The sequence below is a fragment of the Zonotrichia leucophrys genome, chromosome 11 (genome assembly GCF_028769735.1).
Source record: "Zonotrichia leucophrys gambelii isolate GWCS_2022_RI chromosome 11, RI_Zleu_2.0, whole genome shotgun sequence".
Lineage (NCBI taxonomy): Eukaryota > Metazoa > Chordata > Aves > Passeriformes > Passerellidae > Zonotrichia > Zonotrichia leucophrys.
The window spans coordinates 10,194,941-10,339,119 of NC_088181.1; the positions used below are offsets into that span (position 1 = coordinate 10,194,941).

Consider the following 144,179-nt stretch of genomic DNA (forward strand, 5'->3'; position numbering starts at 1 on the left):
GGAATATAGAAATCATGGGATACAGAGCAGATGTTACCAGCTCAACATCAGCTTTTTTTATTTTACAGCTGTGATGGAAACACTGACCGTATGTTACAAGTAACAATTAGACTTTTCATGTATTGTAGTTGGCTTGCTCTTTCTTCTCTTTTTTTCCCCTTTTCTACCCCTTCCCCCTTTTTCTTTTCTTGCTCTGTTGAATTATTTTATTAGAGTTCAAGATCTGGACAAGTCAGGCATTCCTGATAAACCTCTGTTACCAGCCCAGCACTTAGTCATAAAACTTCAGAACAAAGGGAATGAAAAACATATTTCACAATATTTATTTCCTTCAAGTCTTAGAATAGACCAATATTCTTCCTAAAGTTCTTTGCAAGCATTCAGGTATAATTTGGGTGAGTTAAGTATAGAGACAAAAGGGTAGGTTTCAGCTACATGAAAGAGGTTTATATTGTCATTTCAAAATGGAAAGTGGAGTACGCATAAAAAATATGTCTTGCAATTTAAAGACTGTGTTTTGGCTAAACCTTTTCTGGACTGCTCAAAATATTGGCTGACAGCACAGAGCAGGAAGGAGGTGACTTCAGCAAATGCAAAGTCTCTCTTACATGATATCTAAAAGGAAATATAATAGGTACCTTTCAGTACATAATAAGTCTCTCAGGTTAAACTGCTGCTTGGTTGCCACTTAACCTTTCAACCCAATCAAGGAAAAGTTAGGGTGAAGTAGTAGATTCATTTCTTTGAGTGAGAACTGGATTGAGTTTAGGGCAAAGCCCAGGAGAGTCAAATCTGAGAGTCAGCACATTTTTGGGGGGTTGGCTCCCAGGATGTTGGCAGAGGGTGTTCTTAGTGTGCCCACTTCCCCAGAGCTGCAAAGGGATGCTCACAGGAGCACAGCACACCCTCCATGGGCATACCTGAAGAGCAGAGCCTCCATGCCAGGGTATTTTCTGTATGCAGAGAGAAATGGGATGACAGACAAAACATGGGTTAGAGGGGAAACTAGACTGAATAAATGAGAGATGAGATGGAACTGGAGCAGTCATAGAAAAGAGTGTCTTTTCCAGACATAGGAATGAATGGTTAAACTTTAAGATAGGATTCCTTGCAATTGGCTTGAGCTCTGTATGGAAAATAGATTTAGTAAATTAAAGAGGACTAGAGACTTGGGAAGAAATATATCCAATTTTTGACATAAGGGCTCTTTAACCATTGATTCCCACTGCACAGAGATGAGCTCCACAGGCATGAGGCCCTGCTTGATCAGTTTAGCTACTCTGCAGAGCAAAGCTACCAGAGAGATCTGAGCATGGCACTGCTTTCAGCTTTTCTGGCTCTGAAAAGTTACTCTAAAAGTAGAGATAGTGAGACAATGGTAGGGTAAAGAGACTTTCTCAGAACAGCAGGGTGCTCTGCATGCACTCTGAGCATGAAATCAGAGGAGTTTGGTCTTCCTGTGACAGGACTTGTGGGGATGCTGTACCAGGTATGTGGTGAGGAGTAGACTCTGACTGATTTCATGGTGTTGCATGATGATAAATTCAGGCACTGTGGACTGACTGGAGTGCTCTGACCTGCAATATTCAGTGGTTGTTCTTGCAGCTGCAAGACTGAGTGCCTCCTGAGCCCTTGGGTTTTCCCTCATGAACACAAGAACACAGCTGCACCTGATGGCCAAGGCTTTGCCCCAAAATCCTTGGCTGCTTCTGTTTGCTTTCGTGCAGACCAATTCTAGGATGCAGCTGTGCATGTGTGGGAACAAGAGATTAAATTTTGCTGATAATTTTATCACACAAATTGTGTCTGTTTCCTACCTGATGCACTTTGAGACTAGGATAAACCATCTAATATAATCAGTTATGCAGATTCTCTGCACTTAGTTTGCTTCATGTGGGCTTTGGAAGTTGGGACTATTATTACATTAAGAGCAGTTTCGTTGATACACTGTTAAAATCATCCACTTCTATAGTTTGCTGTTGCCTGTGTGAACTTGAGTTGGCATAATTTCTTGTAAGAGCCAGAAAAGAACTGCCTATGTGTGACAGAATTTTTTTTCCCTCCTAACTCATGAGCTAAGAGAGCCATAACTGTGGAGACTGTAGGAGGCTCCCTACATCATATCATATCCCTCCTGCTCCTCAGGACTTGGTGTGCAGTTGCCAGTAAGCACGAGTCAAAGTAGATTGCAACTGATTCATCAGCTTCATGAGTGCTAGAAAACAAGTTGATAAAATAATGAATCTTCACTTGGCAAAAAGGAAAGGAAAAGATTAATGAAATTTGTTGGCTGGAATTGGAGACTCACCTGCTCCTACTGACCTAAAGGTGACAGCTGTATGGTGGAGGGAATATGAAGATTTTAGGAAACAGACTTCTTGGAGCAGAACTGCTTTCTTCCAGGAGGACAGTGGAGTATTTATATTTCAGAAAGGACTGAAGGTGATTGAGGAACTTTCTCATCCTCCTCTGGGCTGTACTGTAGCATCTTCTCCACAGGGCAGACCTTTACAAAAGCTTCAGGGTGTCAGGGAGATATCTCTGCTCCTTCAGCCTCAGCTCTGGCTGCTTTTCCTTCACCCTCTGAGAAGTGTAAGGCAGCATTTGCTCCCTGTTGAGGTGTCCCCAAGGGCTGTGTCCCTGTCCTGGGCTGGGGATAAGGAGGCCTCTCACACCCCTGCCCTCTCTCCAGGCATGCAGGAGTCTCCCATTCATTCATTCATTCATTCATTCATTCATTCATTCATTCATTCATTCATTCATTCCACCTAATCAAAGCAGGTTGGTGTGGGAGGCTGGGATCACACCAAGCTTGGCAGAATTATCAATTCTGGAGGAGAAGTGAAGTTCACAGAGTGATAGATACCCTGTCACCCCACAGCACCCAGCAGTGCCCATCTCAAGATTCATCATTCTGCAGGAACATCCTAGCAACTGAGGCACATGGAACATAAGACACGAGAACAAAGAGTGCGTGTTAGAATTACCCTGAAGCATGCCTGAATTAATTATGCCTCTTAATTTTTTGGATAAAAATCAGGTGCTTATTTCATTATTTATAGCACAAAATCAAAACATTACTTATTTATTTATGATGATGATGATTCTGCCCAGATTGTGTTGGTTTTCCTGCTATCAACAGCAGCTCTGGAAAGTTTGACATCCTTCCATGCTTTTGGAGAGCCAGGAATTGTCCCTAGACTTAAACTGTAGTTTAGAAATTTTAAAATAAGAATGTAAAAAAACACAACCAAAGAATTTGAGTTTTGTATGACTGGGAGGAAAAGAGTATATTAACCTTTAATCTAATGTGTGAAATAAGTTGTAATTACTATGTGGACTGCACACATCACAGAAGTGCAAACTATTTACACATTAATCTTGAAAACACTTTTGTGAGACAAATATGTTGGCTCCTCTGCTAACCAGTTACAGGAAATTTAGATTTATCAAAATGAATACTTACCTACGACCAAAAGAGGAGGTATGTGCTGTCAGTTAAATTTCCTGAGATGATAAATATACATTTAAAATACATGTTTTGCCATCCAAATATTATCTAGAGAATTAAAATTAGTATGGAAAGGTAGTGTATTCTCCAAGCATTTGCCCAGGAGTCTGTGCACACACTCAACTTCAGAACAGCTCATTAAATTTCACAGTCAGTTCCCTTCAGCAAATAAAATGCAGACTGGCAAACTGTAACATGAAACATTTCTGTAATCTGCATGTAACAAAGAACAAAGAAATTTTTAAAAATGAGAAATCTATCCCCCAATTATATCCCTTTAGCTTTTCTATCAGTAGAACTGTCCTGCAATCAAATTGTGCTGCTTTAAATCTGAAATATTGTAGTGATGGATGAGTCATGCCCCCAATTTAATGTTGTGAGCCAATGAAAACTGAAAGGAGTTACTCCTTTCCAAAGCTGGTTTAATGTTTCACAGTCTCCTCCCATTTAACCAGAATGTTTGCATTTATTATTATTTTAACCCATCTCTCAGTCCTCAATAATAATAAACCTTACATCCACATTAAGATGAGCTGCAGGAACTGTAGCATGGTGCTGCAGAGTAATTGTGTTTATAACTGTAAATACAATTGATTGCCATAGGAGCATGAACTTCACATACAGGGTCTATTACACTGGGAAGAAATATTTTAAGTGAATTTCAGTGTCACCTAAATTGATAGTTAAAGGTATGAAATTCAGCACTGATAAATGGAAATGCTTTTTTTACACAACACATGATTTAACTGTGAGCCCGTCTGCCACAGCAAATTGTTCAGACTGAGATTTAGGATTCAGATTTAGATGTTTATATTGAAATCAGAAATACCTAATGTTGTATATAATACAACACATAGTGAAAAGGATATTGAACCACGTGTTCTAGGATGTAAATCAGTCTCTAACTGCTGGGGAGCAGGATATGAAAGCAAGCTGCTTACATCTGCCCAATAATGAGCTTTTGCATATCTCCTGATATATTAAGTACTGATCAGCATCAGGCAAGAGCTGCTGCTTTGGTTCAGACACAGAACCAGTTGTTTCCAAAAGTGCTTTCTTATACTTTTCCTAGCAGGAAGATTTGCACCCCAATTCTTTAGTCCGTGCTCAGAAATGCAAGGCAGAAAGATCTTCAAACATACAGCATCATACCTTTTTTCCTCCACAGGTCCCATTTAACTTTTCTTACAGACAGGAAGGATTCAAGGTCAGTCTGACTACTTCTTTTGGAAATGTAAGATTTGAAACTGGCCTGCAGAGCAGGTTTACACCACTCTGATTTATGGAGGGTGGAGTTGCAGGCCAGCACCTTTGAGAGAGAAGGCAAGCCGCATGAAAAAGCTTTTGACTCAATACTGTGTCCTGCCTATGGAGCACAGATACTTAACAAAAAAAATCCTGTCATAGGTATGAGAGAAAAAGTGTTTAATTTGAGCACCACTGAAGAAAAATTCTTGATTATTACAAGTTGCGATTCAGTGGTTTATATCATGGAGAGATCTGATGGCACACAGACTGCATGTGCTCCCTTTGCTTAAACCACAGGAGATAATGCTCTTCTGGGCTACACCTAATATGTTAATTCAGTTCACAGGATCAAGTAGAGCTAATCAGAGTAGATGCCCTGGTATTGTGCACTTCAAGTGTCTTAGATTGGCTACTGCTGGCTGCACTGTCCTCTAAAAATGACTTGGCCTTCACAGACTTGCTGTTTTACAGAGTGGTCATCACCACTCCACTGTAAATTGCCTGAGGCAGCTTTCCTCTTTTTCCCACATCTTTTAGCATCTTTCATTTTCAAGTGTTTTGCCTCCCTCTGCAAAGTCATTAAGACATTTTATGAATCTCTGGTACAATAACTAGCCTGAAAATGATATTTTGAGTGGATTTGATAATCACATGGACTATGAAGTCATAGCTTAAAAGTGATGTTAGGGGGTAGAGCCAGGAAGTAAATGGAATTTCTCTTCCTGAAAAGATGCCTCATTTTGAAATAATGAGAAATGTAATTATCTTGTAATTATCTATATTTACCTTTATCCAAGTACTCTATAATATTAGCTGGTGGCCCCAATGTGCTGGGGAGGTGTGACCTCTTTTTCTGTTTTGGGTAAGTCACATAGCAAACACTGAGGGCTGCTTTTCTTCTGCTGCTAAGAAATACCTCAAAGAGTGCCATGGCAGGTGTAAATCAATCCCAGCAGTTCCAGAAGTCTTTACCCATATTCCACCAAGCAGGCAATGATTTCCAAGGGGTGGCTGAGCATCCCCACCCTCCTGGAGTCCATGTGCAAGGGGAAGATGCTGCTTTTACTCAGATGACAATCAGCAGTGGTACAGTTTGAAACAGATACAGCCCCAGCACTCTCAAAGTCACCATCATGCTCAAATCACAGTGTCTTTGAGAGTGCAGATGCTGCAAGTCCTAGGAGACAAGTATTCTGGGCTGCTGGTAAAATTGGAAGAAGTTATGCAAAGCACAGATAGGACATTCCTAAACTGGAAATAAATAGTGCAGTGATTTGCAAAGCATTAGCAGCACTATCCCTGCAGTAGAGGGATAGAGGCTGAACACTCACAAACCCCAGATATATCCTATAATAACAAATACAGAGCTAAAGTAAAAGCAGAGGGAGCAATATGGTTACTATCTGATAATATATCTACCCTCTAGCCACTGCTGAAAGACATTCTAGCCCACACTAGATTTAAGATGGATGAGAGGTTTTCTGTCAAACAGGCAAGGCTTAAAAGAGTAGAGGAACTGAAGGTTTGATCTTTAACACCAGATGGAAAAGAGAAAGATGAAAGAAAAGTTAATCAGAGACTTTTCTTAAGCTCTACTGATTACTGGAAAGCTTTTGACATGGTCTGTAGTATGCAGAAGTCAGTGGTGAGCCTTGATATTAACCAGCTCACCTAACAGTTTTTTTCCCCCTGAGTTTCACAACTCGGTCAGTAGCCTGCTGGTGACTTACTGCAGCTTCCACTGCTAAAACTGACAACTTTCTTTTTTTTCTTCATAACCTTCCCAAGTGGCACTGGCAAATTTTTTCTTTAAAAGTCAGTCTCATCCCTCGTGAAACCAGCAATGGAAGAAGGTCAGGAAAAGAAGTGATGATCATCTCCCAGGATGCAGAAACTGCTTTATGAGCAGGTGCTTTAGGTCAGTTATTTAAAGACTAAGGACCCAAGTGGCTTTTGAGCAGATGATCTCTGTAAAGGTTTAGTGCTTTTCGTCCATTCTGAAGAACTAGTTCCACTCTTGTTCTTTAAGCCACACAGGACAATACCCAATGTAAGGGGAGACAGCTGCAGGGCTCTGCTCACCCTGAAGTACTGAGCAGCCCTCAGGCATGGCCAGTCCTTGGTTAAATGTTCCCCCCTCATCTGGAGAAGCACATCAAGTATCTCAGCAGAAGTGGCCAGCACAGAAACTCAGTGCCCTGTGTGGGGGAGTCTGAGGTACCTTTTGAACCAGAATTACCCAGGCTGCAGGCAGGGAGTGATTACACCACCAGATCTGTAACATCCATCTCAGTCTCTCTGAGACCTGAAGTGATAACCCAACAGATCATCTCTCCAGCCAGCCCTATGACTTACAGCCCCACAGAGCTGCTGTTCATCCTCACAGCTTCCTGCCCAGGAGAAGATGAGAACGATGTTATCAGTTTGCATATGGGCACCGGATGCACAGAAGACTTTGGGATTTGCTTCAAGGTCACGCTGTCTGTGTCTCAGAACTGAACCCCTTAAACACAAGACCTTTCTGCCTCATTCTTATATCTAATGTCTACGAGTGTATTTTTCCCTTAGGGTTTAAGCTGGACCATTGGTTCCCAACTTTGAAGCAGTTTCCTGCCTTTCCATGGCATGAATTTTGAACTCGTCCATTGAAAGCATATGGGCTTTTCCTAGCAAGCAAGTGAATCTACAAACTTGGAAAGGCATGTGAACCAGAGTTTGAATCTCAGCCAAACAATTTGTTCTGGCTTTAATCAAGATGTCTTCTTTTAACTTCAAATATCGTTTTTTAAAATCCCATATCAAAACTTCTAGTGTCACACTATGAAATCAATAAATGCTACCAGTCATTCAACTCAGAAGTACTTCAAAGCAGCCTGAGTGATAACCATTATTTTATTTTTAAAAATATTCATCAAAGAGATGCAGTTAATATGAAGGCAAAACAAAATTAACAGCAACAGAGAAATGTGTCAGTTGCATTTTGAACTTGCAGAATACCACAAATCCTGCTACTAGTTTTGCTTTTAAAGTTTCTCTTTTTCCACTCCTATGTTGACACATTTTAATGTTTTCCTTTTTCTCTTCTCATCTTATCTAGTAATTTAGTTGGGCAAAAACTAGTTTTGATGCAATCATTTAATTAATCATATATTTGATATTATTTCACACCTTAAAAAAACAGATTTTTGAACCTAAATCTTCTACATAAAATGCTGTGTGAGGAACCAGTCCAGGCTGAAGTGTGCAGTTTAATTGTGTGTTGAAGTCTCATCACGTTCAATGGCTCTATGTTTAAAGCTAAGTATGTGACTATGAGCATTCCTGGGTAAGGGTCGTGGGTTTTTATCTTATTCCATAAATATTTCAATGGAAAAGCAAGGGAAGTGTTCATGAGTAAAGAAGAATTAGTTTAGATGAAAAGTAATGGAAACATGTCTATCTGAGTACATTGTGCCAGGAAAATTTCCAAAGTGGAGCATAAACAACTTTCTCAGCACCAAGTTACCCTGCCTGGGGCTTCTCATGTTTTACAGTTGGTTACTACTGCCACTAACAGTTTTCCATCATCTTGTCCTCTTATCCAGTGATAATCACCACCTAGCTCAACCTGGGCCATTCAGAAATAGGACCAAAGGCTAGAGAGTTGCGTGGGAAGTTGTTTAGAATGGATTACTGCCAAGGGCATGATACCATGAATAAGAAAATGGAAATTTGAGTGTAAAATTATCTATTTAGTCTTTATTCATGGCTGTGCCTTATGTTTGGGTTTTTTAATTGCAGCTAAGAGTGACTATAGTATACTGTGTAGTCTTAACAACATTGGTCTGTAAGATTTCTTAAAAATGAAACATCTAAGTCTCTGTGAGGGTCATTAAGACCCTGGAAGGAACTCAAAAGGAATGTTCAAAATCTAGATACAAGATGATTATGGTTTGGAGTCATACACTTCACTCCTGGCATAGGACTGGCATAGAGTTAGAGGTGGGGAAAGGTCAACTTTCAGAGCAGTCCTGTTCATCTCAGAAAGTCTGTCTGTTCCTGTTGTCCAAGCATCATCTATGGTTAGAAGCAAAAGGAATTCCACCAAGGATGTTTCAGCAGTGGCTGGTGAGCTCCAGGAGGGGCTGTCCTCTTAGGTCTGGCAAACAGATTTACCTTCAGTTTTCCAACAAGTCAGCCCTTTGTCTGACTGAACTTTTTTCTAACCAGGAATTCCAACTGCTTTGTAGTTTAATTCATTGTTCAGTACTGCTGTTTTAGGAAATTTATGAACTCTTTGATGCTGTCTTCTCCTTACGGAAAGGATTTAAGAGTGGGACATTGTGTTACTGTGTGTGTGCTTGGCACAACAGCCAGTAAATAGGATGTTTCTTGCTAGCTACATGATTTGTGGTATGTTTTCATCTTCATCATCATTTTTAAGTGTCTCTGTCCTTATAGTCCATTACACTGCCTTTGCCAGCAGTGTGGAAGTGAGCATGTTGTAGCTGTGTTCCAGCTACTTTCCTCACCTAGGCTGGACTGGGAAGGCAGGAGCTGGGATAAGGGGGAGGTTGAGTTCATTGGAGGTTGGGGATGCCCCAGTTCTGGGTAAGGTGGAGAATAACTGGTTTGAAGCCTGATCTGCATGGGCAACTGCAGCCTTGCACAGGCTGCTGGAGCATTCTGGCCGTGGTGAGGGCAGTGTGTTAATGCTGGAGCATTAGTGCAGGAAGAGTGGATTGTATTGGGAAGGCTTGTCTCTGAGATGGAGTGTGGAGACTAGACAGCAGGCTGAACAGGAGTCAGCAGGGTGCCTACATGGCTACATGGCAAAGAAGGCCAATGGCTCCTGGCCTGTATCAGGAATAATGTGGCCAGCAGGATCAGGGCAGTGATTCCTCCCCTGTGCTTGGCACTGGTGAGGCTGTCCCTTGAGTGCTGTGTCCAGTTCTGGGTCCCTCAGTTCAGGAGAAATGTTGAGCTGCTCAAACATATGCAGAGAAAGGCAGCAAGGCTGGTGAGGGGTCTGGAACACAAGTCCTGTGAGGAATGGCTGAGGGAGTTTGGGGTGCTCATCCTGGAGAAGGGGAGGCTCAGGAGAGACCTCATCACTCTCTACAGGAGGGTACAGCCAGGTGGGGGGGCAGCCTCTTCTCCCAGGAACCCAATGACAGGAAAAGAGGACACAGCCTTAAGCTGCTCCAGGGGAGGTTTAGGCTTTAGGACATTAGGAAGAAGTTCTTCATAAAATGAGTGATTGAGCACTGGAATGGGCTGCCCAGGGAATGGTGGAGTCACTGTGCCTGGAGGTGTTTAATAAAAGACTGGATGTTGCACTCAGTGCCTTGGTCTGGTTGACAAGGTGGTTTTTGGTCATAGGTTGGATTCCATGATCTCAAAGGTCTGTTCCAACCCAGTTGAGTCTGTGATTCTGTGAACCCCTGGAACAGGACACATCTCAGGGCATTGGTATCTACTAATTTTGATCTAATTTGCAACTGTGTGCATTTAGGATGGCAATGCTAGCCTGGAAGGAAGGTTCTCAGCTGTAACTGAGTTACTGTTCATTGGCTAATGTGTTTTCATGAACACTGTTGGTTTGCTTTTCGTACCTGCTAATGTGATATAGTGGAGGCTATTTGGTCCTGTGCATGCAAAGCTAAATCAGGCCTGGCAGGCAGCCCAGGGAGCCGTGCCACGTGTCCCAGCTGCTCACAGTGCTCACCGTGTGCTCCGCTCCCCAACTTTGCTGCTGCACATTGTTCTCCAGCTGCTTGCAAACAACAGAGATCTTGTGGTCCAGAACTTCCTCATGATTTGGCATAGAGTAAACAGATAAACTTCATGAAGAGGATTTCTTCCAAACATGGAATGGGTTTGCAATTCAATTTTTCCCTTTTTTTCCCTGTTTTCAAATACGAATGTGTCAGACTCCTCCCTTCACAGGTGAAGTCAGCAAATTGGTGGAGACATTACAGAGACTGACTTTCAGGAAAAGGGGGAAAAATTATTTTATTTTTTTTCTAATTCTGAGCACCATTACCCCTCACCTCTGAACCAAGAAAGACTTTACGTGGTGTCATAATTTAGCAAATTACTTCCTCAAAGGAAGGTCAAACATTTTACCATTCGATCAATAGGAAGCGACTTACAAATCATGTGTATTGATCATTGTAATCATTCAGAGGAATGTAGGGCAGACACTAAAATCACATGCACTTAGTCTTAATTGCCCACATTAAAGCAATTATGTCCCAAAACTGTCATTGTCTAATGCTATGCACACTACCCAGCATGGTAACTTTTAGCCATACATATTTAATCATAAATCAGCCTCTTAGGTCTATTGCACTAAAGACTTACAATATTGCTGTAATTATGCAAATATAACTACGTCTTTTTTCATCAATGTGTAAGATCATGTTGCTTTGGGGAGCCAAGTGGAGGAAAATAAACCCCTATATTAATGCAGCTGGCATTTAATACATATATTTTATGGCTGTGCTGTGTGTTCATGACACAAGTACTTAAAGTGACCTTAAATTGCTAATGAACAGAGAGCCTTTGTAAAAGCAGTCACAAGTCAAGGACTTGTAGATAAAACTTGTTGAGAGGTACATTGATGGTAGGCTTGTGTCAGGAGAGTGCTATTTGTTCAAGGATGTTTATAAACATTATTTTCCAGAGGATCATTTCAGCTAAAAGTGTCTCAGACAAATACCAATTGGTAAAATTAAAATAAATACTTTCTGATATTGTTAACATAGTGTGGGCGCCTTTTTCATTTTGTCAAGGAAGGCAGTGTATTGTCTCAGGAAAGTTTTGTTTTGATGAACTAAAGATTGGTCAGGAGTATATTCCTTTTACCATTCCAGAAACTATTTCTAAACAGATCTGAAAAATGAACAATTCTTGGTTTGCTACGTACCTTGTATTTTGCAAACAAGAATGTTTGAAATCACAGTTCTTATCTAATATGGAACAGCCAAATTTAAGAATTTCTCAGAAAATATGAGCTGAAGTCCCTTAAAAATTAAGGAGAGCAATTTTCCTGCCTTCCTGGGCTGAGATCTAGACTTGACTCAGTCAACTCCCAAGCAGCTTTCCAGAAACATAATCTAATAAAACCCAGAATAGAACAGGCCATGGAAAGAAAAAAAATACAGAAGAGACTGCATTGTAACACAAGAGAGCAAAAGGAAGGATCATCTACAGCCTGCCTTCAGTTCTTGAGTCGCCTCTGAAGGAGTGCAGAGCAGGTTGTGCTCTGGCTCTGCATGCAGAGGCACAAAGGGAAGGTGCAGAGAAGGAAGACAGGCTGCTGGGATTGCCAGGTACCCCCACGTTACCATTTCCTGCTCCTCTGAGCCTTTTTGGAGCCTGAAACATCACATCATCTAGCAAGGGCTGATCACATCAGCAGCTCTGCAAAATGTTCTTGCACCTTCTCAGTCTTCAGCACGGTGGGCTGCTGACACACAGGCCTGAGGGTACTTCTGAGAAACCTCAAAAGGTAATGAGACATGCTGCCTTTTTGGCAACAGGCTCCAGATAAGGCATGTGCATCTTCGCTGGGAGATGTGCAAGCTGCAGATCTCTCGACAAGCTTCAGAGCTGCAGGAACGGGGAACTGTGCATGGAAGCTAAGAGCTAAATTGATTCATTCCTGAGAAGATCTCTGACTCCAAATCTCAGGAAAACTTATTTTAATAAGTTTTTGAAAATGTCAGCAACATTTCTGATCTTCTGGGGGTCTCAATCTGCTCAAAGCAGCAATATGTAGAGCATAAGATACCCTGTAAGTCACATGTGTATCCAGCTGGGCACTGAATCACAATTAATTTAGTATTAGGGCCCTAGTATTTAGGAGTTTTAAAAGGGAGAAAGTAAGCAGTTTCTCTCAGAAGCCCTTAGCCCCAAAACAGTGATTTGAGCATTAAACACCGATCAGAGGAGAAAGCTGTTTCAGTGGAGGAAAAAGGACATTAAACATATCAGCTCAAAATAGTTGCACCAAATCTGATCAGGGTATCAGTAACCAGGTTACATGCCAGTAACCTGGCATACCAGTAACCTGAATATGGCCACTTTGGGGGCATCTTCCCCGTGTCTCCATGCACAGCTGGGTGGTGAGGTGCTGCAGCATGCCTGATTGCTCGGGAATCCCAGCACTTCCCGCACTCGCTCGTTCTTTCAAGTAGCAATGAAGTTGTTTGGCTGGATCCTTTATGAAAGTTAAAATTGGTTTATCATTTTCTTTTCGCTTCTCACACCTTATCTAGTTTCTACATTCTTCCCACTTCAGTAGTCAAAGTGATTGAAAGCCGAAAACTGAGCAGATCTGTCCCTGCAGCAACTTTCCTCGCGTTTCTCATTTAGCGTTTTATCAAACGGGCTCTTTGTCTTTGCAGTCCCCTGATGTTGCCTCTGTTACACGGTGATATTCTTCAGGTCATGGGGGTTAAAAGGGGGCTAAAAAGGAGATCATATTGGACTTGCTTTACACAGACATGTAGCATTAGACCCAACGCCCAATAGAGGAAAGATATACTACTCCTATTTGATGAGCAGCAGGCCAATAAATTCATTAATCATCATTTTATGCCTCATCAAACACTACCCAAGTTCCTCCATGGGAGTTATACAAATTAGCCACTGAAAAGGCAGTAATTTTAGTTTAGCTAGGTAAGTGCTTTTTGATTGCCTTCCTGAACAATGCTTCCCTTGACAAGCTAATAAATCAGCCCTTTCTGAATCAGAAGTGCAGCAAGTGCGAACAATAACTCCACATAGTTTCTCCGCTGATTTCAGCTGGAAGGCCTAAGAGGATGATCTGGGATCAAAGTCTCTTACTTTATTGCAGAGCAAAAGCTTTCTTTATGAAGAAGAGCTACAGAGAAATGAGGGAAGGGGGATTTTTTTAATCAATTAATGAGAGAAAAAGTCTTGAAACAAAAAGGAGGCCTAAGTCTCCGATTGCAGGGATGCTGGGAGGCCGGCAGGGCAGCTCGGGCAGGAGCCAGCCCTGCCGCAGGTGAGGCTGGAGGCATAAATCGAGGGGCTGCTCCTGTGGAGAGTTACAGATTACCAGGGCGAGTCAGAATACAGACTGTACTTAATCTGCGACCAATTGATTCCTTGAGTGTTTCAGGTATTTGTAGTGTAGGTTTAGATTTGTTGGGTGGCTTTACAGTGGGAAGCCTTGAGGCTTTTTTTCAAATTGCTGCCTTTGACAGTATCATTTTTTTTAACTTGGCCGTAAATCATTTCACTAATCAGCTGTCACCAGCCAACATGCATACATTGGCATTCAGCCGGAGAATTTGTTTTGGAAGGCCTTTAGCAACAAAAACTATGTTTGTATCAATAACCGTCTGTTAATGTCTCATGCATACGGATGTAGAACACGGGGAGGAACAAGGGAACGGAGAACAATTTTGGTGGAGGGAAGAGGGGAAGAGCATTAATTGCCACGCAGGGCGCAGCCTCCCCCCGCCCGCCGTGGCTCGGGCGAGGAGCTACGCGCGGTACCTGCGGCCGGGCCGGGCTGCGCGGAGCTGCGCGGAGCCCCCGCCGGTCCGCAGCGGCGCAGTTCGATGCTTCCCTCTCCCCGAGTCTAGACCTGAGGTATTTTAAGTACAGTGTGTCTCTTCTCCTCTTCATTAACTTTCCCTCCACACATCACTGCATGCCTCTGAAAATAACTTGGCAAACTGGGAGCCGTTTATCTCTTTTATCTTGGGACCTGATCCAATTAAATAAGTGCACATTTACATTTGCATCCATCAGCCATGAGCGTGGAGAGGTCTGTGGTTAGCTTTAGGCAAATAAGAGCCAATTTCGGGGGAAAAGAGGTATCAGGACGATGCCGCTCCCTTGCCGTCGCGGACGCAGGGGCGAGCCGAGCCAGGACGAGCTCGGGGCAGGATGCGGCCCCAGCCGGCCCTTGCCGGGCTGCCCGCGCCACGGCACAACGAGGTGGTTATTGCACAAGTGCCTGCATCAACCCGAGCCGGGCTCCCGGCACGCTGCGAGTTCGCACATGCTCTAATTATAACAGATGAGTAACGCCGTGCGGAGGACATCTATTTTCTGGTAGTTGGAGGTGAAGGGATCCTCGGCTGAGGAGGCTGGAAGCGCCCGGCGGGGTACGACCCCGGGGAGTCGCTGAGCAGCTCCGCACCAGCCTCCCGAGTTCGGCCCTGCCGAGGCGAACCCGCAGAGATTTCCCTGGCACAAAAGTGTGGAAGGAGGCGAGAGTGGCTCGGGCAGCCCCTCGCCCGCGAACTGGCCATGGAAATAGCGCGGGTTGCTCCCGTTGAGTACCGGGCATTGAGCGAACGCGGCAGTCCCCCGAAAGAGGGGACGGGGAGCGGGATGCAGGAGACCTCTCGGCACCTCCTGCGCGGCTCTCCGCGCCTTTCCGACCCTGCTGCCTCCTGCCCCTTGCGGCGCCCGGCGCAGCCCTCCCTGGGGGAATCCGCGGCCGCGCAGGGAAAGGCTTCTGCCTTCGGGAGAAAAGCAGAAGGACCCATGTTGGGGGCCCCTCGCTCCAGCGCTAGGTGGTCCCACGGAGGTATCGCCGAGGGTGCTGGGGGCAGCGAGGGAAGCCGAGAAGGCCTTAGGTGCCGGGGCTCCAGCCGCAGCCTCGGAGCAGGGGCAGGGACTGGGAACGGCGCTATGGGACTGCCGGGGGCGGAGGAGGCGCCTGCGGAGCGCTCTCGGGCAAGAAAAGGCAGAGCCTGCGCAGGAGCCTCTGCCGCGGCCGCCCCGTCGGGCAGGGCCCGCACCTCGGCCAGGCGCGGCCCGTTCGTCCCTCCCGGTCCCGGGCGAGCCCTTTCCCTGGCAGAGAAAGGTCCCCAGTTTGAGTCGGGCCGCGCCGCCGGGCGGCCGCTTCCGCGCCCGCGGAGGCGAGGTGGAGGAATGCGGGGACAATGCGCCATCTGTCACCGCCGGGTCGCGCCGCGGCCGGGAGCGCCGCCGAGGGCGCTGATTTATGCTGAATGCGCCTTAGAAGATCTCGATGTAGACTTTGTCTTTCTCTGTCAGAGCCAAGTAAAAAGAAACAGCTGGCCTGAATTTTTAGCACCCATAATTAATTAAGAGCTTCATTCCTGGGATTTGATGATTCAATAAAGCAAGACCCTTATTCCCCTATGTGATTCCAGTGAATATCTACTCCACTCCAATCCTTTTGGATCCCAAGATAGGGCAGATTAACACTCTTTTTCTGTGGGAGAGAAGGGAAAAAATGCCTCAAGATTGCATCTGAGGCGCACACAAAAGGTAAATTCAAAACTGCCACTTGTTCTCTGCAAAGGCTCCTTATTCTCCGCCATTGATGTATTTGTGCCAGGTTTTAAAGAAACCAGAGGGGGGATGAGGAATTAACATATTGCTCATTTGGAAAAACAGCCGGTTCTGGTTTTGGTAACACTTGTTCCCTTGCCAGCCACAGATGTCCTTACTAATAATCGTGGCAGGTCACAGAAAGAGGGGAGCGGGAGGGGGATGGTGAGGGAGGCGGGCGGGCTCCCCGGCACTCCCGTGCGGCTCCAAGCCTGCCCCGAGCCAGGCTGCTGCTGCTGGGGCGGGCGGAACGCTGCGGAGCCGGGCGGAACACCGCGGAGCCGGGCGCACCGCACCCCGGCTGAGGAACACCCGCGGCTGCGCACCCGCGCTGGGCGCCGGCCGGACCGGGCCGTGGGGAGGAATTTTCCTTTGTTTTCTTTCGTTTTTGTTTTTTCCTAAACTCGTCTTAGTTTTGCGTTGAAGTTCCTGTACTTTTCCCTTCTGCAAACCCCTGTGATATTTTTTTATTCGTCTCCTTTAAACTTGCTGACCGTGTGATTTCCCGTGTTTTCTTGGCGGAGGGGCTTTCACGTACTTCCTAGGCAAGGCAAGAGAAGATGCTGCTCAGAACCTCTCGCCGGGGCGGGGGAGGTGTGCGGGGGGAGCTCCAATAAGCCAATTAGACGCGACCGCGCCGTCCCGGCCGCGGCGGAGGCTCCGCGCCGAGCGGGAGCCCCGTAGGTTAATCGTGACAATTGGAAAGGCAACACTCGCGGGGAGAGCAGCGGGGGGGATGTAAACACGGTCCGGGGTGTTGAGGGTCTAAATTAGGATTTGTTTTGTTTTTAAGCGTGAAGGAGGAAGCAGTAGGGCTGCGCCAGGCTCCCCGCCTCTCTCGCCCTCCGTCCCCGCGATTGAGAATCAGGGCTGGAGGTACCCGGGGCTCCCTGCCCGAGCCCGGGGGCTGTGCTGGACCGCACCCCCAGCTCTGTCTCTTTGCTTCCAGGACAGAGAGAATTTTGCCGCGGCTGGGATGGATGGGACCAGTGGCTGCAGCCTTGGGCTCGCAGTCCACCTGGGGTCGGTCCCTCATCCCGGGCGCGCTGAGGTGTCGGTAGGCCCATCGGAACGGGCACGCCTGACCTCGGGACACTTGCCCGGCTTTCTCCGGGGAAGCCTCATCCTTCCCCGGGGTCAGGGCCCTTGGCTGGGACGGGCGAGGAGGGGAACGACCCCCCGCTCCCCGAGGGGAGCTGCGCTCCCTGCCTGGCGAGTGCCGCCTGCCGCCGGGAGCCCCCGCTCGTCTCCTCTGGGGTCCCGGATCCTCGGCCTGCGGTCGGGACCTGGGGACTGAGCTGCTCCTGTGGGCCCAGCCGGGCCAGCCACGCCACCACGCCTGTCGGCCGCGCTGGGGGATTTTGGGGGGATGTTGGTCTGTCACCTGCGGGACAGGGCGGCCCCGCTGCCACCTGCGCCGCTCCACCCGCGCCGTCCAGGCGGGCAGCGGAGGGGTCGCGGCGCCCCCGCCCCAGCAAGGGCCGTGCCGTGGGGCCCGGGACGGCAAGGGGAGGGAGCGGGCACGGAAAGGGGCCAGCGATTTCTTCCAGGAGCGGAGCCTGGACCGTTTCCACCTGCACCCCTGGGCAAGCACCTGCTGCCAGGCGAGCTGATGAAAGCCCAGGCTGGAGGAGCCCACCTCCATCCCCTCTCTTCCCCCTCAGCTGCCCAAAAAGCGCTTCGGAGCGGCAGCGAAGCCCTCGCTCCCCAAAGCTCCGCGGGGCAGCCGCGGCCCGGGAGGGCTCCGCTCCCAGCGGGAGAGTCGCTCCCGGCTGCTCCGAGGGCTGCTCCCGAGTAACCTACGGCAGCTCTAACTGGCAGCAGGCGTTATTTTTATTTTAATATATCCTCACGTCTTTTTATTTTTTCTTTTTTAAGCAACAAATTAACATGCCAGAGGCAAAAAAGGCGAATGCTGCCCCCTCCCCCCTACTCTGTTACGGGAAAGAAACTGGTAAATTCGTGCTTATGTTAAAGAATGGCTATACACTATATCTCCTGTGGCAGGGGAAAAGGGTGATGAATAAAATTGTTGTATGAAATCGTTTGGGCTACAATAATAGTTATGGTTTAAAATAGGCGACAGGCTGCAACCTAAAGGAAACGGTTAATTCCCTTAGGAATTTATACATCAAACGAAAACCGTATTGAGATCGCTAATAGACCTATTCAGAATAGCCCTGAGTATAAGGAATAAGGCTTTTGAACGAGCGAAGCTTCTAAGCTGCTTTGCAAAATAGCTTTTTCAGAGATCGGAAGATCAGCTGTGGAAAGGTAGCACGACAATTAAAAAAAAAAATCCATAGCTAGATGAATAATTGAAACCTATTTATTTTGAGGTTAGTCGTTCCTCTGCGGAACCTGTTGTCTGGGGAGCGAGGTCCTGAGGGGCTCTGTCGCTCCCTCTAGCACACGGGCCAGGGAGTTTCCCCGAGTTCCGCCGGAGGCGATCCCCGCCGGGGGACGGGGCCGGCACAGCTTTGCCTCCAAACCCTCACACCGGAGCTGATCCTCCCCGGGCCAGCGCTACCCTGCCCCTCGCCGCCAGAACTTTGTCCCGTTTAAACAAGGCAGGTGAGTCCAGTAAAGCTCACTGCTGCGCGAAAAGTACTCCTTCCTGCAGGTCTCACTGACTGGAAATGAAATATCCAACGGAGGAATTCGAGCGTTTTTTAAAAAAATCATTTATCATTAAGAGAATGGCAAAGTAACATACTACTATCCCAAGAGTATTTGATTCTTTGCACGTTCAGTTGAAACAATTTTGATTTTAAACCAAATTATCTACAAAAAATCGTATAACCAAGAGAACGTCTTTAAAACTCAAAATACAAACTACTATTTAAATTCCCGTAAATGTAAATATGCATGAATAAACCTGTTACAGCTAATAAATGGCTCTGACAAAGTTGAAGAGATTACAAAATAATTATCTGACTCGTAAAGAAAAAAAAATCCAAGCAAACGGAGGGGTGTCTCGGCACCAGCCCCAGAGGTCCCAGTCATACTCCCATCACATCAGCAGTGTGGATGTCAGCGTACAGCTGACACCCCAAAATGCACACTGCACAACGACGGACCCGTTCCTGCAGTGCTGGAGCAGTTCTCGCCGTTATTCCTTTGCAGGGGACCCGGGCTGCTGGGGCAGCCCCACGAACGGGAGCTGACTTTTGCTTGGGGGTTCCGAGCTGGGGAGCCCCTAATCCGCTCGGGGATCGCTTCCCCCTGCCTGGGGCTGCGGAGCGGCAGAACGGCGCGGGGGGGCTCGGGGCGCTCTCTGTCCCCGCACCCAAGGGATTTGTGGTGGCATTGCCCCGGGATCGCGGCGCCTGTCCCGCACCGGCCGCGGCTCTGCGGCCTCAGCGCGGAGCGGAGCGCGGCCCCGCGGGACTCCCGCACGGCCGAGCGGGTGGCGGGAGCCAAAGCCGGGCCGAGTGTGACACCTACCTGCCAGCGCCGGGAGCACCGCGCCCGCGGCCGGCCCTGCGCGGGACTGCGCGCCCCGGGCCCCGCCGGGAGCGCCCCAGAGCGCGGGCCGGGCACCGCGGGGCCGCCACCGGGGCCGGGCAGCGGGGCAAGGCAAAGGCAAAGGGGCCGCAGCCGCCCCCGCCGCACCGAGCGCCTTCGCCCGGGCAGCCCCGGCTGCCGCCGCAGCACCGCCGCTGCAGCGACGCGGGCTAAATCTGGCAGAAAATCGAACTCATTAGCAAAGTTCACCAGCTGATTGCTTTGCATAAAACACGACACTGATTGGAAGTAATTAGGTTAAAAGATGGGACTGCGCTTCGATTTGGTGTTTCTAACAAGTGCTTTTGTGCGTGGCCTGATTTAAGCCTTCACCTCTGGGAGCAGCGTCCCTGCCGCTCCCGGCCCCGTCCCGCCGCCGCCGCCGCTCGCCTGTCCCGGCCCCGCCGGCGGCTCTCGCCTCCGGAGCCCCCGACCTCTTAAAAATTTCCTGCCACTTCCAAAAAGGCTTCAGGTACTACTGAGAGGTCCTAAATGGAGCCCCGCGTCTCTTTTAAGACATGCTTTTATTTTTCCGCAGCTATGCACGTATCTGCCCGTTGCAAAAAGAGAGTGGTTTTGATTCTGTTAAAAATCTCTTTTAATTAAATATTTGCATTTTACAAAGGCGGCTGCAGGTTTGGGTTTTTTTAAATCTAATACGTATAACCTATTTCCTTTTTTTGTCTCGTTTTTGAATTATAGTTTAACTCACACTCAAGGAAAAAAAACAATAGGCATAAAAAATTAAATTAAACTTGTATATATATATTTTAAAACTATGAAACAATTCGGAAAAAGACACAGAAATGTATATATTTATATTACGAAAACAACATTAATGCCTGTACAGTTGTCTTGATTTCATAATTTACTTCAAAGATACTGTATTGTCAATTTAAATACAAAAAAGCTACATTAAATATACAGAATAAGATTTAATACAAATCTTTCTTCTTTGTGTGTGTGAGAGAGAGCGTGTCACTCGTTTGCTTTTCACTTGCTTAAGACATTTCTGGGCGGTTTCCACCAGCCATTACAAATAGACTCTATAAACTTTTGAAGAGGGGCTGGGAGGGAGGGGGGAGCTGGTCTTTTTCTGTTTGTTTTGTTTTTCTTTTGGTACTGGAAAAATAACTGCCAAAGCAATTTATTATTTCTCTCAAATAAATTAAAAAAGGGGAGAAAAAATAAAAGGAACAAAACCACAGTCCCAGGAGGGGATAGGGAGGAGAAGCCGATATTAAATGTTGGACATACCTTTCTTCAGTTCGTAAGGTGAGTCTTTGCAAAGGTCTACTTGGGACTGGCTCCTGATCATTTTAGTGTCTTTAGCCAGGCTCTCGGCTCTGCTGAGGACAGTCTGATTTAATCCATTGAAGTGGGCGCCGGGGGCGGCGGCGGCGGGGCCGCCGGCGGGGTGCCCGTGCAGGGCCCCGAAGGAGCCGTAGTTCGTGTAGCCGGGGTAGAAGGGCGCCGTGTAGTAGAGCGGCCGAGGCAGGACCGCCCCGTTGGGGAAGGGGCACTGCGCGGCGGGCGAGCGCGGCCGCGGCGGAGAGCGGGACGGGCCGCTGCCGCCCAGCACGGCGGGGCCGGGGGGCGCCGCCTCGCCGCCGGCCTCCTTCGCCTTGTCCGCCGAGGTGGCGATCTCGGCCAGCGACCAGAGCTTGGGCTTGGCGAGGGCCGCCTGCTGCGGCGAGTGGATGACAGAGGCGCCGGTGGCGGCGGGCAGCAGCGGGTGCAGGTCGGCGGAGTGCGGCGGCCCGGCGGCGGCGGAGGGCGGGCGGTACGGCGGGGGCTCCTCGCGGCCCGCCGGACACGGTCCCAGCGGGGAAGCGCCGGGCGCCTTGTGGGGGCCGGGCGGCCCGTCGAGCCGCTCCTCCGCCAGCTCTTTGCAATCCGAGTCGCTGAGACCGCTCTCGGCCTCCCGGGGGCCGGGGGACTCCTGAAGGCGCTCGCAGCCCGGCGCTGCCTTGGGATCCGCCGCTCCTGGTAGGGGGAGAAAGGACAGGGGTGGGGGGGCAGCTCTCGGTCTCGCCCTGCGCCCCCAAACCCGCCCACCCACTTCGCCGCCCACCCTTCGGTCCCCGCCGTGGCCAGGCCCGCGGCGCTGCCCGCCGGCTCCCCCCGCCGCGGCTGCACGCTCGGGGGAACAGGCCGCCCCAGCACCGCTGCACCGCTCCAGGGCAGCCCCGAGGGCGCGGCCGCGCTGACCCGGCCGAGCCCGCTGTCCTACCTGTGTCCGGAGTCCCGGGGTCCCCCTTCTCCTCCAGTTTCTGGGGCTCGTCCTCGTCGTTTTTCTCCAGGTCGATGTTTTCCTCTTCCTCCTCGTCCTCGCTGCGGTTTCGTGGGGTCCAGGTCATTTTGTTCTCCTTCTTGAGCCGCCGCCGCGCGTTGGCGAACCAGGTGGAGACCTGGGTGAGGGTCATTTTGGTGATGATGGCCAGCATGATCTTCTCGCCCTTGGTGGGGTAGGGATTTTTCCGGTGCTCGTTGAGCCAGGCCTTGAGGGTGGCCGTGGCGTCCCGCGTCGCGTTCTTGCGGTACGCGGGGTCCCCGTAGGGGTAGGAGCCGAGCGGCGCCGCGTACGGGTGGTACCCCAGGGAACCGGCCATGCCCGGCGTGTGGTCGTAGGGCGAGCCCTGGGGAGAGAGGGGACAGCGGCCCGGCGGGGCGAGGTCAGCGGCCGCGGGGCGGCAATGACAGGGCAAAGGCAGCACCAGGGCCTGCCCGCAGCCCTTGCCCGCGCCCCGCCGCCTCTCCCCCGCCGCCGGGCCCTGCCCGGCTTGTCCCCCGGTTCTTTCCCGGGAGGAAGGGCCCTGGGGGCTCTCTGGGGCCCGTAGTCTCCGAGCCCAGGAGATCGCCGGCTGCTTGCAGCAATCCAGCGGTTCTCCCCCAAATGCAGGAGCGGAAAAGCAAGTGGGCAGCGCGGCGTGGGGGCGGACAGCGGCAGGGGGACCGGAGCCTTCCCCCCGCCCTGCGATCGCGGCAGACAACCTGCCGGGCCCAGGCGGCCTGGGCCGCTCCTCCCTGCCCAGGGACGGGAGGAGGAAAAAATAAAAGGAAGAAGAAAAGAGAGAAGAAAAGAAGATAAAAGGGAAACAAAAAAGGGGGAGAAGAAGGGCAAAAATAAAAAGGCAAAAGAAAAGATACGGAAAAAGGAAAGAAGGAACTGTAAAACTCTGCCCTAAACACAGACGAGAAGCTGAGCCAAAGTCGCCGGGTTTTGGGGGGAACTGAGGGGCGTTGGCTGTGGCCGCAGCCCTGCGGTGTGGATCTCCCGCACTCGCACTGGCCCCGCGGTGCCCCGCGGGCGCGCACGGCGGCGCAGTGCCCTGCCTTCCCCTTCCCTTCCCCGCGCAGCCCCGCGGAGCAGCTCGCGGCCATGGGGTTAGAGCTCTGCAATATTTAAGCCTAATTATCGCCGGGCAGGGGAAAGTTGCCTGGATTTATCACCCGGATTTCTCCCATCGCCGACCCGTCCTGAATTCATTCCTTTTCAATCACAACAAGCTAATTGTTGCAGAACTATGATTGGTGGTTTTTACACATTTAATTTTTTTTTTAAGGGAATGAAACCTGTTCCCGCCTGCCATGGTCCTGCTCACCCGGGCCGTGCCGGCGGCTCCCCCCGCGCCCGGCCCTGCCCGCCGCTGCCGCCAGCAACAGTGTGAGGCAGGGCACGGCGGCGATGCGGGAAAGTTGGGCGGCGAGGCGATGAGCCGCGCTCCCTTTTGTCCCCGAGATCTCAAAAATAAAATGGGAACAAAAAGCAGGCCCGGGAGGGGGGGACAGGCGCCCACGGGATGCCGTCGTGCCCGGCGCGGTGTCGGCTGCCCGCGGCTGCTCTTACCACGTAGGAAGTGAAGGCGGCGGCGGCGGCGGCGGCCGGGTCGGTGCCGTACTGGAGGTGGGAGTTGTAACCCGGGGAAGGGGCGGTAAAGGCGGTAGATCCGGCATAAGGGGAAAAAGCGGAGCCCGAAGAAGATCTCCCAAGTTCATCGGTCCTGGGTCCGGAGATCACGCTGGTGCTGTACGCCGGGCAGGAATAGAGAGCCAAGGACGCTGACGGCTGGTACAAGTAACCCTGAGGATACGACATGGCCAGGCGCGCACATATACCCGGGAGCCCAAGGCGCCGGGAGGGAGCCGCCGCGCTGCCGGGCTGGGGCGGCTGCGGCCGGGGCTTCGCGGGCGCCTCTCCGCCCTCGCCAGCTGGGCAGAGGCGGCACCTTGCTCTGCGCCGGGGCTGCTGCTCCGCTTTCGCCTGCAGCCGGGCACCGCTTCCTCCTTTTTCTCCCCCCCTCGCTTTCCCCTCTTTCCCTCCCCCCCTCCTCTCTTTCTCTCTCTCTCCCTCTTGCACTGGGGGGCTTTTTTTTTTCCCCCTTCCTCCTCGCTCTCGCTTTCCGAAGGGTCCTGCCAAGATGCTAAGTTGGAAATTGCAGCTCCTGACGCCTTCAGCACGGCCCGGCGAGGCTCCTCCTTCGCGGGGTGTTGTCAGTGGAAGGACTGGCAGGACCCCGCTGGGCTGCCGCGGCCGGGCCCAACCAGCGGGAGGGCTCCGCGCTTTCCTGGCCCTCCCCAGCGCTCAGAGGCTCAAGTGCGCCGGCTCCTGGATTGCAGTCACCTCCGAGCCATTTAAGATCAGCTCCAACTTTCTGCATGTGCTAAATACCGTGCGGAGCCGCGTTGCGCCGGAATGCAAGCCAATCAGTATATGAAAAAAAAAATAGATCTTTAATAAGATTTATTAGCCGCCCGGCTCCCCCTCTTCCACAGCCACCCCTCCTCGTGCTCTCTGCCCCTGCCCCTCCCTCCGCTAAATCATTGGAGGTGGGATATACGGCGGACTGCTGGTGCTGTTAGTTTTGATTTTCTTAACAAAAAAGGAGGTTTTCGTCGGGGAAGAGCCGCAGCCCTGTCCCTGGGCTGCTCGGCCGGTCCCTCCCGCGGGCAGGGGCCACCCCGCCACCGGACCTGTTGCGGCGGCTGTGCGGGCGGAGCGGCGGCGGGGTCCGGCCAGGAGCGGGGATCAGCTTCGCGGAGGGCTCGGATTTAGACTCCCAGCGCCGGCCGCAGGAGAAGGGCGATCCGGAGGGGAGCGGAGGGGGCTGAGATGGGTCCGCAGACACCGCTCAGAGCGAGGGTTTGCCCGCGGATCTAAGGAACACACCGGGTGTCCTCCCCCCGCCCTCGGCTCAATGAAGGGTCGAGGCGAAAGCAGATTAAAACCATATGAACCGGGATAAATCCCTGCCGATCAGAAGATGTAATCTCCTGTGATTCCATCAGATATATTTCTCAATAGAAACATATCCCGATTTATTCCCTCCTCGCATATTTTTTCCCTTGCAGTTGAGGAAAGGAGCTGCTCCAGCGGCCGCGGACCCCTGGCCATCGGGATCCGCCGTGCCTTTCTCGGTCGAGGGAAGGGAGAGATAGCATAAGATTTATATTTTCAGAATTAATTTTATTTTGTAACTTTTGCATTTCCCGACCCCAATGCTCTCGCCGCGCTCCCCCGCGGGACGTATGCGAAGACGCGAGGAGCAGGGCTGTGTTTTAAAACGGGCAGGCCGGGGCAGGAGCTCCCCGCGTCGCCGTGGAGGCGACACCGACACCGCCCCGCTTTCTCCGTCCCTCCCTCCCTCCTTCTCCGGGGCTCCGTCCCGGCGGCAGCATCCACAGCCCCCAGCCGGGCGCAGGCTGGGACTCGCCGAGCGGCCGCGCTGCAGAGCCGGGGCTGGGCGGGAAGGGCGCGCTGTCCGCGCTGCCTTCGGGGGGGACGCGGCAGGACCGAGGCCGGCGGGGCGGGCGCTGCCCGCCGTACAGCAGAGTCACCCCCGTCCCCTGCCCTGCACTACAGTACCCATCAGGCCGCGGCCCCGCCAGGCCCGCCCCCGGCCGTCCCGGCGCATGACTGGCTGTGCCCCCGCCAGCGGCGGGCGCTCCGCTTCTTCTACGGGCCCGCGGAGCTGTCCCTCAGCGTGGGGTGTGGAGGGGCGGCGGCGGCAGCACGGGCGCGGTTGCGGCGGAGTCCGGAGGCGGCGCTGACAGGACGGCGCGCGGAGGCGCTGCGGCCCGCGGCTGCCGCCCCCGGCCCGGAGCGGCACGGCCCGGGGCAGCCCGGCTGCGCTGAGCTCGGTCCGGCCCGGAGCAGCCCGGCCGCGCTGAGCCCGGCCCGACCCGGCTGTGCTGATCCCGGCCCGGGGCAGCCCGGCTGCGCTGAGCCGGGCCCGAGGTGAGGGAGCGGGGCCCGGGGGCCGCTCTGGCGCTCGGTGCCGGCGCTGCCCCGCCGCGGGGCGCCCCCTGACGGGCGGCGCGGTTCGACCCCGGCCCCGCTCTGGTCCCGGCCGCGCCGGGCGGGACTGGCGGGGCCGCACCGTGCTCGGCTCCTCCTCGGCTGCTGCCGAGCCGCGCTCCGTGTGGCCGTTCCCGCCTCTATCCTCTTGCATTTCCCTCGCCCCCCGTTTTGTTTTTGTTTTGATTTTTTTTTAATTTAATTTTTTCATGTGCGGTGTGCGGAATTTCGTCTGTTTAAACTCTATGTGGTTCTGCCCCGGTAAACGGGACAGGTCCGTCCCCGGCTCGCACGCTCCCTTACATGCTCAATCCACACAGGTGTGCACTTTCATCAGTTTTCGACTGCACGGTGTCACCGGTATTTGTCCCCGGCTTCATTATAGCGATCGCTCTGGAGCACTGCATTTCTTTCTCCACTCGAAAGCTCTTCTGTCATAATCCTCTGACAATCCCCCTTGTTCGGGGAGTGAGATATTATCTGGTCAAGTTTTATACATTTAACATTCATTTTACATGTGAGTAGAATAACTAACTGCTTTTCCGTGCTCCTTTCTTTGTAGGAAGAAGCAGAAGTTTTAACCATCTTCCCATGGCATCTGACTTTTTTGAAGAGGAGGTAAGGTTAACGTCATGTAAAATTACCCTCTTTATTTCTGATGTTCCACTAATCTTTCTTCTGTAGGCATACATTTTGGAAACTGTGGTGAGTTCATGCATACTTTCATGCCTTGCAAACATAATACCAGAGCTGATTAATAAACGGTAGTGATAGGACTCTTATGCCGTCAGGATTGTAAGTGCCTATCAAACTGACATTCTCACTACATTATGCCACTATTATATTCTTTGCAGTTTTAAAAGAACTGTAGATAATTATTCAAGATATTGAAACATTTAGTTTATAGTTCTATTGCTGTGGTTGTCACCTTCACTTTATATCAAATTTGAGACTCATTTCTTAAGGATGTCTATATTTTCTGCTTTATTTGCACATTGATAGCTTTACTGAATGACTAGTCACAGCAACTTTTTCCTCTGATAGCAGCATATTAAAAAAGCCTAAGACTAATCTGCTTTGCAGGACTTTTCAACCACTTGCTGGAAGGGAAATAGTTTGTTTCAAGACTCTTATGTTGTTCATCAGTGCTGTTAGCAAACGTGGGGCTTGAGGATACATTTGCTGCTTCTCTGCATTTTTGCTGAAGGTCCATGCATTTGAAGGTATGGATGAGTTCTCGGCATTAGGAGTTTGTGCATTTTGCAGTTGCCTATGAAACTGTAACAGTGCAGGTTGATATTAAAATTCTGGACTGTATATTTTTCTCATAATTTTTTTGAATATAAATTGTTAATGCAATAGAAAAAATGATTGCCCTTAAAGTCTTATTTAGTAGCGGGAAAGATTTACAGTCTGGCTGTGCACTGTTCACGTTATTTAAATTTAGGCATGTGAATTTAGATTCAGCTTCTATAAATAAATAATTAAAATCCCTATTTTTATAGCTTTCAGTCTGTTCTGTTGGTCCTGCAAAGCTGTTAAAACGGTTATTGGTTAGTTTAGTAGTTGGACTCCAGTAGGGTTTTTGGTATGAGAGGAACTTGGATTTGAGATGACTGCACAAAATGTGACCCAAAATATAGCAACACTTGGATTTGCATATTTGTTTTTACTATGCTGGTTTCTTTTGCATGATTTCATTTAGATTGTGCAAACAGGGTACAGCATAAAATGGCTTAATAAATCAGGGCATGAATGTACAGTAGGGATCAGCTGAGAATATTTTCTTTCTGGGAGAAACAAATGGAAAGAGGCAGAATGATCCTAAAAGTAACAGCAAACTATAGTTTAAAAGTACAGCTCTTGGTAGGCTCTAACTGTAAGTGGTTTGGTTCCAGGTGGCTTATAGTGAATGGAGTTAAACTTGGCTATCTTGGATATGATACACCTTAATTTAATTAATTTAATAGCTACTTTCTGTTGAAACTTTAAAATCTAACGATCCTGTTTTTATTGCAGTCCTTAAAGATCTAATCGTTCTTCTGTGTGTCTGAGATGTAAAACTTAGTGCAAGGAGAGGCAACAGATTGGTTCCCTCATATGATTTTGTTGGGTTTTTTTGAGAGTACTTAAAAGATTATGATGGATAATGCTGTCTTGCCAAAGAATGCCGACACAGGTGTTCATCATTATCTTAATTAAGATCCTGAGAAAATGTCATCTTTCGGCATGAATTATGAAGGGAGATGCATTAGGAGATCATTTCAACTTTTTTTTCTTTTTTGTTTTTCTTTTTACAGGGGTAGATGAGAAGGAGGCTGTTTTCTCAAAACCTTTTTGATATTTCTTTATCAGAATACCTGACCTTAGACAGTGAATTTGTTTCTCCAGTTCAATTTGGGACAGTATTACCCAACAATTATGTACATGATGATAAAGGGAATCCTCTTAAAGAAAAAAAATTAAATAGTAATTCCCCTACAAGATACCTTGTTTCATTTAAAGCTGTCCTATTAAAAAAAACCTGTGAGACTCAGATGGTAGGGGAAATTGCTGCTGGAAACATCTGATAAGAGATGTTTCATACAGTATATTTTGAAGTATTAACAAGTCATAAGAGAAAAATAAATACACGTGAATATTCATTCTTTTAATTAGGCATGAAGAGAAAATTTTCTTTCTCATTTTGCACTACCATAGAAGTAAAACTAATTAGTGTGCATAGAGGAGGGAGGGGCCTGTGTATTTCTATGTTAAATCAATACATTATTAACTGGGCAAGAGCTAAAAAAATGCATGTAAAATATTGGCTGTAAAACTTAGAGGCCCTTTCCTGCAGACACTGCTGCTGCTTCCCTCAGGTGCCGTGCTGGGAGTTCCAGGTGCAGTGGAAGTGCTGGTGTTTTGTGGCTCTCAGCCTGGGTAAAGGAGGAGCTCTCTGGGCAAGACACCCTCAGTGCGCTGTTGTTTCTTATTCCTGAACTTCCTCTGCCCGAGATGCTCCTTGTTCACACTCTGTGTTTGTGGTCTGAGAGAGAGGTGTAAACTCGTGAACACCTAGAATTTCTCTTCTGTGCCTAGCATTTGGCTATTAGGTAGCTTAGAGTTTTGTTTTTCTCTCCAAGCCTTTCTATTTTAAATCACTTCTTGTCGGCTAAAAGAAGTGTGATTATCAGTTCCAGTGTTATTTTTTTTTTTAAATTGTTTCAGCAGCCTTTTTAGTGTGTGGAATAAAATACAGAAGTGCAGCTGACAAGTCTTTCAAGCACCTAGTTATTGTACTGAGCATGTAACTCCAAAGATCTTGACAGTATCATGGGAGAACCTGAAACTGCATTTCAGTTTCCTTGAAGTTTCCTGTAATTAACTTAAATGGCATTATTTGCTTGAATTTGTTGGTATAGTATGGACTAAGTTAAGAATGTCTTTAGGGTTTATTTTACTTACAGTTCCATGGACATATGCAGAAAATAGACTCTGAGTGAAAAATGAAAAACTGCTTTCTTTCATGTCTAGAACAAGTTTTTCACTTAAAGCCAGCCACATCTACTGTTAGTTGGCTCTTAGAGCAAATGAGGAGCAGCTCAGTGGGAAGGATGGCTGTGGCTCCCTGTGCTGTTTTATGGGATCTACATGAGCCCATAGCTTCCCTCATGGTAGCAAATTCCCTTTTGCCTGCAGGCTCTGCTGTGTTGGGAGCTCCTGCAGCTGGAATCTGGCCTTCAGTGTGGGTGTCAGAGATGAGTGTCTTAATAGCAGCGTTGTGTTCCAAAGATTTTGTGCTTTATCTGCTTTACTTACATATATTTGCAGTCCTTATGACTGGTGTTTGCAGGAGCTCAGCAGTACCTCTCTGAGGAGAAGCATAAAGCCAGGTAGCATTTCTGGCCTTTCACCCAAGGAATTCTTTTTAACAGTTCATAATTTCTGGGATTTTATTAGAGCTTTTTAGTCTGTATTCCGTAATGTGAGTGGTGCAGATGTAGATGATTGTTGAAGCTGTTTTTTGCAGATTAAAGTGAATGTATTTATATAACCAGCATTTTTTTCTTTTTTTTTTCTTTTTTTATTATTAAATCATTGCTTGAGGAGAAAAACAAACCCTATTCACCTTTCAAGGTGAATATGGATCACCATAACAGAGTTTACTGTACTAATAAACATGTGACTGATTACTCTCCTGCTCTTCTTGAAGGAGTTGCACCTTTCTGAGCAATTTCTTTTTTCCCAACAGAGCAAAAACGAGCTTTTTTTTCTTGTAAGCACATATTTTTCACAGTACTTTTTAGCATTTCTAGCTCAGATGACGAACACAGCATTTACCTCTGAAATATTCTCTGCTGACACCTACAGAAATTTTTATGCCCTTCAGATTTAATTTTGTGTAAAATAATGCATGGTATAATATGTAGGTCCCGTGTTTTCAATTAAGCTGTATTAGGTAACTATGCTCTTCTTTCATATCCCATAGCAAAGTATCAATATCCAGATGGCAGTGTGCTGGGATAAAAGATAGCTACAGGCTTGGCTGCTACTGTAAAGCCAAGAACAAACATTTTAGCCTGTGTGATAAATAAAACCTAGGTTGAGACTCTCGGCGTATTGGAGTTGCACTAAATAATTCTACAGTGCTGTTTATTACTGGTTTCATTGGATAATATGCAGCTGTAAAACCTGCTTGAAGCTTTTATTAAGAATACTCTGTCATTATAAAAAGGTGCCTATGACTTCTTTATGATATTGGCAGTGTGAGAATTGCTTTGTTTGTGCTGACTTTCTGGCTTTTATCTAGGAAGGACCTTGCTGTCTCCCAGCTCCTGTGGGCATTAGGTTTCATGAATGTCTCTTGGGAAGAGGACAGCTCTGTAGAGCCTAAGTTTCAAAAGTAATTTTAAAGATATTTTTTTCCTTTATGCTTTTTCTTAAGTTTATTTCAGTATTAAATTTATTGCTTCAGTTAAAGTTCAGCTGATATTCCCTGTAATATACACTGTGCTGCTGTGTCCCTAAGTAAAACTTAAACTGAGGTCATCCAGGTTATCCATTCTTTGGGAGGAAGCTGCAGTAGGGTGGAGAGGCTTTTAGGCTGGCTGAGAAGGGATTGGAAAACTTAATAGCAGGCAAGGGGCTAGACCTGGGTTTGTTTTCTCCTTGCATTCCTGGCACATCCTATGACCTAGATTTGTTCGTGTAACCTTGGCCTCAGTTTACCTGGAACTCTGCTTGTCTCAGAAGTGTTCAGATGGAAATTGGTGTCCATGCTCATATAATTGTTAGACTGTTGTGCTTTTGAGCAAGTGGTCAATGCTGTCACTATGACATCAGCAAAATGCCATTAAACTACCCCATTTCTCAGATCTTGGACTTCCATAGGCACCTGTTCATGGTGCACCTCTTGGAACGTGCAGGATTGAACACCATCCAGTGGGATGTGGCACTAACATAGTGTCTGTGGGATTTAAAGATACAGGACCAATGGGTGAAGAAACCCTTGCATTGCTCAGTCTGTAATCCTTGTTTGTCAGAGAAACATGCTGTCTGAATGAGTGACAAATACTGTGTTTTTGTTCCAGCCCCCATTCTCCAAATATCCCTTTTTTTTTTGTCTTTCCAGATTGCATCCAAGAGAGAAGCAGTGAGATGCGCAGTGGGGAAAATGAACCCAGCAGTCCATCCTATCCTGTACCTGCCTGAATATGGGAAGTGACCCAGTAGAAAGCCAGAATGCAGCTGGGCTTGCAGTATTTTTAACCATATTAAGTCCTGTTCAGAGTTAATGGTAAGTAATCTGCTATGAGTATGATATGATTCATTAAGCAAAGCATTAGAGCTGGGGCACTTCCCTTTGTGGTGCTGGGTTTAGTCACTTACAAAATGCAGAATTAATGTTTCCAGATACATCAACTTTATTCCATTTCTGTTGAGAAAATTGCACAGTGCATATAATATTCTGCACATATGTTGTTTTTTTCTGTTTTTGTTATCTCCAGATGAGCTCAGTGAGATGGTCTCAGCAATGCTGAAGAAGGGAAGGACAGAATTGGAAGGCAGGAGCTATTTCAAAGCAGCATTCTTCATCTTTCTGTAATGCCCAAACATGAAGACTTTATAAACTTCATTAGGTAGAGTATTGCTAATAGTGCCATGTCAGTAATGTTGCATGATGTAATATGGCATTGCTGTGTTGTTTAGTGATCATGTGGAGCTGCATTAAATAAATGAACATATGCCAGTGACTTAAATGAGCATTATAAATGAGAGCAGTAAGTGGAGAAGGTGGGTACTAGAGGAAATGCTCACAGCTTCTTCAAATCCACTGTCTTTCTTTTTTCAGCTCTTTGCATAACCAGTAGTGCTTTTGTTTCTTGATAGAGATATTAAAAAACACCCAAAAAACAAACAACATCTTTTCATTGAAGAAATTGAATCTAGTTAAACTTCTTAACCAGAAAGACTTCACAGTCCTACTAGCTGTTAGAGCATCTTAATGCTTTGTCCAGCAGGAAATTGCACTCTCAGTGCTGACCTATTAACATCTGTAGTGCAGCAGCATGTGCTGCTCTTGCTCCTCAGGGCTTGTGAAATGTCTGCTGTGGCACAGCCCTCTGTGACCTCTTGCATTGAAGGATGGAATTTGTGAGTCCTTTTCTGTCTGGAGCTTGTGGGAGCTCCCTCCTGAGCCAAATAGTTCTGAAATACTGCAAAAAAAGATCTGACAGTGTTGTCTGGGAGATGTGACTGACTTAATTATTATTAACATTTATTAAGTGCCTTACAATGGAGTAGAAGAGCCATTGCCTTCCTTTTTACAAATAGGAGAGCTGGCATGTAAGGAAGAATGAATCTCTTCTATCTTCTGCAATTCTTGACCCACCTAATTAGGTGATTGTCACAAGAAATGAGAAGCTGGCTCAGGGGAATGGCACAGGGGGAAGCTGCCGGCACGTTCTGCGCGCTCCGCGCTTCCCCTCGCACAATGGCTCAGCCTGGGGAGCAGGGCTTCCCTCTGTCACTGTCCCTGGGCCAGGGAGGACGTGTGAGGGGGCTGAGGAGCCTGGGGCTGTCTATTGGATAGCTTCATTACAGATCTCATTCAGGGAAAAAGTGGGGAGCTGCAACTCATTTCTAGGAGCTACTTTGGTTTTTAGCAATTGCTCACCCACTGCCTCCTCCCGCTTCCCTTCGCTGTGGAGTGGCCTTTCCCCACAATAAGCTGATTTTCTTCATGGCTGATATTTACACTTAGCCTCTAAGGCACTAACTGCTTCTTTAAGACTTCAGTTTCTTTTTTTTTTTTTTTTAATAATTTATTTTGCTGAGAAAGGGAATCTGTCCAGCTGCTACAAACAATAGTGGTTTTGATGTATATCAATAAAGAGTTAGAGATGTATGTTTTCCAAGTAGAAGATAAAGAGACTTAAAGCCTGCTTTAAAGGAAGGCAAACCTTGGAGAGGTTTACTTAGATGTACAATATGCCCTATTCTTTGATTTTTAAAAACAGTATTAAGGGATTTTTTCAAGAAAAGAGAAAATAATTTCATCTTTTTGGTTGCATTTTTTTCTTAGTCTCACAGTTGTAAGATAAATATTCAGAATTAGGAGTTGCTGAGGTTAATGTGATTAAAATGAGTATGTGATAACAGGCTCTGCACATTAAAGATTAAGAGCTCAAATTATAGACTCCAGAGGGAAACACTCCATGAGCATTTGTAAATTTTTTTTTGTGCAAAAAATACAGGCTTGGGCCTGTGGTTGCAGTTGCACAAAAGTTTTATCCTGTTTTATCTGCAGAGAATTCTTTTAAACACTGTACTGTTGGGGTGAAAATGTAGTGAGGTGGGGGGACAAATGAGGAAATAATTTTAATGTAAGCATAGATGTAACTCTGTAAAAATAAATTAGTTTTACACAATTTATTCACATTTACAAAGGTCAGTTTATAGTATTCTGAGTGCAGTAGCTAATTCTTTATGTATAAATTGATCCTTTATACAGATGTAATTCCATATACAACATTTAATCTTTGAATGCAAGTTGAAAATATATTAGCAATTAATTTATGTAGGTTATGACTTTCTTTCGTACATACTTTGCAGTGGTTCCTGCCCTAAAGTTGAGTCAGTGTGTGCTTAATGAAAATTAGATGTGAAATGTAATATGTAGAGGACAAAGAAGCATTGAAATCCTTATTGCTCTTAAAAAGACAAAGGTACCTCAGATAATTTTCCTTTCTTAATCTCTTAAGAATTTGATGCATAATTCTGTTATGAGCAATTTGGAGTGAATAAAATATTTTTAGAGGTAGTATTAGTACCAGATATTATTTCTCACCTTTTATGAGGCATAGTTTGGTTTTAAAATTCAGAGTGCTTTGCATTTTGAGAGGCTCATTTGTAGGCAGTCTTCCACTGAGAAGGAAAAGCACCTTGGACGTTTGTGGAGGGGCAAGCCTTGTTATATCTGTGAAATTTGCTAATGTTGCAACCATTGAAATAAAGTGTTTGTTTACATAACAGCAGTGGCATTTCTCCTCCTCTTCCTTGTGGTTTTGTCCAACTAGATGTTATGAGTGGCAGTTGCAGTGACTGCTAAGTGTTTAAATGATGACACCATTATGTGAGGTGATTTTGAAATGAGAGATTCCAGCCAAGAATTACATCTGCTCTCATCTCCTTCAAATCATACTCTCTGGCTGTGCAGATTATGATTGATTTGTTTGTGACAGATTGCAGGAAACAGTCATTGATTTTTCAATATTTTACCTTAAAATTATTTACAGTTGTAACCAAAGGGAGGTATTTCCATGGGCTGTCAGCCCCTGAAAGACTGGGATAATATTCCCTGCTCCCTGACAAGACAAATTACCCGTAATGAGTGCAGTAGCTGAAGGGTATACTTTTATTTTAAAATATGTCAATAACCCAGTGACTAAACGAATATTGATTCAGCATAATGAAGCCTGAGTAATGTGAAAATGAGCTCTTCAAGGAGCATGGTAAAGACTTTCTTTTTAGCTTGTAGCAAGAAGCTTTTCATTCTTTACTGTTAGGTAGTTGAAATGTGCAGTCTTAAACAAGTCATCCTTGAACATTGGTAATAAGTGGAGTAGTGTAACAAAAGAACTTCAGGGGTTTTTTTCTGTTTATTTTTTCTTTTTTATTTTCTCCAAGTTGTTTTTTCTTCAATATGTTTCAGTAGATTAAACACAGGAAAATGCAAGTTATCCAGGGCACAGATAGAATTACTATAGGTGTAAATATCTTTTGCAGTAATATTCTTCAGCTAGCCTAATGGCATTTTTAATGTGGAATCTCAATATGGGCATGGGAATATATCTAAATAAACTGTAGATTTAATTTCCTATTATTGACTTTTTGACATACTGATGTGTGTTCTGTGTGATCAGTCTAATATTCTTGTCCTTCAACAGTTTAGAATGGCTGGTTTATGAGCACCTAGACATACTGTGGTATAAAACTTAGTTACCATAATGCACATTTTTCTTTCCATAACATATAATATTGCATGTTTCTTACCACATGAGAATTGTGAAGCAGTAATTCATTTAAATTACAGTAATTTATGCAGTGCCATAGGTGTGGTGTGGAAAAGCATCTAATAGATTAATACAAATGTACTCAAATTGTTCAGGGTAAGGATTAAAGACCATGTTGAGGTACAATATTTTTAAACATTAGAAGTATTGAACACTAAAAAAACCCCCACCCTGTCATGTGAAAGGATCAATTGGTCATTTGTATTCAAGAGCATCGTGCAACATGGGGAAGGCTCTGCAGAAGCTCTGGGTATAAATAGCCGTGTAATCCAGACATAGACAAAAAGATATTTTCTTGGGCTGTTTGTGTGTAATGTGTCAATTATGAAATAATGTCATAGCCAGAAGCATTTAGTGAGCATGTTTGGGCATGAAGACGACTTTTCTTATTTTCTGAGGACTAACTTCAATTGCATCCAACTAGCTTGTGAAAATCTTCAGAAGGATGTTTTCCTATCAGCACACAGGTGATTTTTTTCCAAATGTCATTCCTTTAGCACAGCTAGAAACTATTTCAGGAGGCACTTGAGAACCTGTGGCATTGAGAGTTAAATGGCAACCCTGGAATGTGAGATATGTTCCTGTTTTTAATTTGCTAGTTTTCAGCAAAAAAGTGCGATGTACGTTTGAGTGGGTTACAACTAAATAATTGTAGTGCATATTTCTGAAATATTGAAGGATATTAATATTTTTTAATAAACTGAAATATATAGCTGTGACAACAGGAGAATTTGGGGCTCTTGTAAATGTTGCAAGAGATCTACAAATGTTCCAGTGTTGAACCTTAACTTCCTGCTCAGTGACATTTTACACACCTCAGGTTCTCTGCCTGTTCTTTGTTTCTGTACCTTTTTATTTCTTTGGCCAACAGCAGGAGATGGAAGGGGAGGATTCTTGTTCAGTAGCTTTCCCACAGTAGCGAGGAAGAGGGAGACTGTTCAGGGCTGGGTGCCAGCTCTGCTGTAGACTGAAGGGCAAATAAATGTTTGTTTTAACAACATCTCCTTTTCCTGGATAACACTGCATGAGCTCATGGTACCAAACTGAGTAACAGCAGATCTCTGCTTGCAAGCCATTGGCATTTTTCACTTGTGAGACAGGCAACAACTCTGGCTTTGCTGCCTTTCCCAATGATGAGTTTATTTATTGAATATCTGACATTCCAGCTCAGGCCTGAACCATGTGCTTGGCACTAAAGGCAAATGGTGTGTTTCTGGCTTTTTATTTTAATTTGTGGGTGATACTGGAGATGTCTGACGATGGTGCCTTGGAAACTCTGCAGTTTATTAATACATCTTTCTGTGTTAGAACTGTGACAATTGTTAGTCCATTTTTATGGAGGAGAAAATAAAAACCTCAGACAAAAAAATTCCTAAATTATTAATTGGTTAAAAGTTCTTGTGTCATTTGGAATCTCCTAGGAGCATAAGCCCAATTGCTGTTCAGTTAGGTAGAAGTAGAAAACACTGTAATTAAGATCATGGGTAGAGAACAGAGTAATATAATTTGTGGCAGAGATGAGGCTATTGGTCAGTCATGAAGGGCTCCTGTTTAGGGGCTGTATGTCCCTCAGCACTCAGCAACTTGCTAATTTTGACCATTTCAGTCAATATCACAGTGAACACAGTGCATCAGAATGTTCTTGTAGGTGGTTTTGTGTAACAATTCAGATCTTGATTCCATTATGAACAAAGTAGCAACCAAAACCAATGGTGGATTTATAATTTTTTTTCCTGTTTACTCAGCCTCTGTGTTATCTATCTGCTCTACAGACCAGCCAACTAAAACAAGTCTAGTTTGAAGTGAGAGATGAGAGCATGCTGTTGTAGGTGATGGAAATTGTGCTTACTGGCTAAGCCTTCTGCATGCTGCCTCCTTCCCATTGCCAAATTACTTATTTGAAATCTAAGAACTAAGGTGTGATGGAATCCAAATCAGAGCAGTCTGCAAGTGGGCAGACAGCTCTATGTAGAATTTGCTCATGTAAATGTCATGATTATTGAAACCAATTCTTTGTGCCCTAAACTGCACTTTGAAGGTGTTGCTTCTTTTTGTTTCAATTTGTGGACAAATTATTGCTTTCCCAAAAGCAATTCCATATATGCAAATATTTTATTCTTTTGGAATGACCATTTTATGTATTGAAAGCTGTCAGTAGTGCAGATAGTATCACAGTCTTTGATGTGTTGGCATATGGCTTATGGTGAACTGTAAGACTGAGATAACCCTATAAAAACATGTGAGGGATCCAAGATGCTGTGAGAGTCTTGCTTAACTGCAATGGTTAAAATGGCATGGCTGACTTAATGCATGAGTGTTGAAATCTGTGTCTGGAATTATGGAAACAAGTTGAGAAACATGAACAGAATTGATTGTTGATTATTTTCCTTTGTAAGAGCTGGGAAAAGATGTATTGTGCTTTTCTGTGGTCTTTAAAGCCCGCAGTGTCCTTATTTTCTTTTTTTTTTTTGTTTTCTTTTGTTAACTTATCTTTTAATATGAAGTGTCATTCCCAAAATGAAGTAGTGTCCTTGGGCTGGTGGCAACAGCTGGAGTTGCAGAATTCATAAATAATTCAGAGAAGGATAAAGGGTAGGGGAATTTTTTTGTCATTTGAATCTTTATTATGTGCACACATTTCATTTTAGATACGGCATCATTTGAATTCATTCAGTATGATGATTGCACTGACCTGTCATATTTATTTTGATGTCCCTTCGAAGGACCATATGCTCTGTCCTCAGCATGAAAATGATGCAAGTTGCAAACTGAAAGGCAGCTCTGTTCCTGTAGGGATGAAGCCCTCACTTCCATTGTCACATCAGTGGATGTACAGCTGCACTGCAGCAGAGAAGGTGGAGTTGTTATGTCAGTGCAGTGACTAAGTGGCAGTGTAGCCTAGCAAAAGGTGGAAAAAAGGGCAAAACCCATTTGCATCAAGGTACTGTATGGCATTGAAAACTCAGCTGTCACTGAGGGCCAGTTGGTGTGAGGAACCTGGCATGTGGAGGGTGGAAAGGATTAAAGCCAGCTAGAAATCTGCCAAGGTGGAGGTGTGCCATGGTAGCTTTAATGTGGGAATACAATTAATTACTCTGTATGTTGGAAATGGGGTTGCCATGCACACAACCTCCTGGGGTTGCTCGGGCCTTAGTCTGGATATGCAAGGCTCAGAGCTTTTTTCTTTGCCCAATCCGTGCCCTCCTTTCCTCTTGAACCTCCTTGCTTAGTCAGAAAAAATCTTGGGTAATGTTTTTTGGGAGGGAACAGGGGAAGGAAATGTGCAGTTTTAGTTTGCCTGTTCACTAATTCTGCTGTAACCATTGCATCTGGTCCTTCATTTATTTTGTTGGTATGTTCCTGTGGATGAGTGGTGCATTTTCCAGAAGTTACAGGCTCAAGTTCAACCATGTCCCATAAGTAATGAACTGCATGATAATGAGTAATGTCTGGTCCCTGTTGGCTAAAGCACTGGCTGGTATTAGCAATTCACAGTTGCTGGATAACCGGGCTCTGTTACCAGGACTTTGTTACTGTTACCTTTGTGTGTGATATTAACACCGCAGGATTGCAGCCACCTGGATATTTTCATGGGGTAAGGTGTAACAGGGAACAGTGATTTATATGGTCCACTGTGCCCATGCCAGGGGCAGAAGGAAGCCAATTGAGTGCAGGTTGGTGAAATACAATAACTGGAACCTGGGAACAAGAATAACTGTATGCAAAATTGTTTCTTTTCTAGATCCTGCCATCAATGACTGAGCCTCCCTGAAATCTTATCAGCTCACCAAGATGAGAAGGATAACAGGAAGGAGGAGTGCTTAAGTGGCTTTAATGACAATTAATTTCTACTGTTTATCAAATGACAGGTTGTTTTTTCCTCAAAACTTGATTGTCATAAGATGCTTTTGGAAGTAATTTTTGTAAAATAAAATGACAGTTTTTAAGCTACAAAGAGCTATTGTATCTTACTATTGAATGTTGTCATTATGGTAAAAGGCTGGAAAGTCTATTTTTGAAGTAATTTAACTTGCATACTTCATTCATTTATTTTAATATCTGTTGAATGCCATGTGAAAAGTTTCTTGCTGGAATTCTTTTATTCAATGGAATACTTACTGTTACAATGTTCAATTTATTAATGTCTGAATTATTGTTGCCCTAGCCTCCTGCAAAAAGTTTCTTTTTAGTAATTCTTAAACAAATAAGGAATGAATGAGGTTTTGTCCATTTTGTGTTTTGATCAGCATATTTTCCCTTTCAGTGAAAGTGTCTTCACTTTTTGGAATGACACAACAAAAAGAAAAGTGTTTTGGTTTTTGGGTTGTTTTTTTCCCAACAGCACATGTCTTTTGTGCAATGATTTTTTAATATATACACTGCCAAAATACAATTACTGGAAGGAGAGAGAGAAGCTGTTGGGAATGTCATGTTATGCCAAATTAAGAATTATTAGCTCTTACTTTCTGTGCAATCTCTTCGACTAGAACTCGACCTATTGCGTCTGGCGCGTACTTTGACTCTAGTGGAACTAATGTGTCCTTGGAGTAGCATTTCAGAGTAACTTCAGATTCATGCTTTTTCACAAGTCTGCTTTAAACTGGTGGGATTAACTTCAGAGAAGGCGAGAGATACAGGCTCCTTTGTCAGCAGCTGTGCTGGGTAAAGAAGGAGGCTTCGTGCACGCTTGCTTGCTCATTCTCTCCCTGCTAGGGAAGCAGACTGAGCTGTTTCCCTGAGCACATGCAGACTGACTTCAGCCAAAGTGAATCCTGTTATCAAATATTAGTTATCAGTGCCCTGGGTCAGTGTGATGAAAGGACAGGGCATGCACAGACCAGCTGTGCAGACGTCATGTCTGGGAAGGGTGCTGTGTTGACAAGAGTTGCTGAGGGCTGGCCCTGCTGTGTCGCCTTTTCAGCAGGTGCAGTTGCATCTCTTGGATGTGGTAAAAATTGGACGTGTTAGAAAGCTGTGCAGATCTGTCACACATAATATTCACATTCCGGGGACACACTGGATAATGCAGAATAAACCTGTGCTCTTTGACTTATTCCTCGTGTGTACCAGTATGGGGGGAGAGAACTGGTGTGTGTGTGTATGTGCCAGGCACCTATTTCAGGAAAATGTATCTGGTCAAGGTGTGGGAATGGTACAAGTGTTTGCATTTTCTGGAGAACACAGTTTTTACTTTACTCATCAAAGAGGCTGCCTCAGCCAATACATGCCTCAGGAGAACTGCTTTTGATACATCAGATGCCTTGAGTGGAGAAGGGAGAACAGCTCCAGCAGGAGTGGCTGCTGTTGCTTTTCTACAGTGTTGAATCAGTAGATGCTGGAGTCTGGTGAGGCATCCAAGCTCTTGTTATTCCCTGTGCCAAAATTAGAATGGTATGGATAATCTTTAGTACTCAAAGACACAGTGAGTAAAAGCAGTGCACTGAACAGCTCCTTCCACACTGACCCTTCTTGTGGAGTGTAGGTGCCTTCCTGGGCATACAAAGAACAAGAGAAAGCTGAGAGCAGCAGTGCTGCTTGTGTCTCCTCCTGGGGCACTGCCAGGTGAAAAGAACACAGTCACAGAAAGGATTGAGCCTTCAGCTCAGGTTTTGAGTTGTCCATTATCTTTTATTAGTCCTTAAGGTAAAGGATGAGGAATATGCAGTGGCCGTACTGCACATATGGAAGGGAGGAAAACCAAGTGCCAGGTGTGTGAGGAAGGGGCAGGTGTGGCTCCAGGTGTGAGAGCTGTGCCCTGTTGCAGCAGCCCAGGGTTGGGCCATGGCTGAGCTCTCAGTGCTGGGTTCAGGAGTGATGACTGTCACATGTCTCCCCTGGCCATGAACTAAGTGAAAATGACCTCCCCAGCTCTCTGAGACAACCCATAATCCATAGGACTTTTTATCTTAAAATGGATTATTAAAGTACTGAGATTCAAGTGTTTAATGAAATGCTTGTGATCGCCTAGGAATCTATTTACCTGCCTAAGTAGTAATACACAGGTAAACCAGTGCTGCAAAATAACATCTTACATAGAGCACTGTCATGGATGTTAAGCTGATGAGTAAAATTTTACATCCAAGCACTTAAAACCATCAAATATGATAGTTAAACTGCCATACTGTTTATGTAGTGCTAAAAAGACAACAAAGTAAAACTTCAGGGAAGGCAGATTTTCTTATAAATATTCTAAATAAGAGGTTGGTTTCAGGTAGACTCCCTGGCTCTTTGGTGATTGCTGAATTTGGTCTGAATCTATCAGGAATCCCAAACACAATGGTGTGTTTATTATTATAAACACATGACTTCTATGTAAGTTCTCCACAAATATGTTGGAGAAAACATAGTTTACCTTCTTAACTGGTACTATATGGTTACTTTCTAACTCCTTTAATTTCAGTTCTAACTTGATTGAATAAAAGGTGCATTCCTGACAATAATCTTTGCATCTGTAATGGAACACTTGATTTTATATGACTGTTTGCATACTCCAGACATAACACAACATTTTTACAGCAATATGTGTTGACAATACACAGAGATAAAAATCAGCTTATGACAAACTAAGGAGCAAACTTTTAATAAGACCAATGAATCATTAGAAATTATTAGAAAGTGAATATTAGATTTTCTATCTTTTGAATGAAGATGATATTTTTATAGAGGTATAAGCTTGAACAAATGGCTGGGGGTGGTAGAGGAATTCCTCACTGGCTTCTGTAGCTTTTGCAACACCTGGGATCAGACTGGGTCATCTTAGACATCCTTCTGGCTTGGAAGGGAGGGCGAAGTCTCAGTGTGGCAAATATATGTGAATAGAATAGCAGCTTCCACAGAAAAGTTACTCAAAGGTAATTAATTATCTTCAAAAAAAGATTGGGAAAGGCATTGGGAATGTTCCTGTCTCCCAGTGCCATGCCTTTTTCAAAGATCCTCTTTCACCTGACTGCTTGCTCCTGTGGGGTGTTTCATTGGCTGAGGTGGGTTTTTCTGGTTCATCCATCCTCGCTCCATCCACATTAACCAAACAGCACATAAACATCTTTTCCAGGACAAGTATCTTCTACAGAGTGTCTGCTTCTACAAAGTGTAATATTGCCTTTCTGCTAGAAATAATTATTAGGTTGAAAATAATCTGACAACATCCTGCTGTGGATAAATTAGGTTTGCTCTCTACTAAGATTAGTTAGCTGGCATCCATTCACTAACACGTTACAAGAAAATTACAAGAAAATTGCAAGTTGATTGTATCCAGTTATCTGCCTTTTTTCCTGTTTAATAGGCTTTTTGTTGCCATGCTGTCACCAAATGTGTGCAAGTCATACTTTTCCAAGTGCCCTACAGCCCGGGGAGATGGTGTTTGCTGTCCCGTACCATGAAAAGACTTTTGGGCTGAAGTGTTTGGAGAAGGGGAAGGTTGTCTCTGTGTAGATTTCTGAATCTTGTGCACCTTTGGTTTTGGCCAACAGGGGTGTGTTCTGCTCTGTGGCAATCAGTACATTACCACCACAGTCCAAAATGCCAGGTATAATTAGCTCAGGTGTTTAAATAGGTGTTGTTATTTTTCAGCTTGTATATACAAGCCTGTTTTCATGCAGAAGTCCATATTTTACTTGGGAAGAAAGCTGTGCAAATCAGAAAAAGTATTTTAAGTTATGTGCTAGTGTTTAAGATTTTAGAAATAACTGTGAGGTCTTGTAGGCACCCAGTTTGTGATAATTGGGATGGGGCTGGCCCAGCCTCATCCCCAATGGGCACAGCTGTGAGCAGCAGGTGAGCAGCACTGACAGCAATGAGCCATGGAGTGCCCAGGGGCACTGAGCAACAACCAAAGGGAGCAGAGGGCACACAGAGGCAGGGCATGGACAGCGAGGGGCTCACAGGGGCAGGGCATCAACAATGATGGGCACACAGGTGCAGGGCATGGACAGTGAGGGGCACACAGGGGCAGGGCATGAACCATGAGGGGCACACAGGTGCAGGGCATGAACTGTGAGGGGCACACAGGTGAAATGCATTACCAGTGAGGGGCAAACAGGTGCAGGGCATTAACAATGAGGGCACACAGGGGCACGGCATTGACAGTGGGGGGCACACAGGTGCGGTGTGTTAACCATGAGGGGCACACAGGTGTGGTGCATCAACAGGAGGGGATAAAAGGTTGGGCTAAAGAACAAGAAGGACAGAACTGTGCGGCTTTCTGTAGCGGTGTGGTGTTACTCTGTGTGGGCAGATGCCTGAAGCCTTCTGATGAGGTAAGGTGCTTCTCTGTTTGGGACAAATGCTTAAAGCCTTCTGACATGGTATGGTGAGACTCTGTGCATTGTGGCTGTCTCAACTGCAATGTATATTGTGGCAAAATCTTCTTTGTTTATACTTGATTAGGGTTAGAGTTTTAAAAGCTTAGTGCTGACTCAAAGTGCTTTACAGTCAGTCACTGAGAAATATGGGCTTGGCACAACTCATGGTTTTATCCCTCAGTATATCCATTATTGTTAGATGCTGAGTGGTTATTGTACATAGATGACTGGTTTTTTGGGTATTTTACATTTTTACACGTTCAGAGAAATACTTTGTTAAAGTAGCTCCTGGGTGAATGGAGTAATTAAAGAACTGTACTGATTTTATTGAAGCTGACATATGCTGCACATTCCTTAAAACTCAGTATGTGAGCAGAATGCTTCCAGGATTTATTGAAGGCAGACATCTAGAGATACTGGGGAGCTTTTAATAGTAGTAAAGATAACTTCCAAGTTTTATGCTGTTATATAAATCTGTCTTTAAGAAGAGAGCTGTTATTGCAATACATTGCTTGTGTTCTTTGTATTTGTCTCTGTGTGTGTTTTATGTATATACTTGTAGACCTACAAACAAATGCTTGACCTGGGCACTTTCATTTGGCAGTGATTGAATATTCTATTTAGTATTTATTTGTGGGGGGGGGGGGGAAGTGTTTTAATGCTGACTGAAAATCTCAGTTTTCTTGGTATGAAAAGTAATCTGCAGTATATTGTGGGGCTTTTTAATTAATTTATTTTTTTAAAGGAATACGTCCCTTCTTAGTTTGGATTGTAATTCTTACTGTGTGAGTGCTGTGGTAGCAAGGAATCTTATCAGCATAAAGTGAGGGTTTCATTTTGATGAGTATGATGAGTGCAATGTTCCACGTGTGATGCTTTTGTAAGATTTGAAAAAATGGACTTGTTTATCATCTGTATTTCATGTGATTTCAGAGTAAAATGTTGTCATTACTATTATTTGGCTAAAACTAGCAGACTTTTGCCTGTATATTTTGTAATGTTTAGACCTTAAGCATTTTTCAAGCACTATGTTCAACTTACCATTGTTGCACTCTATAAAATAAAATACACTACTAAAATGCATGCTGAAAGAGCATTCTTCATCAGCTATGAATAAACATGTGGAAAAGACTTTTTCAAAATTTCAGGGTTTTTTGCTGTGTTGTTCCTAGTTGAGTCCCCATCTCTAGTGTGGCACTTTGACAAGAATTTCCCCTTACCAGGATACATAAAGTGCTGTTGTGTGTCAGTGTTCTAAACTTCTAGGACTGTGTAAATGGAAATTACACTTTATAATTTTAGCATTGTGTTAGGTATGCAGGAGAAGTTAGTTCTGTGCCTAGTTGTTTGCATGAGCAGGCTAGGTATTTTTAAGTGTCTCTTTGTAGTCCAAAAAACTCATTTGATGGTCAAGTCTTTTCACATTGAGTTCTGCGAGTTGAAGACAAACATTTCTAAGCTACTCGTGTGTTTTAATACTGCAAGTCAATTCCCATGTGTTAAAGTGTAAACTACTAACTAATCCATGGGAGTTATGCAGCAGAAAGTCATTTAATTAACACTTTTAATTTCAGCTATGAAAGAAGGTGAAAATGAGGTCTGGAGAACGGAGAGAGGCTTTGTTTTTCGTTGCTGAAGTCTCCCTGCACTCTAAGTCTACTGATGCCCGTGGTGCATGGACCATCTCCTGCCTGCTAATTAGGCCTCTCCAGTGTGCTATCTAGAAATGTGCTGGAGAAGTTTTTTTCAAAAAATCACCATGCCATCATAAATAAGGGAATGGTACAGTATGTAACTATTATACACCGCTCATTTGGCAGGCTATAATTTAATAGAACAACAATGATCAGACCAGTATATCAGTTAATTTTCAAAACATTTTATTCCACGCAAATTAGCTCAGGTCCTGGAGGGCAAAATGACAAGAGGTTACTCGTACACTATGTATTTAATTAATTGAAAAATGCTCAAACTGCTTTTACAGTTGTTATTAAAAAGTAGAATCAGTGTTGCCAGTGCTCAACCATAATTAGAACCCTGGGGAATTAAATATTTAGCATTAGTAATGTAACAGCACTTAGGACACAAATTTCTATTTTTGTAATGAAAGCAATACAGTGTAAGTGCAAATGGCTGAAACGACAGCTGTGACAAGCAAACCAGCCTGGGATATTTCAATAAGACACCTCGTTGGACAGCAAGTCTTACTGCATTACTCGTTTGTAAGAGGCTAAATCCCAACAGCCAGGCATTACACCCAGTATTTAGATTTCTAATTGCTCACAGGATGAACGCTGGGGCAAATGTCAGCCTGTGGGGTGGGAAGCATGGGGTGTTTTCCCAAATAACCCAGCAGAGGTGGGTGCCTTTGGCATTGGGGCAGGGCTGGGGCATGTCCCAGGGCAGTCGAGGGGGGAACCAGCCCTTGTTTGTTTTAAGTTTAATTACATTTTAAGCATAAGTGCTTTCAGTGATACAACATGAAAAGTCGGATATTGGGCTCTAATGAGCTGTAGTGGTAGATGGCTGGAGACCCTGAGGGATTCATTCACTAAATTAACTGAATAACAGTGCTTGGTTTGGGCACGGTAGGATGGCTGAGCTGTGCTTAAAATCTCCCTTTCAGAGCTGTCTCTCATTCCTGTTTTTGTTCTAAACACTGTAGTGACTTCCACAGCCGCCTGCTACAACTGTTCAGCTTGTCACAAGTATTATGTTACCAACTAATAAGTAATAAAGCGCATTTGACTTCATTTCTCTTCTGTTTTGCTGGGCCTTTTTCCCCTGGAATGGCAGGGGAAGGAGGAAAGCTTGAAGGCACTTGTGTGTCTTCTAAATAAGAAAAAAAGCTGTACTTGGGCACAGCGTGCTTTGGCCTTAAAGCACTGAGTTGTTTCTCAGAAACAGGACAATTGAGCAGAGGAATGGACTACTTGTTTTTGAAGGTGTTTTTGTTCCAGTTGGCACCTGCTGGCAGGATAGAGCTCGTGTTGGAGCTGAGCACTCAGCAAGGACCTGCTGTGTGGATGGCACTGGCCCAGGACAGCCTGTTTGTTGGGGGAAGCAAGCAGCGACTGCTCAGTGCTACTTCCAGCACCAGCAATGCCTCAGCTGCTGCTCTCCTGCTTTGCAAGCACTTTTTTCTACTGCAGGTCACTTTGTAGAGAATTAGGAACTTCAGTTTTGTTTCCTGAGCAAGTGAAAAATTCTGAGAAAAATCAGCTTTTCTCTGACCGGTTTATGAATTTGGGGCTCAGAGTGTAGGAAGGAACATTTTTGAGGACACTGAAACCTTGTGGTGTATCTCTGGGCTTCCCTGGATGCTTCCATCCCACCTACTTTGATCCAGCTCCCTGAGCTTTTTCCCAGAGACTTGCAATTAGAAACCCTTCGTGCTCTGTAATTTGTGCGATGAACAGAATTAAGGTACCCAAGGGTTTGATGTAATTGTGAATTACTGCTGTGTGTAAATAATCCTCATCAGCCCTTACTTTCAGAAATGAAATAGTGGCATTTTCCCACTCTCCTTGCCTTTGATGCAATTAGGAGGCCTGGGAATAGAGCTGGGTCTTGCCAGCAGCCCTGACTGCAGCAGGACGAGCTGCACCTGGACTGAGCTCTCTGTGCTGGCATCTGGGAGCTGTGCTGAGCCTCTCCTGTGGATGAGCCAACAGCTGCACTGACGTGACAGTGGCACCACTGCTGCCTGTCTTGTCAGTGATCTGGGGTCTAAGTCTCTATTCTGGCCTGGGATGAGATATTTATTTATTTATTTTGAGTGTGTGTCTACAGAGCTGCTCTTTCCTAAGGTTTTTGAGGCTTGGGTCGTGTCTGTCATTGGCAGGATCAGTTCTGTAAGTCCTGCAGCAGTTGGTCTGTCTCTCCCTGAGGATGGGGAGGGAAGGGGGGCTGTGGGTTTAGTTGCCTGGAGATTGGCAGCTGGAAAGGCGTTCCTCCCTTCTGCTTTATTTTTGTTCTTTGGAATCTCTTCTTCCAGTCTCTGTACCCCCTCTGCCCACTGCTGTAAAGCACACAAAGGCAGCCTCAGACTTTTGCTGTTTTCTCATTCTTTGAGGATAAAATTCCCTATTTGGCTCCAAAATCCACCAGCATTGCCTCTTCAGAGGCATGTTACAAGCTACTCCATCACCAACTTCTACCTTAAAATAGACTGAAAATACAAACTTCAGAGAAGCTTTGTTCTGCCAAAGACTATTAAAATTACTTCTAAGGCTCTCCATAGCCTTGGCTGCTGCCTGGTGGGTATGACTGTGCTCTGAGCTCTCTGGCAGGCAGGCAGATCATAGGCGGAGACAAAACAAAACTTTTCCTTGGGACATCCTTCCAGTCCAGCCTTGGCTGTTCTGACAGCCCCTGATGCCTGAGGCAGGGTTTAGTTTTAGCACATTTTATTACACTTCACCAATTAAGATAATTTTTTCAGGAAATAGAAGTGTTCAAAGAAAATTTTTTAATATGAACTCGGGCTCGCACCGTCTTTAAAGCAGCTGCAGTGGTGTTGGTAGTGGTAAGTGAGGTGTTGGTTATAGCCACGTTTTTTGAAAACACCTAACTGACCAAACATCCAGCATTATACTGATGGAGGTTTGTTGTTTAAACAAGTGAACCTAATGTAAAAAATGAGATTTACCTGCAAAAATGTCTGGGCACTGCTGGAAGTTTTCCTGCAGCCCTGACTGAATGATGCTCCAGTGACTTGTTGGTTTTACCAAGGTAATGGAGCAGCTATCTGTTGATGCTGTGCTAGGAGAAAGCAAATGAGCTGAAAGTAAAGTACAGCTGTGTACAGGAGTCCTGCTCCTTGTTTCTTCTGATGCTCTTCTTTCAGTTATTGTCTAACATGAAAATGAAGTAGCTGGATAAGAGGGTTTTTCTGTTTCTGTTTATAACTGTATTTTGAGGCAGGGTTAACTTGTTTTCTCTGTCCCTTTTAGATATTGCCTCTTATTTCATGGCTTAAACTTCTAAAGCTACTCTTAGTAAAAAAATTTGCTTTGCTTTTTGTGACTTGTTGCTCATATCCCCTGTTGCATTTATGTTATTGAAATGATATTTTAAAAACACACTCCTGCAGTATTTTAGATCTCTGATTCTCTCCTAAGGTTTTCATTGTGTGTCTTTTGTTGTTGGCTTTAGTTTGTTGTTTTGGGTCTGGGGGAGGGGGTGGGAGGGTTTCTTGTTGCTGTTGTTTGGGTGTTTTTGTTTGATTTTTTTTTTCCTGTTGTTCCTTTTCTTTTTAATAATGCCATTCTTAGGTAGCTGCTAGAGGTATTAGAGCCACCCTAATGTGATGCTTTAGGTCATCCTGGAGCTTTGTGCAGTCTTCAGGACCCAGTCCTGATGCTGCTGCTGGGTCTCCTGCTCAAACCCATGAGTGCTGATGGGGTGGGAGCTGCCACTGTCCTGCTGCAGCAGTGCCAGTGCTGTGGCAGTGGCAGCTCATCTAACAGGGCTTGCACACTGGGATCCGAGGGCTTTGCTACTGTTTTGTTATAAGTACAGCAGCTAGTCCCTGAAATAATCCCAAAACTTCCATCCAACTGCTCCAAAAGCTCTGAAATTGGGTTCCTGCTGTGTTGTGCTGCTGGCCAGCATTCCCAGATGGCTGGAAAAGTTAAACTCCTGTCACTGACCTGGCCATGTTAAATGAGCAAGGGGCAGGTTTTGGGTCTCACTGGTGGGGGTGGAAGCAGAGTTGTGAGCTCTCAGTGTTACACTCCCATTTGTGTGCGTGACGGTGAAATGAATTGGTTAATGAGTGCCTGAGCATCTGTTCAGCCTCTGGTAGATGCTTTGCCAAGGTTCAAGTTCCCTGAGGAGGATTAGCCACCTGGTCTGGTTTTCATGATATAGTGACAAAGGGGACACCCACCTTTCATTTTACTGCTGAGGATGGCCAAATGCACAGGGTCCCCGGGAGGTCTGAGAGTTTGATGTCTTTTTGTAATTTAACAATTACTTTTGTAATTGTTACAATTTGTGTTACAGCAGAGCCTGCAATCACTGTGTGTTTTTGTAGGAAGAGTGACATGTACTCACCCAGTGTGTTTCAGTCTTGCCAAATAGACTTATTTATTTCCCTTTTTCTCAAATGACACACAGCTCTTTACACAATTTTCTCTTGCTGTATAATATATTTAATCAATATACAGCATAGGGCAACAAGGAGTGGTGATAAAAGGTGGTGTAAATAGGAAAATGAGCATTTCATAGCCTGAACTTACAATTAGGCTTTCCAAAGTGTCTAGATTTTGCTGCATGGACAGCATTATGACTTGATGAAAGGCCTGCACTAAAAGGCTCAAATTTATGTGTGCTAGTATTGCTTTATGATGAGCTTGATTTAGTGGGGGTTTGACCCATCAGACATAGCACAGCGAAGGAACTTGGTGTTCTTGATAGACAGAAACATTACACATTTGTTGCTTAACTTTGAAAAAGCTGAAATCATGTACCCAGCCTGTATTCAGGCAGTAAAATGGATGAAATTTGGCAAACTGCAAGGAAGGCTTGGCTGGTGTTTTGCATCTGGGTTACCTGCTGAAGCCATGCAGAATCACTCTCTGATGTTGGTTTATTTTGGGATGGGGCAAATGTATGAACCCTGTAGTGAGCTCCATGGTGAAGAGAAGCTGGAGCAGCTGGGTACAGGTACTGAGCTCTCTGGAGGAGAAAAGCCTGAATTTTGACAAGACACCTCCAGTTGAGCGCATTTGTGACCCTGAGGCTGCAGGACCCTCAGCCTCTGGTCAGGCAGATCTGCCCCACACGGGGATGGTGCAGGTGCCACCATGGGGGAATGGCTGAGACAGGACAGGGCTGCAAGAGGAGCTGCCCCTCCTTGTCCCTGGCCTTTGTGCAGACACACCGTGGATGTAGCCTGTTGTCAGGGAGGTGGGAAAGAATGGGGAAGGAGCTTCAGAGCTCTGTCTGCTGGATTTGGCAGTGGTTTAGGTGCCCATGGGGAGGAGGAGACAATGTGACCATTTGGGCTGATCATCCAGCTAAATGTTCAGCTTTAAGCAGCTCATGAGCAATCCTGGAATGGTTTGGGTTGGAAGAGATCTCAGAGACCATCCTGTTCTGCCATGGACACCTTCCACTAGATCAGGTTGCTCAAAGACCCATCCAGCCTGGCCTGGAACACTTCCAGGGATGGGCAGCCACAGCTTCCCTGGGCCAGGGCGTTACCACCCTCGTGGTAATTCCTAACATCTCATCTAAACATCTCTGTACATTTTTCCTCATACCTAATTTAACCCTGCCCTCTGTCAGTTTGAAGCCATTCCTTCTTGTCCCATCACTCCATGTCCTTGCAGTCCCTCTCCACCTTTCTTGGAGCCCCCTTAGGTACTGGAAGGTGCTATGAGGTTTCCCCACATCTGTCCCTGCTCCAGTCTGAGCAGCCACAGCCCTCTGATCATCCCCATGGCCCTCATCTGGACTCACTCCAGCAAGTCCATGTCCTTCTTATGCTGTAGGTCCCAAAGGTGGGCACAGTGCTTCAGGTGGGCTCTCATGACAACCTGTAGAGGTGGAGAACCACCTCCCTCAAGAATTTGCTGCACTCAGGTGTCCCCAGTGCCACTAAGAGTGCTGCTGCAACCTGCTGGTTTTGGACAGCCTCTGTGTGAAGGGCATATTTACAGCCTGTGTTTCCAAGCCTGATGTTTGTCCTTCCCAGACTGACTGAAGTTATTTGTAGTCACAAGTTCTGGTCACACATTTTATTTGGCTTTATGTAGTCAGTATTGTCTAGCCAGAAGAAAAGGGGATATTTTTCTGGCAGCACAAGGGAGGACCTGCTAGTTGGGCTGGACACCAACAGCACAGGATGCTCTACAATTCTTAGCTTTATCTGAACTTATCTGACATTTAACAGTGATTTTATATGTTTTTTATGTAAAATAATGATTGAACAGGTAATCTGTGTAGTATGACCAAGAACAACATGGTAGAAACTCATTCTAAGTCTCACCGCTGGTCTTTTTGCACTGTTCCTCTCCTTACAGTCCCCAAAAAGCCATATCTCTGCAGGAGCTTGCCCATGGCAGTGCAGGCAATCCATGCTTCTCCAGCAGAGGCTTGCTTTGGTCCTTGCGGGTTGGGGATAAGGGGTGTGACAAAACTTGATGATTAAAAGGTGGAGGAAAATAATGCACAGGGGCTGTTTATAAATACAAACAACCATGTAGCATCATGTCAACTGCTTCGCCTTCTTTTCCTTTCCAGTGACAATTTTTGTTGGAAAAAGCATCTGAGAAATTCTTTCAGGTTTCTAAAGCCCTGTACAAGAGCAAACATCTGAAGCCCCAACCTTTGAGCAGGGTGTAACAGGAGCCACAGTGCCTGGTGGGGTTTAGTGCTGCAGCTGGGTCACTGACATTCTGGAGATCAGCTTTCCAAGGCTGCTTTTGGCAGATCATACCAGGCTCCCAGTGAGTCTTTTACATATTGCAAAACCATTCATTTGATATTCACCAGCATCAGCTCAAACCCACTTTGTGAGTAGTTCTGAGTTTCTGCATGTGTTTTAAATATATTGGGTTTGCCAGCAGTGAGAATAAGCAGCGCTGGGGTTTTATTCCTTCTGATTTTGAAACTTTTCCTGCTGGTTTGCTTGCTCTAGCAGATCACAAGTAGATTTCTGAGCTTTCAAACTGAAACATAAGTCTAAACTGGCCTTTCTGAGGTAATGGATAATTTAATGAAACTGGATGAGTGAAAGCATTTTTAATTAAATATGGCAAGAATAGTAAATAAAAGTTGTGTAAAATAATCACACTTGGCTCTGTGCATGCAGTCACAGAAGCAGTTAACAGATGATCTTTTTCACTTGAGGTTATGTGGATTTCTTGTACTTCTTTAGTCAGTTCTGTTCCTGACCAATTTGTCCCATCTCCTGTGTGTGAGCCCACCTGCTCCTGGTAGGGAAAGCTCACAGGATCCTTCTTGGCTGCTCTGTCTCCCTTCCACTGGCTGTGCCTTTTCATCTTTGTGAGTGTACAAAAGGGAAAAAAAATCCTATCTTGTTAAAGGCTGAGCGTGTCTGTTGGAAAAATGCCCATTTGCAGGTGAGAAATTGTCTGTCTCAGGACAAGGGAACTGATTGTTTGGCCCTGTCTGGCTCTGAGCAATCTGGGCTCTGCCACTTCCTCTGGGAGATTACCTTGCTCAATACATCAGAGTACCAGGAAGTTGGTTTCTTGCCCTGGGTATTCAATTTAAAATTTTCTTTAATTTAATCTCATTACTGAAGCTGGCGAGAAAAACAAAATATTTTTCAGAGCAGGGGTTGGCTGGTTGCTCAGAATGCTCTCAGCAGCCTGAAACCCTGTGTGTCTCCAGGGGAATTGTCTGCAGGTGACAGCTGGGTTGGAAAGGCTCTGATGGACCCTCTTCCAGTCCCCTACAGACTCCTCATCTCTTTGGCCTTCAAGAGTCCTGACTGGTTCCTGCAGGGTGTTCTAACACGTATGACACATTTACATGTAATTACTTTGACCTTTCTAAGCCTGGTAAAACTTTGTCATGGGAGAAAGAAATAAAAATGTGAATATTTCCAAGTACCAGTAATTAGGGGGAGATGGGAGATGTATGTGTGAGAGGTTCTGTCTGCCACACCTGGTGACTCGAGCCCCAGCCCTCGTGCCTGGGTGGAGATGAGGGATGGCCTCAGCCCAGGGCTGGTGGCCTGGAGACAGGATACATGAGTTCTGCTGTGCCTTACACAGATTTATTTGGTGACCCTGTACAAATCACTTAACCTCCTTCTGCCCACAGTCCCTACAAGAAGGATGGTGTTTCCCTATCTCACACAAGTGCTGGACACTTAATTCATTAGTGCTTAGAAAGCGCTCTAAGCCCTTTAGAGGGAAATGCTGTGTACCCATGAAGGCTTAATGTTGATTCATGTGCAGATTCTGGGGTCAGGCCTTGGCTCCCCAGCCCTGGGATAAAGACTGTGGCTGATGAGTTCATTTTTAGCATGAACTTAAATCTTCTCTAGGCTGTTCCAGGACTTGCATAAAAGAAAATCCCAAAGAATATTGAAAATAAATATTGAAAGGTTTCTATTTTAGGATTAATTTTGTATGTTTACTTTAAAAATATCTCTAAAGGCTTCTTAATGCCTTTTGAAAGTGGATTGACCCCATCTGCTGGGCCCTGTGCTAATTTTGAAGAGTCAAGTGAGATAGTGAGAAAAGAAGTATTCTTTTCAATCCATGCTTTATCTTTTTAAGTTTTCTGGCTAAATTTAAAATTGTTCAGAGATTTTAAAAAAGCATCATAGATATTCAGATAAATGTTATCATATTCAGCATGGTGGGACATGTCATTTTCCATTGGCATCATGTCATAGGCCAGTGTAATATGTCAGAGGTATTTTATTGCACTGCCTTCATCAGGTAAATGAGATGAGACGGGTTGCAAATCAAATTTACTGTACCTGCCTTTAGTATATACTAAACAAGCTAACAGCATGGATCTGGCTAGCACACAGTGTGGCTGCAGCACCAGCAGATCTGGCCTCAAATGTTGCTACAGGTTGTGAGGGACAGGCAGTTTGTTTCCTCTTCCTGTGAGCCTTGCAATATCCTTTATTATCTACAATTAGAATTGTGCTTCAGTTCAAAGGTAAATGCTGAAACAGGCAGCCTGATGCAGATTTGGACAAGACAGGACAGAGGTAGAAGTGCATTTGATAACAGTCCCTTGCTGCCTTTTGCTTTGTTAGGGCTGTGACTTCTCATCAGCCACACAAAGTGAGAGCAGACCTGCTCACTTCCAATCCTTGGCTTCAGTCCACGTTTCTGGGAGGAGCTCCTCGTGTCTACCAGTAATGCCTTGGAAGAGAATAGGTTTCAACCATTATCAGATTAATTTGAAACCTTGAAAGTAAAAATGAAGAGCTGTTAGCTTCCAGTGGAAATCAATATCCGTTCACTGGAAGTCAAGGTACACAGGGAAAAGTGCCCTCTGCTTCAGACACTGAACTGCTGCTGTTTGCTGCATGGTGAGCTTGGGTAACTCCATGTAGAGACATCATTCAGTCATACTTGCTGTTGAGGAATAGCAATGAAGCCAAAATAATTACCACAATTAAATATATTAGCATTTATTTCAACAACCCAGTTTAATCTTAATTTACAGTAAAGCTTCGTATCTAATTATGATAATTAAGTAATTTGGTAATTGTAGGTTGAAATAAGTTTGTAATGGAAATGTTACAAACTTCTTTGAGTGTTTGAGGTTGCTATTATATTTCTTTTGGAGTGGAAAAGGAGAGGCACGTTACTTGTGTGAGGGTGAAATACACAGATTATTCTCTCTAGAAATTCAGAGCTTGAGCCAGAGAGAATTGTAAAAATAAATGTTATCTATATGTTGAAAATATTAATTTCTGAACACTGAGGTATGTTTCTTTAAAATAAAAAATCTGTCCTGAAAAATATGATGATTTGGGACTCTTGTGTTTGCAACATTCAGACAAGGAAAAATTACACGGAACATGGATAAAGCTTAGATTGGCTGGAAAGGGAACAGGTGGAGGAGGGAGAGAGGGAAGGGGTCAAAAGGAAGGTGATTACATGGCCACCAGGAAAATATGCTCTCAGGGTAGAGATTTTGCTGTTCTGGCACAACTGCTGGAGCTGGGGAGAGTGTTCTTATAGGAGTGACTGCACAGCCTTGCTTGAACATGGCCTTGGGCTTCCAGTGGAATGCAATCCCATGGGCATGGAAATCTCACAGTGGTGCTACTGTCTTCAACTCAAAATCTAAGACAGCGATGCTATGAACACGTAGATAAGAGGGACACATGGTTTATTTGCTGCTTTCTTCAATAGAAAGCTATTTCAGCCTCCAGTCATCACACAAGGACTGCTGGTGGCTGCCTGGCTGCAGCGAGTTCCCCTCCATCTCCTGCACAGTGAAAGTTTGTGGCTGATGATCTTAGCAGTTTACCACTGCAGGAGAGCTTTGAAACATCCTTCCCCTGCCACACACACCTTAAAACAATAGATATTATCAGACTTTTGTTGTAGTGCTATTCTAACTTTGCTAGATTTTCACAAGCTAACTGTAAGTTGTCCATGCAAACTGTAAGCTGGTAAAGTTCTCTCAGCATTTCAGCAGGTTGTTGTGTCTTTGTTGTCAATTACGTGGGAATTGGTCACCTCCCCTTTGTGATGCTCATTGGTAAAGAAAATCAGTTATATATTTGTAAAGGGTTTCTTTTTGTTTAAAACCCCTTTTAAAAAAATTGATCAGAATACATTCTCTACTTCTCTGAGTTTCTTACACCACAATTTGAATAATTGGCAATATCTTCTGAGTACTTTGTTACTAATTGTGCACTGATGCTCTAATACAAATATAAAGGATAATTTTAAACTGGGATACAATTCACAAGATATTACCTACAAGTGGGGAAAGGACCTTCATAGGAGGAACATTATTCTCATCATTCCCAACCATAACCTGAAGATCCAACCAAATTTGTTTGCTAGGCAGAAAAACACCTATTTGTTTTGTCAGGAAGCATCATAGTGAGCACTGTGTTTCCAGAATGCTCTAGGCACTGTGGGGATGTGGGAGGGTTGATCTGGATCTGATTTGGTCCAGACCAGGGTTCTGGCTATCTGGGGAAAACTAGAAAGCACAGAAAATTGCTTTTGAAGGAGAATGAAGACCATGCAGGGAACCCCACATGTCAGGAAGTTGCTCACTGAGCTGCAAATGGTGTTTTCGGTCATAACTTGAAAGCTGTTTGATGGCTTCAGAAGGATTTTGAGAGTTGCCAGTGCTCTGCCCTCCAGAGCAATTTGGGCCTTGGGCTTTGCCTTTCATTATGCATTATTTGTCATAATCCTGAGCAAATCCAATCCAGTGTAGATGTAGGACCTCCAGCATGGGGATGAGGACAATGGGATAGGCTGTGCGCTCTCCCTGCTTTCACAGGGTTCAGGTGATGGGCATGGTTGGCAAACCCACAACAGAGGAAGGTGCTCAGACCCACTTGTGTGGGGAGGGAGGCTGTGGGTGTGGGATGGGCTCCCAGCTGTGGGACACTGCTGGGCTGGGACACAGGAGCTGTGTGAGACAGGAGGGAAGGAGAGGTGCCTGTGGCAAGGCTCTGAAGTTCAGCAAAGGGCTGTGGTGAAAGGGGAAACAGGGCGTGTTTGATTCCCTTGAGAAAATGCTTTTATTTTTTAATGTTTCTTTTGTTTGACAAGTCAGGTCATGTATGCTGATACTCAGGTGTAAGAAGCTTGCGTGCTTGTGTTGATCTTGGAAGGATCAGACCTGTAAGAGTGGAGGCAAACTGCATCTTGACTGGAGAAATGGAATCCTGATTTCATTTTTACCCTGTTTCTCCACTGTTTTTTCCCCTTCCCCAAATAAGTGTATTATTCTTATTCCTGTCTCATTCCACTGTGCACAGTCAGACACTGAGGTTTAGAATATCTCTTTAAAAGTGGTTATAGTTTATTTCTTTTTGGGAAGCATGGTGCATTGAGTAATAGAAAGCATAAACAGAAATGTCCAGACCTGCACCACTTCTTTATCCTGGTGTTTCTAACAATTGGGAAATAACTATTTTGGGAGGCATAAGAGAATGAAAACCCCTTCAGCTGCTCCCCAGGCCACAGTCTCACCCATGAGCTGTCAGCATCATCCCATTCAGACAGGGCTCCTCAGTCGTTAGGATTGCCAAGGGGGAGCCAGGCTTCACCTCTTGTAATTAGGTTGGGTGTTAGAAAAAGGTTCTTTTCCCAGGGGCCAGCCAGAACTGGAACAGGTCCCCAGGGAAGTGGTCACAGCACCAGCCTGGCAGAGTTCAAGAGAGTTTTGTAGAGAGCTCTCAGGCTCATGGTGTGAGTCTTGGGGATGGCCCTGTGCAGGGCTGGAGCTGGGCTCAATGATCCTTGTGGGACCCTTCCCACTCAGCACATCCTGTGATGCTGTAATCAGTTGCTGGACACTATTAATAGCTTTTCCTTCAACATTAATGCTTTTAATATGGTGTCATTTTTTTCTGTGAAGTAGTCATGTGGCAGCAGAGGAACTTGGACACCACCCCCTGTCCTGGGGCAGGGGTGAGGATCTGCCCCCTGGCTGCCTTGCTGGGGAGGCAGAGCAGCTGCAGGTGAGGATCTATGCAGGACAGGAGCCAAGGGCAAGGCCAGGTGCTTTGTTTTAAAGCGAGGTGCTGTTGTTTCTTGTCAGTCTAATGATGGTTAGTCAGGAATGAGAATGAACTCCCAACACACATCTCCTGGAAACAGTGACATGGAAACACTGGCAGCAATCTGTTATGGGTGAGGCCCTGGGAATGGTGTGAATAGCTGCTCAAGAAGATGCTCAATGCAAAATTTCATCAGCTTAGATGGATTTGTTACTGGAGACAGAAGGAAAGCATAGGTCCTTGCAAGGTTTTATTTATTTTTGGGTGTGAGTGGGTGTTAAACTTCCAAGATCCTTCTTTTTGTTTGACTTAAGCTTGAATGTTTGGCTCCATTTGTTTTTGAGTAACTAGAGTGTTTGGAAGCTTAGGGTGGATAGAGAGAGATAGACTACAGCTGGTAATAATAGTAGAGCCTTTTATGCTGTCAATTTAACAGTTGTAAAACAATTAGGGAGAATTATGTTAATAGCAGGCTTTGTTCACACTTTCCTTGCCCAATTTTCCCTTTTTTTTGTGAGGTGCCTTTGCTACCATGCTCTGAGAGCATGTAAACAGTAGAGCTCTGTGTGTTTGTATTGTGCATGGTCAGTGTTAGCCATTAAACCATGGCTGGATGTAGATCTTCTAAAATTTTCACAAATCAATTTTCCAGTGCTTTGGCTATTGCATTTTAATGTGGCTGCTCCTAAACAAACAAAATCATGTTTTCAGGAAGCTGAGACAGGATAAGAAGTGATTTGTATGGGAAATGGTGGCTGATTTGCTCAGGCTGCTGCAGCTGTTTCCTCCTGTGGTAGGAACAAAACCCCTTCAAATCAATCAGATCCATGTTGGCTGAGCCCTGCTACCCACTCAGAGCCAGGGCAGCCCTTCCCTGCTCTGCTCTGCTGGGAAAGCTGCAGTGCCAAGGCAGCCTGACCCATGCTGAGATGCTGCTTTGTCTCGCTCAGCTCCTCCCAGTTCTAGACTATGGATTAGCACTGAGACTAATCTGGGTGATGTCTCTCTTGCAGATAATGCAGCCCTTGTGAAGGGCATCTCTTTCTGCTCTCCAATCCATGTCACAGCATGGTTTGCCTTCAGTTCTCTCCCTTCCCACACCCAAGGTTCCTCCAGCATTGGCACCTTCTTCCCGCCAGCCTCAGCCATACTCAAGGCTCTTCCTGGTATTGATGACACAGGAAGGGTTTAGCACCATGCAAGATCTGAAATGAAGGAAGTAAATGCTTTTCTGTCTTTCCCAGTCAAAAACCAAAATGATTATGCTGAAATCAAGAGCATCATAAATTAGTTTTTTCACTTGTGTCCCAATGGAGGAAATAAATACAAAAATCTTCACTCTTAATTCTTCCCTCTCCCCAAAATAACATGTACGTGTGGATGATCCTTTAAGAAAGGCTTCCCAAACTCCATTTACATTGACAGCTGTCACTTGGAACTTGTAGCTGTCATGGCAGTGTGTAGTTTTTCATGAATTACCAGCACTGGTGGGTTTTTTTCTCTTTATCTGCCCTCAGCCCATCAGTTGGGCCTTTCATAACAGCTTGTGGCACCTGGCTGGGGACGTGGTGCCACTGAATCGCAGCTCCCCCAGCCCTGTTTACTGATGTGCCTTTTCCTGTAAACATTACAAGCAGGACTCATGGAAGGGATGTGTGGAACTGGAATGGCTTCACCTTGTAACAGTTAGCTGGGGTGGCAGCTCTGCCTCGGCTGATAATCCGCGAGCGCTCGTGTTCCTTTGCTAAATAACATGAAGACATCCCGCTCTGAAGGCTTGTGTATGATAGTTAATTAGACAACATTTAATTTGGCTTAACATTTGTGTCAGTTTTGTGGAAGTGAGCCTCCATAATTAGGGAATACAGATCAGATTTCTGTCAGACTTATAACCTCTCACTCTAATTTAATGCTCACTCCTCCGGTGCCGTGTCACACTGGGTGTGCAGGATTACCCCTCCCCACCCCATCTTTTCTGCTTGACTAGTAAGAAAGTTGCCCATTTAACACAACTGACAGCAAACGGGATTGTTCATGGAGATGTAAGGGCAGGAACTGAGCTGGACCTGTTTCTGAGAAGTTGAGCTGGTCCTGCAATTTGTCTGTTGGTTTTCTGAAGCTATTGGAAGTGTTTGGGCATCTGCAGCATTCTCAGGAAATATTGAATGGAGTATCTGACCTTCTGCTCCATTTGTAGGTCAAGTTATGATGTAATTGCAAGTTGTACCATGAAATATGTAGTAGTAACTCAGTGGTATCTGGTGTTCAGATTTTAATCAACACAGCTGCTCTCTGCCCAGTAACCCTGATACTGGGCAGCCCATATAAAGGGCTGAACATATATACCTTGTGAATTCACTGTTATGGAAAGTTACTTCTTATATTGTGGTGGTGCTCCTTCAGGATGAGTTTTGTGTGCATTTGAGGCCATGCTGTGGTTTCCAAAGACCTGGACTGTCCCCAAATGCAGATATCAATTTTGGTGTCTGAGTGAGCAGGGATCATCATGGCTTCACTGGGGTGTAAATGGCTGGTGTAAATCTGCCACACAGATTTATTAAGTGAAACTCTAGACTTATATGTGGTCATTTTTGTCTTATCTGTAAATCCTTGAGACCATGCTTTGCATGGAAATCAACATTATGTCATTTTAGTCACAGAACATTTCCCTTTTGTAGTAAATTATGTCATGTGTCATTTGGAAAGTGATACTCTGCCAATTTTTTTTGTGGGGGGAAGTAATGTCAAGTTATGTTTGGTCAGAGACCAAAGTAAAAAGAATTAGAATAATAATTGTAAGTGAAATAATTTGTCTTTATAATTCTATGTTGCATAGCATATAGCTTTTAAAAGGAGGGGTTGTATATTCTCACATGTCCAGCAATAAATGCTTGCAGGCTAAGATGTGTGCTGCATGCTCTAGGTGAGTGTCCGGTTTTCAGCTGTTTGAAGGGCCTGGAAAGGCCCGGAGTGGCCTTGGGGCAGCCCGCGTATCAAGGAACGAGAAGAGGCTTCAGTTCTTCTTTCGGTCTTTATGTTTATTAATTGTTTATCTAAAAGATTTTCTTTCGGCCCGACAGAGGTCTGCTCAGCAGTCAGCCATGAGCACACTGTGTCCGCCCTCCGGACAGTCACCTATCTTTATACCCAAAGTTGCGTGTACAATATTTATCATTTTTCCCCAATACCATTTATTCTTATTGCCCGGTGCACTTTTAGTAATGACCAATCCCAAAGTGCCACCATCACCAAAGAAGATGGAGGAGAAGAAGAAGAAGGACAGGACACGCCCCGATTCCTCCATCTTACTTCTCTAAACCCCCCTGTACATAAATCCTAAACCCTGTGTCTCACCCTCTAATTAACTAATCCCTTCACCATTCACCCTGGTGAAATCCTCCTATCCTCATACAGGTGTCGTCTCCTGTGTAGGATCAAAGTCCAGCCACCAGACACTTCTGGCAACATTCCAGGACTCCCGAGCCCCCCAAGGGTGGTCTCGGTGACTCGGCACCTCAGTCCTGAGGTGCTGAGATCCCACAGGTGAGAATCCTCACAATGCTGAAACTTGGAATTTGGGAGCTGGAATATCACATATGTGGGAGAGGAAGGAGTTCAACAACACTGCCCCAAGCTTAAATTACTTGGATGTGTAACGTGTTGTATTTTGTATATAAACACATTGCTAATAAGAGGAGTTTTACTGTGGTGTCAATACCACTCTGGCATCCCTCCTGGAGAGCTGTGCTTGGCTCTCTGATGGGTTCCAGAGCTCAGAGGGCTGCTGGGAGCAGCAGCCTGCACCAGGTGTTTGGTGTTTGCAAGAAAACCTCACAGTGCTCTGGCTAGGGAGTGTAGTCTGACTGTTGTGGTAGCAGTGAGTGCATTCAGCAAAACCTCTTCCTCTTGCTGGGACTTGCTTGTTTATTTGATGCAGAATGTGTGCAGGTGTCTTGTGTGCATGAGGGATTTCTCTGTGAAACAGAAGAATGTTGCTGTGATAGTTTTTGCTTTGCAGAATCCTTCCCTGAGAAAGATCCTACACAGGCTTTACAATGTTGCAGTCTCTCTATATCACACATGCTTAGGATCCCTCATGTATCAAATACAGTTCATGGCAAAGCTAAAGGAGTCAGCGTCCTATTGAAAGGGCCTTCATGTCTTGTCTTTTCTTTGTTCTGCAGGGCACAAAGTTTGTCATGGTGACACCAAGAGCTCTGAGGAGGCTCAGGTAAACTCTCAGGTGTGCAGGGTGCCAACAAAGGGGCCCTGAGAGCCTTTGGAGCAGGCCCTGAGCCTTCAGCCAGCACTGATGCTCCTGAGGATGAGGAAGGTGCTGCTCAAGTGCTGGACTGAGCATCTTTGCATCTCCTGCATCATGGAGCAACAGGAGAAGCTTGGCAAGAAGATGAAAAGGTGACAACAGCAACAGCATGCCAGAGGTTGTGATCACACAGGCAGATGAGGTGGGTGATAGACAATACTTCATATAAAATTCTCTTTTGTCTTACCTGGTTTGTATTCTTGGCCGTGATCAGAAATACAGCTTGTTGTTTCTAATTCATTCTTTAATTTTCTTTTATTCGTGTTTTGAATTTAGCAGAATTCTATTTCATGTTGGAAATGTTCTCCATCTAACCCCAAATGCATTAAAAAGGCTATTTGTTTAATCAGCAGGATTTTTTAATCTTATTATATGCTGCTCAAAAATGAATATTTCTTTGTATTGTACAGTACACATTTACATAAATTAGTGTTATCCTTGGTTATTTTGCAACCCGTAATTGATACGCTTTTTAGTTTTATCATAAAATAAAATCTTGGCTCTGGTATTATGGGAACATTTTTAGCATCACAGAAAATTACCTTGGAAGGAACTATTACACAGTCAGTGAACTATCCTACTTGAGTTAAAAAAAAAAAAAGAGGAACTTAAATGTGTATCAAATGCTCAGCTTTCACCAGTCTTTCATTTTTGCAGGCTTTTGAAAACTGTAAATTCATAAAAAATCTAGTGAAATTCATCTGGAGCATAAAATATTTGCAACATGCTTGGTTGTTTGAAAAGGATCCAAGACTTACGGCTTCATTTAATTATTTTTTAAGTGTTAAGATGTTTCCTCCTCTTAGCAGGTTTCTTTGTTCATATATTTTTTCTACAGAGGGTTCATTTTGAATATTGCATTCAGAAAAGTTGACAAAACATTTGTCAAGAATTTCTTTGAAATAATTTTGCAAGTATCTAAACTTGCAAGGTACTGATAAATGGAGCGCTTGTCTCTGGGACAATCAAGGCCCAGAACCCAAATGAATTGAGTAAACTCTCCATTTCATCACCATAAACTTGAAATATAGAAATGCCATGAAAATATTTGCTATATCTCCCTTGGGGTAACTTTCCCTTCTTTTCTCTGTAGTGTTTGGGCAGCTTGGCTGTTGTTGTCCAGCCCTCTGTACCTTGTGGGGGCAGCTGAAATCCTCATCCAGTACTGCTTTTGCTCTTTGTGTGTGCTGATAGCTGCAGGTGAGGATCAGGGTGTGTGGAGCTGTGTGCATCTGAGACAGAGGATTCTGGCTCCAAAAAACACTGATTAAATAGGACTCAACCACTGATACAGACAGTTGAGAATAATTTTGGTGGGTTTTTTTATGTGGCCTCTAGCAGTATTTAAAGACTGAGAAGATCCTTGATATCTTATCATTTTGACTCCTCTTATTGTTGAACTCTGTGGTTATACATATTTCAGCATCTTCTTTTCATGTCTCCCTACGTCTTTATAACTGTTGGACAAGTCAGTACCTGAGATGGCTCCTTTTATGTGTGCTAGATGTTGTAGATCCTCCAAGGGAGGGAGTAATTAAATTACTGTTTCAAAGGAGTTCTCCACCACACTAATAACTTATCTGTAAGCTTTTTCAAGTAGTTGTTTGTACTCTAAAATGACTAAACTGTTGTATAATCTCAAAATTACAATAAATCATAATTCCTCTTGGATGGAGGCAGCTATGATGTCTGGATATGCAGAACTGCTGATGTCTGAGAGTTTTAAATACCACACTTGCATGTACCTGGGGGAGGGCACAGGAAAATATGGACAATTCCTGCTGCTATGTGTTCTGCATATTCACACCCTGGTTACCTGAGTTCTGGTGTGGGGCCATCAGCCCCAAGGTTTGGTTAGCTTCTGAAATCAATAATAAACGCCCCTTATTCCACTTATCCTGCAAAGATGTAGTGTATTTTCTATTTTCACCCTCACCACCACCATTTAGTTGGGCACAAAAGAAGGAAAAGGACTGAGGTCCAAGTCCAAAAAGACTTGCCTGAGGTCAAGTTCTCCTCACTGTATTCTGCCAGGCATTGTGAGTCCGTCATGAAATTGTCCACACAAGGCTTTGGAGACCTGACTGCTGTGATAAAAGGCAGGCAAAGATGTGTGTGTTTGGACAGAGGACTCAGCCTTTCCAAGACTGCTCTCTGCTTCCAGGGACAAGACCTGTGTAGTGAGGGAGAGGAGGAGAGGGGAATACAAGTTTTCAGTCCTGCAGAATAAATCCATGTGTGCCTGATAAAGTTCTTCCTGCTAATGGAGTTCAGCCTTTCTTTTTCATACTGCTGGATCAATGAAATGCTCCTAAAATAAGCTCCAATGGCTGGTTTTTATTACAGCCTTAAGGAATAGTTTAATTTTGCCTTAGAAATGCATCTGATATGGCCATTTGCTCCTGGGATCTGTAAGAAGATTTTTGCCTTCCCTTCAACAAATGAGTGCTGGTGATCTTTGGTGACCAGCAGCAGTGTGAACACTGTGTGCATGTCCTAGAGGACTCAGAAACAGGGTAACTGGCCCAGGCAGAATCAAGTGTTTCTAGCAAAATGAAAGGCGTAAAAATAGAATTAATTACACCATCTCTTAATAAGTCTACATATTGGGAGGTGACTGGGAAAAAAAATTCTCCAGGTTAAAAGTTTTATGAACAACTGCTTAGAGCGACCTTAGTGTTGGAAAGAACGTGGGATGTCTCAGTTTTGGGATGAAATGAGAAATTTTTTAATGAATATCCTATCCAGACTGAATTGAAGGCATAGGAAATGGACTAAAATGTACCTTGACAGCTCTCCCCTGGCACTGGATGTGCATGCACTGAGGGACACTAGCACCTGAAGGAACAGACTGAAAAAATAAGATGACATTTTGCTCCTTTGACAGAGCATATGGAACACCTATTCCCCTTACTCAGTGAGTTATCACTTCTTTAGGGCTGTGTCTGAACTCCAAGTGTCTTGTGGGCCAGATGTGCCAACCCCTCATCCCCAATGAGCCCACTGAACTCCAGTCTGCCCTCCTTGTGCTGGCCATTCCCCATCCCAGAGCAGTAGGGTCACTGCAGGCACACAGCAGAGCTGGTTTTGGAAGAAGGCTGAGGCAAAATAAGTTGTTACTGAGAATCAGGGGCTCCTTCTTCATTTGCTGTTTTACTTACCTAAAGTAGAGCCACAACATTTCTTTTGGGATTGACTACTTCTAAGGGAATGTAGAAAGTGTGGTGCCCAGTGCTCCTGAATTCATTTTAGGAGACTTTAACTCCCCTGAACTGCCCTGCAGGTGCTGCCACAGCTCAGGGTGGGAAAGACCAAGGGCTGTGAAATCATCCAGCACACTCCATGTGCTGGCAAATAGCATAAAAATTCCATGTTGGGGAAATACCTTTTTGGTATGCAAGGTATCACTCCCAGGCTGCATTCCTAGGAGAATAGCTTTCCATCTGTATAAGATTTCACCATCAGCACTGACACTTTGGTTTATTAAAATTAGCCATTTTGCATTGAATTGAAGTGGTATAATGAATTAAAAATTAATAGTTCTATTTGAAAAATGTTCCCATATTTCAGTGACGTGAAACAGAGCCTCGTGAAACTGATTTCTGATTCTCTGACTTTATTTCAGTTAAGTATATTTATCTTGCTGATGGATGTGGTATGGATTACCATACCATATTTTAACATGCCCCAAAAACATATCAGCAGATATGTAAAAAAGTGAGTTAATAACGTAAATGTCTGCTATCATGCTGCTTTGTAAAACCATTCTTAATTTAATCCATACACTAAATGTGCTTTCCAGTTACAAAAATTCATTATAAGCATCAGGCAGAAGTGAAACCATGATACAGAATTGTGACTGATGTAAAACAGACACACAAAATGAGTAGCATTAGGACACTTACTTTGAAGTTTGTTAAAACTAGTAAAGTGATAGCCACTTTAAGTGAAACCTGCTGTTACAGATACCTACTGGATTTTGGGAACATTTCACTTTTGAACTTACTCCTTGCAGTCTGCTTTAGTGTTTAATATGTTGTAGTTGCCTTTTTTTTTTTTTCCTTAATGTAGCAGGGAAAAGTAAAATAGCTGATCTACTCAAATACCTTACAGTCTTTGCTCACAGACAGCTTGAGTATATTTGGTATCTGGGAAAAGAACATTTTTTCAAATACCAGTGAGACATTACCATGCTATAACAAGTGCAAATTTCAAAAAAATAACAGAGCACTCCTGTTGACTACACATTGCCAAATGGGAATCATGGCAAAAATAGTGAGTCATTTGAGAATGACAAAGTAAAAGAGAAGGGTTAGGGTGGTCACTCCAAATGAATTTTCAGCATCTTGCAGATGTTGGTGATAATTTAAATGTAGGAATTGAATGCAGACTTTGTGAACCTTTCCAGTTAAATGGGCAGGTGGAAGGAGGCAATGTCTCCTCTGATTTGTGCCCATTTATCTACTGAGAATGGACCAAGTACTGGCACAGGACAAAGGTCCTGAGCATAGTGGGGAGTCCACAAAGAAACAGGTCAGCATCTCAGTATCTAATATTTGTCCAGATAATAACCATACATGTCTTTATGTTGCATAAAGATGTATTTCTAGTTGGATTGTAACAGTGATGGATGAAATAGGACTGTGGTTAGACTATATATATATAAAAGCAATAATGTGGCCACCTGAAATGGACTGACAACGCTCATTTTTTGGAGGGATTAGGGATTGAAGCCGTATTCTGTGCAATATGTTTAGCTCTCAGGCAATATGTTCTTACTGACCAGTTTGCGTGTCAAGTGATAGATAAAAAATTTGGATGATGATTTTGCTCATAAGAAAGACCATTTTAATCATGTGTGTTATTTGAGGCACGTGTGTGAATTATACATGCTCTGATTCATGATAAATAATGTTTCTCCCATCATGAACTATGAGAGTTGTTCAGGGTTTTTCCTAGAAAGTATTTCTTAATCTTGACTTAAGAAGCTAAAGTAACTCTCTTTGGATAACCCCATGACTTCTGGGAAGATCATATCCAGTGGATGGAGCATCTTCTGTTTGCTACCAAAGCAATGTCCAAGCTTTGCAGTTCTGTGGGTGTTTGGGTGTTACAGGAACTGAACCTCCTGCTTCAGCTGATGCACAGAAGCAGCTTGGTGGTCTCTGATGTGGGCTCTTACCATGACAATTTACCATAGGCTATCCATGATTTAGACATGTTTCTGTGGCATTGATTAGAGCTGTGGTGTAAAAATGAGAAAACAAAAGCAATATGGGATGCTGGGATGAGTACTACAGAGATAAAAGAGAATCCCCTGCATTTTCTCCTGAGGTTGAGACTGCTTCTGCTTTGGCTGTGCTTGTGAACATGTGAGAGCTCTGCTCCCAGGACTGTGTGCACTTCTCTGCCCTGGACACTCATACTGGGGTTAGCACCTGTAGGGATGCTCTGTGACACACAAGGGTCACAGTCTGCAAGGCTCCTGCCCTGCTCCCTGTAAGGATGCACTTAAACAGGGAAAATGTCAAACCTTGCAACCAGAACTATGTCTGTACACACCCACTGTGCTGTCATAGATGTAACAAGGAATTAAATTCCACTTAATTGTCCAAGGAAACTCTCATGAATTGGCTGTGTCCACTGTTGTCCAAGAGAAGGGTTAAATGCATCCTTGTGTCTTTGTCAGGTCTTGGTTCCCTCTTGCTGAGAGTTTTTAGTAGCTCTCATGACTTTTCCTCTTCTGCCTTCCAGTCAAGAGGGAGGTTTGTAGAAAATCGATGCCATATAATCTGCCAGGCCATTCTATGTGTGTGTTTCTGAAATACACATAATTTGCCATGTTTGGATAACTTGAGAAATGTAATTTGCCAAGTTAATTATTTTAGAAGGAAATTTAGAGACAGTGTCTAACTCATTGTGTCAGTAGAAAAAGAGAACTAATTTCTTGAGTTAAAACCTTGCCATTTATAATTTTGTTGATTGCAGTAGGCTGTGTGGGTGCAATTATCTTGTGTGGTGTTTGTGTGTGCTCTCTTCTGCCATGTTACCCTGCATGCAGTGATCTAGTCCAGTCAATCTGGGAGAGGTGACTTGGGAATAAGCTAAACCTGACTTGGTGATGCAGCTTGAATTGCTTTTTGTGTAGTGATGTTTACTTTTTGAGGACAGTTGGCTGGAAGGAAATGGGCAAATTGTGTCTGACAGAGTGGAAGAGAATTTGCCGTGCTCTGAGTGACGTGGGATTTGATCCCTTTCTGCCAAGAACAGCACCCCGTTTGGTTTGCTGTAGATCACACATTTCTTTTCAGAACCCGTTGTCAGGAAGCTGCTGAAAGCTCCTTTCTCAGGAAGGGTGTCTGACAAGGAGCGTGGTAGCAGGGACAAAGGCAGCTATCCATTTTCCTGCCACTCTCTTGGGATGCCTGACTTAAAATTGTGCATCATTTCCCACATGACAAGGGAGATTTGGGCTGAACCTGCTTTAAGCTGCTTTGCCTTAGAAAAAGGCAAGGTGGGGATGATTTTGGCTTCATCTATTGTCCCAAAAGCCTTGGTTTGAAGAAGTTTAATTGCTGATGATATGGGGACAGGCTGAGACGCAGAACTGCTTCAGCTGTGGCTGTTCTGGACAGGATTTCCTTGCTGTCTTGATCATTTGCAGTTCCTTTGTGTGAACTTGGGGGTTCAAGACATTTCCATTCTGTTGTCTGAAGTAGTTTAATTAGTACTTCCTTTCACTGATCAATTTTTACATATTCCTTCTGCTTGATACTGCTTTTCTTGGCTTCCTGGTAATATTTCTTTCTCTGTATTTTGAAAAATATTAATGCACAGTATTCTTCCTAGATATCTTTCCATCCCGAGCATCATTTACTGAACTGCCGTAACACAATGGATGGTCAAAATGGAAAAGGATGGTTTTTTCTACCAAAGTCTCCCTTTACCTACACACAATTAGTTTTCTCCCCAGAGACCTCATTGGACTCTTTCAGCTCATGTCTGTCTGTCAAAGATTTCCATAAAAGGTTGGAATACTGCTGTCTTTGTCGTTCCACTTCTTTTGGAGTTTTCATTATTGTTTGTAGTTGAATAAAAGTTGAAAAATAAAATAGTTGTAGCTTTAGGGTCCGACAGTTTGTCAACCAGCTTCTTTGTTTTCAGAAGGTTGTTCAATGATGAAGAGAAAATGGACTCTGCATCCTGAAAGGATTATTTTCTTAGGGAAAAGCAATAATTATGTCCTCAGAAGATGGGAATCAGATTTGTACTTTGTGGCCAAAGTAGAGGTGTTGTAGATGGAGCTCTTGGCTCTGAGGCTCCAGTACAGCCACTTGAGGTGAAATGCACATTTCCTATTTCTTTCTTTAAACTTTGGTATTTATTTCTAGGGTAGCATTTTCTTTCTTTCTTTTTTTTTTTTTTTTTTTAATAAAAACAACTCTCTTTTTTGCTGATTCCTTATCCTAAATATGTGGTTTGTGTTTTTCCTTTTCTCTGCTGTCCAAACCACATTCTTGGTTTGGGGAAGCAGATCGATCTGGCAGCATGATCCATTCTGACTAATTTTTCTGGCATCTCTATGATCATGATTCCCTAATGCTCTCCTTGACTTGTCATCAGTGACAGAAATTTGAAGGCAACTTGTTCTTCAAAGTGTTCTACATGCAAAAAATACATTTTTGTCTTTTTTTAAATCTCTAAAGCTCTTATTAGACTCTTGAAATGGATTTGACTCCATGCAAAACTGTATATAAGAGACCTTCCCTCTTGCTTATCTCTTCCTCAGCATTTCTCACACGTGTTGTTTGGGATTTTGATCCTAAAAAGATTAGAATGGATTAATATTTTTTTTTCTTTTCAACTGTGTAAATATTGAGCAGCAAAAATGAAACAAAATCCTCATTTCTATTAAAATACAGCAGGACTTAATAGAATCTTAGAAAATAACCTTAAGATTTCTCTTTTTTTCTGCAAAAGGTTAACTAAACATGGTCCCAGTTCTGCAAAGGATTATTCTTGTTTAATTTTACATACTGTGCATTGACTTTCAATGGCACTCTGCATAAAATACCCTCACTCAGCCTTCTGAGATCATGGTCTGAATGACCATACAACATGATGCTCCTTATTCCACTAAATTCAAAGCAGTTTTGCCAGAGAGTTTTTCCTCTCAGGCCTCTGGTTTTGCAGATCTCTGTCACTTTCAGATCCTTCTCTTTTTCTGTGGTCAGGTGGTGACACTGCCTTTATGTTCCACCTGCAGGAAAGCTGGCACCTCCTTCTCCATCACTCAGTTTGTAACAGATGTTCTCCTTTTAGGATAAAATCAGCAGCCTCTCACAGGACTGTAGAATGTGCCTCAAATATTAGGAATGTGGAGGATGAAAATCCATAGATAGAAGTATTAAAGCTGAAGGTACTTTTCCTCACTCAATTAGAAAGAAAAGTAGAATATTAAGTAAGCATTGAAGAGTCACTTTTTAAGTTGCTTTGCTGCTTTTTCACAGATAAAAGCAACTCCAAGCGAGCTCTAATTCTGGATCATAAAGATAGATTGATCCCCAGATATATCAAAAATAAGTATATGTGGAAAAAAACCCCACAAGCTCTACTAAACTCTGTTGGCAGAGGCAACTTCCTTGTATCTATTTTCTGCAGCCCTAATATCTCCTTTCTTTTTTCATATTTTTTTTTCCCCTGTGATAGATTGCAGCATTTTTCTTTGCCAGCTGGTCAATGGCTGCTACATGTTAAATTGCTTTTTATTGTTATTTTTTAAAGAAATAAACATTCTTCAAGTTTGCTGTCAGTAATGAGCAAGATTTATACTGATGTAGTGATGGGTGAGAAGTGTTGAGGGTGGGACCACACTTAAAACTTGTTTAATGCTGCACTGATTAACATGGACTCTTTTCTTTTTTCTTTTTATTTTCCCAAGTGGAACTTGGGTTCTAGTGGTTTTCTTTGTTTAGCAAAAGATGTAAAAATTACTTGCTTCCTTGTTTTATGTGCTGTGTATGTAATACAAGGTACTTTTCATTAAAGAATATCAGAGAATCATAGAATGGCTTGAGTTGGACAGGACCTCAAAAATCATCTTTTTATGAAAAAGCACCAGAGGGCTTAATGTGAGGAGAACAACTTTATAAAGACATATTGTCCTATAAATTCTCATTTCTGTCTTGATCCAAATTAATTTTCAAGTGTAGACAAGCCCTTGGAGCTGCTTGCTAAACTCTGTTTATAAAGTATCTATGGCATCTGGAAAAAAATAACACACTTGGAGACAGGCAATGTTTTTCAAAGCAGCCTAACTACATATTTTCTCTTCTCTGACTTTTACAAAAAATTCTCCTGTCTTTGTGCCTGGCTGGACAATACTTTAAAAACAGTGAAATGACAGTGACACATCCAAAATGAAAAGCCTTTCCATTAGCACTGCAATACTGAAGACTCTCTACTGCCCCCCAAATATTCTGAGTTTATAGAGGCTCAGAGACTCACAATAAATACATTTAATTCTGATCCAGCAGTGCATGTTTGAACCCTGGTTTATGAAATCAATCAGAGCAAGTAGCGATACCTGATGGTAGTGACAGAGGCACTTTGAACAGCTGACAGAGATCATTATGAAAAAGCTACAAGAAAAACATGGATTCAAAGCCTCAAAATCATTTATAATGTAAGCCTCAGTTTGCTTTCCCCACAGTGCAACTCAGAATAAATTTGATTACAGGCAGAATGGCTGGAGAGGGCTCTTGCACAACTTTGTAATACCAGGCACAATCAAGCTTCTAATAGCCTAAGGGATGGCTGTGTTTGAAAGCTAATTTGGATTAATGCAGGGTCTGAATTTAAATTAGGCCTAGGTATTTCTGAATAACTGTATTCTTATTCCAGAATAAAAGTGTCCACACGTGAAGTTATTCAGAAACAGCTATTTTGGCATAATCTATTTGTATCCAAGCCTGAAATCTCTGCCTGTAGGCTGCTAATGGAGAAACAAAGAATAGTATCAGCTAATAGGATCTCTCACAAAATCTCTTCCTTCCAAACCTGAAAAAAAAACTTCCCAAAATGTAACACTTTAATTTAACTGTGTATATCTTGATTTTATTTTTTTTCCTGGAATGGAAAGTCTTTTTAATTAAGAACAGGATTAGCCCAGACGGCTTAAATGATAACTTCAATGTGCTCATCATTTTGTCAGCCTTGATTAAAAACAAGTCTTTCATTTTTGAGGCTTGTATGCAATATTGACTTCTGAGCATCTTTGGATTTAGAGTGAAAAAAGCTTGGCAGCCTAGTTAAGGCAGAGAAAGGCATAATGGTGTTGTACTGGTAGAACTGGGCAAGGATTTTGCAGTGAAGCCTGGAAGAAGCTTGGCCATCTCCTTGTCTTTGTGTTTTCTGCCAGTGTATGAATCCTCAGACACAGGGAATTTGCTTTGGAATTATAAAAATGTAATGTGTGTGAGGGGCTTCCTGACCTGCCCTTGTGCGTGTGACTTTTGGAAGTTGCTTCCTCTTGGTGTAAGTTGCAAGAGACTGGTGTGTGAGGCTGGTTGTTGTCATCACTGCTGGATGTAATGTCCCTGCAGGCCACAGCATCATTAGGAGGGAACTCAGTGTTTCGTTTTCATGATTTTTGCTCTTTCTCTTTGCGTGCAGCATTTAAAATTTGTAATTGGGCTGATGTACTCAAGCTGAACTAAGGTAGGCCAGCATAACAAAAGATCAACGTCCAAATTTTCAGCCTCTGTGTAGAAATGTTTGATAGCATCTGTAGATAGAAAGGTAGTAAGATATTTGTTGTTTGGGGTTTTTTTTAACATAGAAATCAAGCCACAAGCCACATCCATTTAAAAGTACAGTCATTGTGTATTTGCACTCAGAATAAACAGCAGTAGAATTTAGAAGGCGTGCTGTGACACTGCTGGTGTAACGAGCTGTTACACTGCCCATGGTGCAGCTTAGTTTGATGGAAGTCTGTTCCTGAGCTCCCAAATCTGCTCTGAAATGTGCTTGGCCATGTGTTGCACAGGCATTCAGTGATGCAACCATGTGGAGCCTCCTTGAAATCACAGCACCTCTGGAAGGAGTCAGTGTCCTGCTGCATCCCCTGCCTCGCAGGGTCTGACTCTGGGATGTGTTTGGGTTGGGATTGGGAATCACACCCAGCCCTTGGTTGTGTCTCGCAGCTATGCCACCTGCTTTTCAGCTGTGCCAGCTGCTCTGTGTGCCAGATTTATTACCCATGCATTTTCTTTTTCCTTTTTTGGCAAATATATATAAATGTGCTTTGCAAGTTGCCAAAAAATTAGGTATTTTGCATAGGTCTCTGCTATTATCTCCAATCCTGCAAAACTTGCTTTTATATCCTGAAAAACTTTAAGATGGCAGCATTGTTGCCTTGAAGACCTTATTTTGAAGACTTATTTTGCTAAAATAGTGTCAAAAATGCATTAGAATGGAGAGAATAATTTCAAACACACATGTAGTCAGCAGGGTTGTATTTGTGGTACCTGGAAGTTGGAGTGCTCTGAAATGCAGAGAGCAAGGCAGGGTTGTACAACACACAATTCCCTGAATGTATCTGTGAACTGACTCTGTAAGTGGAAATAAGTTTCTTTGCCAGCCTGAAGTTTTAATTGTTTCCCTTTTTAAGATTCCATCTACGATTAGATTAGGTTGTTTATCATGGGTAGAGTATGATGGTTATTTTTGCTTTACCAAAAGCCAATTACATAGGTTGGTTCCAGTCCCTTGCTAAATAGCTTTTTCTTTGGGCATTAATTTTAATGCTTAAATAGCAAGTGCATTTTCTTATGGCTGCATAAAGATATGTATAAGTAGAAGGCTACTTTAGTTGGGAAGATCCAATGCTCAGTGAAGCCTTTCGCATATATAGAATACTGAATATCTAAACCATTATTTAGCATCAGAATCAGTTATGGTTGTCTGACTGATGGACAATCTTTTCCTGACCCAGTCTCTTTGCAAGTGACCTATACTGTCTAGACAGTTGCATATTATTTATACATTCATTTCAGATTTATAGTTCTTTTAACTAAAGTTGAGGATGTTAGTTTGCCAGTGACTCCATATCCATATCAGTACTTGAAACAGGCTGCAGCAAACCCAGGTGCTTAAAACTAGCAATGCAGGCCCTTTCCACTGCTGCCCATTGTTTGCCAGTTTGCCCTTCCTCACTCCTCCTCTTCATCTCCCCTCACAACCCGAAAAAAAGAGGAACAAAAAACAAGAAAAGGTCTGACATAGAAGGAAGATTGTGTAAAACCTGCTAATTTCAAAGAGCAGAGATCAATTCTGGTTGATCCCGTTGGGTGATTGGGGAATCACTAAAACAGTATTTGCATCCAGTTCTCAAGTCTGCAATGCCAGGGCTGGAATAAAAGAGCTGCTGTGCAGAGCTCTCCTGAAGGGTGGGTGGAAGGGAAGTCACATTAACCCAGCTCTGGGTGTGTCATATGGGAGAGACCATTCCACCTGCAAGAGCCCTCCTTAATGTATTATTTGCTTTTGAAAATCGTGTTCTTGGCTCCTTTAGGGGCGAGGCAAAAAAGGTCATAAAAAAAAGGACATGCAGTGCTGCTGGCATTAAATGCAGTTTTTGTGACTTGCTTTCCATGTCCTTGCCACTACTGATGGTTTGTGTGTCCTTTCTTTTGAAGATAATGAGATATCATGTCAAATTCACATCTACTTTTAGACTATTCACTCATTTATTAAAATTTTATCAACTGTACTCTTCTAGGCAGCATGATCTTTTTTTAAGTGTACAGAAATAGAAGCACACACATATCCACGAGTGGCAACAGATTGTCAGAGAAATAATATACACTGCCTTGTCTTGAACACTGGTTGTGCTGGCAAAATTTAGAGCTGGAGGAGCAATAAATCCTCACAACACACACATCCTCTTTTCTTTTGCAAATGGCTGTTTATTTTAGAAAGGGCATAAGGAATCTGAGAATACTTGTCTTCACCATGTTCCCGACATCTTTCCATGCGTGAATAATCACAGTAACAGTTCTAAAGGCATTGTTACCAAATGGCACTGACAGGCACAAAGAGGCATGTGAGAGAGGTTCCAAAAGTCAGGGGAAAGGGAGGGCATGCCAGAAAGTCCATGTAAATACAGGAGAGTGGGTAGAGAACAGGGATGCTTGGGCTCTGGGAAGAAGGAAGGAAGGAGTGCAAGAGAGAAAAAGGAGACTGAGGGCAGTAGAGGGACTGAATCTAGAGAAAAAAAATGCAGAAATGTATTATTCACCAGCCTCTGGAAACATGTCAACAAGGGTTGAAAATTCATTTTACTGACCATTTTAGAAAGGGTTTTCAAAATTGATCTTTTCCTCCATGCTTGAATTTTGTTGTTTTATATTAAATTATAAAGGAAAGAAAATGTCACAAAGGAATTAACAGTTACTGCACACAATCCCTTTCAAGTTGTGCTACTCTGGTAGCATCTTTCTCAAGTGTATCTGAAGACTTTCTCATACAAATTGCTTGATTTTCATCTCTTGGCAAAAAAATTCTTTCTAACTCCTGATAATTTAACTGAGAAGGTGTTCTTGACTCTGGAGTTTCTATATTTATAGATAGTGCAAGAAGATCATAGACTTTTAAATAAAATGGTAGTCCTGTTGGTCAGAATTTAGGCGATAAATGAGAGGAAGGTAATCAAAATTAGAGATCTGTAAAATTCATTAGGGCTGTTTATGGACTATCTTTGTTGAAAATTTTGAAATGAGTAAGGTAAAAAAATATCAAATTAACTACTCACTGAAAAAAGGCTTGGACTTTTAAAATCATAATCCTAAAAAATACACATTTTCTAGGTAGTGGGAGGAAAACGTTTGGACATTTTCCATGCTTGTTACTTGGAGTCCCAGAATCTTTCTGTTTAGCTAATACAGTATAAGATTAATTCTCTCACAGCACATTGCCTGGAGTTCAGTGCACATGTTTACTGATGTGTACAGCTCTCAAATAAGTTTAGTGCTTCTTTCACCCACTGTTAGGAAGTATATTTAAAAGAAATTGCCTTTTATAGATTTAAATTACAAAAGTACTGATATCATGCAAAAAGCACTTCAACTCATGCAAGCATACAAATGTGTAAATCTTAGGGAAAAAGATACCCAGGGCTAATATGAATGTAAATAGGATTAGCTGCTTGCATTAGTGTCTGAAATACAATTTTAAATGCTTACTGCCCGGTTATTATTACATATATATATATACACATATATATATGTATATGCATACGGGTCTATATGTATGTGTGCATGTATTTTTCCCCCAGAAACATATTTTACTTGAAAATATTTTTTTTCTTCTAAATAGGAAGACTTTTGAAGAGATTATTAATGACAGCTGTGCTAGTGATGGAATCTAATGGTATTATATATAGAAGCTATATATTTGTTGTTATATGAAATATTAACACAAAATGGGGGCAGATTTCCATCCTTCACTTATCTACCCAAATGCAGCAGTAATCTAGACCCAGTGTTCTCATGAACAATGGCAGCCACCAGATTCTCTATAAGCCTATGAAAAGAACAATTTTCAGTTATTGGTACCACCAAATCTGCATAAATTGACATAGGGGGCATTTCATTAGAGATTTCAGTCCCCTATGTTATGGCTTCTGCAGCAAAGCAAGTCCTTTAAGCAGCCTTAGTGCTGGTAGAGGGAATTTAGTTTTGTTATTACTTATGTTAAACTGATACAAGCATGGGGACTATAAGAAGCCTAAAAAAATTCAGTTATCTGACACACTATTGAATTTGAAGTAGGGTAGATGCCCAAGGAATAGGGCAGATTTTGTGTTTCTCAAAATGTTCAATCTTCTTGCCGTTTTTCTGCTTGCTAATAGAAATGGTAATCCTTTTTCCAGCAATAACCATATGCACCTGTGAATTGTTCAGTTTAAGTGACAGCTAAAAAGAGATAATGTCAGTTTCTCTCCTGTGTGTAGTAAATAAGTTAGAATGATGCCATAATAATTGTTCATGAGCTTGTAGAGAAAAAAAGAGTCCTAATTTGCCCTGTCAAAGTGGGCAAACAGTTGTCAAATGACACAACATTGCATACCTGGAGTGTGATGTCAGACTGATAATTGCTCAAGCAGAAAAGTTTGTTTTTTCTAAAATGTCAGCTTTCTCCAAGTGTGCTGTTGTGCAGAGGGGCCTGTGAAGAATGGTGCTCTGGCTCCTGCTAGGCAAGAGTATTGCTATGGGCTGTGTGTAGAACATGGGAAATCAAAATTCATTACAGAGAGTAAACAGTTTGGCAAAAGTTAAAACCCCTGTTTTCAGTTAGATGTGATTCATTGTAATGGGTTTTTTTAAGTAAAGCACTTCAACTTTTTTTGTTTGGTGAGAATATTTTTCATTTACAAAGCTGTTCCATTTATGAACAAACCTCGGGGCCCTGCGCAGTGCTCAGCTCTGCAGAGCAGTGCAGCATGGAAGGCAGTGGGAGACACCAGTGACACCAGAACGGGGTCCCCATGCACAGGCACGAGGGTCCAGCACGTGGCTCCTGCCCTTTGTTGTGGGCTGCCAGCTCTGTCTCATTTTTTTCTGGGTAATGCACCCCATTGTAAATAGATCAATTGCCAGCATTATGTAACTATAAAGGAAGAGAGCTCACTACATCGTTTTTTCATAATTATACAAAAATAAAATGAGTGCATAAACAAGACCAGAAAAGAGCTCTGAGTGTTTACAGAAATAAAAATAAGTGAGTGTGTTTTTTGAATTAATATTTTCAAATGTTCAGGTTGAATTAATTTGAGAAATATGAATATGTATTGGTAGTGTTAATTCTTTGGGGTTTTGAAAATTCTTACAACCACATAATTAAATGAGTGCCTTTAGAAATACTGATAAAACCCATTGCCATTCAAATATCCATACAAGACAACAGGGGCTGTAAGCTGTAGGCTTTAGAGATTAGTTTGGCCATGGGCCAGTATTTATCACAACATTTCCATCTTAGAAGATAAAATTTAATCATTTTTATTTAAATATAAATCAAAATTAATGCAGGTTTAAAAAAAAAAAGTGTATAACCTAATCACAATATCTTTATTTTAGAGATGCTTGCTTCTATTGTTTCTATTCAAAGGAGCAATTCTGTCTTTGTTGCGCTGCTCTTCCTTCAGCCTTTTTTTCTTCTACAAGGGTGCAAAAGGAAGGGGTGGTTGACCCAAATACAGTCCTATCTCCTAATTTTGCCAAGATCAAAGGCATTTCGAGCGTTTTATGTGCTGCCTATTGGTGAAGTCTAAAAAAATAGAGTGTTTAGGCATGTCTCCACTTCCCAGACACAAACACAGGCAGCCCAGGATCAGTGCTGGGCTCTGTCAGAGCCTTCTCCCCTGGCTGTGCTCTGTCCCCACCTGCACACCCTGATGTGAGGCAAGGGGAGCTGCAGCCCTCACCCTGCTTGGTGCAGGGACTTCTGCTGAGCATCCGTGTTCATACTGTCATTCTTTTACTTATGTGGAAAAGATACGTAATAGGCTGATAGTGTTGAGACTAATTTGGAAAAATAAAATAGCTGTCTGCTTTGGTTGTGGGATTATGGGCAGCAAGCTCAGGAGGAATTTCTGGAGGATGTGGCTGTATTCATACAGGTAGCTGGATGAAGGGGAGCGCTCCTCTTCCATAACAGAAAAGTAAATGCTTGGATGTTATCTGCAGCAGCCAGCAATGCATGTGAAGCTTTCTCAACCACACATCTATGTTGTACCCATCTAGGGAAGAGCAGGTGGTCAGTTTGCCAGTTTTCCACAACCACATTGCAATTCTTCTGGTATTACATTGACTTTTACAGTCCTGGTGTTAGAAATGAGCTGTCCTACGTCTGTTTTGTTTCCTTGGAGTGATGGTATGGCTTTGTAGAGCAAATACAACCTTTTTTTTTTTTTTTCAGTTGAGCTAGTGAAATGGTGTTTGTTAAAGTGTAGTTAAATCAATTCTGAGCAAAGCTTGGTTGTCCTCACCCCTTGCTCCAAATCACAAAATGCAGTGGGGAAGAACATTTCACAACACAGGAGGGTTGAGGAAACCTCCAACCAGCTTGCTGGGATTGTTCTGGTAATGCTAATTCTGCTACCAAACAATGTGCAGCTTGTGTAGGGATCAGTAGGAGCACTGCCTTAGGATCCCTGCTTGCTCCATACCTTCAGATTAAACAAGTGATCACACGTGATTTCCTACACATCAAGCTTTAAAAGCAGCTTTTTGTATCAGGCTTTGATATGAATGTGTGTGTGTGTGAAAAATATTTAGTGGATGCCTAATTATGTTATGGGGACCCCTCATGTTGGGTAACAAAAAAACAAAGGTGGTCCTGCAGTGTCTATCTTTCATCACCTAAAGATTACTGCTAGAAACTTTCTCTGGGAGAAAGAAATAGAACTGTTCTTTCTTCATTATATTTCTTGTACAAGGAAGGCAGACTGGTTCTGACTTTTAATGCAAAAGCAAGTTCAGTGCTATCCAGTGCTCAACCTCATATTGTGATAACATACTAACATCTGGAAAATGTGAACTTCATGGGATTTTTGTAGTCAGAGTTTTCTTCTGTAGGGTTTGCTTTTTTGTCTTCTTACTTGTTTTGCTTCTTCAGGTTAATATCCAGGGCATCTAATGGAAAAAGATCAATTATTCAGAAAAGTGTTAGACTCCTAAATACTGGTATTACACACACACACACATATATGTGTGTATATATATACACACGCACATATTTATGCTGGTGTGTATATATATATATGCTACTATTATATATATATACTGGTGTGTGCATATATACTGGTATTTTTTATATGTATATATAATATCCAGAATAATATCCAGGCTATCTAATGGAAAAAGATCAATTATTTAGAAAATTGTTAGACTCCTTAATATATATATATATATATATACACACACACACACACACACACTGGTATTATATATATTTATATAAAATACTGGTATTATCAAAATATAATTATAGATATATATGAAATGTATAATGTTTAAGCATAGGTACACTCACATAGTTAGACTCTTAAGCATTGCTTACATATCTCAGCACCACCTGCTTAAACCACTGGATAGTTCACACCTTCCACTCTCTGCTGTTCCTTCAGTAAATAGAGCCAAATTCAAAGTGGAACTGAAAGTGGATCCGTTTCCTTAGCTTCAATGGATTTCAGTGCTTGTTTAGCAGCAGCTCTTGAATACTCAAAGGTGGTTGCTGAGCTCAGGAATCTTTACCTAAGGCTATGTTGGTATTAGTTGTTCTAACCCGTTAGCAATTCAGAATAAGTGGGGCACTTCATTAGCTCCAGTTAAAGACAAAACAAAAATGTTTGTTTAAACTGGCAGATCTTAAAGCTGTGTTTCTTTCACACCATTTAGGAGATTTCCCACAAGTTTTCCCCTTGGGGTTATCTTCAAAAACCAACATTTTTTCAGGTGCTCTGCAAACTCCAACTAGCTTGTTGTAGCCCCCTCCTCACCCTTAACCCACAGGGTGTGCTCACATTGTGTCCAAAACACCACTAGTACATGACTATTATTTCTCACACTTCCTGGGGGCAGCATCCTACTGTACAAAGTATATTTCACTCACCATCAAGTGGGGTTGATTTCCAGTTAAATACTGGTATCAGTATAAACCAGGAACTCCGAATGGCACTTTGTGGATCTTTTTACTGAATTTTGAACATTGTGTTCCCCCTGTTGTTGAACAGAAAGTGACCCTTGTGAAAACAGCAAGTAAGAAGGGTCATAGCACAAGAAGCTAGGAAAGCTTCTTTTTTGTGATGTTAATCCATGACATCCCTGTTTGAAATGTATTTGTAGGTACCTCACCTTGGCACACAGATGTGGGATTCTTTATGCATATCAAGACTGGCTTTGAGGAAAAAGTTGCCCTTTATTTGGCCATTTTAATGGCCAAATGGTGACTTTGAGGGAGAGCAGAGGGCTGAGAAGTTTATCAAGTAAAGCCAAGCAGAAATATTTGATGGGAAGATTCTCTTTCCTAGGACAGGAGTGTGGGGCTGATAACTGGTTGGTAACAGAGAAGCTGATGAAACCTTTGGGCTGCTCCTGTTTGAAGGTTCCAATGCTGCCAGCAGAAGCTCACTGAGGAGAAGGGGCTGAGCACCTTGGGGCTGCCTGTGGGTATGAGGACACACAGCACTGAGTACAAGACAGAAACAAGGCTTGTGATGGACATGCCTGCTTCAGGGTCTGTGGGATAAAAATGCTGATTTGGTTTGCTGGTTTTGCTTTTCCCTGAGAGACTGACTTCAGCATTCTGAAAACTAAATTCTGGACTGTATATTTTTTGGTGCCCACTAAAGATTAATCAAGATGCTTGTGTTTCAACATATTGCAAAATGAGGTGCTCCATCAAGGCTGGAAATAGCTGTTGTTTAAACAGCTCCTCCAGCATCCTGCTGTTTGATTCTTAGATAAAAATGCAGTGGGATTTTGGGAAAGCCTTTGCCTATCATGTTAACTGGAGAGTGTAGTTTAAAGGAGAAAATTAGTCTCTTAAACTGCTATAGATGTGGGAAAATAGAGTTGTGTTTTAGTACAACCAAGCCCTAAGAGTATGCAAAAAGTCACCAATTCTTCTGTACATGATTTGCATTGAATGTAAGGAGGTAATTTGAAAACTTTGTGGCCTGTTTCATGTCTCATGCTGAACTGAAGCGCCAGTTCAGTGCCTCATCCTCTCAGGTACATTGGAGGAATTGTGGTGTTGTGTCCATCACTGATTTCTTCTGATCTTGAGTTACTCTTCAAGGGTGTTACTTCTTGTGCAGTTATTTGTTATGTGTTTGCTAACATGTGGGCAGTGATTCCACACATAGTCCTGGATCAGCTGCAGGAGTTGGTGCAGAGTCAGTACAAATGTTCACAGAAGCATCTCGGTTTTGCTTTATTCTTGAGAAACACTGCTGGTTCAAAGAAGCTGCTCTATGGGTAGAGGTGTGAGGAAGATTTATATTGTAAACATTCTTTTGATGACAATTGCTAAATTAGTGTTGCTGTATCCCATCAAGGTATGTGTGAAGTCTGTGCATCTGCATGCCTAAGCATGTATGTGCATTTTGTGGATATCTTCCGTGACTAAGGATGGACTCAAAATAGTCAAGTCTGAAATGAAAAATAGGAAAAGACTGACGTCTCTTGATTTCTTTGGGAGTACACTATGGTCACATTTAGGTTTTCCTCAGAAGATTAGGCTTTTTTTCTTTTTTTTCTTTTCTTTCTTTCTTTTTTTTTTTTTTTTTTTTTTTTGTCTTTAGCAAACAAACACCTCCCACCCCCTCAAAAACAAACCAAAACAAAAAATTCTTATCTAATCACATGCTTCCAGGAACTGGGCTTTTAAATTAAACCCCAGCTATCTCCAGATTTGTCCTCAGAACACAGTTGCCAGCAACACCAGGTGGTGTTGTAGCAATCAACATTATTATTAAAAAAATATTGGCCAGAACATACACAGAAATGTACTGAATGCTAATAAAAAAGTGAATAATAGTTTGAATGCTTTTCAGCTGTTCAATAAGGCAAACAGATGTAGTAATGCATACTTGAGAGCATGCCATGTACTTTAATCAGAGAAGTTTAGAGTATCATTTCATCATGGGCAAAAAGAAAGAGGCAGAATAATAGGTTCATTCCAAAAGGCAGAACTTTAAGGAGGAGAGCAAAGACTTCCCTGAGTTTTGTGTCAGACCAAGTCCTGGAAGCTACGTTACACTACTGGAGAAGACCTAGTGCACCAAGCTAAGCGGTTTCATGAAACAAAGAGTCATAAGATGCGCTTAAATAGAAGATTTTTTTAGAAGCTGCCAAGCTGTTAAAGGCACATAGTGCTGGAGTATTTGTGCAAGCACAAATGCAAATGTTGGTGAAAGATGAGATATGCAATGGAGAGGGATTTTGTAGATTTTCATATGGCTTCAAAACCTGTGAGCCAACCTGGTTGAAATGTAGTGAGCACAGCTTGGAACTGCTGCAAAGGCCAAAGTTTTGGTGTGAGAAACCATAACTGATTTAGTTTCAGTCAAATGAGAATGCAAAAATAGAAAAATAAAAAAGCACCTAAATACTTGTGTTAGGACACAGGGGGGCTACCACTGTTTTGGTAGAGAAGTAAAGAAAAATTCAGGGAAAGGATTTGCTGGAATCACAACTATTTGTTCAGATAAATATCAAGTAAATAAATACAAGTAAATATTTTCTTGCATGTGTTAATTTTACGTCGTCATTGTTATCAGTAGCAGCCCTGCCAGCATTGTTTCAGAGGCCTGGGGTCCCACGTGGGAGAGTTTGTGGCACTGCACAGAAAGATTTCTGTCTGAAGAGTGGTTGGGTTGCAGCTCTCTCAGGGCCCTTCTGCATTTGGCTTGTCACTGTGTTTCTCACCCTCCGTGGCTTTTTGTTTCCATCCAGAGCTCTTCCTCAGCCAGTCCCACAATCCCTGAGCCTGCCCTGTGTCCCTCCCTCCCTCCTTCCTCTGTGTGCTCCTCTGAGATGCTCTCTGTCACCTCTCTTTGCTCTTTCTGATTTGGTGACTTTTCCTGGCCAAGTTTCAAGGGCAGAATTCTCCAGGTTCTGTCCCTCCATGGTTACTGTGAGGCTGGAGTCTGGCTGGTGAGGTTACCAGGTGTTATTGCTTCCCCATCCTCTCCCAGCACTGGGAAGGGATAAAGAATAGGCTCCCAAGAGCTTGTAGGACTACAAAGCAAACTAGAATTCATGCTGTACCAAGTCTGGATAAGACTTGGTGCCACCCAGTGAAGCTTCAGAGTTGTTTGTGGCTGCTTGGTTTCTCTTTTCTTCTCAGAACAATGTGGTGCTGTATGTTCTGAGATCAGGAGCAGAGTTGTGATGAAAGAACAAATAGTTTGAAATCAGTGGAATAACTAGGGGTAAGTTGATAGATGGCTTGTAATGAGAATATTGGAGTCTGTCCCTAAATGACAGCAGAAATGCAAATGCTGACAATGGTATCTTCAACTTAAGATTTCATTCCAGGTGTTTGCTCACCCAGATGTGCAGTATTTGTAGCAGTGAAGTCCTGTGCACCCTAACCCCATTCTGAATTTTCAGAAAATATAGAAGGCAGTAGCATAGTTTTAATAACAAATTTTTACATGTGTATTTGCCTAGAAAAGCTATGTACTTCTGCCAGTTAAATACATACCCGGGAAATGCTCCTGTAATTCTACCTGCAAGAGAATAAATTCTTAGAGTTAATGCCAATAAACCACAGGTGCTGCCTTTTAACCATCATTATCCTCATTCTCTGCAAAGGGATGAGTTCAGGCTAAAGCATCAGCACTGATTTTCTGCTCCGACTTTAAATTTCTGCCCATTTTGAATTTGTCATACATTTAGCATTACTTCAATGCATTTCTTGTGTGTGGTTGAATACAAAGAGCAGGAGGTCACGAGAGGCATCACCTTGTTTTATCCAGAGGTCAAAGCTAAGAGAGTGTCAGTTTCCATTTTAGGCTTTTGTGGCATAGTTGACATTATATATACTCTTAGGTATGCAATGCAAATCACATTCCTGCAAGCTAATTATAGGATAAATGTAGCCACTTAACTAGGCAGCAGGCATGTCATCTCAGCATGGAGCTATCATATTATGTACATTTGCTGTCTCCTGTATAATTAACAGGATAAAAATATTACTGCCAGATACCATAAAAAAAATTAACACTATCTTAATTGTCTTTTCAGCTCAGGTATAGCCTATTACCATTTCAAAAAAGACCTTCCCTAATACACTAGAATTTTAAACTTCATTTGCTGCAGATGCCATTAATCCCTTTTCACACTTTGATCTGCCATTGTGATACCTTTGGACTTTGACTTCTCTGTTTTGCTTTTGAACTCTCCTTAAAAACTATTACTGAGATTTAGTGGCTTAAAATTTGAGGTTGCTCAGGACTCTGTGTTTGATTTTTAAAAACTTAGTGGCAGTGCATTTGGGTTTCAGCATAGCAGAGGTGTATGCAGCCTGCAATAGCTCTTGTGTAGGGCACCTTCCTTCCAAGCTTTGGACATTGCTCTTGTTTAATCCAAATTTTCTGCATTTCTAATCTCTCATTTTTAATGTGTATCCTACAGCATTCACTGCTGTCTTGAATGTGGCTATGAATGAATGGAGTCTTACAAAGTTTAATCCTAATTCTTACTAGAATATGCCTTCATCAGTGTTTGTGTAATATTTTGATGAGAAGTGGCTGGTTCCTCTTCCTCCTTGTAAAATTGCTGTGATCTGCCTGTGATGTGAATACCACATCACTGCTGATGTCATCTGCATTTTGTAACTCTCATTTTCTGAAACTGCATTGGGAATCTCAAGACTCTGAATGCTGCTTTTGCCACTTGAAATTATTTATCTGATGGCTCACATTCAGAAAATACTTAGAATACATGTTTATTTTCAGGAGTTTTTGGGAGTAATTAAAGCTGAAAACTTCCATTAATTTAACAGCAATTTAAATTGCTCTGGATCTTGGAATTTCTTTGCCACAGCAGTTTTGAAATTGCTCCTAGAAAGCACACCTGTGCTGCAGACATGTAAAACCCAGTAACTGCAGAAAAGATTGAGATAAACGTGGCACCATTTAATCTGGCAAAGCTCTCTCAGTTATTTCTGTTGCAGGAGGTCTGTAGGAACCTTAGGTAGTTCTTGCATATTTACTTAAATGTTGACATCAGTAATGACACACATGGCTAACAGATTTTCCACATGTTTTCCTCCCTGGATGACATCTTCCTACTCCATCAGGACTCAAAGTCTGATTGTGGAGGCTGTTGATTGATAGCTTAGAGCACATGAGGTTTGGGGAAAACACAAGAATGACAGTTTATATAAATATCCTAATATGACACTTTTTTCTAGGTTTACCCTAACTTTTATTTTTCTCTGACCTAGAAATGGTTTTTAGGTGCACAAAAACCCACGGATACTTTAGAAACACAGTTGACTCACTCAGACATCTTGTTAGCATTTTGTACTTAATTGCTTCTTTCTCTGCTTACCCGGGGGGAATTGTACATGCCAAGATGGAGCTCTACTAGATCTAATAGGAGAAAAAAAACAAAAGGAAATAATGACTAGTCTTCCAAATCATCCTAAGTGGTCCAAGAGATGAGAGGCAGTGCTTTTTCTTGGCAGCAAAACCCCAAAACATGTAACTGGCTCATCCAGAGTCTCTTAGATTTTCAGATTAGGAATGGTATTTTTATTACACTCCATCTTTCTTCATAAAGAGCCCATTTTAAGCACTGTATAAGCTACTTGTGGAAAAAGTAGCTACTATCTGTAGAAGTCACTTTAAAAGGAATATTGTTACCCCTGAAAGCGTTGCTGCTTTGTGTAAGCCTCTGGAAAAAGGAAGATAGCTTTATGACAGCCTCTTTTTTCTGTGAAGACCAAAGGGCAGCCTAATATTATATGTACGGATGCAGCTTTAATAGCAAATTGCCAAAAGGATTCTTTCAAAAATAGGAGACCTTCAAGAAGATGTTTGCATATTTACATATAAATCACAGAGGGATATATGAATATGCCATGCTGATACCTGTCTTGCTAAAGCCATGGAAGGGAGTAATAGTATTTTTTTCACGCTGAGCTACTTGCACATGGAAGTGATTAGTGAATTTCCAGATATATGGAGGCTCGAAATGATCATATTTTAAAGGATATTTTTCCCAGGACTGAAGGGAAGGGGCAGTCTTGGCTTTCCATCTCCTACAAATGTAGCTATTTTTCATAAAGGGTTATGTGCTGGAATTTTTGCCCTGTATTCAAGACAGAAAGCAAGTCTTGAAATCCTTTTATCAATAGAATTGAAATATAACACAAATTTGGAGTTCAATATTTTATACTTGCACATCCTAAAATAAATAATAATTTAAAAAAACATTCAGACAACTACATTGCCTTATGTAGCCCTTTCAACACTCTTGTCTAGAAAATTTTCTGCTGATTTTGGTGATAATGGCAAAACTAATCTCTGGAGACAAAAATTAATAATTCTGTACCTGAACAACCAACTACTCAGCCCAGAGTAATTTTAAAGAGCAGGACAGTGTCAAGAATGCTTCTCCAGACCATTTACAGCCACTCTGCCTCCTGACTTTCGTGCTGCCAAATTGAAAGATTTGGTTCCAGCATTTCCAGGGCTCTCAGACCAGGGCTGTCATGACATTCCCTCACTTCAGGCACATTCTTGCTCTTTCATTTCACTGAATACATTAGAGGGTTTTTAAAGGACAGAGCCACGTTAATCATAATAGCCTTAGGTCTGAGACTCCATGCTGTTGGCTGATAAAACCAGCCTGTCTCCTTCCACACCCAGAACATTTATTCACTTTACTGGCTTTATCTTCCCCAACATCCTCGGTGATTTATCCTTTTAATCTCTCCAAATCAGTTATAGTTACTATTCTTTTAACTATGCCTAAGTGTTGGAAAATTCTTTTTGAATTGATGCAGCTCTAGAAAGGTTTTTCCCATCAGCTGAGTGACGTCTTGTTCTCAGGATTAAAAAGTGACCTTGCCTGGAGCAGGTTAGAAGATTGAGCCACAGCCCTTGGTGCTCCAGGGGGCTCACAGGGGTGTTCAGCTCCTCATCCAGCAGCTCAAGGAGAGCTCCTCAGCTGAACCCAGAGGTGTGGGGAGCATCCTTAGCCTGGCAAGGGAGGAGGGAAGGAGCAGTGCTGCTCTGGGCTCTGTCAGCTCTCAGCAGCAGCTGCCCCTCTCTGGGGTCTGTGCAAATGCTCCCAATGACCTGGCCTCTGTTGGGCTCTGCCTTGCCAAGAACCAACCCAAGTCCCTGGGGAGCTGGGATTTGTTTGCTTGGGGTTCTGCCTTCCAGAGGCTTGTAGTGACATCTGAGTGTATTTTTTTAATTCATAGAAAATGTTCCTGGTTTATGGGTAGGAGTTCCCTTGGTGTAGCTTGTTCCTAAAGCCCTTGGAGGAGCTGTGAGCTGAAGCTCTGCCCACAGGTGCACCTTGGCTTGGTACCTCAGAACTTTTACAGAGAGAGATGCTCATTGTTACGGACATCAGGCATCATGAGGTTTCTGTTTTATTCATCTGTGGTTGAACTTTATACACATCAGGCAGAGCCACATGATGAAACAACAAATTATGCAAAAGCCAAAAAGTGTATTTTCTTTCAGGAAGTGTACTTAGTCCATTTATTCAGCTGTTTTTACTGCTTGGTCCTGTAATTCAGGCTTCTCCCTGTGTTATAAGAGGTATCTCTTGCTTGAATTGCAGCAACACTTGAATAGCAGTATTATTGTGATAATAAATGCATTTTTAGTACCTCTTCAGTTAATTTCACACAATCTGAAGTGGTCATTTACATTTTAAAATCTATCCTACATATTTTTGTAAAGGAAGCTAGATAGGCTTAATCCAGCTCTGGTGACCCCAAAAGAAGTGACAAGCTCTGCTTTATTAGTCATGACTATGAGCGTGGTTCTTTCTTATCATGACTTCTAACTGTCTGGTACAATGAAGATTTACAGAAATACATGATCTGCTAATCCCCTGTGTTTAAAGGAAGAGTACAGGGATTATGTGGTCATTTTCTTACTGTCATGACCAGGTATCATGGTGGGGGTTATGACAGTTGATTTTTGGAACATCTTTGGAAACACTGGAAGCTGTTTTAATAGCACCTTAGCTGTGAATTAAGCTGTCATCACTCAGTGATCACTCCTGTCTTATGGCTATTTTCCAGACAGTCTGGTCTGCCTGTAGATAAGAATGCTCAGCTCTTCATTTTGATGAGGGCTGTGTGTTAGAAACTGTGATCTGAATTAGTAGGGAAATGGTTTGAAAACAGAGAATTGCAAAACTCTCTGGCTATTCCAAAATAAGCTCCCATGTTGATATTTTTCCCAAATGTTTTGTTGCTTTGGCTATACTGCTTCAATAACTTCCTTCTTCCTCAGGTGCTTTCTAAGATACTTATATAATGTGGGGAGCAGACATTTCTAGTATCTGTTGTTTTAAATGCTCACCACTAAATAAACATATAAGGTTCTGTGATAATTTAAGAAGAATGAAGGCAATGGCTGCCAACATGCAGATTTCTGGAATCAGATAAGGCTTTTTTGTTCAGTTTTCTTCTGGGTAACCTCAGGGGTTTGATGTCAGCTCTATGAGACCTGATAGCCTCACTCAAAACTGTATTTCATCACAGCCATTTCCTCCTGCCTGAAGTTCACATTGCAGATACCTTCTCAATTCTTAGTATTTCTTCCAGCAGTAGAACTGTAAACCACTGTGAGTAGCTATTGACTCTAAATTGTTGGGCATTGTATCTCTTGGCAAGCCTTTGAAGCACAATGTGGTTAGAAATGAAGCATCCTGGTACCAAATGTTACCCATGTCTTTTAGGATAATTAATATGGCAAGTCCACAAGGGCACAGAGGACTGAGGGACTTGCAGGTGGAGGCCGAAGGAACAGAAGAGAAGCTCCAAAAGACTGAGAAATAGCTAAGTAGTCATAGGAGTTCCTCATACGTGTGAGGATGCACAGATGGAGGTGGGGCTGAGGCTGTGCCATCCCCATTGGCATTGGTGAACACTTTTTGGGATAGATAGAGAAATGGACACCTCTGGAATGGTTGAGTTTTGGACTCTCATCTTTTTCTCACTTCACAAAGCATAAAATAGAAATGAATGCTCAGCCACAATTTAACTTAAACCTTACATGAAAATCAGAAAAAAGTAGGAAAAAGTTCCATAATTAGTAAAAACTGGACAGGTTTTTGTTTGTTTGTTTGCTGTGCTTGTTTTTGTTTTGTTTTGTTGTTTAATCATGTTAAAATTCAGCAAACTGGTTGTAGCAGTATTTCTGCAAAATACCAAGGCCAGTTGGAGTATGTGGAAGGGGAATTGATTTCCTCTGGCAGAAAGTTATTTTGTTTTTTGTTCAGATACACAAAATAATTGCCATTTATGTTTTGATTCACTGTTGATTCCTAGATATTCACTCTGGAGTAATTCTGATTTGCTCCTTTATAAATGTTACAAGAGTGGGTAATTAAATGTTATTTTGTGACCTTTATGTGCCTTAAGGAAAAAGACTTGATTATCTTATCTCATGTCACTTTTGGGCCTTCCCAGCCATCTTACTAGAATAAAAACCTGAAACTTGGTGCCCTGGATCAGTGCCTGCTCCATTAAATGGAAGGCCTGGCTAAAAATGCAGCATGAAAGCAGATTCTCAGACTAGTGCTGTATCACCTATACATTGTGTTCATTTCTATACACATCCCCTTTCATATTTTATTCATTGTTGTGAATAATAACATGAAAGTGCCTATATATCCAATGAACTCTTTCTATCTCCTTCAGTACCAATTTTGAAGTAGAAGCTGTTTATAAATTTATGTTTAATTACTGTAATTTTTAACAAGCTACTTGCTCCTTCAAAGTTGAATTCTAAAAATGCAAATTCTTTACCTACACATTTTAGCAAGGAGTTGTGATAGATTTTTCTCTTAACAGACAAACTATAAGAAACACCTTTGTTTTTGTTGTATCAAGGATGCTTATTCTCAAATTCTCCTTGTTGCTTTTTTGGGAAATTGCTGTCAAATATTAACTTCTGCTAATTGTAGCAACTCTGAATCACAGAAACTGAATGCATATTTCCAGATTATATATATATATTGCCAAAACATGCCTCATGCATAACAAAGATAAGTCAGTACAAAAAATACATAATGCATGTCTTTCCCATATAGAAGGTGACAGGCTTTCACTGAGACAGTCTTGTCTTGGGTGAATTAGACATCTTTAATTGTACACAATAGGCTTCAAATACTAACATCAATTTATTTGTAGGAAAGGCTTGATTCTTATATCTACAAAAGTCACTTTACACACTTTGTTCTTCTCTTGGATTTGTTTGCAAAAGGTGCCTCAGATTGAGTTGAACTATAACTTGGCATTACTTTTTCTGGGGTTAGGCATGTGTTTGCAGGTAATGTGAATCAGGTTGAGGATTTACAGAGCAAAGCAGTTGGAGCTGTGGACCAAATCCATGCTGTACATTTCTGTGAGATCTTGCTTGTCCTGTGGACTGAGTGCCCATGGGCTGGAGGGCATCAGGGGTGGTGCTGGGAGGAATCTTCTATTTAATTTTAAATCTTCTATTTAATTCTGTTAAATTTCATCCCAAAGGGGTCTGGCTCACACAACTCTGCGATGTGATCCTGCACACGGACTGTGGGTCAGCTCCTAAAGCACACTGGTCTTTTGAGAAGTTTGTATCCATGCATAAAATACCTGAGGGTACTAAAATTTTACATTGTGTGCTGCTGGTGACACTTTTGAAAAAAGAAATGTGGCTTTTATTCCTGTGTGTGAAAGAGGCTGTGACATCATCTGCTGGCAGGACTGAGTGCAACCATCAGGATGTTGGTGGAGGCTGCTGAGGGAACTGCTTTCAGAACAGTTTCCTGCTGTTCATGTAAATGTTGGCTCTTCCAGTGATATCACCTCCACTCCTCACCTTCTTTGACACCTTTGGTTCAGTATTCTCCAGCACGTGGTCAGAAGAGATGATTTTAGGGTTAATACCCTCAAAAGACAAACATCAAAATAGTCATGGAGCTAAGGCTGTTACATGGAAGGAGTCAGACATGACAGATCCTCAGCTAATTTATGCTAATGTCTATGCATTACCCATAGCACAGCTATGAGGATTTATTTCAGCTGCCTTGGCCCACACATGCAAGCTATCCTTGAATAATGTGGCACTAATAACTAGGGTTTATATAATTATTTTCACATGCATGAGATGGCCTTTTAACTCCAATGCTTGTGAAAAGTGGGCTGCCAGTGCACTGCTCTGCACTGTTCTGGTGACCCAGGCAGTGCCCCCCTCTGCCCTGCCTGTGCACCCACTGAGCCTGGGGTGTGAAATGGGCTCAGATCTCCTTACAGGCCCTGTGGCTGGAAGATGGGTGGACATTAGCTGTGGTTCAAGATTTTTTTTTTTTCAGTAATGTGAGGTCAGACACTTGCTCAAAATGACTTTCAGAATATTTTTCTTATATGTGATGACTAAGGCTTGGAGGTGGTTCTGCTTACAGAGTTCTTCAGTCTACAGATATTTCTGTAATTTAAAAAAAAAATAATCTATGGGGATGGGGACATGATCAAGGTAATCTCTTACTTCTGCTACTTGCTAGAAAAATTATATCCTATTAAGGAGTACAGAATCTGTGCAAGCCTCTCCTAAAACAAACCTTGTATGTTTCAAGGGTTGGATAAATGAAAGGTTTTATCTAACCAGCTATGTCGAGCAGTTTTTGGTTTATCAGTGTGCTATATTTGTTAGTGAGGGATGTGGGGTAAAATTTATCTCTAAGGATGATACAGAAAGCTGGCCCAGATTTTGGATTTATCAAAGAAGGTGATATTTCTTAAAGTAAGCATAGAAAAGCCTGGTCTTTAAAGTTCATACCTCCAATTATTCCAAGATGAAGCACTGATACAGGGATTAACATGGCATTTAGACTTCAAGTATTTGCAATATGGGCCATTTCTGTCAAAATGCAGATTTAAACCTTGGTAAATCTCTCATCTCACTTCTGTGATGTAATCAAGACTTTAATTTTCAAATTTTTGACATCTTAGTTAAATATATGTGCTCATTATTTTTCCTAGGCATGAAATCCTGAAGGTTGTGGGTTTGTAGGTTTCTTTTCCAGATTTTTACACTCTTTCTATTTCTTCTCATTAGAGACTAGCTTGATCACATTTTTAGTATATTATCTTAATTGAAATAAAGCCTAAGTAATTAACTGGATAGAGTTTTTGACTTGGCCCAATAGTTTGGCAAACAGTCTCGGTTACTAGGATTTCTTTACACTTATGGCAATTTATAAAAGGTTTTGTAACTTATTGTTAAATGAAACCACATAAAGTGAATCTGCACCTGAAAGTACTGTATCATGGCATATCAAAAGTAAAAAAGAACTGTGATTGAAGTATATGTTCCATTTAAGTGGCCTTTATGCGGGTAATTTGCAGATACTTCACTGTGTTCCTGTTTTTTAACCCTTCAGAATTAGGGATGCTTAATGAAATTAAGAGAAGACACAATTAACTTTTTTTCTCATGTTCAGTCTTGAAATGTGATGTCATCATGACAGGGATGGCTGTCTGACAGGTATTTAGAGTATGCACCCTCTGCTTGGTCTTTAGTCACTTCCTTTTCCTGCAGTGCAAGTATGTTAAAGCATGGAGAAATCCATGATCTCTGGCTCTTGAGCCTTACATTTTTTTCTAAAACAAAATATATCCAAGGTTAAAATTTCTTTGCAACTGCCAGTATTTCTTAAATTGTTTCTCTTTCTGTTTGACATGGTTTCCCAGGGACTTGCTTGGGTCTTGAGGTAGAATAGATTCAGATTAAGGCTGGATCTGTTTTAACAGAATGTGCAGAAACATAATTTGTGACAGTTTCTGTCTTAAAGATTTATCAGCCCCATTAACTGCTTATGCTCATTGACACAACCATCCCAAGCACTTAGAGACAGGGGGTTGCTGCTAAGGTTTGAAGGACTCTGGGTTACTGCATTTGCCTTTTTTTATCACCATCCAACCTTCCTGTGCATAAAGGTTGTTCTGAGCACAGAATGAGTTGAAATGCCTAATTTCAGTCCAGCCTCAGCAATGGCTTTAAACTAATCCACTGCCATGGATTACCACAGAGCAGTGTATAACATTCCTGCCTGGTTTCAACAGCTTGGTATGGAAGGATTTAAATTTTGGTGCTGCTGCTACTACTGAAACATAAGAAATCCTTAAAAATGTTGTGGCCAAATTCTTTTTTTTTCTAGCTATTGCTTTTCTAGAGAGGTGCTTATGCCCTTGATGTATATCCTTTCTCTCCCTTCTCCATTCTCTCTTCTCTTCCTCTTTTCTTCTTCATCTCTCTTTTCTCTTTTTCTTTATTTGTGATATATGTGGAAGATGCTTCAAGGACATCTGTTACTTTGCTTGTGACATACACAAAAGAACTATGTGGTAACTTGCCTCAAACAAGAAGAAAATATGAAAGTAAAGAAAATTTGAGATGGAAGATTGAGAGAGGAGTCTATATTTGTACCAATAATGATAAGTCCATCTAGAGGGGGGAAAAAAAATGTGGTTTGTGGGTTCCTCTGGTCCCAGTCCCAATCTGCTGGCTGCAGAAATTTGCTTTAGACAAGAACTTCCTTTTTAAGATCACCATTGCCACATCTGTAAGGATCTCTCAGATGTTTTGCATTGTAAGTTCTTATTTCATTCTGAAATCTGCTGACATGCATAGGAAAAACTGCCTCAGCATCAATGAGTTTTGAATGAGACCCTTACAGCATCAGTCTCTAAAAATGTGACAACAGCTACCAAGGGACCCTCTAGGATGTTTTATTCTCTTATCCATGACTTTATATCATGAAAATAAATGTCTTTCCACTGGTCTGCAAGATGGGTTTGTTTCTGAGAGGCTAGTTCTGTAATTGCATATGACTATGTTGTCTAGAAATATTTGCAAATGGGAATCATCTAAATCCTGAAGATGCTTCCTGTGCACCCTACAGAAAATCAATGATGAGAAATTAAAGCAGCCTGTGAGATTACCTATCATCTTCTGAATAAAACTGTGTTGATACTGGTGTCTAACACAAGAGGAACAGGCCCACAGAAATAGTGGTTTTAGATCAGCCACCTGCATTACAGAGCCTTGATGTTTAACATAGATATAACTTCAATTTTTTTCACAATTAGATGGCATCAGCACATGTTTAATACAGTTGACAATAGCCAGGCATGTAATTAATTTACACTTAAATTTTTATTGTCACTTGTATTTTATTTGATCCCCCTAATAACCAAGTCATGTCATTTTGCCATGCAAAAGATAAGCTCTGATGAGAACAGAAGACTGCAATTATGGGAATGCATACAGACAGAAATGTTCTGCTGGTGGGACCTCCGTATGGTCTGCTGGAGTCAATCTCAAAAGCCCAATTAGATCAGGCTTATAAGTTTCCTGCAAGACTTCTACTGACTCACAGACAGACCACACCCTCTCAATCTGACTAAAAGTCAACGCAATTGTGAGTTTTCATGGACTGTGTTTCTCAGTTAAATAAATATTTGTTATCTGGGCTCAAATGAACAAAATGACAGCGTTTGCAGTCTCCACCATTTTAATTTTACCCATTTTCCTGACTGAAGTTTTGCACTGTTGATAGCTTCTGTTTGTGCTTAGATATTTAAAGAGTGATGAATGCACCAAGCAGATGTAGAAGTGTGCTCTGGGATGTTACGTAGCATTAAATCTGCTTTGAAAACTTTCACATAATTAGGATATTGTTAACAAGCAATAAAATAATATATTGTATAACAATATATCCTATAATATATCCTATGATATTATAAAAGGGAAAATATTTTATTCTTAATAGCTTTAATTTTAATGTTAGTGAATAAAAATGTCCGTGAGCCGCACAGGCAACGTATTGGAGTATCTCACTACAAAATGTTTAGCAAAAAGAAACTTAGAAACTTGAATTTTGTCTATGTGCATCCACTTTACAAGAAAAAAGTCAGAAATTGCTGTGGAGCTTTTCTGTGCATGGTCTCCACCAAAAGGCGAGTCTTTTATAGGGATGTTTCATGTAGACGAAAAGTTGGTATTAAAGTGAGTCTTTCCTGTATGTTTAAATTTGTTTGCCATGCCAAATATTAGAAATTAAGCAGAATTTAAGGGGAGTTGTCTCTTTGGTCTGAAACTCTCAAACAGACTATGCTTTGCTTTTCAGTGAAGGAAATGTGTTGTTTCTGTGAAATAACCACACTAAATTTCTCAAATAAATTTTCTCTTTCACTACTTCACCACAAGTGCATTGTAAGAGATAAACGAAATTAAAATATATTTGGTATAGGTTTTTATTTTTCCTTGGATCATGGCTCATTCAAATGAACATAAAATCTTCAATTAGGGCCAAGTACACAGCTCCGATACCATTTTCATAGGTATATCACATTAATACTCTTTTACTTGGGGGGAGGGAGAACTTTTCCAGCTCATAACTTAGTTCCTTTTTTTTTTTTTTTTTGCCTGTTCTTGGCAGACCGTGGGAATAGCAAATTTCAAAATTACTCATGTATCACTTTCTGTTCATCTCTGCTGCTGTGTTTGTTCAATCCTCTGGTAGCCTTTGCATACTCTTAAAATACTTCCTTTTCCATCTAATTCCCTACATTCATTTCCATCTTATTCTTTATCTAGCCCAAAGCATCCATCCTACTGCACCCCTTCTCTCTGCTTGACTCTGCCTTGCCATTGTACCAGCAGTGGTCTGTATCTGACATTTTCAGATTGCAGTTTATCCTTCCTTTTAAAGATATCTGCTTGGCAGAGACTACAAAGAGCTCCCCAGGTGTTCTAGGTTCACTGTGGAAAACGGTTTCACACGGTTGTTGTAGATTCCCATGATGTTGAAGCAGTTGAGTGAATGAATAGGAAACTGAATCTTTCATGGCTGATGGAGCTTTCAGAGCTGCCCTGGCTGCTCTGTCCTGCAGCTCCTGCTAACGTGAGATCCTTGCTCGTTGATTGTGGGGTGATTAATTGTTTTAGACACACCATCCTGCTTCCTTCTGCAGGGCTGCTGGGTAGAAACCTGGGTTTAACCCATGTTAGACCCACAATGGGAATGGTTTTAGTGCATGGCCACTGTATTAGGACTGGACAAGCATTCCCAGTGTAACTTGTGGGTACTCCAGCCTTCTGTAAACCATCCTGTCGGGTCTGGTTTATGTGCAAATCACAAGCTTTACTTTTGCAAATGGTTCCAATTTTTGTGAATGATCAAAGGGTTGCAGCACAACAGGATCACTTATGCCAGAGATGTGTCTGGATCAAAGGTTAACATTTTTTTGCATGGAATATTCATTTTTAGCTTTGGTTGAACACTGCACAGTTTGGCTGGGAGCAATGGTCAGGGTTGTGTTGTCATTTAAGAAATGAACAAGCAGAGAATTGTGGTACATGTCTTAGCAAGGCCAAGTGGAAATGGTGGCGGAAGAAAAGTGGACTTAAAGGAAGCTTTTACAAAGAGATGGTGCAGTAAATGTGATGTCAGACACAGAAATTTTGGTAAGTGGGAGAAGGGAAGAGTGTCTGTGTCCCAGACACACAAGCCATAAGGGTCAGGGATCACCTGGGCAGGGACCTGCCCCTCCATCAGCCCCCTCTGTGTGAGCTCTCCAAGGTGAGCCAGTGCAGGCTGGAGCAGGCAGGAGCATCCCTGGGCAGCTGCAGCAGTGGCCCCTGCCTGCCTGGAGTGTGCCAGCCCTTGCTGGGCACTCTCCCTGTGCCCTTTAGGGGCTCTGTGTCTCACCTTGACTGTGCCAGCCCTTGCTGGGCACTCTCCCTGTGCCCTTTAGGGACTCTGTCTCACCTGGTGTGTGCCAGCCCTTGCTGGGCACTCTCCCTGTGCCCTTTAGGGGCTCCCTGTCTCACAGCTGGAGGATCTTTTTTGTCCTTCCTAGGTAGGCATTGAGATCTTTGCCCGAGCACTTGCTTGGTGGCCTTTCTTTGAGAGGTCTATGGTCCCTCCCTCACATCTCAAGTGGTTTGTTTGAATAAATGGTATGAATGTGGAGATTAAAATACAAATTCTGACAGTTTAGCGAAGTGAACCACGATACTTAATTATATTTTTTTTTCTGTCTGCTTGGAATATTTAGCCCTAGAGAGCACATTGCTTCACCATGCACAGTTATTAGCTTACACTGCACTAATTTTTAGTTTGACTTCATAGGGATTTGACATTAGATGGTATCCTTATGTGCTACAGAAAAAACAGTCTCTGCTTCTTTTCTCAAGCATGTCCTGATGTTGTTGCTGGGCAATCATTAGCTTAACTTTCATTTGCAAATAAATAAATAAATGAAACCTACCTCTCATTAATAAGAAATTGGTGTGTGTGCAAGCCTGTTCTTTTAAACCCTCGTAACTCAGCCAAATAAAAACAGATTTTCACTGGACTACCAAAAGGCACATGTCCAACCTAGAAAGTGCATTTAATAACTTCCCCACTTCTGCTGCCTTTTTTTTTAACATTGACATTAATCTCCTGTGCACATTTGGAATTTGGAATGGAGTAATTTTCTAGCTGCAGTGCTTCCAATTTTAAATATTCTCTTTCCTTTCAGTTTTTCCAAGCAATTCAAAGATTAGTAACACTGTAAAACATCTAAAAGCATGCTGGAAGTTTCCTGCTGCTTCAAGTGTTGTGTTATGTTATCTTTGGAATAATTTTAAGGTCCCACTGGTGTAGTATAACAAGTTATTATGTCATGGAGCTTATTAGTATGCCTATGGGAAACATTAATTCACACTGACATCATACTACGTTTTTCAATAAATCAGGGGATTTTTTTTAAAATTTTGGTTTTAAGAAGTAGTGGTTTTGTTTTTTTTTAATGAAAAAAAGTGATCAGATTATTTTTCATCCGCGCTGGGACACGAACTGAATGGCTCGGAGGATGTGCGTCATTATCTCAGCGATGACCTCTGCATTGTTGCAGGGAATGGAAAGAGCAGGCTTTTGGGTGGTTGGAAATCTTTATTTTTCTAGCATGTAGATGTTATTATAAAAGACTTTCTACTCTGCGATTAGCACAGCAGGCTTAAATTGCCTTGGGCTCTGGTCATTATTATTTCTGTAATCCCAAAAGTTTATGATATTATTCAGGATCTAAAAAATGACAAAGTAGGCTTAAATTTGGTAAGGATTTAATGTGTGATGCATTTCTTTTGGAGCTGAAAAGTCTGTTTTTGTTGACACAGAGAGCTGAAAAATGACCACAGACCACAAAGGTCCCAAAGCATTGCCAGGGAAAATGTATAAAAAGGGAAATGCCCTTACTGTGCTGTCTGTATGCAATTGATTTTACTCCCGTTTCCCAGATATACTGTTACTTAGAAAAACAAAAACAAACTATTTAAGCTGTTGATTTGCCCATACATCATGAATTAAACTAAGAATTAAATATAATTTCTATAGGATAGTTAAATTATTATTATTCTGTTAAGACATCTGCATTTTACAGGCATTAATTGAGTATCCAGATACATGACTGCAATTGCAATTGTGTAGTTGGAGAGCAAGAGACAGAGATTTCCTTATGGGTACCACACAGGTTCTGCAGCTCCAGAATGACCAGAGTTCACTCCCCCTTGGGCTCAGGCTGCCTGTGAGAGTACAGGCAGTTTTGCTGTTGTCAGTGCATCACAGGGGGCATGCTGGAAATCTGGGCCTCCACACCAGGGGCATTTCAGATGGAATGAATTCACTGTAGAGCAGTGTTTTGTATGTGGGATATAATTCTTGGTAAATGCTGTTTGCCACAATCAGATTGTGAAAGCTCTCAGTGTTTCTAAGGCCACTGTGACATGTTCCATGAATAATGTCGATCCATGCTTTAGAAAGAACCTTATGAGAAAGGCTCATATGCCACAAACCTTTCCCTGTGGCAGGGCCAAGGGTGTTTCTTCAGATTAAGCAGAGCACTGGTGGGGTTAAAAGACTCCAATTTGGGTATAGGGCTCTTGGACCAGGTGGCTGGATGAGTGGCTGGTGTGAGATGATGTCTGCATAGACACACTTAGAATTTCAGCTAATAGTGTGGAAGTTAAATTAAATTAATGAAGCTAGGCAAGGTATACCCCCAATGTTAACTTTTTCTGGAAGAAGTCACCTCACAGTAGTTAGACTGACCTCACACTCATGTTACAAAGCAAAATCTGAGCAACTGTGCAAAGGCACTCACATGAAAATGCTGGGTGAAAATTCAGTAGGAAGCTGGAAATCTTTAGATTTTTGCAGTAGGTCTTTAAAGCAAAGCACAAAAACCTGAAACTCTCATAAGACCCTTCAGAGAGAGCAATGTTGCATCCACTGAGGTGTTTTTCTCTTGGTGATGAGCTCCAGGCTAGGTGTCATGTACCAATATGTCCCTTGCCTAGGATGACCAACTGTGTTTACTTTCAGTTCTTTTCCATCTAATTAACACTGAATAAAGTTCAGGTATTTAAAGGCATCTAGTGTGATCCTGATTCCTTCCTCTCCTCTGTGAGCTGTTCTGGCTCAAGGGTATTCTATAGTTAATTCTCCTATCTGGAAGAGGGAGTTTGCACTAAAGCAGTTTCTGTAGTCTTTGCTGACTAAACCTAGGGGGAAAAAAATGTAGTGCTGGATGTCCCTACCAAATTACATTAATTAGAATTACTTTTTCTTAAGTAGTTAGTTCCAAATAATTTTCTGTGATTCGTTGTTCTGCCCTCCAAAAAATAAGTGGTTAATATTTTCCTAATACGATGCCTTTTGATCATTTTCACAAGGATGTTGCAATTTCTGATATCAAAGTTAAGAAAGGCTTAACGAATTAAATAAATCATTTAAAAATGCAGACATTAGCTATAAAAGTGACAAGCATATTATCTAAGTGTAGTTTCTGAGTCACTGGGAGCAGAAAGGCAGTGATTTATATTCTGGGCTTAATGGCTGGTCTTGTCCATAAATGCAAGGGGTGCCAAAAGCCCCACTGCTGTTCTCTGGCAGCAGCCCCAGAGCTGTCCCAGCTGAAGGAGCAGGGTGGTGCTCACAGAAATACAGAGAGGAAATCTTCCCCCACAGCCCCACAGGGTCTGGGCAGGAGAGGAGGCACCCAAGGGCTCCTTCCCACCACCAGGAGAAGGGCATTGATTATCGTGAGCAGGACCTCCTGGGAGGAAAGGGGCAGCATAAAATGGATTAGGGCTGCAAAGGAGCCTACGAGAGGCACTTTCTGGTTTTCTGTTTTTGTGGATTCACTTGGTGCCATTTCCTTTTGCGCTTCTTTTCCATCCATGTATTTTTATGGAAGGCTTACAGTCTCCTTCTAGCTCACTTTGTTTTCTTTGGGTGCAGCAGTCTCCAAAACCTCACTCCTATAATCATGAGAGTGCTCAGATGCTGGGGGATACTGAATGGCCAAATACTGCATCAGGAGAAGGAACAATTATGAATGTTGGGTTATGAATGCAGGGTTTGTAGAAGTGTCTACTACAGCAACAGCAGTAGAAGATAAACAACCAGCACTAAAATACTAAAGAAAGATGATGAATATACATGTATCTGACAGGAAGATCCATGAAAGTACAAAGCAGCTCAATTTTATGAAAATATAAAGATGCATTTCTTCTTTTACTAACCTAGATCAGAAGAATTATCATGCATTAAAATAAGCAATTTATACCAAAATTTGCCAGTCAGTTTGGAAGCAAGTTTAAACACAAGTCAGCATCAAGCTATGATGTCTTTTAATGTATGTCAGCCTTACTTTATACTGAAAAATTAACTGGCTATATAATGACTTACATTATTTTAAAAATAATTGCAACACTGCACATGAATAAAATGCATCAAATATAGTTTTACTGAGTTTATCTCTTGTAAACAACAGTGTAAATAAAAAACAATGTGAATGATACAAAAGAAGGTTATTTCTTTCTTTAAAAAAAGTCAAAATGAAATATTGCCCTTCTGATTTGTATCTATAATTTCTGATACTTACTAGAAGCCCAGATAACAATGGTCAGAATAAATGGTCAATGTCAGGCCCTAAGTATGGCACACTAAATCTGCACACACTGGTCATAGTGTTTTTTTTTTTTTTCTAGAGATATGTCTGTATGTGACAAAGAAGTAAAGATCAAACCCCATAAAATACATCATTTATATGCCTCTGTGTTATAGAACAGCATGGACATCCTTAATGAGAACTGCTGCTATAAGAATATTTCCATGAGTTTTTTCCAGGCACACTGTGGCAAAAAGGAGCTGTCCTCTGGGAATTAAATAGTAATAAAAATGTTGGGGGGAGGTGGGCAGCAGAGGTTAAGAACAAAAAAAACCAAACATGCTACTTGAATTTTTTCCCTTCTACCAGTTCATCATCCTTTGCAACAGATTGAGGTACAGAATTTGCAAAACGTAAGTGGAGAGCTTTTTACTGCTTATTTTTTTTAATCTCTGAAGTCCAACGGTGATGATGAAGGTAGCTGTGACATTTGCAATTTTCCATGCACCAGCCCATTCCATTTTCTTCCCTGGTGCCACTTACATGGTACAGTAAGCCTCCAGCACTGACAATAATTATAGCCTGAATAAAATGAAGAAGGTAATATGAACAAAGCTTTGCTGTAATTGCCTTTTCATTATTTGCTAACAGTTAGTTATTCAGTCACAGGGAAAAAATTACACAGTAATTGGTTGACAATAGGAAGCTAAAGCTAAATTCCAGAACTATGATATTTTTGCGTGTTGGTCTTTTAGACCTTTTATTCATATTTTGATTAAACAGCTAGAGCATTAAAGTGAAATATAAATGTAGTCTTGGTTCAGATTCCATAACATTAGTTTCCACCCCACACAATTTTCGTTCAGTTTTGAATTTTAAGCTATCACATATGGCAGCCCTGTAAATATTGTAGCCTATTGACTTTGAAATACGGATTTGCAGCTCTCATTCATTTAGTTTAACAGCAGCAAAGAATCCCTTTCACCTTAATGCTTCAAAAAAGTGTCCAGCGTGACTATGTGCAAACAATTTACCATGCAGTTCTGCCTTATTTGAGATATTCAGGTAGAGGAATGCCAGTCTGAATGGATATTTGGGGGGGAGTTTTAACCAACAAAAAATCTTTACCTGCTCATGTGATTTTGTAGATGTGGGTGCACAAAGTGGTGTGATCAGTCCCTACATGGTGGGCTGAGCAGGGACACCCTCTCAAGGGCATACACAGGTTTAGTGACCCTACAGTGTGAAACTGCTGCTGATTAGTCTCAAGGGTCTATGGGAAAATTTGCCTCTGATATTTGTTTTTCTAGCCTTTATCTCTTTTATTATCATTAGTCTTGAGTTTTATGTGGACCTCAAGTTGCAGCTGAAACTTCTTCACTTATTCTTTAATTAGTTCAAAATAGGGGGTTTTAATCTCTATTTTTGCTCCAGCTTGGACCACTGAGTGCGTTCTACTGAAGCTGGTTCACCTACCTAAAGTTCATCATTTGGTTAAATTTCACAGTTATTTAATGCCACCATGCATTCCTCAGAAATTCAGGTGTTACATATGAAAATGACAGGTCAAACTCTGCATTTTTTGTATTTATTTGATTGCATACAATAGCTTAGTAGTACTACTCTGGTTGCTGCGAGATGTGCAGGGCTCTAATGTAGTGAAAAGTTTTAATTCCTAATATTTTGCTTGTGTACTTGGGTTGTCACTTGCAATGAATTGCTACCTGTAAACGTGTCAATGGGCTTTAAAAGACTTTTCCCATTGTATCTGGTGAAGTCTTTAAAAGGCAGCAGAAACTAAGGAATGGACTGATAACTGAACTCAATATATTTACTTCATCAGATGTTTAATTAGAGAATTGTTTTTCCTATAAAGCATAATTATTAGTGTTTCATCAAGCAAATTTTTGCCAGTCTCAGGTATAAACTCCAGTGGGTTAATTAAGAGTTTCAGCTGGGTCAGAAACTGAGGAATTATTGTACCTTGTATTCTGGGTCATGCACCTTTATGAACGCTCGAACTCCAGCAAACCAATTGCTGGAGGAAGAAAAAATTCTGCAGAAGCCTAAACCTAGCAAAATGTGAGTTAAAGCACATTTACAATGGATTCTTTGAAGAGTTTAATTCTTATCTGGGCCTGGAGGATGGTCTGGGAGCCTGGGCCAGGGCAGTGGCCGTGGGATGGGCTCCAGCTCCTCCGGCTGCCTGGGAACGCGGCTCTCACCCGACCAACATTGAGCAGGGAAAGCTCCTTCCTGGGCTCTTCATGAATGTAATCTGCAAGGCAAAGCCATGCCTTGTTATTCTGGGCCTGATCCAAATGGCAGAGATATCAATGGAAATCTTCCTGCTGGGTTCAGCAAACTCTGGATGGGGCCTTCCAAAGCAAAGAGCCGAAGGAAGTGCCGGCAATAAACAAACGTACCCCATCAGCCCCGTTCTGATGTATATTTCATACTTTGCCCTTACTTTTATTTCGAGTCCTAGATCTTTATTATAATCAGTCAGAGTCCTGGCTTTCAAGTTGTGAATGGGCATCATAATTATCTAATGCAACTACTCCAGAAATCAGATTAGTAATTAGCTGAACCAAACTGATTGGTGTGACTTCCTGAATGCATCTCTTTAATGTTGAACATTTGCTTTGTGCTTGAAGGATTTGTTTGTGTGTTTCTTGTATGTGATGAGAGGTTCTCTGTAATTAGCTCCTGGGGGACAGCATATTCTAACTGTTAAAGAATAATTGCAGCCCTATGAAATGTGAAATGGCTTGGGCTGGCTTTTGTTGCAGCTTAATTGTATGCAACAAGTACAGGAGGCTTTTCATTTCACATCATGATAGTAAAGATGTAGCTTTCATAAATAAAGAAAGGAATTTTGTACAGTGGTAAATAGTCTCTAATGTGTTAATTTTGCAGAAAAAAACAAAACAAACAAAGCACATTTGAGAATTCTTGGTGTTATTGAAGTAGATGTTCATCATTGTTTCATTAGCTTGTAGTTTCCATGTAGGACTTTTATGAAAAAGAAAAAGGAAGAGAAAAACAAGTGTGGCAATAAAAGACAAATGACTTGGTGGTCAGTCTGAAGAATCTCATTTTCCTCTGAAATACAAATTTGAATACTTCTAAAATTTTGTAGGAAGAAAAATTGAGTTTTTTGGACAGCAGTTACAGCAATGTTCTGGTAAAATTACTTGAATGGAAAAAGAAACCTAGTATTTAACATATTTTCATTGGAAAAAGGGGAGAGAAAAAGTGTTCTTTATTTACCTCTGTTCATACATGGGTGTGTTCTTTCCTTGCCTGTAGGATATTGCTGTTGACTGCTCCTAATAATTGCAGCTGTCCCTCCTCCCTTGCTGTCTGCCCACAGTCACCAGTGCCACTTGCCTTACTGCTCTGTGTCTGTCAGAGAGCTGATTTGGGGGTACCACACTGTGTGCAGCAGAGAGCCCTTGTGTGCTTGCCCTTGCACGTAGCCTGAGTTTGCTGACTGTTAATGTGCCTTGTGCCTAATGCCTCCAGATAGGATTGCTGAATGCTGCTCACAGGAGGGCATTTGGAATGCAGAAGGTTTTCCATCCGCTACCCAATTTACTGGCCTGATGCATCCATCCTTGCCATTCTGCACATCAGAATGATGGGTGCTAATTCAATATTTATTGATACCTAATTGGTATTGTTCAATTACCAGCACTTTGCTCTGTTATTGTAAGATGAATTATCCCTAGATTAATCATAGTATTCATGGATCTATTTTTCCCTTTAAAGAAAAAGACAAAATTGTGTAAATTTGAGTTTAGGTTAATTATCAAAGCTCTTGAACCATCCTTGCCATAGACAGCATTGCTGCAGCATATCTACAATGCCTGTCCATTCCTGTGGCTAGTGGCATGTAGCATTTATTTATTTTTTCAGTATAGATGACAGTGATGCTGGAGTCTCATTGTCATCTAGATCTGATAACTGTGAGTCATTTTGATATGGTTCTGGGCTAATCTACAGTGTCAGACTCTCAATGTCATCTTGTCACTACCACTTCTTTCCATAGCATTGCCATAGGCAATAGCTCTGCTGCTGCATTTCCTTCAGGGGTTTCCCTGCAAGGCTACAGATCCTGTGAGGAGTCACCACAGGAGCTGTGCATCGCTGGCAATGGGAGGAGAGCAGGGCTGTGTCCCCCCCAGCTCCCCTGCCATGGCTGAGCTTCACTGTGGTGCTTGGTGGGAGCCAGGTCGTGGGATGCTGCTGTTTTTTCTTTGGCAGCATCTCAGGAATTCGATGTGCAAGTCCTCAGCCACTGCATTCCTCTCAACGGGGAAAGGGAGGGTGCCCTGCTCCTGCTGTGCTTCCCTTGGGTGTTGAAGCAGTTCTGATAAGAAACAAAGCATTTATTTGTCCAACCTTGTGTTTTTACACTGCTCCCTGCAACACAACAAGACCTCAATGTAGCTGTTGAATGGCTGTCACTTTTGCCATGGAAAGTCCTTTGACAGGGGAAGTGAGAGCAGTGGGTGACCTAGTAATGAGATTGAAATTCTGCCTGTGCCAAAGGCTCGTAGGAAATGGCAGTGAAAACTCTGAATATGTGCTTGCTCTGCACTGTGACCTTGTGTACTGCTACCTTGTGTATTTTGTGTTCTTCTGTGCAACAGCTGGCCAAAATGAGTTTGAACAGGGCAGCTTTTGTCTGTATCTGACAAGTAGGAATGGCTGAGAAGACAGGTTAATTCAATGAAATTATTTTTGTTTAGCCACTAGTGTTATAAAAACAGTATTCTGCACACAAGTCTTTTGTGGGAATTCTACATCTATTTGAAAACATTATCAAAATTATCAGTATTTTCTAAGCTGAAGCCTAGTGTTTGGTGAATAGAAATGCTAAACTTCCTGAAAAAATTTTACACAAATTCTGGAGAATGTTGCTATGAAAGTGATTAAAAATGGTCTGGTGTTAACAAGTTTTTAGATTGTGCTTAAGATGTTAAATGTAAATGGGGGAGATGATTGTCTTGAAGTACCTCTAAGCTATGTGCTTCCTACTTGCTTCTCATCCTGAAGGTTAAGAATATCCACTCTTTTCCTCATAGGACTAGGAGGAAAACACAAGAGAAGTTAAATGTCTCGAGTATGTTGGGCACATAGGTGAAATTAATTTTTATTTAATAGATATCGCTAGAATTCCCAGTGAATGATCATCTTGGCCAATAGAACCATACTTGTCTTGATTTCCTTGTGGAAAATTGACCCAAGACTGTGGCGAATTCTTTAGAAAAAAACCCAATTCTGCTTATAATGTGATAGGTGGCTTTTTCTCAAACAGTCTTTAAGAAGAATGAAGTATAAACTAAAAGGGAATTTTTTCCCCCATTAAGTGTCTTCATGACAAAAGGTTATTGACTTGACAGGACTTAATTGCTTGTCAGAGTATTTTTTTTCTTCTGAAACAGTGTGGTTTATTAGTTTCCACAGAGGAGGCAGCACTGGGGGCACAGTTCAGATGTGGTGGAACCTGCCAAGGCCTTTGCCCCTGGTTCAGCTCTAAAACCTTTATCCACTGCTCAGCTGGGTTCAGAAGAGACCACTTGGCAAGTGACTTGTTTAATGTCAGGGAGTATTTTAGTTGACTAAGTACTTATAAAAGCACAAGGATCTCCCAGATCCCTGCTTTTATATTTGCATTTAAATAAATAGATATTTGAGAGGATTCAGAAGAGGCTTTTTGACTAGTACAGGACAAAGGTGCAAGTGTTAATTTTAATTAATAGATCAATCTAGAAAATTTCATGTTTGGTAGGTTTGTCCAAGCTTCTGTCTCACTGACTTGGATTGGAATAGAGAGACAGGATAACATAAGTGCTCAGTAATGCCGCAAGTCAGTGATCATTTCCAGAAAGTATGAAACAAGAAGATGAATGGAATTTTTCCAAACTTGAGTTCTTCAATTAAATAACAACTTCTTGAAGTAGTGTTCACTGGTGGAAAGCTGGTCAGCCCATAAATCATGGGTATTACTTTTCTTTCCATGTAGTTAGGAGCATAAACAATTGTATCACTACTATTTTTAAATATTCCCTGACATGAAAATGAATACAGAATTTGGAGTGCATGTTCAAATTGCATTTGACATCTCATAAAGTCAAGACACGACTATTACAGTTCAAACTTGTCGAATAACGTCCAAAACTAATGTCATCCTTTAAAAGGCACCACACTTTGTCCTGCTAACATAAATGCAGCATAAATGCAAATATGACCAAGAGTCTGATAGCATAACTAGCATAAACTGTTTCTGAATGTTTACCTGTAGGGAAAGCCTTTGTTGCTGTGTGGCTGGGTTGATAAGTGAGTTACTGAAGTCACTCAGGTGGGTACAGTGAGCTGAGAGGAGCAGTTTTACTGCCCTCCCCTAAGAAGAATAGTTTTATTTGTCTTCTACTTAATCTTTCTAAGCAGAGGGTCTTGGCTAACTGAAGTCAATACAAATCTTACCAGGACTTCAATGGGTTTTGAGTCGGTTCTTTAAGCCTTTAATATTTGTTACATTTTGACATGAGTATATTTGCACTCAAAAAGTGGCAAGCAAACCTGGATTTTTTTCTTACGTTATGTAGTGCTTATTTTACTGTGCTCTTAAGACATCCGAACAATTATTCCTTCCTGTGCACGGAGCATCCATATGATTTGTGTTTCTTTTCAGTACTTAAAACTAATCTTTGTTTTCTCAGGCTTTTAGGTGGGACACTTACCTTAATCCTCTTATGTTTGTATGCCTTGAAGTGATGGCGCTTTGTATGATTTAGGATTTCAAGAGCCTGACTTAGAATCTTGAGGTCAGCTTGACCTTCTTTGTTGGGTGGTAATTTTTTTTTGCTACCACAATTGTGAGTAATTCTCAGAAGTTTTCTAACTCTCCAGCCCTAGTTTGCTTTCTTTTCTCCCCCTGCCCCTCCAACACATGCACGCAATTATTTCTTTTTTATTTCCTTTTCTTGGCCTTATTACTTGCCTGTGATTTGAGGGTTTTCAGCAATTAAAAATAGCCATCCTTTCTTAGAATCATCTTACTTTGAATCTTTAGTCTTTTCCTTGCTAAGGACTAAAATTTTGCTATGCTAAGCAAGGACATAATATTCTCATTTTGTAATTTCTTAATATTGGGTGTTTGCTATTTCGTTACTTTATTGAATTGGCCTTTAGTGAATAAATTTTTTCTTTCATTCAAGCCTTTTAAGCAAAAATAGCATTTTTGTTGGAAGTTAAGAAAGCAGAGGGCATTGATCATTTCCTGAATCAACTACAACACATTATCATTTTGTGTGTGTGTGTTTGATGGTCCAACTTATTAGCTATGACTTCACTCAAATTTTTACATTTTTGGCTGATAGCCAGGTCTTAGGTTTTTATAATACCAGAATATAGTCAGCTAAGACAAATTGATTCAGACAGTTGTCACAGAAGTATTTAGCTAAAATTACTTCAAAAGTTTTACACTGCTTGACATTGCAGTACTGTCTTTGAAGTGTATACCCTGAAAAATATTTGTTATTAACAATTCCAGACAGGTGTTTCACCAAAGACATGTGAAGATGTGTAGAAGAGGAGATTAATATTTTGCAGTAGGTTTAGCCTCTGGAGGAAATATTTGTCTTACTTGTTTGGAATTCCACTTGTCACTCCACCAAAAGCTTTGTTCACAGTCAGGGTTTGTTCTGAACAAGTGAAATGAAACTGTATGTGGTCATAAGAATTAGCACAACATATGCTTGGGTGATACTTAAGTAGCTGCTGGGAGATAATTTTAAGGCAATCTTTTGCAGGCTGTGGTTCTGCTTTTACGATACTTAAAGCAGGGGTACCTGATAATCTTGTTGGGATTAAATACATTGCAAGCACTGCAAGAAGCAGCCTGTGGTAATGCTGCTGTGCTGTGGGAGTGATCCATCCCCCCTGCCAGAAGCCTTGGAGTCTGAAAGGGATGGGACAGGTGAGGTGGCATCCCCCTGGCTCTGGTCAGGGGTTCTGCTCCTTGCTCGGTGACCCCAGCAGTGCTGAGGGTGCTGGCTGCAGGGTACTCTGTGCTGGGAACAGCTTGCTGTGCTGTAGAGCAGTCAGAGCCCATATTGGCTCTGGGCTGTGCTGGTCAGGGGCAGGAGGGAGCCAGCCATGGGCTCTGCATGGTCTGCAGCTGCAGAGAGGAATCACCCGTGTGCTGCTGGTCTGCACTGCTGGACCGCAGTGACCCTGACTGAGTTCCTGCCAGGCTTAGAGAAGCACTTAAAGACATGACTGCATCACACCCCTGACACTCTGTGATCAAGACCAAGGCAACTGTTTAGGATACTAGAAGGGAAATTATGAAGTAAACCTATTTTAATTTGGACATCAAATATAAGCTGTTCTGGTGAGGTAGTGTCAAGCAAATTGCTGTGTGTTTTTAGGAGGCCAAATTACAAGTTAATTGAGTGTGAGCTACCAGTCATAAAGGTGAGAGTGGTTTGAATGCCCATTTTTGGGTGAGATATTAAAATTTGAATTTTCAGTGCATAGGTGCTAGCCCTCTGGGAACACTGCCCGCTGATGCCACTGATGTTTGCTGGTGAAGGGAAGCACAGGGCTCACAAGAGAGCTGCTGCGATAACAGAAGCAGGGGCTTAGATTTTCCTCCCACGCAAAATGTGTAACATTTAGGCAAGTTATTTAATTTCTGCCCTGCCCTGCTGTGTGGGGGAGAATGCCCTCTGATTGCCATGGTGAGCAGTCCCCATCCTCCCCTCTGCGACAGGCTTTGTGCCGGGTGAAGAGCTGCTCCTGCCTGCGCGGGGACAAGGTGTGGCTGATGCGTCCAGATAAACCCCCACACAAAAAGGCACTGTGTCACTGAATGGGATCCCAGTGTAGCTCTTTAATTTCATCCCTTGGAAATGTTTCTCCTCTTTCATCCAACTGCCTTTATCTTAACTTCTGATCTGAGGAAAGCAGCAGCCTTTCAAATTGAACAAACCGTGTTTCAAATAGGCTCTTCTGCTTGTGACAAGATGTACCTCATTTTCTCTGCAAGCCCTCAGCAAGGTCACACCTTTTTAATTTATTTTCTGTAAGAAAAATCTAGTTGCATGATAGAACAAGGCCAGATCTAGCTAGAGGTCATTTCTTGAACTATTCATAAAGTAGAATAGAATTAGAACCATTTGATATCCCAGAACTTTGCAAGCATAGTTCTATTATAATATGTTGATTTGTTGACAAATCAACATAAATAGCTGCTTAAAGTTGTAGCCAATTCAATTATAATAATGGAACTATTTTAGATTTTTTTCCTCCTTTTTAGTGTGAGAGTGACCTTTCTTTTCCTTTCTTCCTTTTTTTTTGTTTTGATAGCTCCTAGACACAAAATCCCTAATACAGCCAGACAGCACCATAACTTAATTAAGTTTTTGCATTTCTAAAATTAAATAACCCTGTTTCTTCTAGAAATACACACATAGTGTTGAAATATATATTTCATCAATATGAGTTAATACAGTATTAACACAAGTGTAATAGATTTGTTATTTGCTCAGTAGCAGGAAAATACCAGTCTGGACACCATCTGTATGCTGTCCTAGAAATTGACACAGGTGTACTTCTGAAAGACGTTAGTTTCTGGCCTCATCCTTACACACATTGCTTTTTGAAGAGTATATATTCAGCAACAGTGCAGTAGTTTTTTAACCAAATTTTCCCAGCCAGTTTTTGTTAGATTGCTCATGTTCCCAGAGAGCCACTTCCCACAAACCTACCTCTTTGCTGCCATACTTTCAGGTGCCAGCTGCTGGTTTGCAGCATCAGCTTTCCATAGGCTGGTGTTGTTTCAACAAGTGGAATGTGGAAGTGAGAGGCTTTGCACTGGCAGAGGCGCTGGGGACCTTGCAGCAGTGATAGGCAGAGCTCAGGTCCTGCTCAGGTCTGGGAATGAAAATGTCACAGGGCTGTTGGGGGCTCTCCAGGTGCCCTCTCTGCTCAGGTTTTCCTCTTGTCAAGTCCATTATGTCAAAGGCCTATCTAAACTTCTTGGTTTTACATCACGGGTGCAGCAGAGCAGAACGTCTCCTCCTAAGAGCTCCCAATGCCTTTGACTGACGTCTGTGCTCACTGCATGTCTGTACACTCAAAGTTTTGATGGGAAATATTGAAAAAGGCTGTGTGTACATGTGAGGTAGCTGGTTTTCTTACGTTTTTTTTAATATAATTGATAATGTCGCGATTGCACTGTGCCCTAGTGCAGCTCAGTCATTCATTCTGAATTTGTGCTGAAATATTCGTGCACCACATTTGAATGCTGTGCAAAAGGGTGCCCTGAGTGCTCTGAAACTCAGGTAGGGATCAAAGGCATTCTTGAGCTCTGACAATACTGTGCTGTGTACTATGATTAACTTGCATATCACTGTGCAGTTCTACCTTACTAAACTCCTTCTGTATGGGTAAAATAATAGTGCTGATTGACATCACCATATGAGCTGAGGATTATTTATTAATAGCTTCTAACAGTTTTTGACCACTCAATAGATATCATTATTTTCAGTTGAACATAACTCACATTTTGATTTGTTTGACTAAATTTACACTTACATGGAGACTGCTTGGAGAAATTGCTATAGGCCCACAGTAATTTATCAGCATTCAGTCATACTTCAGGCAAATGGAAGCTTTTTCTAATAAAATTTATGTATTAAAATAACATGGAGAACTTTTGAATTATGGAAAACACCAAGAGTGTATGTTGGAATAACAAGCTCTCAAATATTAAAGGAATACAGAAAAGGAGATGGAACTTTGGCATTTTTCCCATTCAAAATTCAAGTGATATAGGGTATGTCCTCATGTTTTCCTATAAAATAGTTCTATGCTTAACAGAGCATAATCAAGGATAAATTTACTTTTGAGGGTTTAATTCGGAAGAATATGAGAAATCAGGCTTAAAATAAAGTGGTCAGAATGTCAACTAAGCAGAAAGAGTTTCATCTCTTTTGTGAGACTAGGTTTTCTATTTCAACTCCAAATCAATAAGATTACTAATAAAATCCGTGGTCATCTCTCTCCCAGATAGCCCAAGGAGCTCCCACTGCCAGGCTGAGTGTGGTGACTTTGCAGGAATGTCACTGTGACTGGGCTCACATGAGCAACCCAGCTGATCAAAAGGAGATCCACCTCTGAGGCTGAATAAGTAAAATTCCAGCTGCAAAAAAGCCTTTACAGAACCTGAGTCTTGGTCTGGTTTGGCACAGAGGAAATAGCTATGGGATTCCGTCATTCAGTTCCAGAGCTTCAATTCAGAGAGCAATAGCATTAAGTTAGAGATGTTTGAAAAATGATTGTTTGAAAGGCTGTCTCTAAAATATTTTTACACTTCTCTTTCCAACAAGAACATGTTTTCATTCACTGTTTTCACTGCTTGAACTTCACTCCATGCTTGTTCTACAAATCTGATGTCTCTAGATTGCTCTTTTTAGTAATATGAAAGTCAAGTGCCTACACAGGTGTTATTAGAGACAGATGATATATCATCCACTCTTTTATTATTTCTTGTACTGAGGCAAGACCATCTGTTGTCTTAAAACTACCCACATTTTGTTAGAACTTTCTTTATAAATTACTGCATGGAGGAAAGAGAACATTCTTGCTGTGTACAGACTGATCCTTCTTGTTAACGTAGTGTTAAAATATATTCAGTGCATCTTGAAAATATAAACTCAGTTACCTGAAATATGGTTAAAGAATATGAGAAGAAGTATATACACCATTCAACAATGGTGTATATACTTCTTTTTTTATCATTTTAAAAATAATTGTGAAAATAACTTTAATGAAAAGCCCTTTAGAATGGGGGAAAAAGACATTATAAGTATGACTTAATTGGTTCAATGAAATTGTTTCATAGTATCCTCTACAGCTGGTAAAACTACCACACATTTCTCTTGGTTAATAAAACCTGTGACATATTTATGATGGAAATAACCGTTGCACAGAGCAGCAGTGGTATTAGGAATTCCTAATGGCCTCTTTAAAACACAAATATCTTACTTGGGAACAATTTTATTTTTTTTTTTTCAGAAAATCTTCCTTAAAACAGAGCTATTTCAAATTGCAAAAGGTAGAATGATTTGTACAAGCTGTTCTATATTATTTGGATAGACTATGAAAAAAACATGAAAGACTAAGAAAGATCAAAAGTTTGTTTATACCACCAGCTTATTTCTAGTGAAAAATCCTTTGACAGATCTCTGTCAACTGAAAGTTGCTTTAGCCAAACTTATCCCCATTTTTACAATACTTTAGTTATTATAGTTGAAGCAACTGCTGATCTATTTCATAATTTATTCCTCCTTCCTGGTAATGCAATGTTTTGACACTGTATTAATTAGTACTTGAATAATTGTTAGTGAGAGGTTGTATGAGAATATGGGGTACTTCTTCCAACGGAAACTTCAATGTTTTCTAACTTTATTCAGGCCAAGGAAGTTCAAGAGACTGACTACTAACATTTACTGTAGGTGCAGGAATAAACAACTTTTCAGTATAGTTACCAAGCAACAATAAAATAAGAATTAGATGAGAATAGTAGTATTTATCTTGCTTAATATTATATACCTTAAAATTCAGTCTGTAAGGTTTCCTTTACAGTCAAGCAATAAGAAAACTTTATTTTCACAGGTCAAAATACTCCATTTCACATGTCTCAGACAGGGTATAGCTCAGTTTTACAGATTCTTGTCTTTATTGACTTGTCTGTCCGAGGAACTGGTAAAAGTAGATGCTTAAATTTTAGATTACTAACATTGCTGAAATTAATCCTAGTTGCTATTCATGATGTAATAACAACAACATAGTTGGATTAATTAATGATTATTTGTTTGTTATGATGTTCTGTGAAAAGCAGAAATAAAATGCAGGGAGACTGTTCTCCAGAAAATGTCAGAAGAAAGAGCACAGGTTTGAAAACTTTGTAATTATATAGATAAGAATAGGGTTTGAAAGAGAAAAGAAAAAAACATTGAACATAAACAGAGATAAGTTGTGTTCTCAGATTTGTGTCCAACTTTGAATTTGCCAAATTTGTGATGAGAGAGATTAATGCTTTTGAAATGTATAGGAGAATTGCTTCAGGATCTCATTGTACCATGCAAAGACAATGTCTTAGGGTAATAGAAGATGGCAGACTTCATTGGGCTGGACTAATTTTACCCTCAGAACATCTGGGGAATTCTGCTGGAAGTGGGATACTGTGCTCCAAGACATCTGTACTGGGCATAGATCAGGATGAGAAATGTTTGCTGTGGCCTTTCAAGCCCTGTAGAAGGATTTGCATGTTGGTTAACAGCAAGTCTGAAGAAATCTGTGCTGTAATATTGATCAAGATAATTTCGATTTCATGGACTTTTTCTTAATATGAAAGATAAAGGTGGATAGAACCAAAGAAGTGTGAATAGATGAAGCCAAATAGTGTATGACTCCTAAAATATACTTGTAGCAGGCCCTGGAGCCATGCTAAATTTTTAACTTTCAGAACTAGTTAATGCCATTGCCTTGACAGTCTGGGTAGTCTTTATTACTGTCCCTCAGGTGTATGGGTTTGAGAGGGGATCCAAACCAGACCTTGATTTCTAATCAATACCAGACAATAGGAGCAACATCTCAGACTGGTGCTGCACATCTGAAGGGTGTCACTCATTGTGTATTTGTGATGTACATTGTGGGTATTGGTTTCCCCACTGCAGTAACAAATTTTCTAAAAAATCGAGACAATGAATCATTTCATTTCCTTGTTGCAGCCTCTGTCACAACATATCAAAGGTATATTTCTCTATATTTTCCTACACCCCCTAAACAAAGCAACAGAACATACATGGATGTCCCAAATGAACTCTTCCTGGTCATCATGATGCTTTTAGCTGACCAAAAGGAAGAACTATTCTGGCTATTAAGAGAGTGTGGGAAATCCAGTAGGTATCATATTTGTGAGGGTGGGGATTGGAAGATGCAGAACTGCCCTGTGGTATTTCATCAATGTTTTATATAGTAACACATTTCACAAGAAAGTTTTATTTACTTAGGCAATTAAGAAGCAAACCTTCCTGTTCTGTATTTGGCATTCTGTCCTGGAACCAAAAGCCCATGGCAAGTTATGGTCTGTTTTAAAATACAGAATGTAAATTGGAATAGAGTGCAGCACACCTGCTCATCTCCAATCAGATAGGCAAGCAGTATGCAAACTGCAAGCAGATGTAGTGAAGAAAAAACCAAATCAGGACATTCTCTACTTCCATACAGAAAAGGAGCTAAAGCAAATAGAGGAAAGGTGCAAAAGCCCTTGTATTTAATCCTTTTTCACAAAGACACCCTTTTTTCATTATGGTGATGGAAAAAATAAGCATAGTAACCGATTCTCAGAGTCTGTGTGACAGTGGTGGGACATAAAGAGTTCACAGTTTTAGGATCCTGTTCCGTTTGCTGGTGCTTGTTAAAAGGTCTTTTTTTCAAAGTTCAGATACTGAGAAGGATTGGTACTGTTTGATAATTACATGGTACAGAAAAACTTGAGTTTCTTGATGGCTTATTTCTTTGATTTGCAGACATTGTGATTATTGCATTTTGGCTGTGATCCAGTCTTTTCATGCAGCTTTGGAACCAGTGGAATTAAAGCTTCAAATTATCTATTTGTTATTAATGGAGAGACCAAGCTTCTCTATTGCTTTCTTTGGAATGATTATTTCCTTTCATCATGGTAAATGCTGTGCTCTACTTGCACCATTGGTGAATACTAAGCTGCAGTTGCTGTTTACTTAGCAAGTGCAAAGAAATGTTTATGTTCATTGTTAATTCCAGATAATTATTGCTACTAGCTTGTTTCATGTGTTCTGCAGGCAGTTATTACACTAACTGATAGGCACTGCCATTCATACAAACAATTACTTGCCTACCTTTTAAAGTAAAATGGGTTTGCCCTCCAATTCTAGTATTATCTCTAGTCCATTGTTTTATGCATCTTAAAAAACTTTTTATGCAACTGCTTTGCTTACTCATTTATTTAATAGAATACAGGCAGATGCCAAATCTGCTTTGCCTGTTTTGGAGTTCTGCAGTTGATTGTTTTATATAGCAAATGTATAAACTTTTTTGCAAGTTTCTCATTCTCAATAACATTTGCAGAAGAAACAGCAATTTTCTTTCAATCACATTTATACTCCTGAAAATTTGATTTTCAGAAGTTATTCCAAATTAACACTTTGATGCAACTGAACGAACTGTGTGGGAAATCTGATGTTGACTGCTCTCCTATTCTTTTCTCCGAGCAGTTGAAAGGTTTTGCAATGATAATTTTGCTTACAGTCTCCTTTGTTACATCCAGTAAAACACAACAGTCTGGGAGGGATCAGTGTACCAGATTGCACCAGGTGCGAAAATGAAACGCATTGCATTTCTTCAGGCAGTCTGCATTTTACATTGGTAATTAATCTGTACACATGTTAGTAAAGAGAATGAAATTACTTTGGCAGTGTTCAGTCAGAGCCAAAGCTACACCTCCAAACATTTCTTGTAATGCTGTGATGATCTGTTTCCAAAGATGAGCCTGGGAGTGTTGGTGTGTTTGTGGGACGAGCATGTAACTCTTGGCACCCTTGTCTTTGCTTTGCTTGTAGAACAGCTCTTGCTTGGTCCTTGGTATGCACCATCCCAGCTCCTCTGCCTTCCCACAGCGACCCTCTGCTGTGGATTGCAGCCATGCCTCTGCCACTACAGGTCAAATTCAATATTTTTCATCGTGGGCTCCTTCCCAGCAAGCTCCAAACTGGCCTCCTTCTTGCTCCTTCATCCAGAATTTATGAAGTTCTTACCAAAGCTAAATTCATGTATGTAGGTTTGTGTAATGCACTTAGTCTGCTGCAGAAGCGAGGTTAACTTTTAATTCATTTCAAACATGTTACAACTAACACATACTTGTCTGAAGCTGTAGGAGCTGTTAACACTTTATGCCTTGCAAATCTCTCTAGGTTGCTTCTGGAATTACAGCAGAATTACAAGGGTCCCTACTCTATTTTGTCTCTGTCCCATTCCTCCTGAACTAGGACACAAGGTCTTGTCTTGGTATTTATGCTGAAGATGAACAACTGATTCGTAGTTCTGACTGAAAATACTTTTTTTTTTTTATTTCATCTTGTTTTGGGCATTGCTTAGTCAAGTTTTTGAAGTGAGTTAACTAAGACTGTGTTTTCTTATGGGTTTTGAAAGGAGGGGATACAGGAGAAAAAAAAATTTAAAGTAGCATAAATACAAGGACTTGAGAGAAACATAGTTTCATTTATGGTCCCTCTCCTGTCTTAAACTCTGTCACAGATGGATCAAATGAGCAGCATTTTAAATACAATAATTTTTCTTTAGTAGCATGAATCCTGAGGAACTCAAAAGTTCCTCCAAAGAAACAAGTGATTGAAAGAACACAATCAATGTGCAAACAAGGTCATACTAAAAATCCCCACAAAACCCAAACCTGACATGTTTTATGTATGTGGTTATTGACTAAATTAATGTATTATGATTTCATTTCCATTTTAAATAAAATACCTAAATGCAAAGCAATTCCTGGTAAGCTGAGAAAGGCAAATAAAAAGAATTGATTAGCAAGAGGTGGGGTTTTTTAAATAAAGTTTGATAAAGCAGGTCAAGTTGAACTATGCAGTATTCATTCATATTTCAGCAGTAAGCTCTCATTATGTGGTGTAAACTAATCTAGATCTCTCCATCTGGCAGTTGTGAGGAGAAGTAGTCAAGAATATGATCAATCAGCTGCAGCCCAGCTAAGCACTTCACTGTAATTAAACTTGAGCAGCATTAAAAATTACATGCAGTAATTGAAGAGAGGTGATTTCCAGTGTAGTACCTTTAGCTTGTTTGGTGAGTATGTACTTTTATGAATATATAAATATTGCTTTTGGGCTTAATGCCCACATAGGAGTTGATTCACCCAGTGGGTCATTGGATCCCTCAGTGGTGTAAATCTGCCCAGTTGCTGTGATTTCAGTGGTGATACATTAGTGCAGGGTAGCTCGGGACCTTGCCAAGCCCATAAATATGAATGCCATTCTGTATGTTACACCAGCTGTGTAAATCCAAACTGTTAACATCATTACTGTGTATTTATCACTGCCAGACTAAGAAAGCTGTGAAGAAACAGTTATGGTTGAAAGCAGTTAATTAATTAGCTTAAAGGCAAGATTGTGGCTTAGCTTAATGCAGCTATGTAGGCAGGCACAGGCTGCAATGCACCTTTCTCCCTCTGTCCTTGGGTGTCCCCATGTTTACTCCACCATGGCTATACAACATGTGAAAAAAATCTTACAGCTCAGGCTTATTAAAATGAAGATTTTTTTAAAATTAATTATTGCCTAAAATATGTAAGGGGAGTATGTGTGTGGAGATATTTCCTCAGGAATTAATATGTTTTTCCAGACCAGTCTTAGAAAATAATTTTTCTCACGTTTGTGGGCTGGGGGCAAGGAGGAGGAGGTGAGTCCTGGAACACAAGATTTTGTGGGGAGTTGTTGGGCTATATTCCAGTGCTAGAAAGTACCTTAGAGATGGATCAGAAGGAGAAATTGGGTAGTGCCTACCTAGGCAAGGAAAGCTGAAGAGGCCACGTTTCTTTCTTCTCTAAACTGGTGTGGAGCTAAGTGTCTGTGCAGCAGCTGAGGACAGCCGTTCTTGTACTGGACCATCCTTGTAGCTATCTAATTTGAGTTTCCCATATAACCATTCTGTAAAATGTCAAAAACCTAGGTTTGAGTTGCTGTATTTCACTGCAATAGTTTTAGACACCTGGGCTAAAGGGCATCCATAAATGCCTGCAGTGTTTTATGTAGGTATCCCTTGTGTGGAATGGGTCTTTGAGCCTTACATGGAGGTTACGATTTCAGACATCACAAATGGCCACTTTGATATTATCTTCTGTCTGCAAATCCGTGTTTCAGCACTAAGCTATCACATTTTGTATTAAAAAAAAATAACATTTTGCCACCAGAGTTAGGTTCAAAATGGCACCATCAGATGAGTGCTAGGGTTGTATCTTTGCCTGTCATAGCAGATGTAACACTTGTCAAATAACACAGATGACCCTTAAGTATCTTCCATGTATCTCAGGTCTAGAGGGCAGGTTAAAGTACTGAATATCTCTTCAGAAAAAGTATTTGCTACTTACTGTTTTGTACTGAACCAATCAACCTACGATCACAGCAACCTACAGACAGAACAAAAGCAAACCTCAGGAAAAGATGCTACTTCTGTTCTTTTTGTTAAAAATAAATCCAAGACACATGCTTTTGTCTTGGCAGGTTTATTTCAAGAGGAATACCATGCTGTCATTATGCTTGCTATCCATTAAAAAAAATAAAGGCAAATAAAGTGTCAGACAAAAGAGAAATGTTAATTAGGAAGTTCTATTTATATATATCGTGTTTAACTTGTAGGGTTGCTAAATATTTTCAGACTAAAACAAACCATGATCTTGCAGTATTATGGTGTCTGAATCACAAAATGAACAACAATCTGTTTACAAAGCACCCTTAATCATAGGCAAGCAGAGATCATATTGCTTTAGTATTTTTATGAGGAAAGCAATTTAGACTTTTTATTATTATTGTTATTATTTCCTATAGTAAATATAAGCTTTTCAGTAAAACAAGGATATTTCCCCCTTTGGTCATAAGTAAATATTGCTCTTTTACAATTTGTGTATTCACTTGTGGGGTCATAGAGGAGAAGAGAGGATGCTAAGCTACAAAGCAGCAATCTGAGCATTTGGCAGAAAACTATCAATGTAGAGAATAATAATATCTAGCCCTAGGTATTCGTAAATTATACACAAGCAATTTACATATAATTTATGATTCTAAGTCTCATTTTATTACAAAATTTGCAGTTGTGATTGTAGAAACAGTGCAGTTGTGCTGGTGGGAGAGGGGTATTTTGTGTATGTCTCCATTTGAACGAGGTTGCTGTGCAGCTTCTCCCCCTCCTCAGTACCACAGCTCCAGATGAATGTGTTTGCCCCAGCAGTGTTTCTCCCACATGGGCAAAGGAGAGGCCTCTCCCTGGGACCCTTTTATTTACATAACTTCACAGTCTGCTCTCCCTGCTGGGACATTCCTCTTTGGATCAGTCAGCGCTGCTCCTTCATTAGGAGATCACATTTGAATTGCATGTGCTGTGTTATCTATGTGACAATTTCCAACCCCCCTTCATTCCCAAAGACCATGGAAGGGAAAAGGTGGGAGCTGAACTGGAACACAGGGACTTTTCAGAGGAGGTTTGCAGGCACGGTTCCATGTCCAGAGACCAGGAGTGGTGGGTGACAGTGGATGGGAGGAGCTGGAGGGGCTGCCTGCTGCACCTCCTCCCCTTCTGCCAGGTTTGGGAGTCTACAGGCCTTGCTGCTCAGCTTCAGCCACCCCCGCTCTTGGGCTTTTTACACTTTTCCACTTAGAACTGCAATATTTTTACCTTTTACTGTAGTTGAGGAAGGGATGGAAATATCTGTAGAGAGCTGTCACAGGCAGCGTGAAGCCTTGAGGCAGCTCAGATTTGTTTGAAAGACTTATTTTTGTCTTTCTTAATCCCTGATTATTTACATAGACAGGCTTCTGTTTGGGTCACTGTCCTTTTCACATGCGTTTTCTCCCGTAGGCTGTTTGTGTTCTTCTTTCACACCAGCATGAGTGAGCAGAGCAACAAGTCTGATGGGGTGGCACAGGTGTGCCTGGAAGGTGTGTGCTGCTGCCTGCTGTGCTTGGCCCTTGTGTGCTTCAGGGAGTGCCAGCATCATCAGCTGGAGCCAGGAGCTGCTGGTGTCCCCTGAGAAGCAGCCCTGTGGCCTCTGCTGGCTCTCCAGGGAGCTCAGGCATGATGGAAGGAGCTGGGAGAGTGTGGTTTGCTGAGGGCAGTGACTCTGTGCTCCGTGCTGAAACTGGATCTCTCTGGGTTGCCCAGAAATGGTGCTGGAAGGGTCTGTGTTCCATGGAGGGGTCTGTGAGTGGGAGCTGTGCTTCCCCCATCCCTGCCTGTACCCCAGCAGCTCAAATCCTTTCCCTCACAGATAGGAAAGCAGCCATAACAGGGAGGGAGCATTTCCTTGCCTTGCCACAAGGTCCAAGCAGTCTGTGGTGGTGCCAGATGCATTGTCCTGCACACTGGCTGACATTTAGCATCAGTGATTTACACCCCTATGGAGGCTGGCAGAGCAAGACAAGTGAGATAGTCAAACATGCAAACCTAGCCTGATCTAAGTTGAAGGTTACTGTTTGGTAAATAAACTGAGATCAAATCCAAGTGATGGGCCTTGAACTGACACCTCTGTAGATGTTTTTGTAAGCAAAGAAATAAAAATTAAAATGGAGATATGGCTCACAGATTTGATGAAATTATTATCTAGTAAATACTTCACAGATGGCATGTTTGGTATATGTAACAAAGGTACATACTGAAGATTTAAGTCTATAGATAAAGACTAAAACATCTGTTAGTGCTGCCATTACTGTTCTTGAACTCCATCTTAGTATCCATCCTAGCACACCTTCTCACCTCAAAATTGTGTTCTAAGGGAACACTTCAGCTGTGTCCTCTTGTGTTCACTTCCTTCAATTGACACCACAGTCCTTGGTCAAGCCATGTCAGAGAGAACTTTGTGTTAATAGTTGTCTAACTGCTTCTCATGTTGGGATTACTGCTTTGCAAGCCTGAAAACCCAGGGCTGTGTTCAGACACATTCCACTGGAGGCGTGTCATGACTGTTACTAGCCTGGGGTTGATTCCTCTGCAGGAGTTTGCCAGGACTGTCATAGGGATTTCATTGTGTACACTTAAGAACCAGTAATGCCATAAATCCAGGAATAGTCTGTTGGAGGACCATGTCCGGGATCAGAGTTGCCCTAACTGTCTTTTCATTGTAGGTTTGCTCTCAGGTAAAAAAAAAAAAAAAAGTTCTTTATACTCACTGTATAGCAGCCTGCTGGAAAATTTGCTTTATTGAAAAGCCTAAGTATTCATGTTTCTGGCATGATAATCAAAACTTCAGGCATCAGGACAAGTTGTGTCATTGTAGAACTTCCTGCCACAGACTAGGGGAATTATTAAACTGCTCCATTTACCATCAAACCATTTTTTCACATTCCTGAGGACTCCAAAGATTAAGACTTTGACTTAATCACCTTTCAATTTTCTGTATGAAAGGTCTAGCATTCTGTCAGGGATTGTTCATTAAAATCTTAAAATCATGTTACTTACTCAAAATCTTACAAAAATCATATGTCGTGGTTACACTGACTCATGATTTGTGTTCTGGGATGCATTTTGCCAGAATTTGCTCCTGTAAGAATGCAACCAAAGGAACAGTTGCTGATAGAGCCAATTAAGTTATTGGGTTACTTACACTGAGTAAGAGATGCCTTCTGATTTCAGGGGTCTTTAAAACAAACCTTTGACTGTTGTGTTTAGAGAGCCATTGGAGGATGGTGTTTGTTGCCACCTTGCAAGGCAGCTGGAGACAAACCCCAGGAGTGCTGAGCACTCAGGAGCAGCCAGGTGCTTGGGGCAGGGAGATCCTGGCCATCCCAAGGACATTGCCAGTGAGCTGACACAGGAATGATGATTATTGTGCCATGAAATTCTGGACGGATTTTATACTTGAGCTACTTACCAAAAAAGATAGCACCTTGGTATGATCAGCATTTACCTTCACACCTGTGGTTTACCTCACCTAAAGCAGATGAATAAAATAGAGGTAGTTTATCTTGACTATGTTTTCACATTGACCTACAATGTGTTAAGTTTCCCTAAATGAACAAGTACAGTAGTTTTTTAGCAATCTGTGTTAGGAGTATATTGTTAGTATATAATATATAGTAACATATATGTTAATATATTGTTAATAACATACACTCTGGGAAGTTTTGAACACAGAGCTCTACTGCCTTAGGTTGTAGTAATAAGATATTAACCATATCTGTGCTGTTCAAACTATCACACCATAAACTAGAGGGAGACATAGCTGCATTGTTTTAGACTCTTTGCTGTTTCAACAAGAGAAAAATCTGAAATGAAAACAGTTCTGACAGCCTGGAAGCCAGTGCTGTTGTTATTAATGGGCTACATGGTAATAGAAGCAGAATTTAGTGTGCCAGATGCACCACAGCCATAGAGGGAAGATGCAGGTCTGGGCTTGTAAAGGAGACAGAAAAGGTGCCCTGGAGGTTACTAGGCCAATGGAAAACCCACAGCCTAAGAGCTCAGCTGCTAAACTTCATGTAATTTTAGTTTTGGTTTTGCTTTCTATGTAAAAACTGCCTCTACTTCCTTATCTTTTTAGTTTCTCAAAATATATCCACCCAACCAGTTCATGTTATTTATCCTTTTGCCTTCCAACTCTGCTGATCTTGTGTTTACCTCTCCGGCCAAGAGCCTTAGACTGTGGGAATTGGAAATGGCCTCAGAGTAGCCTGAAATCACACAGTTCCTTTCCTCTAGAGCACTTGGAAAGGCAGAGCTGGTAGTTTTGTGATGAGACTCTCTTTATTCAGGAACTCCTAAGAACAAATCTTGCACTCTGCCTTTTGTAGCCTTTAACTCAGTGAGGATCTCCATGGGACTCTGGGTGATGGAGAAGTGTTGGGGCTGTGGTACAAAACATTGTAGATGAGCATTACTCAGTTCTTCATGGGACAATTTTCTTATGTGTTCATTTGCATTTAAAATTGGAGTTGAAAATAAGGCTTTTAGAAACTTTTAATTTGTATTTAATTATGAGAATTTAACTTCAGGGTCTCTATCTGATTTTAAAGAATAATTAAAATTAAGTATGGCTAGAGTGATTTTTCACAGTTTTTCTGCCTGTCCTTTAGGACTTAAAGTAACAGTAAATTATTTGTGGCTGGGGGTGATCTATATGTAAATTCCATTAAGAATGGAATTTTGTTATAGAGAAATTCAGATTATGAAAATGACATTGCTGCCTTGAACGTCAGTAGCTAATAAATGCATTGGTTGTTACCATTACTTCTCCTAATGTCCTCAATTAAAATGATTTAAAATAGTACAATAGATAAGCAAGATCAATTAATTTTATAAGATGATCAAAGGAATGTAGTTCTGCATTGTAAACGCTCTAAATGTGATAATGGCTTTATCAGGCAGGAAAATAATTTGAAGTAGCTTAAACCTTATTCATTTTAGCTCAAGGGGGTTTTATTTGTAGCTAATCAAATGGTCTTTTGTATTTGCTAAGGTAGAATTTTCAGATTCTGTGCATTAATTTTACAGAGTAAATTTCAAACATTTTTGAAAGTAGCCAAAAAATTTCTCAGAGGGCTGTGATTACAAGGTCCTGTATAATCAAAGAGAATTTGATTCTAGTGGTGTTCTGAGCAGGAGTAGGTTGTTTGCACTTGCAGTTTTGGAGAAGGTTATTTTTAGATTGCTTTGCAGCAGTGGCATTTGTTTTACTAAGATGCATGAAGCACCAGATGGGACACTGTGCCCAGGTTTAACTTCCCTGTGACTTTGCATTCTACATAAATGGTTAATTCTATGGACTTTTTTTTTTTTGTATTTAATGTGAAGTCTTTCAATTTGGGAATTAAATATCTGGGTTGTACTATGAGAATAGGTTTGTGGATGACCCATCTAAAAGTGGCTTTGAAACCACAGATGAGGGATGTGCCACGTTGGTCAGTCTAAGGAGGAAAGAGGTTCCCAATCCTGGGAGATTTCCTCCATCCTTTCCTAATGACCATCTGTTTGCTGTTAGCCAAATGACTTTGTCCTCCTGCTACATACTTTTAAATTTTCTGACTAAAAAAAGTGTATGAGAGGTATAAGAAAAAATTAACTAGATGATCTAAGGCACCCTTGAAGGTGACAACAGGCAGTGTTTGTCTTGCTGTGTTTGTGTACTGTGGAGCCTTGCCTTGTAGACATTTTGTGGAGAAGCCTCCAAGGGAAATGTTTTGGCTGCTCTGTCACCTGTACAATTGTAATCATTGATATTGGGTCTCCTCTTCTCTCTGGATTTCAAAGCTGGTCAAGCATTGGAACAGGCAGCCTCAGGAAATGGTTGAGTTACCAATCCCTGGAAGTATTTAAAAGAAATATAAATGAAGCACTTGAGGACATGGTTTAGTGGTGGAACTGGCAGGGCTGGGTTAATGGTTAGACTCAATATTAAAGGTCTTTTCAAACCTGAACAAATGTATGATCTTTCTAGTACCTGATTCCCTCACAATCCTAGAGGGGAGAAAGTCAGGTCTATGTCATGGAGATGTTACTTTCTCTTCATGGGCTAGAGCAAACATCTGAGGAGAAAGCAGAATAGGCTGCCTTCATATCTGTTCTAGAATAATTTTTAGTTTAATAATTTACAGTTCAGAGTCCTGCTGAACACAGGGGCTTGGATATGTGTCATATTTTTTAGTTATCTAAATAGGTTTTGTGCATGTTTACCTGTCCTGTCTGTAGAAAGAGAAATAGGAAATGCTGGTGGGGAAAGAACCAATCAGATGGTGCAATAAAACTATTGCACAGAGGTAAAAGAGGGCAGAAGGAAACGTGGGATTGAGAATGAGGGACAGTGTGTGGGGCAATGAGGATGGATAGGAAGTGCATAATATCTTCAGGAAAGAGACAGTAGGGTAACAGAGCTGGTGTGAATTGAAAAAAAGGAGAGAAGGGGAGCATGGACTCTTAATCTGCACATAAACCCCTGGCAGGAAAGACATAAAGAGAAGGTGTGTTGACACAACTGCAAGGAACAGAAGTAATCATTGGTGTTATACATGCATTCTACTATGAAAACAAGAAATGTACAATCTAAAAAAAAAATACTTTTCAATCTTTCAAACCTCTAAATTGCAATAGATGTACAAGAGCTTTATCCATTAAAGTTGAATAATTATATTAAAAGGAAGTAGAAGCTTCTACAAGAGAGAAAGGAGCTTTTCCTAAAGTCAAGTACAGAGCCAAAAATAAAATCCATGTCTCAGAACTTCAAGATGAAGAGACAGAAAAAGTCTGAAAGCCACAGCATGATGTAATCCCCTCTTCTATTTTTCAAGTTCCACTTGAAGCTCAGATTGGTTTCTTGTGTCCCAACCCCCTTCATTGGCAGCTGTTTCAGGATCTCACCACTTTGCTGGTTAATAACCTTTTTCTAATTTCCAATTTCCTGGCATTTCTAAATGCTGATTGGTACTTGGTTCTCTCAATTAAGTGATTCTTTTTCCTCCCTAGAGCCTCATTTCTTTCACACCTCTCTCCCCACTGGTATTTACAGATGTTATCCACCCTGCTTTGTTTTGGTAGGCTAGAAAAGAAGAATGTTGCTCCTCTCTGGCTTGGGGCTTTTTCCTTGGTCTTCCTCAGCTGTTCTGGTTGGAGCCCATTTCTGCAGCATGTCAGTGACTCGGGGATGATGAGGTTGCCGCGCCCTGTGTATTGAGATCTGTACTGTGCTGTCTCTGTGAGAGGTACCTTTCCTTGTACAGTGTAGAATCATGTTTGTAATCTAAATCTTGTGCTGCTTTGTCTTTCACTTTGATGTGGCTAGAAGGAATGCATCTGCAAGCTATGATGTACACGTACTTCATAAAAGCCTAACAAGACTATGTTCTTAATTTTTTTATAATAACAATTAGGTACAGCAGCTATAATTGTTTTCTAAACAAAAGTAAAGTGTCATTGGTGTGATGTACCCCAACAAGGTGTACAAATGTTCCATCATCATTCTCTGAGGCCTCTCAGCTCAGCCAAGTCTGTAAGCTCTGAAATTTCTCATTCTCCTTCTGCTGCCAAAATGGGAAATGGATCAGCCCATCCCTGCTCCCTGCCCACAGTTTTTACAGGCCTCCATTTGGAGGGGGAGTGAGGATCCAGCGTGGACAGGTGGGAGAAGTGCCCATTGCTGCAGCACAGAAAGTACACAAGCCTTCAGGAATGAGCTAGTTAGGATTTTGCATTCCCAGTTTGTTGAAAGAGAAACTTCTTGTTTTTCCAGTTGCTCCCCAAGACGTTGCTATAACTATCTGCCACTTAAAGAACACACACACACACACACACACACAAGTGCTTACATGGGAAAAAGATGAATCTGCATTTTTAAACAGACACAAGTATTTATGGCAAGTAAAACAGATACGTGTTAATATCACATTGTCATAATCATTGCAAGCTGCCTGACAAATTATCTTCATAACCTGGCCCAGCCTGCATGAAAATTTGGATCAAGAGGAGGAGATATTGCATTGAAATTGTTTTTTGCAACGTGTGCTTGCATCCAGATGAAGCCCTCTAATACAATGGCCAAATGAAATAAGCTTGGGTCAGTCACACAACTCCAGTGAGTGTTTGAGCTGAAATACTGCACTTCATCTGCAGTGTAATTCCATTTGTGCTATTACATAATTAAATTGAGACTTGAATCATGTATTTTAAAAGATTATGTGACCATATGCAGCTTGAACAAGGGCCAACTTTTGAATAGTGCTCTTTTCACCATGTCTTTCTCTTATATTTATTGAGGAGTATTTTTAGGGAGTTGTGGCTTTGGGGTGTTTTGTTGTTTTTTGGGGGTTTTTTTGTGGTTTTTTTTGGTTTGTTTTTAGGGGTGTGTCTTTTGGTTTTGTTTCTTTTTTTTTTTTTTAATCTGAGCTGAATGTTGCCAGCATTTAATGAATTTATGTGATCTAAGCTTGGAGTACTTCATATAATTCAGAATCACCTTTGGGAAAAGAAAGGTGGAAAAAGAAAACCCAGCCAAACAAAAAAATAACAAACAACCCTGTGAAGCCCCAAATGTGTAAAGCATGAAATAATGACACTCCCACTCATATGGGAATGTAAACTAAAATTCCAGAATGTGCTTTTATCAAATCATGCTCTTAATTAGGTTTTAGGAGAAGGCTTTATAGTCAAGGTTTTGTTGAATAATTTAATTATGAAACAGTACACCTGATTTTCAAACTAAGCCAACTGATACTGCCTGAGATAATCAGCGTGAACAACTGAGTTTTACATACTCTTGCAAAGGCAAGTGTTTTTGGGGGAAAAAAAAGAAACAATCCCCCCAAACAAAACCTTTTCTCTTTTTCTTTTTTTTTGTTTACAAAGAACTTCACCTTACAAACTTTGTGTAGTGGCCTGCCATGGTAAATTGTGGCATTAGATGAGGGAGGTACAACTCATAGCTGAGTGGTAAAATTAAACTGTTGCCACAACAAGATATAAAAGAGGACTTTGTAGTGGATAGTGAAATTCCTTGAATTCAGTTAATTTTTATTAATTCACAGTCCTGAGTTCATGAGGTTTCAGAGCTACCTAATTGGAATATGACCTCTAGCCTGGCTATTGCTTGTAACCCAAATCCTGAGCTCTACCTGAAAACTGACCCAGCTCAAACACAACTTGAACAGAGCCTTATCAATAAAAATAAAAGCTCTGGTGTGTGGTGTTTGTGGGGCTTTCGGGATGGACTCAGTGAGCAGATAAAGCACATCAACCCATCATAATATATTGATAGAGATCAGTGTTTCTGAGCAAATAGATTTTATTCTGTTTTATTGTGGCCTGTTTTTGGGAAGGGGTGTGCAGAGAGAGGACAACCAGAGTATACTTTTAACCAGGTGAGTCTCTATTCACAGGCATGTTTAAGTGGTAATGGAGTTTGTGTCCTCACTAGAGAAGGCAAAAAAATGAGGTGGTTTAAGTTTAATTACTAGTGCTTGTTCCTAAAATGACAATATTCCTAAAAAACGAAAATTCAGCACTACAATACTTGCAAAGGGTAGTACAAGGCCATATGTATTTATATATATATATATATATATATATATATATGTAATTGTATGTATATGTATTGTAAAAGGCCACCTGTCCTTTCTCTCCTGAGAAGTATTGGTCAAAGAAAGTCTTCTAACTTAGAAAGATTTGATTATTCCTAGAATTCTATTCTGGTTCAGTTGTTGATTTGTGTTGTTTCTGCCTAATCTGGAAAAACAAAACAAAACAACAAAAAAGTACAATTATAGTTTCATTAATCTTTTCAAGATTTCTCTTGTGTGTATAGAATAGTTGTAAGCATCTTATAACCTGGTGCAGCTGAGCTGTACTCTAGGTTACTCCAAAAACTTCATAGCTGTATTTTCAACACTTTTTTCTCCATATTAAATACACAAACCCATCTCATTTTTCCATGCTTTGCTTGAGCTAGTTAGATTTCAGGGGTTTATCTAGTCATTATTGGTCTTTAAATATAGTCATCATCATAAATGCCCCTGTATTTCCGTTTGCTCTGCAGAGGTCAAAAGATGAGGTTGGTTTATGAGCTCATTCTGCCATGTGTCACTATCGGCAGCACAATAGAACAGCAGGATGGAGAGGCAGCTCTCACCTCTCCATTTATTACTCTTGTCAACTTGGAGAGGATTTTTTACCTTGTGAAAGGCCCATCAGCAATGAATCAGTGAAGTGAAGACGACAGTTGATTTGTGAATTCAGATTATATAAAGTGACTAGGCTTCAGTGGACTGTGTAGATAAAGCAACTGTCATGATAAGGTGGCATGTGCAATTCCACAAAACCAAATTTATTGCACATTTAAGGAAATCATCCTATTTTAAAATGCCATAAATTTGAAATTGAATATAAGTTATACCCTTGAATTTTGATTTATATTTTGAATATTTTTAATGTGATGCTAAGTAGCATAAATTTAATTCTAGGAGTTTATGCATTCCTTATTTAAGGGTCATTTTGACTTTTCTTCTGAATATGTTATCACATTCCTGATATTTTATTCCAAGCAGAAAAATCACTTTATTTGATATTTAAACTTAATAAACATCAGCAAAGATCAAACTAGGATGGCTAGAATACGACAGGCAAAGTTTATGCAGAAAAGAGAGAGGCCTCAATTTTTCTTCTGTAGACACAAACACTTATTAGTAGCAAATGCTGTGCTTGTGTCAATATGGGTTTACAGATCATTAGTGATATAAATGTCTCTCAGGTGTTTAACAGATGAAAGTGGATAATTTCATGGCCTCACAGCACTCATTCATTTGACCTTTTCTGCAGCGCTGATCCTTAGCACTTGTAAGGCTTTGCTTACAATTGCAGATTCCTTTAGCACTCCCAGTTTCTGGACTCTGTTGGGATTTGGGAGTGCATCTCATGCACCTAAGCATGGGACTTTTCAGTGGTGTTGTGAAACTCCAGAGGTTTTGTACAACAGAGTTTTGACTGGGGTAGAATGTCCATATGGGACCAGGGAGTCTGATGCCACATAAAGGGGAAAAGGTCCTGGCACAAGACATGAGAAAATATTGCAAACAACTGCCCTCCTCTTGTGGATTTACAAAGTACTGTTGAGTATCCATTACCCTTTTTAAGAGCTGCCAAATGCTAAAGGATTAGGCAAGGAATAAGCAGACTTTTCAAAATATTTCATGACAGCTTTACATAATAAAGAGTTTTATGTTTTGGATGTAACACCTGCTGGACTGGCTCAGATTTGGATGGTCCCTCTGACATTGGTCTGTACCAGATGTGCAAAAGGGGTGCAAAGAAATGGACAGCTATGGAAAAAAAGTGTCAATTGGGATTTTTTTTCCTAAACCAATACATCTAGCAATTGGCTATGCCCTCAACTCTGAGTTTTAGTGTCACTTATAAATGTCTTTTTCCTTTCTGGTCTAACTGTAGATGTTCTTATTATTCACATAAATATCTAAGCCTTTTTGAATCCTGCTAAGCTCTTGGCTTTAATAATATCTTGTGACAATGAGTTCCACATGTAAATTTGTTAGTATATAAAAATACAGGTCAGTGTAGATTTGCTGCCTTTAATTTCACTGAGCACTTTTTTCAAAGGTTGGAGCTTTTAAAAACCCAAACCTTCAGAAGGCGCACACAGCTACAATAATGACTTTAATATGTTTCATTATTTATTTTTCTTCTTGCTTTAAAGTCACGAAACAAGGAAGTTCACAGGGTCTACAGGCCATCTTAAGGCAGACTCTTATTCTCTTACAGCACATCTGGGACTATAATGTCACTTCAGAGAGACGCCTCCTCTCATATCCCAGTCCTGCAGAGTTTAGCAGAGTTTCTGCCTTAGCTCTGCCTGTTTTGTTGATTATTAAATTTAAGTTTCAGCCTGGACTTTAGAAAGCAGCATACTTCAAAGAATTGTTGGTTTGCATAAGCGTCCACATGTTTGGACCCTTACCAAACATATGGGATTTTCTGAATCGCCTTTCCCCATAAAATGAGATGGACATCTTGAGCAGTTAGATTTTTCCTCTAAAATGCTTAATATCAGCAAGTCACAATCTTTAGGTAAATGTGAACAAAGATTAGTTTAAAAGTGGTGTTATTTACTCAACAGCTTATTTGAAAGTGTTATTTAATTGCTTGACTGCCTTCTTACAGGTTAACTACATCTATAGTGGCAAGGGTATGACTTGTCATATTTTATTTTTGTATAATTTGGATGTTGAACTGATGTACGTGAATCTGAAAATTAGTTCTTTGGCAAGAATTTCTTAAGAGCTGCTGTGGCCAGAAATCGCTCCTGGCGTGCACCAAATCAACATTTCCTAAGTGTGTTCTAGGCAGAGCTGGCTCTGTGATGTGGTGCAGGCTTCTGACCTTCCAAACAAGGCACTTCCACAGGTTCCCAGGCTCCAGATGGCAATAAAACCTGGGGTAAAACTCTGCCTCCACAGTTTAATGGGAACATTTATACCACCTTCTAATTTCTCCATGGCACCTAGGAAAGCCTTTAGAAAATCCCACAGTATCCCAAACCTCTGTATCCTGTGGCCTTTTCCTGTGTGGTAGCAGCAGCTGGGAGGGATGTGGCAGATGTGCTGTGGTTGGCAATTTGGTTGCACTTGTACCTGAGATGGATGCTCCTGTCAGCATGCTCCAACAGTAACTGCACATGCTGGAAGACTGCAGCACAGAAACAGAAGTATGGGTTAGAAGGAAGCTTCAAACACTTGAAAAACAACAAAAACAACCCTAATAATCCACAGGACTATGAGTGCTCTGTTACTTGGAGATGAGGACACAAGTGAACTGGGAAGGAGGTGTGTAGAATGAGTTAGAGTCCCCCATACTAGACCAAGGATGTTCAGGTTATCTGAAAAAACAAATCTGTACATCAGATGAGACTGAATTGTTGTGTGGGTTGTTTACTGCACTTGCTAGGCAGTAGTGAGTACTGGAGGGACTGCTAATCATTTGCATGGTTTTGAAAAGCAAAAAGGATGAGATTAATAAACATCTTTGAAGAAACCTTTGTGATAATTAGAAAATTTACCAAGCAAGCCAGCCCTTTTCACTAGATTTTCCTGTTTTTGCACTAAATGGAGGTTGTTAAAAGAGAGAAAGGAAAAACATGACTGGTCTGCTTTGTGAAGGACAGTCTGTAAACTTGCCCTTAAAGCTCAAAGCATGCAAGGGTGCAAGTGTTCAGAAGAGCAGAGCATCCTTCCGTGTTTGCTCCTTGTGTTTGCAGTGCCTGGGTTCTCTCACTGAAATACAAGAGCACTGCACAGGGAACCACAAAGCTGCTCTTTGGCCCCAGAGGTTTGCAGCTGGAGTGGCACAGAGACAGCATGGGAGGGGAAGGGGTGGAAATGAAACTGTACTGGTCAGGCTAAAAAGTGACTTTTCTCTTCCTGTTGGCATTTTGACAAATCACTTGACAAAAATCTTTGCTTCTTCGAACAAAGTGTGTCTTTTTGTTTCCTCTCCTTTAAATCTCATCTTGTGCTAGAATTGCTCTTCAGCTGGAGCCCAGTCCTGTGCTGGAGAGGACAGATAGGGCGGCAGGCTGGATGTTGCCACTAGAACGTAGGTAAATGAGAAAACACTTGCTTCTCTTTTTAGAGGCTGCCAGCTTTGAAAACTGGCTTTCATGTGAATATCAGAAACTTTATTGCCTTGACTTGGGTGACCTCATCTACTAGAATGAAGTCATTCATTGAGCCAAGAAAGACAAACCTTCGTTCCAGAGAATTAATCAAGTCCATCAAGTGCTCTGCTTACATCTTATCTCCAGCCAGTGAGAGAGCAAGCAGTTAAAAACTTGACAGCCACCAGATAGCCTCCTGTTCTTCATGTTATGCTAACATCAAAAAGGAGCAAAGAGGCTTCCAAAAGCTCAAACTTGCTACTGGATAAGCACAGCTTGACATAATTTCTGACTTGGGGATTACATTGTTTCAAATCAAGGTATTTCTTAGAGAACAAAAACATGGCATTCCAGTGAACTTTAGCTTTTTTTTAAAAAAAACTATTAACTCTGCCAGATAGGAATGCTGAGCACATAATTGCTCACCCTGCCTTTTCATCCCAAGCTATCGCAGAACCCATAAACATTCCAATTAGGCAGCCAATTAAAATGAGAAAGAGCCCTCCTGAATTATACAGCAGTTGGAGGCTGTTCTGCCTTTCTAGTTGTCAGCCAGTGAAAGGTTTTTATTGCATTTGAACTGAAGGAGGTGAAAGAATTAAGTGAAACAGTGATGTTTGAAAGGCCCATGTGAAGGGGCAGTGCAGTGATAATAGTTCTCAGCACCAGTGACAGGGAGCCATTAGTAAGCTATGAAAAGCTTTGTTATGCTAAGAGGTGGACATTATAAAAGGTAGAAGAAAGCAGTCACTTATAAATAAAAAAGCCCCTTAATTTTGCTATTTTGTTACTCTTATGGCATGAACTGCATAATTTCAAAATCTGCTTATTTCACGTGATGTGGATTTTTTAAGGGGTTATTTTTGAGCTCAGCTAATGCTGGTGCAGAATTTTTTCAGAGTAAATTATTTTCTGCCAAAATGGCATCCATTAAGATACCAAAGCGTGATGGTATGACACAGAGATCCAAAAGGCAAAGGGAAAACCTAAATATTTTGGATGCTGGATTGAAAACATGTCATTTTGCAACAGCTGATTATAGCATAAAACTTTCTCTTTCTTATTCTCCATGAGGAGTCATGGAATCTTACTCATTCTGTTTATGCACCATAAAAGTCATCCTTGCTGTGCTGGTTTATGCCCTTGATTGCCCTGTTCTTGACCTTTGGGTGATGGCTAAAGCAGTTCCATACACCCTAAATTAACAGTGTAAATTTACCAAGAAACTTCTCTTTTCTAAGGCCCAAATCACAGAGAAAGATCTATTTTTTCCTGATACCACATTGCTATGTTAATATGCCTCTTTCCCCCCTTATGCTTCACCTGTTACTGCTTTTGTCAAGGTTTCTCTCCATTAGTAGGACCATGGTGGTTGTTTAAGGAAGCATTGAGCAGAGGGGATGAGGGGTAGTACTTGGACAGATCCTTCCTCTGCCTCTGAACAGAAGTGTCTGAACAGAATTACACCAGACTGAATAATTTCTATTTTCCTTAAGGCACGAAATTATTTTATATTCTTCTGTACTTGAATGTTCTCATGTTGCTCAGCCTCAAATAGTATCCCCTTAAATATGTCTCTTTAGTGGTAGATGATATCAATTGATACCACACCTCCCCCTTGTCCCTTTTTTCCAATGTGGAATATTTTTCATGCCCTGAGCTGCTTTTTTCAGTCAAGTTTCAGCTCTCTGGTCCCTCTACATCTGCTCTTTCACACAATATTTTGTGTCATCTCCTGTTTCTTCTTGCATTGCCTGCTTCCAGTGCTTCCAAGTCCCCATATTTTCTGTTGTCTCCATCACTATTTACTATTCAGCCATTGTCTGCATAGAGGGATCCTGTGCTGGAGCTGTCTGAGCAGGGCTCATCTGGGTTTGCTGCCTCATTCTTACCCCTTCAGTTCTCCATGAACTATGAAATACATATATCCTACAGCTTCTCCATAGGCAGAATATTTATTATTAGAAATATAACTTCTGTCAGCTTGGGAAGAGTGATGCTTTCTTGTAGAGACAATTTTGTATGTTGAAAGAGCATAAAAAGCAGGTGTCATTCTGTGCATAATATGTCCTACAGCTTATATGTAAGTGTTTTCCCATTTGGATTTGTACATGCATCTCATCAAAGCAGGGCATGAGGAAGCTGGTGATGTTTTATGGTCTCTGTGGTGCAGAAGGTCAGACTAGGTCTAACATTCCCCTATGGTATGTGCATCTGTGCAAGACATTTACTTTCCATGCTCAAACATGGCAGCATTCCTCCCCCTGTGTTTCCCTTTTGCCAAGTCACCATGTGCACAAGAGTTTGGCCAGAAGGATGGCTGGGCTCTGCAAAAGCTGCAGGTGCTGCTCTCTGAGGAAGTTCTACTGCAAGGGAGAATAAAGATGGGATTATCTGGGTTGTTTCTGAAAGCTTACTCCTCAGCCATCTCATTAATTTCTAGAAATTGATTTCTACTTTGACCCATAGCTCCTGGAAGGTAGTAGAAAACCTTCTGGGGCTTCAGTGGACCTGGTGAATATGCAGCCACAGCTCTTTGTTTCTTTGTCCCTGCTCTGTGCTGCAGTGGAGAGTGTTCCAGGATTCCCATGGCTAGGTGGAGGAGTTTCTGTGTGCAGGCACTTGTGAGAAGGGAAGTGCTGAGTGGTGAGGCTGTGTCCGTCCCACACTGCTCCTGATGGAGTGGGTGTGCTCAGTATGGAAGCAGAATCTTTACTTAAAATAGAAAGCTTTGGATTTCAGGGGCATCTCACCTTTGTATAGGAACAGCACAAAATTCAGTTATCAGAAGGTGCTCAAATACAGATAGACATTATCTCCTGCATTAAAAACTGGAGTGTTTCTCATGCAAGACCCAGACCGAGAAGTGTTTTGTAGGCCAATATTACCAAGATAACCACCCCTGGATATTCCATGTGGTTGGAGACAACATCCAACTTCACAACCACCAGGAGAGAGAATCTTGGTAAAAAGAGACCCCATAGTTAAAAAAGATGGTGGCAGAAGCTACCCAGATCTGGAAGGCTGGAAAGTTATATTGTTAGTTTTGAGATGCAAAATAAGTCTGATCCAAGAAAAATACTGAGTGCTTTTTCACTAGGGAAGAAACACAGTAAAGTACAGAAGGTAAATTGGTGACTGGTAGCTGTTTCTGAAGCTTGAGACAAAAGGACAAATCCTGCTTGAGCTAGACAATGAAAATTGGCTTATAGTGTTGACATGAGCTTCTAACATGTTATAAAACAGTTTTAAAACTTTCCTGGCAGCAATCAGATACTTCTGCTACAAATGGACAAGCAGGAGAGGAATTTTACCAGACAAATGCTAACCTGGAATGCAGTTGTAAATTAAGGGGAACAGGAGGAAAAGAACCAAGAAGAGAATGACCATGAAACCTCCCTTGAGGCTGTGCAAGTTGGCAATGTCAAATCAGGAGCACAACTTTCACTGGCTCCTGTTTCAAGGGCAAACTGAAGGTGAACACAGAAATGACCAGTGCTGAGGAGCAGCTTCCCCTAATAGAAAATAAGAGGTAGGGACAGAAAAGTTGATTTCTCAAAACTTCCCACACAGGCAGAGGGTAGGACAGGGAAAGTGACTGTGTGACAATCTCGGGCCTCTACATTGTGGCACTTGATAAATTAATTTTGTAAAAATTCTAAAAAAGGCATCGTGAATGTTTCTAGAAACAAAGGTAGGAAAATATTTGAGGAGCTGTGTTTTATTTATGGATCTGTGGACATGCTGCATACATGTCATCTTTAAATATTTTTCTGGTTTTTGGGCAAAAATGTTCAAATACATTTCGGTAGTTAATTACATCCAAGTTTTAAATTTGTCCTTTATTTCTGTAGTTAATTTTTAATGGTAGGAAACATGAAAAATCATGATTATTTTGACTATTTAGCCTTGCTTGCTTCTTAATCCTCTAAATTTACTGCAGAGATAATGGGCAGCAGGGATGACATCATGCATATACAGCTGCCTTTTTAAGTGCCAGGGCCAGAGGAACCACTTATAGTAATTAGGAAATCCTTAAACAAGTGTTTGTGAAGTATTGGCTAGCCCTCACTGTTTGCTTTTTTCTGGCACCACACTAGAAGGGTTTGACCTTGAATAATTATCTACTCACTGACTTTCTATCTTTTCCAGTTACTGGAGCACACAGGCTGCTGGTTGATTCCTTTATTGTGGTGTGATATTTTCTATATTTTAAAATATAAATAAAATTAAAAGGCCGCACTCCCTCTTAGTCAAATAAGGAGGTGACTGATGTACTGTACTGAGCAGGCCTTAAGGAATATTTCAGAAGGATCAAAGATAAATCTAGTCATATTTGATAAGCTCTTTATAATATTGTGTAAATTACCAGTGTTTTCATATGCTGTACTTCAAAACTTCTTCCCATTAATTTTCACTCTTTCCATCTTGTCATTAATTAAGAATCTTCCTACAGTATATTTAGATATATTTTGACCTGAATTATCATCACCCACTTTTTAATGTTTTCAGTTAGAGACCCAGGAAAAACCGAACAGCTCAAAGAGAATTGTAAGCCACTTGTGAATAATCTGTTCAGCTGAGTAAAAAGAAGGTGGTCTAAAACTAGAGGGCAAAGTGTTAAATAGAGCATCTTTTGTCTGATTCAGTCAAGTTTCAGACTTGTCATTTACACATTTTAAATTCATCTCCTTATTCAGCCTGCATAGCCCCCAGACTGAGGAGCAGTGGATGCACAAACTCCTGTTCACCAGTGCAGTGAGCCACTACACCAATTGGGCAAAGTCATTCTTCTCAGAATTATATTAAATCACATAGGAGATACTTTTTTTTTTTATCAGAAAGGTTATAATATTTTTATGTGGGGTGCAAAATTACATTTGAAAATAGGTATAGGGAAAAATTAAAATGAAAACAAATAAAAAATCCAGACAAAAAATCAACATATGAGTATTCCTTTGCAGTGAATTGCATTTGTGTTCTCTCATCACTGGATGCTAATTTTTAGGCTAAAATCAATGGTGATGTCCTTGTAGAAAAGAGAACATCATTATTTTTCTAAGAAATTTAACTTTAAAATAAATCTTTTGCTTTCTGACTTGTTTTTAATTGCCCCTCTACATTCCATACCACTGAATGAATTCATATGGTTGTCATTTTTCTTAAAAAGCCCTTATCTTTTAGCCAAATTAAACTGTGTCACACACAGTATCTTTAAAGGTCTTTCATCTACTGTATTATACCTAAGAAGCAGCACCACTGTCAAAAAAATCAACTAATTAAGAATGCAGTGCTGAGACATCACCTCAGAGGCAGTGTCTTTTAGGAACAATGCTGCCAACAGAAGGGTCAGGGAAGATGACACCAGCTGCTGTCTGTGCTGGGGCTCCCACACAGCCCTGCGCACCTCTGGAGCTGCTCCACAGCCTCTGCAACACCTCCGTGGCCTTTGGAAACATTAGCAAGGTTAAAGCTCTACAGCTTCCCTTCCTAAACTGCAGGTTTCTGCTCCTGGAAATTTGTGAGATGTTGTTGTGGTTCCTGTGTACACGATTATATGTGACAGCCCTGCATTGCTGGGGAGATGGAGTGGCACACATACACTGTGAGGTTCCTCAGGAGTGTTGCAGTGAGTTCTGGAGAGCCACTGGTGTGTTTCCTCGTCTGATCTGATTATTCAGTCCAGTGGAAGGTGAGCTTGAGCTGTTCTGAATTATATTTTGTCAAATCTCCAGACTGACAAAGTGAATCTGACTTGCATATGAAAAATGGATAAACCCACACTTTATTCCTGATGGCAGCTCTTTCTCCAGTGATGAGTGTAAGTTCCACTTTGGTTTAGAACACTTGCAACATAGCTGAAAACAATTTTTAACACATTAAACTGTTTAAAATAGAACCAGTTCTGTCTTGGAAAAAAAACTTTGCTTCATCAAAGAACAAGAGAAACCATGTTTGACGTAAGTTTAGTTAAAGGGAATGTCTGTAGTGATCTGAAACTTGCTAACCTTGCCAGAGAGGAGATGCAGAGGTGTGGTGTGGAAACCTGCTGTGGGATGTGGCAGACTCTCCTGCTGTCTGATGTGATGGTGGAAGGCACAGAGGGAAAGTTCTCAAATACAAGTCGCTAAACCCCAGGTTTAACAGTCTTCATGTGGCCCTCTAGATAAAATTTGTTTAAATTTTAAGGTCTCTGAATTGCTAAATCTGTGGATACATTAGTGAATATGCCTTAGTTTGGAAAATAAGCTCTTCAATAGATGATATCTGGTTTTTCTGCTGTTTCTATTTAATATATTAGTGAATTTTTTTTATCATAATCTAGTTCTGGGTTTTATATTTTGCACAAGAGCAACCTTAGCAAACAGTACCCAGCTTGGGATTTTCTAAAGATTGCTAACGTTCATGCTTGAACCCCAACCAAGTCATTCTTCTGGCACATAATACCTTAATTACAAAACAAAGATTATTTCAATTAAAACTGAAATCAATCTATTTCTGGGTTTAAAATTGCTATTTCATAATGTACATCACAATGCATAACAGCACAGGACAGGAAATGACTAATACTTTATCCAATTTAATTTATATCAGTGGAAGCTTAACCTTGATGCCTTGGCCATCATTCAAGCAGAGTAAACACCCTGATTTAGGGAGAATTGCTGTGAGAGGCTCAGCAGCACGGAGTGATGCCTCCTGCACCCGCCCTGCACTGCAGGGACACTGAGTCACGGCTCTGCAGAGTCACCCCTGAGTCACCAGAGCCACCCAGGAGCCCTCAGAGCTGAGCACTCACAGCTCTGCACGTCCCACCTGGCACCTTCCAGCCTCAGCCACACCAGGGAGCATTTCCCTCCTCAGCCCCTTGTGCTGTCCCCTGCTGTTGGGAACCTTTCAGAGCTGCTGGAGGTGGCACTTGGTGCTTTGCAGTTTTAGCCCTGACCATCGTCCTCAAGGATAGCAGGAGGGCTCGTGGTACCCCTTCCAGTTGGCTGGAAGTGGAGGAAATCAAAATTGCTCTTTGGAGAGTTTTTGATGCAGGCTCAGGAGACTGACTCAACGTTAAAAAGGCTTGAGTGTTTGCCAGCATGCTAATAAAAGTAATTGGAAGAGCTCCTAAGTGGCTTCAAAGTACAAATATTTTTAATTGCTCATTGTAAAATACAGTGTACCAACGGTAAGTGGCACAGGAATAGGAAGTTGTGCATAGAAACTCAAGCTCTTTAAACAGGGCTGTTCTGCCCAGAGCAAGTTCATCCTGGGAGGCAACAGCAGCTTTCAGGCCTCTCTCAGTCCAACACAGTTTAGGTACTGAAAAGAAAAGTAGCTCTCCAGATTGTTTTGGTTTGGTTGTTTTTCTGTCTTTGTCTCATAAGTTCATGAACAAATTTTCTTTTTAAATCAATCAATCATTTTAACAACTATGGGACCTCTCTTGCCATATCCTGATGCATTGAGGGCACACACATGCTCAGACATGGGTGCCAGCATGATGGCAGAGGGTGCTCAGAGCTGGAATGATTTCCTTTGTGATGTGGGTTAAATCCGGTGATAAAATCTCATTTGGTCACTAGGCTCTACCAGTCCAATTGCATTGCTGGGTTGAGTTTTTATCTGTCCCTCTTAGGTTTGCTTTGTTCCTTCAGAGAAAGGAGGAGCATATCAAGAGAGGAAATTAAAATTAATTTTAATAGAATATTATGCATAAATTGCAGTTTGTGATCTCACTAGATGCTAGCTGCATGTGTTTAAATATAGTGTGTCTCTTAAACCCTCAGCCTCAAACCTTCTCTTGTATTGAAACGTTGCTGTGCTGATTTTATCAGCATAATTTATTAAGCAGTTGTGTGTGTTTATCTTATTTTGGGGTTATTTAACCATACTCATGTGTGCACACACACCTCCTCCCTGTACTGTGTGCTACTGGAAGTGAGCAAATTGCTCCTTTTTATGGATGAATGGGTGCTGGATGTTTGAGGAGGTCTGGATTTCTCTGTCATCCAGCTGCATGTTCTTTTAAATTGCTTCATGCAGCTCCAGCAAAGTGATCCTAGGGCGGACCTGAGGCTGAGCTTGATGGCTTTGACTTGCTGACAGCACCTGGCACATCTGAGCCTCTGCCCACACCCTGTGAGGAGGAGGACACGTGTTGGGATGTGGGGGGGCTCTGTCTGCCGAGGGATGAGCTCTGTGCCAAGAACCACTGTAACCTGCTGTAAATTACAGCATCCCTGAAATTGCTCTAATTTGTGCCAGGGTGTATCAGCTGTGCAAGGGCTCTGTGCATCCACAGCTCCCCATGCCCACGCCTCTGCTCTGGCTGCAGGCAGCACGTTCACCTCCCTACAAACACAGCTCTTACAGACTGTGCCCCTTTTGCAGCTGCTTTCTGTGCTTGTCTCCTGCACATACAGCAGAAGCTGCTGGTTGAGTTGTGATTTTTACAGGGAAGGCCTAAACATAAAGCATCTTAAGGTTGAGCACCCTTCTTTTAATAAATAATCCCAAGTTATTTTACACTAGGGCACAAGAAAAGGTCTGTCATATGCTCTTTGGCTTTTCTACCATCTGAGCTGAGCTTTTGGCCATCCATGAGGGTGAAGGAATGGTCAGGTGGCCCTGTAGCAAGGAAACACTGGCCAAAGGTTGGAACTCCTTTTTGGCCTTGTTTAACTTTTTCCATTCCAGGAGATGAGAGGTTTTTGTCATTAAAGAGCTATCCTCACCTCAGTTTTTGTAGGTGTTTGTTTCTAGTCTACCTTTGCCCCTTTAATTCTATAAAATATGGTATTGGAGACCAAGTGGCTTTTGGTAGCCTTGCTGCTGTTTGCCTTCCCAGTCCCCAGCCAGTCCCAGCTGCAGGGTGCTCCTCACCCAAGTCCCAATACCGAGGACATCCCTGGCATTTATTTTGCATTCCAAATTCAAAAGTGTTTTACACCTCTAGATATTTTCATAAATTTCCATAAAATACACCAGGCAAAACACTTAAAGTGTTGCTCCTTGAGAAATTATTATATTTTGCATTTGGTTTATCCTCTAAAAAAGACCTTTTCCTCCCCATCCGTGTGGTGTCATTGATACAATGTACATTGCATCCCTCATATTAATACTCTGATCAATCACTGCTGACAATACAGTGTCTTTGTGTGAGGGGCTGTAGGACAAATGTTTTAGCTTGTGAGAAGAAAATTGTTAGCATTTGAATAGAGAAGAGCACGGGGGAAGGATTAATAGCCTACTTTGATGGATTAGAATGTAGGAAAATTGCTCAATATTAATATGAAAATGTTTGTGAATTGGCTGTGTGGGGCTGTCAATGGAAAATGAGGGCCAGTGATTATGTCTCCAAGGCCTTATCAGTTCAGACTTGACTCTCACCAAAGACTTTCACACAAAAGACTGATGAGAGCACTAGAAAATAGCTGAATAAGAGCCACTACAATAAGTGAGCCATTCAGCCACCAGTGTCACGATGTCAGGTTTTGTGCCCTTTATGTAATATTGTACATCTTTATATTAACATATCTGAATATGGATTTGTAATAAAAGAGGCAAATGAAACTACCTGCTAGACATTTTTATTTCTATAATTTTTTCTTATCTCTGAAATATGACTGGAAAGCGAACTAGGGTTAGCCTTAATAAACAACTGTGTCTACAAGGGAGATTTCTTTGTGAGCATTAGGTTAAGGGTTTCAAATATGGCTCTGTATTTATTCTGGGGAAAAAAGGGACTGTTTGATGGTCCTGAGAGACTTTGCAAGAAAACTTGTTTCCTATTACCATAGCTTCAAAACAGATCAAACAGACTGTTTCTTCTGTGTCCTGTGCTCTTAATAAGGTTTTAAATGCAGAAGTATGCCTAGTTATAAATGTATTTAACTTAATTGGTGTATCTCAAGGAACTTTACATATTAAATTACGCATCCTCTTTTTGTTTTATATTTTCTACATACTTTGTCTACCCAGGAGCTGTAATAAAGCTATGCAAGTCTTGGCTGTTGACACATAACTTGTGGAGCTGGACCTCCAAAAGACACCCTTGTATGTTGTTAGTGAGCTTACAGCACTTGTAGTTAGTTAGTTAGTTACAGCTTTTTTCTATTGCATTAAAATGCAATAACTAAAAAATAATT

At 41.9% G+C, this 144,179-nt stretch overlaps 1 protein-coding gene and 1 long non-coding RNA gene across 7 annotated transcripts; one reads left to right on the forward strand and one right to left on the reverse strand.

Moving 5' to 3' along the window:
- Nucleotides 1-20,220: 20,220 nt before the first annotated feature.
- Nucleotides 20,221-23,902, reverse strand: IRX5 (iroquois homeobox 5). The gene is made up of 3 exons (XM_064723107.1): nt 23,448-23,902; nt 21,831-22,236; nt 20,221-21,583 (listed from the first exon to the last, which is right to left on the reverse strand). Exons 1-3 carry the CDS (start codon nt 23,694-23,696, stop codon nt 20,838-20,840), a joined length of 1,401 nt encoding a protein of 466 aa, XP_064579177.1. The 5' UTR covers nt 23,697-23,902; the 3' UTR covers nt 20,221-20,837.
- Nucleotides 23,903-25,604: 1,702 nt separating this feature from the next.
- On the forward strand, nt 25,605-64,779 carry LOC135452831 (uncharacterized). Of its 6 annotated transcripts, none has more exons than XR_010441708.1 (10): nt 25,605-25,835; nt 26,458-26,513; nt 26,979-27,118; nt 30,688-30,780; nt 31,510-31,674; nt 31,886-32,017; nt 37,957-38,044; nt 39,195-43,707; nt 62,149-62,430; nt 63,382-64,779. It is a non-coding gene; the product is annotated as an uncharacterized LOC135452831 (long non-coding RNA). The 6 variants fall into 6 exon arrangements; XR_010441707.1 differs by lacking the exon at nt 37,957-38,044 and adding an exon at nt 61,379-61,507 and having other exon boundaries at nt 63,382-64,190; XR_010441706.1 differs by lacking the exon at nt 37,957-38,044.
- Nucleotides 64,780-144,179: the final 79,400 nt, after the last annotated feature.

Bases quoted from the DNA above. Each gene is read 5' to 3' on its own strand.
- IRX5 (XM_064723107.1), bottom strand. From the start codon at position 23,696: ATGTCGTATCCTCAGGGTTACTTGTACCAGCCGTCAGCGTCCTTGGCT. The intron at 22,237-23,447 runs GTAAGAGCAGCC...CTCTCTCCCCAG, and splicing joins CCGCCTTCACTTCCTACGTG to GGCTCGCCCTACGACCACAC. The intron at 21,584-21,830 runs GTAGGACAGCGG...TCCCCCTACCAG, and splicing joins CCCCGGGACTCCGGACACAG to GAGCGGCGGATCCCAAGGCA.